We start from the raw sequence: 134341 nt of genomic DNA on the forward strand, positions 1-134341 counted from the left end.
GAGCGTTGACACCTCTAGCTTACATGTCAAGCTAACAGAGTCATGCTGTGTTGTTTAAATGTTTGGTCTACTGATGTCAGGCCTGATGAGGTAAGGGACTCATTAGTGATGGATTCATTAGCTTTGGATCGAAGTGGGGCACCTTGCCATTGTGGGCTGCTTCATTATTCATAAGGAGGTGCTTAAAGGACTTAAACCTGGATTTACGGCTTTGTCTGGAGCCTTGTTTGTTCTAATGAATGCTAACGAGATAGAGAAGCAAAGTTCATCACAGTCAAATGTATGCCCCGAAAGAAAATAGCATTATTCAAGTACTTTTCTGAGGTTTTCTTCATTTTTAGAACCCACTTTTTCTTTGGAGTTTGCCTGCTGGTCCAGCTGACAAAAACTGCATTGTTGTGTTCACAATTTCACTTCACTATATAACTAATCCATATTGATGATAAATGTCCCTCAGGAAGACATGCCATGCTTAATTGAAGGCAAACATTTGAAAAGGTTACCTCACATTTTAGAACTTGATGCCTGATGGTCAATTAAACTTTAAGGGATCTTGAGAGTATGCCTGTGACCGGGAGGTTCTTATCTCACTTTCAGATCCTGGCAGGCCGAGACCATCATAAATATTGCATTGGTTGAGACGGCTAGAGCAATCTAAACCAATGCATTGAGTCAGTAACCAAGGTTGTATCTGTATAAAGGAAAAAAAAAATGTTTTAAGGTAAGATTCAAGTGAAGCTGGAATCGTTTTCACTACTGCTTAAAGGCCCATTGCAATACAGCTAAAACCAATAGACAGGTGAACTATTATTTTTTATTAATTACAACCATCATTTAACGCTAAAAAATGTAGCGGTTTTTATTATCTTGAAAAAAATAAATAAAAAGAATAATAATAGTTTTGTAAAATACTGTACTACAGCTTACCAAAGTATTTATATATCAGCTACGATAGAGAGGATTTAGCACAAGGTATGTCATTCCCTCATTTCTAGTAAGAGGTATCTAATAATAATAATAATAATAATAATAATAATAATAATAAGGATTAGTTTAGTAGTGTGGGATCTTGGAACGTGTTGTCCTCATTGGACAGGACAGTAGAGTGACAGGAAATATTGGGAGGAGAGAGTTGAGGAAGACAAGCAGCAAATGTGGAGGGTTAGACTGGAACCTGGGACGATCTGCATGTTGGGCGCACGATCAAACTGAGATAAACCGCTGTTCCCCTCCTTTTGATCTTACATGTATTGTCAAGTATTTCCCTGGAAGACGGGTAGCCAAATTCAAAGCACTTAAAAAAAAAAAAAAAAAATGGATTGTCCTGATTGAACGTTGGTGAAAGCGTTAAGGAAAATTCACAAAAATAGTATTTAACATTGTTCTAGTCGTTTTTCAGCCTTTCAACGCTGAACTGTTTCATATCAGAGCTACTTTTAGTTTACTTTCAATTAAAAAAAAAAAAAGGATTCCTACAGTACATGGACGATTGTAAGTCAGTATTTAAAAGGAATAGTGATGGTGCAAGGAAAATACCATCAGCGTGAAAAGGTTGAGCTGTTAAATGTTGATGTTGATTGTTATTACGACAGATTACTTGGACCTCGTACAACAAGCAGTTAGACACATAATGAGGCAGATAAGCTGAACACAATCTGGATCTCAATAGCCCACATGAGACTCTCAGATCAATAGCTCAGTCTTCTCAAACTCAAACTCAAATCTTAATCGTCTGTGTGGATTTCTCCACTTTGCCTCTGTCAGGTTTTTGGCAATATAACACACGGTTAATGGGCTTTTTTATTGAGGGCATGTTGACATGTCACAGGAGGAGGAGAGGCCCAGGTGTTACTAATAACCTTAACGATCAATTGAAGGGCTACCTGAAGCCCTGCCAATCAGATCAGCAGGAACCTGGCCTTGTAACCAATGGTATTAACAGCAGCTGTTTAACAGATTTTACAGTGTTGATATAAAAGTAACACCAAAGCTTAAATAATGTGAAAGAGTTTTTCTTTGATTTTGAATGTTATCATGTTTTATGCTCAAAGATAAGGCTGTTTTGATGGGCGCTGATGGCCTAGCAGGTGGGTCGCCCCTAATGTTCTATACATGACCGCCGTCCTCTTGGCGGGTGGCCCAGGTTCCGGTCCAGCTCCATTCCTGTGTGTCATTCCCCACTCTCTTGTTTTCCACATCCTTCCACTGTCCTGTCAAAATAAGGTTATATAAAGGCCAAAAGATTGTTAAATTAAAAAAAAAAAAATTAAAAAAAAGATAAGGCTTTTTTTTCTTCTCTTTTCATCATTGCAAAGAAATCCCATGAAAAAACTGAAAACCCTTCGCTGAGGTCACCCTGGTCCATTATCAGGGCCTCTCTTGTCACGAGTTGAGCGGCTGAGATAACACTTGAGAAATCCTGGCTTCTTCATGAGGATTTGCAGACCCTAAACATAATCATTAGACTGGTGGAGCATGTTGGAGCCGCTGGGGATTAAATCTGCTTGAAGGGCTGATTTCAAGTCAAGAAATATCAGAGATTAAGACCTTAAGACTTTGTCGCTGTAACATAACCTTGACTCCTCCTTGACAGCATCACCTTTATTACAACACGCTGCCACCTGGATTGCATATGGAGGACATTTTTCACACCCCACACACTGAATATTTTGAACGTGTCCCCTTTGTGCACCCTTTGTCTAAGTGAAATGTATAATCAAGCCTGAACACTCTTTGCTATTCCAAGGTGAGGCCTCTGCATGTGGTAATGAGCAGCTGCAGGGAACCTCTTTCTTTTGGGAGCTTTAACCTTGCTGTGCCGCTGAGGCAGCAGAGAAAAACAACAGGAAGCCTTCCCACCATGGCAGAATGGGGAGACGACGTTGGGGTTTTAAGGACAGACGACGAGTTGAGGGGTAACAAGAGGATATGGAAAGGGGTTGAAGAGGAGAAGGCTGCAGCGTCATAACTAAAAATATGTGTTGAGAAGAGCAGTCGTGGTTAGGGAGGCTCTGTGCTTGGGCAGGAAATAGTGGTAAAGTTTGACGTCACAGGTTACGTATTTTCTCTGAGGTCTGAAGAGCATCCTTCACTTCATTTCCTCAGCCTTGGACCAGGAACGCATCATATCCTCTTACCCTAAAACGTTGTAAATTCATCTAAAGTAATTCCCTCTTCTCGTTCGCTGCCCTGAAGGCAGACAGATACACACACACACACACACACAATTTGCACATATGTCTGTGCTGTCTGGGAGCTGGACCACTGCAGATCACCATGGATTACTTTGGGATTTTCCAAGCGGCATCTGAAATCTCTGGCTTTCAACCTTTTGGGAGATTTGACTTTTCGGAGCCATAATTAACGATTAGATTCCAATCATACTTTGCCAGCCGTGACGCGGTCAACGTTTTATCCGGGGTTTCAACTTCCTCATGCCACCACAGACGTGTATACGCAACTTTACAGACGGACCTCCATTTGCCATGCTGCATATTCGCACGATGTTTTGAAGTGGAGCCGGAGCCGTTCCCAGTGGACAAAGGGAATCAATTAACATGTCACCAGTCAATCACACAGAGACAGGCAACAGTTATAGACTCACTCCAACAGGCAATGTAGAGTCAACGAGCAAAGCTTATGATAGACTGTGGGTGTTTTCAAATCTTGTCATGATTTAGTCTTATTTAGTTTGTTTTTTGTCTATTTCAAAGTTTAGGTTTCCTTGTTATTTATCCTAGTGTGGCTCGTTTCCCTTGTGTGTTTTTGTCTTAATGTTTCATAGTTTAGTTTTTAGTGTTTCCTGTTGTATTTGGTAATTTCTTATCCCAGTGTTCTATGTCTTAGTGTGTATTATTGTTTATGTTGAGTTCTCTGTGACTCCAGTGTTTCTGGATTTATTTTGTATTGTCCTCAGTGTTTCTTGTCTTGTGTTTTCTCCCTGCCTCTGTGTGTTCCCCTCCAGCCTTGATTGCCCTGATTGTCCTCACCTGTGTCTTGTTGGCCTCACCTGTGTTTGATTACCCCTGTCTATTAAGTGTCAGTGTTCCTTCCCTCTTGGTGTCAGATAAATGTTGTATGTTGTTAGTTGTAAGATTTTCTAGTGGCTAGTCGGTTTACCTTGTTCTCCTGTGACTCCTTGTGGCTCCTTGTTTTCCCCTTTTGGATTTTTGTTTAAAATAAATATTTTAGTTTAATTCTGCACGTTGGTCCAGTTCCCTGTTTTCTCAACCGTGACAAATCTTCTCTTTTCGTTTCAGAGACTTAAGTCTTTGCGTGAGCTGGCTGATCTTTCTTGCCCATTTTACATTTCTGTCGTTGTCTGTTGATCATTAGCGTGGGTCGATACCTGTAGGTCTGTCCATGTAGGGATCTTAGCCACCCCTCTCTTGGGCTCCCCTGGGGGGGGGGGGGGGGGTGTTCCTTTTGAGTGTTCTGTAGCTTCTTGACGGACTCTTCATTCAGAGGATGCAGAAAGGGTTGCTCGCCCTTTATGTACCATGTGCTGTCTCTCTGTGCTACCCACGGTCTCTCCAGCTGTCACCACTCTGTTGGTCGACGTCGTCCACTTTGTTCCCGGATGTCCCAGGCGTGGCCGGATTTGTGTAGTTGTGCAACATACATCCAACGGTGCACTCAGACTCATCATTAGTGATGTATTCCGGGGTCAAAGGGGGTTTCGAGTCTCGACACCTTCACCTGGGCGACCCAGCCAAGGCTGATCAGACCCCGGCTTGTGTCGAAGAAGCATTCCTCCAGTGTTCACACATGTAGCTCCCTCTGGAAATACAGTATTTGAGTCCCTTTTAACTGTGTCTGGAGGTTTGCCAGTTCGGTTACCATAAAATAAGCATGTGGCCCCACCAAATGCAAGGGATAAAGACTGCAGGTGACTTGTATACCAAGACAGACAGCCACAGTTACCGAGACCAACGAACACTTATTCATCAGATATTGACAGTCATAATGCAAACAGACAGAAATGTAGTGCAAAAACCTGAGATACCTGATGCTTGTTTTCAGATTATTTTGTTCAAAGTAAAGAAAAGACTTGAACTGCACAGATATGTGGTTGCTCATAAAATAGTCAATACAGTAATGCAGTTTTCCCATTTCTGCTTCTGTAATTGCAGGACAAAAATAGTTTTGGAGAGGTGAAAAACACTCCAATTTCATCCTGATTCTTCGGATGGAAACACAAAAGTGAAATGGTAAGAGCCCAAGCAATTACTGGTGCATTAGCAGGAGCACTCTGAAGACAGATCTCTTGAAACAGAATAATCTGTGTGGGTCAGTGCAGGTTATGTTTAACAACTGTTTTGGAACTCGTTGAAGGAGGGAACATTGCTATCTTGTAAAGATTTTAAAGAGTTTTTAGCGTTTTTAAATGGTGATTCCCTCAAGTTCTCTTCTGACAGTACAGTACGGTCAGAGCATTAAAGTAGCAACTGACAAACTCAGTCTAAAATCAGCTTTGTTTAGAGCAGCAGGAAACCACGTCAGGGGATTAAGCCAACAACTTGTGTTTAAAAAAATTTAAGGTTTAGTATGGACTTCCCACATCTTAACATTATATGTAAGTATTAAAATATGGATCAGATTAAAAGATCTCCTTTAAAAAAAGGTACAAAACAAAATCCAAATCCAAATCCGTTATCACAACAGAATGGGTCCAGGCCTGTAGGGGGCACTATTTTGAGCTGGATTTTGGTTAATTATATTTCTTGAGAATTTTTTTTTCAAGAGATTGGGGCAGCCTGGAAGCAGAGTTTTTCATGCCTGCAAGAGAAGACTAGTCATGTCCAGGACAAAATCAGAACCTGAGACTAACTTGGGTAGCTTCAATGATACTAAAAAGTGTAGTGAGGTTTTTTCCCCACCAGGTTTGGCTTCTGTCACTGTGGAGCTTTTAAACATGTTTTTGAATTTGATTTTTTTTTCAGGATTTGCAGGCCATTTCTCTGGAAAACAAACATCTTTGACTGTTGCAGGGAATTTGCTCTTGTTGTCCACCAAAGAAAGCAAACTTAGTCCTACAATCCAATCCAATTCAATTTGAATAGCACATGTCATACATACATAAACTCAGTGTACTTCACAGAGAGAACCATCATTAATCCAACACGAGCAGACGCCTAGGCAGCAGTGGAATGGAAAACTTCCTTTTAACAGGTAGAAACTTGAGCAGAACCAGACTCAGACTTGGAGAACAGCCATCTGCCTCGACTGGATGAGCCACGGACAAGGCTGACATTGCTAAGCAAGCAGACAGAGGAATAACATGAGGTGACTTGAAATACATTTTTGTTTGTTTTTAAAGTGAGTCTCAGATAAGACAAGACAGCCGAGAGTAAAACATTTCCAATATCTAAGTTAGAATGGAAGTCACCTGATTGAATTTCTCTATTGGGTTAACTCTATTATCCAAGGCCCTGCAAATAGACAGCGCAGAAGCCCATGAATGCGCAAACACACACACACACACACACACACACACACACACACACACACACACACACACACACACACACACACATGCATATTTATAAGTACTTTGCTCAGCAAAGGCTGGGTGGCCCACACCTCCATGACTGTCCTGAAAGACGCCACCCATCAAGGGATCAACAGACGCCAGTAAATCCATTACTAAAAATACTTGCCAATCCTTTGGGATTACTACGTGTAGCAAGTGGACACTGTGTGTGCCACAAAGCTGGAATTAGGCGCTGAAAGGCTGTCAATGGCGCATCAGCACCTGATCCACTATGTGTTTGTTCCCAGGGCAAAGGTGGCTGAGTGTGCCACTTGAAATGACCTGCACCACATGTTACACTGAACTTTGTAAACTCTCATGAAAAAGGTGGAAGAGAAGATTATCTTTATTGGTGAAAATAAAGGCTTAAAGGCTTTAAATATTCTGTGCCACTACTAGAAATATAGTAGTATTACACTTTGTAAAAGAAGCATGAATGAACAGTAAGATCCTATAACAATAACTGTGTAAATGAATTTTTATTTTGGATATAATAGGCAGTGATAGTGTACAGTTTTTGTGTATTTGTTTGTTGGAGTATTACATTGCTTTAACAAATACTATAAAGGAGAAAACATCAGCTAGAGGTTCTTCTTTCCTGTTTAGGTCTTGTGTACACAGTCCGTTAAAGGTCCCATATTATGCTTTTTCTGGTTTTATATGCTCTTTAGTGTGTTTTCCAAGGGTCCTGTGCATGTTTAGGCACACCTATGTGCAAAAATTCAAAGTCCTGTTAGCTGTAGCATTAGCTGCATGTAACGCTCGGTTCTAGCCCCCCTCGATAAAAATGTGTCAGTCCGACGTCATTGTCAGTGTGAGATCACTGATCTAAGCCCATTGGCTCGTTGTGGCAAGCCCTGCAGCTCATGTTGCACGCCCGTTAACTTCTGTAGCACGCCCACGTTATGCCGTAGCCTGCGGTAGCACAGTAGTGCTAAGGTGCTAATGTTTTTGCTCCCCTCAGACGGAGCCAGTGGCTGCATTCCCAATATGGTAAAAGAGGCGGGACATTTCCGAGAAGCGTGCTGAGCAACTGACCAATAACGACAGAGCCGACAGGCCGACAAATCAGATCAGACTTGGCACACGTGGGGACTCTGAACGTGGGCACTTCAGAGCCTTAGAGAGAGAGTCAGAAGCGAGCCGGTGCATGGAGCGGCAGTTCATGAAAACAGACACTTTTTTCGAACTTTAGCTATTGTGAACATACTTTAGTACATAGATTAAATATATGAACCCCAAAAAGGGCATAATATGGGCTCTTTAATACACCTAATTGACCTGAAGAGATTTATTTGTAGTAGCCAGCAATAGTTTGTACTCCACACAAATCAAGTTCAGGTGTTGGGTCACACTGGAGTCTGGGAAAGCTGGGTTGAATCCAGGTTGGGCAGCCGGCCCATTGTGGTACAGTGTTAGGAGCTAACTTTGGCTGTGACTCAAGTCTACTCCATGGGACAGTTTGAGTGCACAGTTTGTTACAGATGTTTCTGTAGTTCACCGTTTGAGGACGAAGAAGTCAAGATGAAAACACTAAAAAGTGGTACTGTACAGGATATTTACCAATGCACATTAACGAACCTGTGACTTTAAGTGCTGTAGACTTCAGAAACAGAAAGTAAAGTCATTAGCGAACCGTAACCTCCTATGTTGTAAAATGAAGCTAATGTGGAATTGCATCAAACTGCAGTTTCTCTTCCTGTTTGATTTTAATCAACCTAAAGGTCTTTGGAAACTGAATCTGTCTTTATTTGATGTGTTTTTCAGATCCTTAATCAGATAAAAACAAGGTACACGGAGGAACCTTTCACCCTGAGTCTGATGCATTTATTTTTCTGTTAAATATGAACAATATGCAGTACGAGAGTTCGAGATAAAATGGGGTCATCAAGCAGTGAAGATGATTTTGTGGTTCTTTCAATGCTTGAAAAAAAGAAAACACTGGGTCCATCCTCCTGATACAAGACAAGGGCAAGGAGAGTTTCACCTCTTGATGAAGGAGCTGAGGATTAGCCTGATCGCTTCCAGGTATATTTCAGGATGTCAGTGGTCCAGTTTGATGCCTGGAACCACACATTAAAAATAAAACCACCAATTACCAAAAGAATGGATCCTGAACGGTGGCTGGTAGTATTTTGAGGTAGGGACACAAACTCTGAATAGTCAAAAAAACCCTCTTAAAGATTTGGTCAATTGCGATAAAATGCAGAAAATAAAACCTGTTCCCAAAAAGATAACGACGGACGAAAGTTTTGGAGTCAGTGTGCAAACATGATTAACATAACATGATATCATATTTTGTTTTAAACTTGCAGCAATTTCGGACGAAAACAACTGACTTCATGTGCAAAGACTTTAGGAGTTATTCATACAAGTGTATAATTAGAGGAGTGACTGAGTTTACTGACAGGCAGGCGCACTGCGCACCACCTCTTTGCCTGTGACTCGATTGATCAATGTATGTTGAATTAGCATTTTCAATATGGCGACCGTCAATGAGGGGCTTCAAAATACCTCTTCAGAAACCAATTGTTGACGTCACTGAGACTACGTCCATGTTTTATACAATATATGGTTCGTTAGTGATTTTTTGTTATTGGGAGTAACTTCTATCGTTCCTTTTTTAATTGCAACCTTGGAACAATTGTGTAAAGAAGTTGATTGTGCTTTATGTAATGGGCTACAAACTTGAAACATGCAAAGAAATATGATTTGGCGTGGATATGGGGTGTACAACGTTGTTATGTACCCCTGCTTTCAATCTATGATAGTCTGAATGAGTATTTTGCTCTATTCATGTCACATTAGAGTCAATGTGAGTTGAAGTAACCATTGTCTAACCTGTACTGTCGGTAAAAATTTCCCAATTCCAGTAAAAAAAAATTCTGTAGGCAGTAAGATGACCCACTATAATTTGTTGACAAAAAAGGGAAACAAACTGTCAGTTGAGGTAATCAAATCAAAATCTTACAGATCATCATTGTATGGTATGTTGCATTAGAGTTTAAATTTAGTTTAAAGTCCTAACCAGTATTTCATTTCAAATCAGGGATTGTTTGATACATCTGGTCGAGAGCTGTATGTGTTCGTCAGGCAACAGTCGTCCTTTTAATTATCCTCTATTGTAACTTTGTCCACTGACAGCACAATGTTTCAAACGGCCTCGTTAGCTTTGAGGCACACAAACTCTCTCTCTTACATAATGGTGATGAGCAGTAGTTGCAGTAGTTGACCATAAATTCATGTATATGAGCACAGTTAAGTACAGCTGCAGCCTTGTTGCTGTTTAATCTGATGAAGGTTAACTAAGAGCTCAGCTGTGTGGATCTAATTATGATATCTCTGCCAACTGTCACATTAACCCCTCTGACAGATAACTGTTTTATGTATTGAACTGATGCACCATGCCCCGCCCCACTCATGTTACATTTGAGGCAGAGGGATGGGATGTTATGTAAATTTTCATTCTTATTCTTGTTATTTTAATTAGATATATTGCAAATAATACAAATATTTTGTTATTGTATGTTGGTGGAGTTTTCATCTATGACAAACGGTTAACAGACTGCATCAACACGCTTTACACTACAAAACAGTATGCACACAATCACACATACAGTCATCCCCTTATGCATGTAAATAGACGGTATAATACATGGAAATGCTGACTCGACGTAACTTTCAAACATTCTAGAAATAGGCAAAGAGTGATAGCTGAGGAAGACCTTAAAGGTATAATATACAACTTTCAGTGTAATGTCTAATAGATGTCGCATTTTAGGACCAGTCTCTCAAAACCAAAACAAAGCTGCCCTGCTATGATTCCCCTCCTCCCCCTCCCCTCCCTCAATGTTCAGACCAAGAGGTGTGTAAGACTGATCTCCATTCTGATATGCTGCCAAAAGTTGATTTGGTTTCTTATTTCTTTGAAATATTTTAGACTAAAACACGTCTGATGGTTCTCTTTGAATTGTACTCTTGTGGCGAAACCCCAGACTGTAAACAATAGTGGACGATGCCTGATTGACATCACCCATTGGTTTCAGATATTAACTAATAAGACCAAAATCTTTTTTTTTTTTTTTTTAACCGGGCTGTCAACATGTACATTCCTGCTGTCAAAATTGGCATTTTAACATAGTGTGTGTATGGGACATGATTTTAATGATTGCATGTCAATTTACTAACATCCAACATATTGTAACCTGTGGGACATAAATCAAAGAAAACAGAAATCCTTGATGTATCCATCATTGAAGGTCAAGCAGGATCAACGTAACATGGTAAACTGATGTTAAAGACGGGCACATTCGAACAGGCAGAAGAAAAACTTGACCAAAAGAAGGTGATACCATGATGAACAAGGAGAACTTGGAGCAACATCAGTGATAATGAACAAACTGCTTATGATTTCAGAGGAGGGACCTTGGTGGAGAAACGGTCATTTTTGATTTTTTAGGAAGGATGATTTGATTTAATAGTTTCCAGAATGTGTTTTGAAGTTATGCACACAAACAGCCAGCAGTGATTTCCTTTAGAGACTGTTCTTTTTGAGTTTTATTTCAGTCATGAACTTCAAATTGAACTTTTTGAAACTGTTTAACCTGCTTTTACCCGACTTAATAATGTGTGTCCTTTTGCCACCTCTGGATAATCTGAAGTGATTTTTTGTTGTTGTTTTTTTTTTCCCTCAGCCAAGGAGAAAATGTTTTTGTTGCTGTTGCTTTGTCAGCTTGTATGCAAAATGACAGAACAACTTTAACTCCTAAACTGCTCTACATATGGTGGAAGGAAGCGTCATCGTGAGCAAAGGACAATATATTACATTTTGGTGTTGATCTGTGTGTGACTCAAACGAAAACTTGTCATGTCTTTGCCACAGATGAAACTAAGAACATTTTTATCAATTAAATTTGAATTATTTTGGATCATTTTATCGTAATCATCTTGTCTGAGCTTGATGAAGCTCTCATTTGTTTCTATCAGATTAAGTCAACCTTGGCCTCAGCTGGTCTCTGTCCAGAGCCGCTGCCTCGTCCCTGAGGTCCATGATACTCTGATAGTCACAGCTGGACTCTGACCAAAGCTCACAATCCTATTACAACACTACCATCTTCCCAGCCCCAATCATGCTTTAATTAAAGTTGTCAGTCATGGGACCAGAGACCAAAGAGCACCAGTGAATTAGTAGTCAGTGAGGGAGGTGGAAGAGTTTTTAATTTGTGGCAGTTATTGAGCTCACTCTGGGATGTTTCAGTGATACTCCAGGTTATTTACAACCTTTACATACATTATTCCACTACAGTAACTGTAAACCATTTTTTTATTTTTCTTTGTAAGAATCCCTGAAAACTTTCCGTACATTGAATGACTTGCAGAAAATGAAAAGCAGCCATGGGGGGCATAGTAACACAATGCTGCAAAAGTGATGCTATTTGTGGCACAAGCAATGACTGCCAGTGCAGAGCTATGTAATGTTTCATGTCCAGATGAGGTATTGACTGTAAGCAGAGATGACTGGATGTAATCTCAGAGACACCATGCAATTTCTGCAGAGCCAATGAGACCATCCGAGGAATCAGCAACACATTTTATCCTGCTGGAAACTGGACATGTGACCAACTATGGCAGGATTAAGTTCTAGTATGATCCGTTTGAACTGGATATACAACAAACAAAGTTTTTAACAGTTACATGTTTAGATTGTTTAAGTTTAGAAATCTCAGGACTGAGATTTACGTGGATTTTTCTGTAATTCCCACAAAACAAATGTGCAATGATACACGCTTTGACATTTTTACCTGGAGCACTCGCTCCTCGTGCAGATTCAAATGCACAACCACACGATAAATCAGTCAATTTCACAAAAGAGAAGAAAATTACAGAAAAATACATTTTAACTACAAAACTCATAAAATTAACTTTTATGTTTTTTAATTAGAGGAGTCGCTTGTTTTCTAATGCTCGAAATCAGTCTTGGTCTCAAGACCAGTCTCAAACCACTTCTTGAAGGTCTCAGTTTTTACTCGGTCTTGTCCCGGTCTCAGACTGTATGGACTCTGGATTTTAAATAAAGATCAGTCAAGACCACTCCATTATAAGAAAAACATCCCGTTCTAAAAGAAACCATACCTTCACTTCATTTTTAATTTTTGGTTACGATGGACACAAAATGATGATTTTTCAGGGATATTTAGGGTCTTGGTCTTGTCTCGGTCTCGCCCTGCCTTGGTCTTGGTCTTGAAGTACTCTGGTCTCGGGTATGTCTTGGTCTCGGGTATGTCTTGGTCTCGGTTAGCATGCTCTTGACTACAACACTAGGAGTTACATTAAGATACTGGATGAAACATGGAGTCAAGTGTGCAAAAATGTATTGTGTAAAAAACTTGTAAAAAACTATTTTGACTCTTAACCTCGAGTACTCACTAAACATTCACTTGCCTTTTATCAGTTAAGATCCTTATGTTCAGAATCAAGATGACTTTTTGGGTCAGAAATGGCAATTTTCTATAATTATGGTAATTATCACCAAAGAATTATGAAATATATGCAAAAAACCTAATTTTGCAGTTTTCACCTAGATCACTTATTCTTCTAACTGATCACTCTTTTTTATTTTTATTCAAGGCTTTCATATGCAGATTTAAATGCATGATGACGTTTGAAGTCATTGATGATCTTTCTGCAAACCTAGAATTAGTTTCCCTCACATGAATCCTCCTGATGAATGTTCACCGCCTCGAATATATGTTCTTGTTGTATTTATTCTCTAACATGTGAAGGGGCCAACTGGGATTTGCACTTTGTTCAATATCAGTATTACTTTAAGCCAGAAATCTTATGCAATGTTTTTTTTTTCTCCATCAGTACCCCTCCCTGCCCCACAAACTGTGGGACTACAGTTACACAAGCGCTGTTGAGGGGAAACAGTTGGCATGCCAACTAATCCAACTCCAGCCGAGAGAAAAAAATACACAGAAATCAAGGGATGTCTGTTTCAATTAGGATAACATTTGGATCATTACGTAATAATCCACCACTAAACATGCAAAATATCTGAGCTAATGTTCTCTTTAGTGGTGGACACAGCCAGCTGTGGTTTTGTGTGGCCATGAAATTACGAGCATGACGGTTCAGGGTGGATTTTTAACACCACATTGTGTACTGCTCTCTGGTCCAACCAACAAATCCAGGAAGTATTAAGATGATACTGTGTGAGCGAACCATCCAGAACCCCCAACTTAAAAAAAAAAAATCCAGACTTTAATTAAAAAAAAAAAAAAAAAAATTATGCATTCAACATTTTACTCAAATGTTTTTTTTAAAAAGTTTATTATTTGATAATTATTACTGATATTCTGCTTCTTAGTTAGTCTGCTACTATTTGAAGGCTTAAACCATAATTGTGCATGACATTTTGTACACTGATCATTGTTTTTTTTTTTTTTATATTTATACTTAATATAACCAGTAAAAAGTGTTAGATAAATAGAGCTGAATAAAGAGTATTTCCTTTTTAAAACATAGTGGAGTACACGCAGAAAAAAAAATAGAAACTAAGTTTAGTATGTAGTGTTGAACCTTTCTTTGCATGTGTTACCACTAAACATACCACAGCACTATGGCGTATTACTGTAATTAAATCAGATCAGACAGAGCTTATAAGTGACAATCTCTCACAGTTGATTAAACCAAGAAATCACACATTTGTCCTCTATGGTAACTAAAGAGGATCAAGCTAAAGGTATACAAGATTATCCAGATGGGAGCTTACATAGAAGCTACATGGAAATTGATTTGATGTCTCATATACTTATAGCATTATGTATACTCAGTGACAATGTTTTCTTTTTTTGCTGCAGTAAGTTCAAAGGACGGCGGAAACAGGAGTCACGCACAGTCCATGAAAACTACCATGGAGGCAGTCAGTGGAGGGGACAGTGAGGTGCTAGACCTTTTAAGTATTTAGGGCGACAGTTCTGTCCAAGCATTAGTTGAAGGTATCTTAACCGACCTTTGTCCTAAAGCATATTGAAAGAAATGGCCAGATGTGGCCTCAGATGAACATGGGCAAAGCTTGATGTTATCCTTTTACCAAATCTGCATCATTGTTTTTTTTAAAAATAACTTTTTTTGGGGGCTTATTCCTCTGAATTGAGCCAGAGTGAAGCTGCTGGAAACCTTTAATTCTACAGTTGAACTGAGACTCAACAGATGAATGGGTTTGCAGTGTGTTTAATGGGAATACTAATAGTGTGATAACAATACCATTGCAATTTATTGTTCAACCCTAAAAGAAATGATCTGTTTTTCAGGATGATATTATTATGTTTGGGACATTTTTACTTTTCAGTAATCAACTTAAATATTTAGGCTGGTTGCACCATGTAGCTATAAACAGCTTTATCAAAGCCAATTATTGTTCAGTTGTAACAACCCAGCCAAGCTAATGTGTCGCCCCTTAAAAGTAAATATGTCGCGACAACAGAGCTTGAAGATGACTGTTAAAAATGTTTGAAGGTATGTAGGAGCAGCTTGTCTTCCCTGAATATACCCATGAAGCATTCTGCTGACATGCACTTAGATTTCAAATGCACCATGTAGGCTATGATTTGATTTGGAGCACATATAGAAGTTGCAATGCATTATGGGGTCGAGGTGGCTCACGCAAACAAGTGCTTCCAGCTTGCAACTACAGCAGAAGAGTGCACTCAAACTGTAAACGTTGGATCATATCCGCAACACCTTACAAGGTGTGATTTCCACAAGATGTTCTACTAGTTTTCTCATATGACCAGACATTACAATCTGTTTCACCGTGTTGTCTTCTATTATCACTGCTCAGTGGGAAACAGACCTGCAGCCAGAAGCGTGCCACAGGCAGCACACGCGCACACACACACACACGAAAACACACTCATGCTGCAATTGATTTTTAAAAATGCTCTTTATTAACTCTATTTATCACTGAATTGAATTCGCTGCGCTCCTGGTGATATTGGCTTCCTCCTGTCATGTGTGAAAGTGATGACAGAGGAGGAGGAGTAGGACGGGAAGGGGGGGGGGGGGGGCTATCATGATCCACATTATGTAAATAAGGTGCAGGGGCATGTGCCAGTTAAACCGCAGTGCCGTGCGGAGCGCGAGGAAGAACAGGAGGCTTTGGACGGCAGGAGACGGGGCCGTCGGTAGATGGCGGTAACCCAAGAAACCTGATCCAGCGGCTTCTCGGGCGCCCTGTCTCAGTTTGCAGCACTCACACTGAAGGCAGAGGAGCTGAACACTTTTGAAGGACATTAACAAAAACACACACACACACACACACAGGAGAGAGAGGGAGAGAAGGAGAGAGAGAGAGAGAGAGAGATCTCACGGCGAGCCCGAAGCGCGGAACGCTTTTTTTTTTGCCGCAAAGACGAAGAAGAGAAAAACGGGAAAAGTCCAAACACCATGGAAGAGAAATCGAATTCGTTCTCCAGCAGCAAGGAGGAGAAGGCGGACGGGAATAATGTTTTTCAGAGACAAGACTCGATACAGAAAAATAACACGGGCAGCCAGAAGGACCATGGCAACTCCGTGGGCTTCAAGGGGGAGCGGGAAGAGGCCATGGTCGGCTTTGACGATCTGGAGGCGGCGGCCAGGCAACACGGGTTTATGCAGAGGCAATTTGGGGCCATGATGCAGCCCGGAGTCAATAAGTTCTCCTTGCGTATGTTCGGCAGTCAGAAAGCGGTGGAGAAAGAGCAGGAGAGGGTACAAACGGCCGGATACTGGATCATTCATCCATATAGCGATTTTAGGTAAGGGCTGGAAAAGACACCTATACTCCTCATCCCCCCCCCCCTCCCTCCTCCCGTCACCCTAGGGTCTGCAAGATATACACGTTCACACATAACGCTCTGTCATCGGCACACACACACACACACACACACAGCCCAGAAGCTCTAATCTACCTCTGTGTTCAGACTATAAGGATCCTCAACGCGCTCCGTCTGAGTGTGTGTCTCATTGCGGTATTTCTATTCTAATATAAGGGAAGCGTTAAGGCTGTAAAGGTGTGTGGAGGAGATGTCCTTGGAAAAGCATGCTGAATGTCATCATTTTAAAACCCACACACTCGCAGGGGAAGGCGCACGTTTTTCTGTCTGGAGCCACAACAACACACGTACACACAGAGCCAGGTCCTCATTGCGACATGTCCCTGTGTACCTGGACACAACGTGACAGTGCCAATGCACCATCACGGGTGTAAACACTTCATTGTATGCGGTCGGTAGACAGCGACGGGCCTGCACACCGAAAAATATGCACAGAATGCGGAGAAAAAAAAAATCGTGCAGGAAGACGATTTAAGGGGGAAAAATGTGCGTGTCTTGCATTAATTAGCCAAAATCAGCATTAGAATACATTGTTAGAAATGCACAAAACATTTAGCTGCACTAATGCATGAGGGTTGGACAGGAAACGTGATGGAATGTGTTTGAGAGGAGCTGCAGGAGCATCCTGCAACCCCTTCCTCTGTTGGCTTTATCTAAATGTCACATACAGTAACATTCACTAAAAACAGTGTAAATACTGTACATTCAACTACATTTACATACTTTAACATCACAAGACTTAATGTGTTATAAATGAACAAGAATCAGCATTAAACCATGCTTCATATTCTATTATAACACTGTACAACACTCTTTAGGCAAAGCTGCTACAAGTAAATAAGAATACATTCACAGTTAAAAGTTTAACAGTGAATCTCAATAAGTGTCAATTGTTTCCACCTAATGAATTCCAGACCATAGTGCATTGAACTATTGTTCTAAAGATTGGCAATGTAATGGCAAACTGTTTTAAAAACAGCCCGATGGAAACTGCAACCATGTGTGTAGCAGATGAGGCCGGTCAGTTTGACTCTAGACAAACTGCTTCTCATTTGTTTCACATTTCCAGCACGATGACTCCAAACAGCAAAACAAATGAGATCAGGTAGAGCACCAAGCTGGTTCTCCACAAGCTGCATGTTTACAGTTCACCACTCAAACCAATTAAGCATCTCATCTGGCCCAGTCTGTGCACCAGTGTCCCCCGACACAGCTTGATGGTGACAATCATCTCTGTTTTCCACTGAAGCTTCATGTAACGTGTCGGGACATGTGGTACTGGCCTCTGCCTTTAACACGGAGCTGTCCATGGTGCTGAACTCACAGCAGGCCTCAGTATGTGCAGGGCTCAGTTTCAGAGACTGTACGCTGAATTTTAAAGTTACTGGTCCTCTTCCTCTGACCTGTGTAACTGTGGAGCACTGCCTCGCTGTTATTGATACACCAATATTTAAATAAAAACCATTAGATGTTAGGATAACACTCCATAGTTCTGAACTGCACTCCTATAATTAATCCTCACTGGGATGTCCTGTACCCACCCAAACAAAGACGCAGGCATATGCACACGCCCATCTGCACACACAGATGTACAATGACAGTGGGCATGGATTAAAAGCCCAAAACAACAGTCAATGGGCTTAACAGTCTCTGAAAACAATTATGTAAGGAGATTGCCCCCTCCAAAAAATGACTAAAGGGCAGGAGCTGAGCAGTTCTGTCATATTGGGTTGAGTTAAGTTTAGTTTATTTGTTTCACACAGACATCGAAAAAATGACGGTGCTATGAAAGCATGTTTGTGGATGTTGTAGAAACCTGTAGATAGCGTGTATGAAAAAACCCCAAAGACATATGAAAAGTCATACCAACATACAAAACCACAAGTGCAACCTTAGTACAAGAATCTTATGTATTAAGAAGTCCAAATTTCGACTTGCCAATGGAATGACTAACCATATCTTAAAGTGGTCATTATTGTTTCCAATTTTATTTCTTTTTGGCAGAAGGGGCTTTCTGAGTCTCGTTTTTGGAATGACAAAAAGGAATTGAATAAAAAAGCATTTTCATTTCACAAGATAACTCAACGGTATTTGATTGAAAACCAACAAAACATTTATTTCCAGTAAACCTTTTGGCTTCGGTGTGTGTGCTGTATTTTTAAACTATGGTGGTACAATTTTGGGTCGGGAAGCACAGGAATAAAAAGTTCCTCATGGGAAATGATGGATTAAGTCCATGTATGACTTAAAGCACAATCAGATTATTGAAACGAGGAGACAAATATAGTCGTAAGTGGGCATCTTTTGATGTCATCCAAGCACAAGGAGATTGGCCAATTTATTTCTGCTGTATTGGAAACTGTTTTTGCGATTGCAGCCCTGCTCAGGTTCCTTCCACATGACATTTTCCAAAGGGCGGTTTTCAGAGGCAGTCCTTGTCCTCGAGCCACTTTAGAGACACAGTCCCTCTATACCAGAGAAATTGCCTCCTGGCTTGAAAGTGCTACGGTGCTGTGAGGTTACATCCCTTAGCTTCAAGCTGCCTCTCCTGCTGGTTCATAAATGATGGAGGTGAAGGGTACACTTTGTCTGGCAGCTCCCCTTGTACTGAGGCTTAGAAGGTAATCTGTTCCTCTACTTTAGGGATCAACTTAACCATCTAATTATTTTTGTCGATGTGTTTTGCTGCAGAACTTCACCACTAGGAACCCTTATTGTCACATCACATATTAAACATTTAGTGTGGCAGATCCATGCATACTCCAAAACAGGAAACAAAACACACAGCGTGGTGCTTTAATTAAAATTCTTACGTAAGCACAGTCCCTGAATGACACCACCATTCACGTGGGCTTTATATCGCTTTGTGCGAGTGTTTGAAACTTAATATCCGACATATTCTTTGGACACAGTGGCTGCTTAAAGTTTAATGGCAGGTTAGTAATATTCATTATTCATAGATTTTCAGAGAGGCCTCATGCATGGCCTCATCCACCTCTGCTTATACTAAGGAGAGGCCTTTGTGGTACTCTGAAAGACTCTCAGTGATGTCTTCTTTCAGAGTGGACACATGGCTGTGCTCTGAGCCATTACAAAGTAACATCTTATTATACTCATACCGTAGCTGGTAATATGTCCTCACAATCACTTTTCTCGTCTTTTTAAATTGCCCTGCCACTTAAAGGGTATTGTGCAGAACGTTAGGAACATTACATTTATTTTAACCTCTAGAGGTCATATAGAAATGTGTGTTTTTATTCTTATGAATTACATTCCTAAATGTTAGATTTGGGATGTTGGACGCCCTAAATTTAATCGTACTTAAATGTGCAGATATAAGGATTTTTAGAAGTTTAATTCTGCGTTAAGATAAGCCTTATAATAGATAGAGGACGTTAAGTCTTCCATAAATCCACATTTTCTCACTGTGAACATCCATTAAGTAGATAAAAGTTTGGAGCACTTGTTACTTCCCACATTGGACAGGGGCAGACTGAGTTAGATTGTGTGGGGTTCTCTTGGCTGCTTGACAGGAGAGCTCTGGACTTGATTATTTTGAAACTTATGAGCTGAAAGGAACAGGAGCGAAATTGTTCCGATAAGGATTCTTCAACCTGAGCCTGATCTGGTTCTCTGATCCGTTGCAAGGGTTATGCGCTAAAGTACGACCATTAGAGCTTCAGGGATTGTCTTCTAACCCTAACCCTAAGGATGCAGGTGACTGCAGCAGCTTGATTATCTATGTTCAGCTACTGGTTTAACAGGAGCTTGGTTCATTCTAAGAGGTGGACCTTTAAAGCAGGAGTTGAATATAAATGAAAATAAATGATGTCACATGTGTGGTTGGAGCAAACTGCGTTGGCCCACCTCGTGGCCTGCTGTTCATAAAGAAAGGGGTAAAATGCATTAAAACCAGAACCATCTGAAAAGCTCTTCATTCCTCAGAGACTAACTTTGAACTTGGTAAACATAGTCTGTCTCATGCAGCGTGGCTTGCAGTCTACCATTTTCTAGCTTCTAAATCTAGTAGTGAAACAATGTTTTATTCATTAGATGAGTGGGTGTCTTAGAGGTCATGAACAGTATAAATACCACCTACTCAAGCCATCAGTGGAATAGAAATGTCATGGAAATGTGGGCACGTTGTGGGCTCTGAATTTCAAACCAAAGCTTTTGTTTGGATTCATATAAATATATAATAACATTTTGTATGACTATATAAGTTTTGATAAAAGAAGTTGTTTCAGCAAACTTTTGCAATGCATAACTTCACAACAGATCATAAACTTTATTTTTTAGGGCTTTATCCTTATAATTTCCCATTTTATTTCCCCTGTTGTCATAATACTACTCTGTTTTAACTATAGTGAAGTAAAGCTTAAATTCACTTCCTAGCGACTTATTTCCCTGTTGATTAAATGCACATTTAAATTCAGAATATTCCACTAGTCTGAAGTTAAGAAAACGTTCAGATAACATTAAGGACAGTCTAGTTAACACAGCTAAAAACAGGAACACAGTGTCAGCAGGTAGACAATGTCAAATCGATGTGCCGAATGTGGCAAACGTTAACAGTGCTAACACCACCAGCAAGTGGTTTTATTCAACCTTCACCGGACACAGCCTACATCCAGTACAACTTTATCTCCATTTTCCAGATCTTAATACTGCCACACCCCTCCGCACTACAGATGCCATCCGTCCACTGTGCTCGTTTACATCAGGCAGCATAGTGGGAAGCTACAGCCCCAGCTAGTGGCTGCGTTACAGCTTACACACAACATTTGACCCGCATTGGCGGCCTAAATCAATGAAATGAATAATTAGTTGAACCAACTAGTAATTGTGCTGCTGACTAGAGAGGGTAATGATGTTTCATCGATCGTCAACTCAACACACTTTAATCACCATTATCTTTCCTTTCCTTCAAATATGGAATATTTCTATTCAGTCTTGTTTTATTATGAAGCAAATTAAAGAATTAATTATTGCAGATGTCTTTACGGCAGCCTCTTTATAAGCATTTAGATATAAATAACATTTGTTTCTGACGTGTCAGAGAAACAGGCATCAGTGGACTGAAAGCCTGACAATAGTTCAGGCTAGTTCTAAGTGATCTACTACCATCCAAACTTAAGAGGAATAGCTAGCACACATAAATCAAAGCTCTTCTGCACTTTGATGTGCCACTCAGGGTGTTAAGTCAATCTCCATTTAAAGAGGCCACTCAGTAGGCCCCAGTTCAATGCCTGCTGGTGTAAAAATACCTATAGTGGATATTCTGAACCACCTAGATGGCTGCTGTGTGATTGAAGCGAAGACAATTATCGGACACATGATCTGTGGATATTTATAAAGCCAAGGCCCCATCTTAACTCATTCAAACAGATCCATTACTGCACGGACGGTCTGCCAGCCAGACAGGCAGCCTGCCAACCAGCCAGCAAGTCCATTTTCATCCTGCACATCAGCGGTGCGCAGGCAGCAAGGCAGAGCAGAAACAGGCAGCGGTGATGGCGTCAGTGGAGAGTTTTTAGCATGAGATAGGATTCCTGAAAGCATCTATTTTCATTCATGGCTGCTCTGCCTTTATCGAGGCGCGGGACACGTGGTGAATAGAGCAGAGCGGGGTGCTGATGAATCACTGCTGACTCTGTTCATCACAGGACAGAGGGCAGAGACATTAACACAGTCAGAGAGGGTCTCGTTCTAAGAAGGCCCTTAATACTTACAGTAAGTGCTAGCCTAGCAGCGCTTTCCTCCGTGTCCTTGAATCATAACTTTGTGCTCTATCTGACAAAAAAATAGACTTGATAAGAACACTATCCGACATAGCCGTCATAGCTGAATCTATTACTCATCATATTACTATTGTAGGATAGCATGTGAGAACTCCGAGTCCTCTGCGTATCCACACACCTCAGTCGTGAACATTTTTTCCTTTCTTACGTTTTTATTTGCTCAGACACATTTACAATCACAATCACACAGCAGCCATTTCCTCTGACGTCAAAACGAACCCTCATGCAGTTATAATGTAAATAGTCTTGTCCTCTTTGTTGTTCAGCAAAGAAATGTAGGGGGAAAAAAAAACCCAAAGTTGACCATTTCACTGCTGCTAGGCTGAGAAGCAACTGAAAAGACAGTGATCAGTGAAAATCTGCAGGCTTATTTTGGCCATAACTCAAGGTTAAACAAATATTTAAAAAGCTGTTTGGTCATTTTGACCACGCTCACGGTAGAATTCTTCTGCGACGCCTAAACGCAGAAAAACCAATAATACACCGGAATCAAAATGAGTACACAAAGAGGTGTTAACAGCGAAGTTATGTCTAGTGTTTAAAGAGACCAAAGGAAAACTGTAGTTTACTCTGACTGCTGCTTCAAGTACATTCTGGTACTCTTTCTATTTTCTACATGTTTTCTTCTCTTGCATTACTGATTTATTTCTCGCTCTGCAGGTTCTACTGGGACTTGATAATGCTCATCATGATGATGGGGAATCTAATCATCATTCCTGTGGGAATAACCTTCTTCTCAGAGCAGACGACCACCACCTGGCTGGTCTTCAATGTGGCCTCGGACACCATCTTCCTGGTGGACCTGGTCATGAACTTCAGGACGGGGATCGTCAACGAGGAGAGCTCTGAGATCATCCTCGACCCCAAGGTCATCAAGATGAATTACCTGAAGAGCTGGTTCGTCGTGGACTTCCTCTCGTCCATTCCAGTGGATTATATCTTTTTAATAGTAGAGAAAGGCTTTGACTCAGAGGTATATAAAACAGCCCGCGCCCTGCGAATCGTCCGCTTCACCAAGATCCTCAGTCTTCTTCGCCTGTTGAGACTGTCCCGACTCATCAGATACATTCATCAGTGGGAGGAGGTGCGTATGTTTGTCTTTGTGAATATCATGAGCAGAAAAACTACAGAGAGTATAGATTTGAAAGCAAATCAGGAAAGAGATGCTGGGGAAGGTTTTTATGGTTTTTTTTTTGTATTCCTCTGTTTGGGTGCTTTCCCCAGCAGCATGGTAACAACCTTGAAAGGTTACTGCACAGGATATGACTGTGCACGTATAAAACTAATAGGTGCTGTCAATCACCTCTAGTCAGGGGGCTTATCTATGGATAACAACTGCTAATGCCAGTCTCGGCTCATTGATGGGTGAAATTAATTCATTCCTCCATTTTTTTTTTAGCCTGAAATGCTCTACTTCTTACTATACGTATGATGGTTTGTATGGATTCAGGCATACATTTCTGTAGTCTACCTTTTATGTGAAGAGGTATCCAATAAGGCATATAAGAGGCTACATTATCTTCTGTCTCAGTGATCTGCTGGTGAAAGCAGTTGTAGTTGCCTCTTGTGCATTTGGTGCAAACATCCACAAGGTCAAACCCCACCGGACATAACTGAGAGTGATATGTTATTACTCTCCATTGAGTCATTGCACTCCCTGACTCAGACTATTTAACAAAGCTCGACTCTCCTCCTTCTCCTGGTAACAATTTCATTACGCACTGATTGATAGAAAGATTGTGCTTCTCTGCATCGTGACCGAATCACTCCTGCAGATGGATACTTTTTGCACGTCATGACCAAAGCAGAATTACATCCTGTTTTATTTGTAATGTAACAGAGATAAAAATATAAATGGCTGACTACAGAGCCCTTATTTTTTAATGAGCTACCCGCTCTCTGACACACCTCGTCCTGAGCGTCCTTGCCCCACAGCGCCCTTTTTGTCCCTCGCCGTCTGACTGTGGCTGTCGTTATAAGCGCTGTCATCCAGGCTGTTTGTTACACTGGATCAAGCAAATTGTGTTGTTGTTGTTGTTGTTAGGGTCCAATTTAAGATTACATTCTTGAGAGGACACATACTGCACTGTTTGAAGATATCTCTTTAATAATGGAGATTCAAAATGTTGCTCAGTTTTCAGAAAAAAATAAAAAAAGTAGGACTACAAGTACAATCATAAAAGACGGAGAAAATATACAAGCTAGGGATGGGAATTTACAGGAATCCAAATGCTCCAGTTCTCACATTATGAACTAGCACTCGGGTACTCTTGGTTTTTCTATTTTTTTTACCACAAAGACGCAGACCCTCTGGCAGACACAGACGCTATGTTTTCTGGGGTGTGTCGCTCGTCAGTGCTGTGTTTCTGTACGACATCAGCCTTTAAATCCCAGTTCTGAATTAAATGAGAAGTGATGTTAAGATATGACTCCATGGAGAGAGCTGTCCCAGAGACTGTAGTAACGGACACTGATGTTTAGCACAATTCTGCTGCTGCTTCCTTATACATCTTTTCCACTCTCACAACAGCTGTTAGCCGTGATGGTACAGTAACTTGTACTCCGGCTCGACAAACGACATCAAATCGCAGAAGTCTTCTTCTTCCACAACACTCAATGGGACCATATCTCCAATCACTGTTATTTCGTTATTAGCTTGTCTGTACATACGGCTCATGTTCTCCGCTATGGTATCATCACAACGACGTGTGCTAACATGGTTAGCAAATGATATGGCGGTTGTCTGTCTCCACTGGATTCTCCTTGTGCTTTAAGCTCATGTGGTTAATGTGACTGAACATCCAACTGCAAGTTTAACGCCACTTATATTGCACCGTACTTTATCTTCGTCTTTTTCTTTTATGTGCTCTCGTCTTTCGAGTGTTCCTATAGAGTAACTGTAGCTGCTGAAAAGCGGTTGTAATGTGGCTCGCTGCACCGCGCTTCACCTGCTGCGTATATGTCAAATAAAGCTGAAGAAGTGACACCTCTGTGTACCGTTTACCATGTTCTCACTTCTAGTATTTTCAGCTAGGCAAACCCACAGAGACGGTTACACACCTAACGCTAACTGAGTTGAACGCAAATGCATGCACGGCTGTGCGAGTAATGAAACGCTACCCGGGTAATAACATCAAAAACAACTCGAGTACTTTTACCCATTCCTTATACAAGCTGTGTAGAGCTTCAGAAAAGGGGCCCAAACACAGAGGAGATAAAATTCAAATTTGTTTTCTTATAAACTGTATAAAATGTTGCAAACTGTTGTACTTACAGAAACAAGTTTGATTGTAAAAATATACATTTTGCAAATTAAATGATTTATAAGCGTTTACAAGCAAATTAAAAGCTGTACTGCTGAACATTTTGTGCCCTAAACTTATCACACCATAAATATTGAAATCGTGCAGCTTGTCCAATTCCCCCTGTTACGGATCAGTGAACATTATAAAGCGAGAAGGGATCATCTTTGTGCTCAAGTACCTGTGAGGCAGCAGACTTTTACAGTGTTTATGCTGGCTTATGTTTTATTGTGAGTGTGTGTTTTAAAGTGTGCTGTACTGTATTACCCTGGGTGCATTAATGTGGCATTTAGAAAACAAAAGTATTATTCATGCTTCAGCAAAGCCGGATTCAAGCTTTGCTTAAGTATTTGAAATACGAGGAGAATATTTCAGTAGAAAGAGATCAAAAATAATCCCTGATTGCCAGATGTACTATAGAAGTGATATAACTGTCAAATTCTGTAAAGGATTTCAGGTTAATCAATATTTTTATAGAAATAAATCAGAGGTGTTAATATGAATCAGAAACAAATGAGATTTAACTTTATGTTAAAGCACAGACATGTCTACACTGCAAATCATTTTATGTTAAAATCCTGTAAAAGAGAGGATAAGGAGGTGTCTTTTAGAAAAAACATTTTTTAACTGAGCCATGTTGGTTATTTTTCAAACCTGACTTTTCAGAATTTAAAACACAAATTTGTATTCGAGGCTGGATTCACAGACACATGCGACCCCTGTTCTGAAAGAGAGCTTATCTTAGACATGCACAACATGTGGGATGTTGATTATGAAATCCAGTATTCCGGTATATACTGCTGCTGTTTAGTTTGCACAGTGGGAGGATGAGATGGTATGGCCCAGGTTAGAAACACAAATAGACGGTGCCTCAAGGTTAATGTGATTCTGCAGGGAGCATGCAGGGCGGCAGGCAGTGCAGTATGTGGGGATGTGTCAGAAATGCTCGGATATAAGAGCGGAGCTTTACAGCCCTGCACTCTCAGCTCGTCTCCCTCACGCTCCGTCATTCCTCTTTGTCTCCGTCCTGCTTATCAAACTCTGCCTGTTTCTTCCTCTCTGGCTCTGCTCCTCGCGTGCCTGTTCTCACTCTCACAGCATGTCATACTGCTCTGCCTTAGCCCTCTTTAGCCCCTCTCTGGGATGCTGTTGTTTCTGACTCCAGTATGCTCAGAAACGCAGTATAGAAACTGGAAACAGTTATTTTGGTGTGGCCTCATAAACTGAATAATAATACAACAGTGAGTCAGACACATCTACAGGAGACTCGAGAAGAAAGAAAAGGCATTGGGTGGAAAAATTCCAAGCTGTCGTACCATGTTAGGTGTAGGATGCTGGATTAGCGCAGTAATGGAGGGACAAATTCAGTCTCCTGCCATCATAATGGGTTTCTAGCAGCGCAGCATCATTACATCAGCTTTGGGATGGACTCTGTTAGTTAATCAGACTGTGAGTTTGGACTATAAATCATCCTCCAGCCTGTGTATCCGTCACTCCTTCATCTGTCGTGCCCCTCCACCATCTTTCACTTCGTCACCATCTCTTCCCTCCATCTGCAGTTATTATATATATCAGCGCAGCCTGGACAGTCAGAACTGAGCTAAGTCAGATTTGTTGGTTCATCAACACTGTCTACTCGAGTTATTCCTCCATATTTCTCATAGATCTAAATGTCAGACACGTCAAAGGTCTCTCAGGGCTGACACCCCAACAAGCTTAATTCTTATCCCACTGGAGAAGATTGTTTCTGTTTAGTCTGATCAGATCTGGATATGCACTGTTAAAAAAAATGTTCCCAAGAGTAAGCTTTATCTGTGTCAACATCAGTGTTGTTTCAATACTTATACAAGTGTCAGAAAAGCCTCCCAGACTGCCTACAGTGGAGCGAGTATGGCTGCTAATGCAAGGAAATGATACCATATTTTATGATTAAAAAAAAATATCAACTAGATTCTTCTTCTCCAAAACAATAAACTAACCAGCAATAATATAATTTATGGCTGCCATCAGCAACTACTGTGTTAAAGAAGCTAAGAGAAACAGTGCGCTGCTAGCAGGAGTGCCAGCTAAACCGAGCTAGCAAAATTTCAGCTATCAGTGTTACATAGTCAGAAATTTCAAGACTGTATAATTTATTGTTTTTGAGTCAATAAATTTAAACCAATATATAGCTCCAAATAAAGAGGCTTATTTAATACCATGTTTTTTTTTTTTGTTTTTTTATCAGACTAGTCAGAGGGAAACTGGGTATCGTCCAATTCTTAAGTCTAGGTAGCCGATCAGGAAAGGAAAAAAAGGTACCCGAATATTTCGCCTGAGGTAAAGTCCTCTTATTTTGTCTCTAATTTTTCTCAGTCAACGACCAGCTTTCATTTTTAAAGTGCTTGTGCCAAAGAGAGGAATCTTGGACCTCTGGAAAGTGACTTCTGCGTGTTCTAAATAAAAGAGCTGAGTGTACACAGCATTAGTGGCCACAGAGGGACTGCTACATTTAATTTAAGCAACTCACTTGAATGTCACTCATTAGAGAAGGAGAAGTAGATGACTCCATCTGGCTGTGCCAATTAGTCAGAGAAATAATGACGTCGGTGTAAAAGTCTGAATGAGAGTACTATCTCTAAAAGATGGATCCTACAGGGTCTGAATTCAGCGTATTTTTGAATTCTACAGGCGACTAGTCCTATCTGCATGCCTGATTCTCTGTTTGTTCAATCATGCTTCATTTGTTTGCTCACACATAATTATTGCATTGCACATTGCTGAGGGAAATTGCAGCGTTCAGTGTGAAGGTCATGCAGAGTAGTAAATACGCTTAATGCTCAAACACCACAATTTAGACCGGCACCAACCAAACAGAGGCGGGTTCACCGTTTGCACGTCTGGAAGGAACTTGATTTCTCTCGTTTCCTTGTGGCCATTTAAACACCAAACTTTAAGTAATTCTAAACGACATCGACATGTTTTCACTGTACAATATCTGTGGCTCCATATCGTGTAACCTGCACCCTTTCGTGAGAGCACAGAAAGTGTTTGAGGCATTTTGAATGAGCTTTAGAAAGGGCAGTAAGAAGTGCAGACTAAGTTACATCTGGTGCCTAGGGTTATGCTTTTTCAAGGGCATGTTGTTTTGCTTCTTTGACATGGTTTAAAACATCTTGGCACAACAGTGAACTTCGTTTGAACTAATCTTTACTTTCATATTAACCTCCATACAGACCTCCTCAGATCTAATGGGAGTTTTAGCATCTTTCGTCTCATTGTTTTGGTTTTAAAACCTTCCAGCTTTCATTTATCCCTTTTCCAGCGACAGCAGTATCGCTGTTGTCAGTGAATACAATTTGAGAAATACCATTATGTGCTATCTACTCTAGCAAAAAAAGCAGTGTTAGGTTGCATGTGAATGTGGTGAAGTCTTTACAGAAGAATCTGAAACACACACTATTTCTCTCAGGAGCTCGGGGAAACCAAGCATGAGCAAAAAGTAGTTCTTTAGATGGACAAAAAGAGGATTTGAAATGAATGATAATGTTGCTCTCTGTCTGATTAATGAATATGTAGCATCTGTCTGCAAACATTTTACAACTTGAAAAGCAGCCATAGTGTAGGACATTTCCTTCAGGAACTGGTGGCGACCAAAAAGGAGCAAAAAGGAGAGTAGATTTAGGACATGATTTAATCAGCTGGCGAGAAAAAAGTATAAAATTTGAATGTTTCTTCTTTTTTTGCTAAATGCATCCATGTTCACAACTATATATGTTTTAAAAAAAAACCCTAGTCATGGGTTCCTAACACTCACCTACATCAGCCTGCAGGGAAACATATTTAATGGCTATTTAATAATTCAATAAAATAATGAGCACAGTAACAGGGGCATTTTTCGCCCTTTTATCTGTAATGTCAGGACTTTTCAGATCTTTCAAGGACATTACTGCCCCCTGCCCCTATTCCTTTCTGAGCCTGCTTCCCTCATGTTTTGGTCTTTTTATTTCATGTCCTTTCAGATACAGAGCTAATTATCCCAGTGACCTCACAGTCCCAACTTCTGCTGTAACGTTGACACAGTGCTGAAATCTTCATGTAACCAGCAGAAGCTCTCAGATACTAGTGCTAAATTTGGTTCAATGTTTTCAATAATAAATGCAAAAGCAGACAAGGAGTCAAGGTTTTCAACTGCGGTAGAGAATCCCCTTAGCGCCCAGTGCCACATCTGGCTCATCACAGCCACCAGACCTCCCACCAGATCCCAGCCCAAGGACGAGGGCTCAGGTTGGGCTTGTGGCAGCGTACCAGCCCCCATGGGTGCATGTACCCTTTCTGAATCCCCGGGCAGAATTTCTCCTTTGCTGTACGGTTTAAAATGTATCCGTTACAAACCTTTTTAACTAAGAGCATCTTTATAGCATCACATTTAATTTCTGATATAAGGTATCACTAAACCTATTTAATGTCTTACTCTACATAAAGGCACATCTTCTAACTTCATACTGTGTAGTATTATGTCTATGTTCACTGACGGGTGCATTTATGATCACTGATGATTAGGATTCAAATAGTCAAACCTGACTATATTAAAAATAGGAAGTGGAAGCTTTGGGCTCAAGATTTTGAGATGCCTTGTCTACATAAAGAACACATCATGGGCTACCATGTAAATATTGGATATTGTAATAAATATAAGCAAGTATAATGTCGGAACTATAATAAATTCCAAAATGTTGTAACAAGCATGCACTGTTCAAACAAAGGACATTTTAACAACATCACACCCTTTCTGTGAGTAATTATCAAATACACTCTTCAGTACAATGAATAAATATGTAATAAGTCTTTTGACACATTGCCTGTCCATCTCAGGCCTTGTTTTCATCTTTAATTAAACAGATACTGTAGTGTGTCACTGAACATGGTGTCTGGTCATGTTGCAGAGTCAACTGTACTTTGATACCGTTTGATACATTGGATACTCACACTTGGAGAGTTACACAACACTTCCCTCATCCTGTTGTCAGCATAAACAAACTACACTAACAGGAAATGAGGCAATGTTACCAGTTGCACCATCTTATGTGATACCCGCTACTGTAGATACATCACAGTACTATTTATATTTATTTTCTGTGTCAGAAGCACTGCACAGCCTCATCTATAAAACATACAGTAGGGTTCCTGTGTGATGCACTTTGCACTCGGTGATGAAACTGTATTGTCAACTCGTGCCATTGTGTCATCAGCAGAAATTAGTTGTGGTATAAATATGCCCTGAAGAGTCGTTTTCATGAGCGCCTGCCAATCAGAGGCTCAGTATACATTTGAATATCATAATGGGGCCTTCCCTTAATCAGTGATTCATTTCATGAACGCTCACATGCAATCAGAAGTATAGTCATAGGAATATGAACTGAATGTGCGTGAGGCACTTAGCAGCTGTATGTAGGAAGTGGCAGCTATGCTAACCCCTTATGTGCAGTTTCACTTTGTCAGCGGCAGAATCATGAGGCTGTCATGTGCAAAAGTACAACCTGTTACTGTGACCACTAATGCAACGGATTGAGTCACGTCTACATGAGCAGATGTGTGTACGCTTTCACCTCGTACAACAGTTAGTTTAAAAGGATAACCGTTTAGATTTGTCTTTATTTTTTTGGGGGGCTTTTATGCCTTTAATGGAGAGACAGGACAGTGGATAGAGTCGGAAATCAGGGAGAGAGAGAGTGGGGAATGACATGCAGGAAAGAAGCCACAGGTGGGATGTGAACCCGGGCCGCCTGCTTGAGACGACAGCCTCCATACACGGGGCGTGCGCACTAACCACCGCGCCACCAGCGCCCCTAGGTTTGTCTTTTTAACTCCCTCTGTTTTGCTGTTTTGTTTACGGGACACAGGAGACCGCAGAGCATGCTGCAGATGATCTGTTTAATTATAGAGTCTGCAGGGAGACCTCGGCCGTGGCAAAGGTGCACGGTTGATTCCCCGGCTAGGTCGGTAAATTGATCTGAAAGGAGGAAAATGTGAGCCAACTGACCTGGGTATCCAGTTCAGTGCGTGGGAGCAAGAGAGGAGACTTCACAGACACTGGCTAAATTTGGTTCCCATTGAAATAGCCCACACTGTTGCGTGACAGTGAGACCGCAGACCTGTTTTTAACTCTTCCATCTTTATACATAGAATGTCAACACACTGACTGTGGAGGTGTGAATGTTCGCATGCACCTTTACACCTTGTCAGGTTCTTGTGTGTGATAAAAAAAAAAAAAAAACAGAGCTGTAGTGATTTATTACTCTGTTGCATACCCCGCCTGTATCCAATACAAATCTTTTACAAAATCAGATGCGATAATGTAAAGAAATGTATCTGCATGTGTGTTATTCCCATTCATATTTTCCAGAACCCAAGTACATTTCTTTAATCTGCTTATGAAGACGAAAAGAAAATACTTATATTTGAGGAACTGGAAACATAAAATGATTGGCCATTGTGCTTGATAATTTACTTATGGAAAAAAAACCCACTGTAATAGATGTTCAAAAACATTTTCTCAACTTTGCTAACTGTTTGCTAGTAGGATACCTTTATGATACAACTAAAGTACTATTCTTTGACAGTTTTAGGTTATACTACCGACCCTCATTAGATGTAATAACTGTTTTTTATGACCTGGTTCAGTACACTAAAAGCGAATCATGAAAAAATATTCGAAAACCTTCAAACCAAGCTTAGCTAACCTAATGTTAGCTGCAGCTCAGATAGCGTCCCCCTGACATCCTGTGTGTGCCTGATAACTTATTTTTTTAACATAAAAACTATTTTCTTTTTTGTTTTCACCCGATTATCTAACATTTCATTTGAAAAAAAGCTTAAAAATGTTTAATTTTACCATCATCAGTTGATAAAAATTTTTCTAGCTCTAGCTTTTGTTAAACTCTTTGCTAGCTGTGAAGTCTTCTTCCCTCTTGCCCTTGAACAGTAGCTGCTAGTCACACTACACAAACTGTAGGTGGGCTAATAGAGATTTGTCACATGAGCATTAATTGGCGTAAATTTAGGCAGAATCAGAGGCATTTGTATCAGAACAACTGCACTGTATTTTAAAGATCCATTTATTAATTTGTTGATTGTATTTTGTTTCAGCACTAATTGAAAACAAATATTCCCATGGTGGTTAGGTCAATGAACTGACCGAGGGCACAGGCGACGTAAGGTGAGAAAAGGAGATCACGATGAAGTCACTGTGTTCTATAATTTGCCACCTCAGCAACAGACAGGTTGTGGCTAAAGGAGATTAGTCGGCCTGGGTTTATACAGTCTGAATAGACTATGCCAAGTCAACAGAGCCTTGAGGCCACCGCCCCTGTCTCATGCAGGGACACAGGTGCAGAGGAGTGCACACACACACACACGAACACAGACACACCCACACACACAGAAGGTGTGCTGAATCATGTGTGCGACGAGCAAGAGAGAGAAACACTGATGGAAAGAGAAGAAACAAAAGGAAGAGGGCCGTGTGTGTGTGTGTTACACTTTATCGTTGTGCACGTCACACTGCAGCAACAGTAATTCCCGTACTAAGTTACCCTGATTGATTTTCTATTGTAGTGACCCTATTTCTCTCTGTAATTGCAGCTTGTAACCAAAGTGAGTACAAAGGTTTTTAAAATGTGACCCGGTCGTTTTTTTTTGTTTTTTTTTGTTTTTTTTTGTGCGTGTTTGCAGTAATCACGCAATCGACCTCCTCTCTCTTAAAGCTGCACCTACAGTACATGCAATTCATCACAGTGACAACGTGAGCCTATAGAGAAAGTTAACATGCATTCATCACAGAGAACAGCAAATGGCATTTATGGGAGGATAATTAAAGGAGCCTCGCCTCATTGTCGTCTTCTCTCCAATGGCATTTAATCGGCGGAAACGCGCACGGGAGAGGCAGAGAATGTGACGGTGCTGCGGGAGTCCGCGTCAGAGCTGCGTTTGAGCTGAAGCTGGGCTGATGACTATTTGCAACCGTTTCCTGTTACGTGCTTTGGTTTGATGTGATGTGATGTGATGTGTGGGGCTCGGGATTGTCAGGAGAATGTGTCATGTTGAGGTGTTTGTGTGTGTGCATCCGGATATTTCATACAGAGTAGCCTGAAGGCGGAACACAGACGTTTGCTTGCACAACAGATCTGTTTAAATGCTTGTTGAATACACAAAGATACATGTCATTTTCTGCAAACCAGAAACTTTGTAAAGATCAGCCAGCCATCCAATACCAAATACCTTTTGACTGCAGCAAATTGTGGGGAGAAAAAAGACGAAACAATGCGTGTGTAAAGTTCAGTTTTTAAATATTGGCCCCCTGATATTGCCGAAGTTTTGTGTATCTCAAGTATGTCAGGTAATTCGATCTAGTACAATAACCCATTGGTTCCCCAACTGGAGTCTGCGCCCCCCCCATGATGGGGTTCACCAAAGACCTCACCAAAGGGGGCTGATCTATTCTACATGCAAATGAGGGGGTCTCTGAGGGATAAAGGTTGGTAACCACTGCCATAACCAATAAGCCCCTAAAATCAACAGGTCAGGCAGATTATTGAATGAAAACAGCAACAGGAATCTTGCTAGATTGTAATGTCAGCCAAAGCCATGCTAAATGTCAACAATCAGTGTTTTTCTACCAATCTGTATGTATGTTTTTCTTGATGGTATCAGCAGGGTACTCCAGGACGGCCTATACTCGAGGCTAATTATCTTAATCCGCGTCAGGAAGGAAAAGAATGGTAGTGGAACATCTCTAGTTTGGAGGAGTCAAAACAAAAACTTACTTTGTAGCACAACTCAAAATAATGAATATTTTGCGTTGAACGTTAACGGTCTCTGAGAATAAATCACAACATTGCTGGGTAAACTAAAAGGAATTCTGTGAGGAGAAGCAGTTAGCAACTTCCACTTTCGAGCAGGTGTTTCATAGCCTAGATTCTGAATCTGCTGCTGCACATGAAGGCGAGGTGAGGCTGCACAGCTGGTTGGATTTAAATTTATAGTCCCACCAGGAAGACCTGAGGACGTTGGACCTTGCTTTGCTGACAAAGGTCTGCTTTGACTTAGAGGTATGTTGAGGACACTGAAGGAGGATGTGCCTGTGCCTGGAGACGAACACGTCATTTAGAAGAAAAAAAACCCATTCATCAGCTGTTGATGAATGGATATGATTCTTTCTACAGATTTCATGTTTTTTGTTTTTTGTAAGGCAGCAACCTAAAAGCGCAGTTTGTGATCTGATGTCCAGCCGATGTATGACGAGTGAAGTTAACTTTTGTTTTAAATGCATCATAGGAGGAGATATAAATCATGGAATAATGCACAAAGGTCAATCACTTAACGTTTGCGCCCTGCCTCTACTTCTGATGCCATTTAATTTAATCAGAATGTCTATACTAGCTAGGCATCATAATGCATTGCAAAAATATTTCTGTTTATTTACACATAACTATGATTTATTTAGTAAAAAATCTTGTAAAGGTTTTTGCAGGTGCAGATGGATTGTGGACCGTTCATCTGAGCCTGATGGACAAATTCCAACACTAAACTGCAGCTTGTTAGCTCAGTGTGAGCAGACAGTTGGCATATTAGCTGACTTACACCAAACTTAATTCCCATTTATTAAGAGGTGTGGTGGATATTTGATCTGTGGGTTCACAAAGCATTTTAGACCACCAACAACAGTCCCAGAGCTGAGGATCGGTAACATAATGTGAGGAAACTAAGCCGCAGCTCTATATGATATCAGTAGACAGAAGTGAAGTGTGGATGCTAAACATCCATAATTGGACAGATTTCACTTGTCACTAAAGCCGGGGAGAAGAAGCACATTCGCTGTCCAGTGCAGCAGCACTTGGCTTCGGAGTAGTGAATTCACTGTTCCCTCGTCTTCTCTCTTGCATTTTTCATCAGTGTTCGGCTGTAGAGTGGTGTTTGTGAATGTTTCATCCCGTTCGGTTGAGCAAACCTTAAAAAACTGCAGCTCCCCCTTTTCATGAAAAATGCTAACAGATTAGCATTTTCATGTTAAGCAATGGCCATATTTTGCATCTTTAGTATTTAAGTTTGGCTTTCTGACAGGATAGCATGTGATAGTGTTTGTTCTGTATTCAAAGAAGATCATTTTCGCTATGGATTGGATGTGAGTGATGATAAACATGGATGTTTTTTTTTAAATTTTTATTCAGAAGACGCTCAAAGGCTATTGTAGTCTTTGTTTGGGAACCCCACCCTTCAAACAGTACCGCAGAGCATGACCGAGCAGGCTGTGGGGAGGCGAAGCAGACATTTGTTGTCTTGTTTGAGGGAGTTGCCGCCTGCGGGGGGCTAAAGAGCTCTGTCACGTGTCTTTATGTGTGACAATCTGCCTGTCACACATTTGACATGTTGTGAAGAGAGGGACTGTTAAACTAAGAGGCAACAGCAGTGTCAGAACTCACTAACATCAATGTTAAGTACACTCCAATAATGACCAGTTGTTTTTTTCAATTATTTGCATTAAAAATACAATAACATACAAAATGGAGTCATTCAGATGTTTATCTTCATATTTGTAAGGTGTTAACTTGATTTGAGATTTACATTATTTTTTATTAAACTATTCTGAATCTCACATTGATTCTTATCGTCCTAAATTTAGTCTAATTGATTTTCTCCAAAACCTCTCTCTCCTCTGTCCATTTCCCTCTTTCCCTGTCACTCAAGCTCACACACACGCACATCAGTGAACTCACACACACACACACACACACACACACACACACACTCACACACACACACACACACACACACACACACACACACACACACAACAGCCTAATGGACTCCTCCAGTCCAATTTTGCCCAGCAAACAAAAAATGAAGGACAATGCTTTTTCCCTCACATGCTGCCTGTGTTCTTGTCCTCTCTGTTTTAAGACGCCGCTCTTTGACGATGAACGTAATGTGCTTTGAGTCATGTTCTCGCTCGGCTCACTGGGGGAAGCTCGCTCTCGGCCCACGGGGTGGAAAATCCCAGCATCCTCTAATGCCTGAAAGAGGGGAGTTATTCCCTCTTCTGCTCCTGTAGATTTAACCCATTTTTTCCCTCGCCAAGTCGCAGGGCGCTCCTTCTGTTGCTAGTTGGTCTCGTTAACTGCAGTAGAAAGTGTTAATTGGTCGACCATATGGTTTCGAGTACGGGGTTAATTGTCACACCCTCGGTGTAAAAGCAGGAAGAAAATAGAGCTTTAAATACGATGATGAGAGAGCTCTGCTTTATGTCTGTGTTTTATTAAATGAGGAAATAAATATTTTATCCCATACTGGTAAAAACCTGTTAACAACGAGGAGGCCATCAAATGAATACCTTCATGGTAATGCCTGCATAGCAACTCCACTAAACACAATTTTATTAACGTCACAAATTTAAAAATGTGAATTGCAGCGGCTGCAGGAAATGATCAATTAATTATTGAACGTATCACACACTCAAGAACAGAGCCGGTGTTGTCAATACTTAATAAAAAATTAATAAGGAGAGGGGAAGATAAGCATTGAGCACTGAATTAAGATTGCAAATAATAAAACAAATTGATTATACTTCCACAAACAACCAACTCTTCCCTTATGGACATTATTTTAAGGGACAGAAAAACAGATCTTGTATGAAGTTTTGGAATTTTCTTATATCTTATCTTACAAATAAGATGGTTGTTTTTCTGTATCCTCCAGACTTGACATTTAGGCTCTTAAGGCTCTAACCAAAAATAAGAGCTTTCAAAGATTGAACAAATTGTCCTTATTGCTACCAAGCATGTCGTCCATCTTTTTTCATTTTGAGATTTAGCTGCTCTGATGGATTTAAGATGGCTTTCTCTGTGAATCAGCCTTCATAACGAGCAAGCCTTTGTGATGCTGGAATGTGAAATACGTTTTTTTTTTTTTTTTTTTAAAAAGGGCATGAGAAACACAAAAACATGCTTCCATGAAACTCGGAGATCAAACAAATGTATAGTGTCCCATGTCATGTGAATGGGGCTAAGGAAGCTATGAATATGGTTCTTAAAAATCTGTTTTCAACGTGCAGGTCTGCTGCAGTTAAGGGGACTCTCACTTTGGATGCCAGCATTTAATGACATCACCTCTGTTCATGTTAATGATGGAGAGAACCAAAATGTACTGAAGATTTAAGATACATACAGATCTTCAAACGCATTTTATTCACCAAAAGCTGCCATGAGCGAAAGAGGAAGAAAGCACTTTGTTTGCAATTAATGGTATTTCAAAATCTAAACGGAATCTATATTGTATGTTTTTTGTGTATTGTAAAATCTGTATTTAAAATTCCAGTAGAACCCTAGATGTTTTAAAACAAACAAGCTGCTGACAGATCACATTCATGGAGTCGCATAAGTCAGCCTTTAGTAACCAGGCTTTATAGGTCACTTTGTATCACACTGTCACTGCGAGCTGATGTATGACATTTCAAATGTTGTATACTCCTCCACTGGGAGTACCTCCATTTCTCTCTGGCTCTGGCTCTATGTCTGTCTCTGCCTTTTCCATTTCTTACTGTCCCCGTCAGTCTGTCTTTCCGCTCGGGCCCTTTCCTTTTATTTGATGTTAGATAACAACAGACATGTCCGCGCAGTGGCGACACAGAGACGGAGAGGTAGTGACACCGAGAAGCAAAGACGGAGAAGAAGAGGACGGTTTCTCAGGACAGGAGGCACAAACTTTTTTTGTCATTTGCAAAGAAAAGTGTTTTTAAGTCCTAAATATGCCGTGGAAGACAAATAGAAGCAGGTTTTTTTATGCAACACAACTCACTGAATCAGAGAAGCGATACATGCAATGTTTTGTTTTGGAGCCTGCAGGGGTTCAACAAAACTAACATCTGCTGCTACTTCCAACATCTGCTGCGTATGTTTTTTTTTTAGCTTTATTCTGATATTCAGTTCAAATATGATTTTTTTTTTCTTCATATTAACCCCATCCATAGTAAGAAAGCAGACAGCGAAAGCAGCTTTGATCTTGTTTCCATGCCCGTGGGATATCCCCAAGTCTCCTTCAGCATGGTGTGCAGCGTACAGTGAGCAGACAGATGACAGATACAGTCCTAGGAGGGGGCTGAGGTGATAAGTGTGGAGATTAGGCTAATCTCAGCTATTTTTGCTCCCTGGGCTGTTGTCAGGCGGAGGAATGCGGATGGGGGTTGGAGGTCGCGGTGAAGTAAGCCCACTACCAGGGATCACCAATGCATGGGTGATCCCTGGTCGTTAGCTTGGGAAAAGCTCTCCATACGCCACTGATTCTCCTTAAGGCTCATAATGATGCCTTGTGGTATTTAGAGGGGTAGCAGCACCACTCATCGCACACATCCGGTAATGATGCCTTGTGCAAAATAATTAATTAGTGACTAGCGAAGCATTTAGGGTTCTTCTCTTTTCACTTCCCAAGAGTTAATGTAGTAGAGGATGGATTTACTGAAGCACCCTCCATCCATCTGCTGCGTCGACAGCTGTGCTCATCTTCTAGTCGGGCCTCGCTGTTAATATGAAACCAAACTATTTTATGTTGTTTGTGTTGGTGCATCACTATAGGGATGAACTATTTTTACACCATGGCGACAGAGTATTATGGATGCCGTTTGTTACTACAACACTGATAAGATAATGTTGCTTATCAAGTGTAGTTTGTCATGATGCCACCGCTAACAGAGCTTTGGTTTCTTGCTCTATTCTTCATTATGACTGCCTATAGGTTCATTATGGTCACACAGCACTTCACTCAATCTACCAGGTTTTATTTATACAATGCCAAATCACTATTAAAGCTACCACAAAGAGCAGGTCTGAATACTCTTCATCATAGTATTTACAGAGACCTAACATGAATGAGCCAGAACCTGGCAACAAGCTCAACAAGACTCATTGTTGGACAACCGTCCTCCTCGACTGGAGGGGTTGAGAAATGGATGGATGGATTTAAACAAAAAGAAAGACAGGGATTTGTACAAAGAGCAACAAAAAAAACAACAGACACTACAGACTGAGAGTCGCATTGGGCCTCATTTACCGATGTCTCCAAACAAACGTGTTTTCTTGAATTTGTTCTTCAGAAGACTCAAATTTACGTTTTTTTTAATCCCATGAATTTTTCTCGCCCCGTGTCCTTGTAAGATGAATTCTTGTGAGGTGCACAGCACAATTTCTGAGACACTTTAACAAATTGATTTATAAAAAATGATACATGGAAACTTGTTGTTTTTGTAAGTTTGTTTCTTTCCATAATAAAACTGTTTAAATCACCTCTTTAAAATCATACTTTAATGTAATCAAAGATATCAAAATAACGGGTTATTTTGCTCAAGTATGTCATCAATCAAATGTCCATAAGTGAGTTTAGATTTTGTTTTAACTAGAAACCAATCCCAAAAAACAAAAACAATCTTCTAGAGATTTGCTTAAGTAAGCTTAAAGAGTGGGTGATGAATGAGGCCCAAAGATTTTTCTGTTTATACTTCTTTTTCTTTTTACCAAATTATTGATAAGTAGAAACATGTCTACAGTTTGAACCATCATGACGACCCCCCCTCCCCCCCCCTCCCCCCCCTCCCCCCCCTCCCCCATACATTGTTGCGTCCTTGCTGTAAAGTGCGGAAGGGTCCTTCATGTTGATGTTTACACGAGCACAGCGGGTCACCCTGTGAAATCCGGTCAAATCCCTCCTGCTCTCACATGTGCACTAATCTTCCCCGACTGCCTTCTTAGCATAACCCCGACTCAGGCTACAACTCTCGCCCTTCCTCTCTTTCAGTCTTCCCTGACCCTTGCAGAAACGGCATCTTGCTTCTTCTGCTTCCCTGCCTTCCCTGCAGTATATATTCACCTTGTTGTTCATCGTACATTAAATTCAAAAATGCCTGCACAAGTCCCTTGACTTGAACTCCAAAGTTTAAAATTCCTTTATTTGCATTGACAGTTTAGATGAGAAGATTGAGTCCACTCTGTGTATGTGTGAATAGTTCAGCCAGAGTTGAGAAACAATTAGCTTAGCTTAGTTTAGCATAAATACTGGAGTCAGGGGAAAACAGCTTTGGTCTGTTTTGACCTTGGGCCTGTTCATTAAACAAACATGTCAAATCCAGAAACTGTGGCTTTACATTGGGCTTTGTGATGCAACTATTTTTTTTTACTCTCGCCAACTTCAAACTTGGGAAAAAGCCAGGTAAGCTCTTTAGTCCGGTAACTGTGTTTTTATTTAGCCAAAGTTAGCTAATTGCTTCCTGGCACGGCCCCAAGCCTTAAGACACAGACACAAAAGCCCTGCATGTCAATCCTTTCTTCAATCTGTTGGCAGGAAGACAAATAACTGAATTACTCTGCAAAAAGCCAACAGTTACCACCAAAAAAAATATTTTTAATATTATTCTCAGTATTTAATTAAGACCAAAAGGAAAACTGAGCTAAAAAGGAACTGGACTTACAGAATATGCACCGGGAGGTAGAAACCTCACTCGTGTTTTTTTCTGGAATCAGCTGGATTTGTAAATGACGACCATGTTGATATATTGATAATACGTTAATGACGTGTTCACAACTTCATTCTGATGTGGCCAGAAAATCTGTAATTCAACCAAGATGTTATATGTAATATTAACTCATATAGAGAATTAGGGCTGATATTATATTACCATTATTGTATCACTTGTGCCAAATATCGATGTCTGAATAAAAAGAAAATACAGCGCTCTAAACGGAGTTCTCTGTCAATTTCAGTCAGTGCGTCACTGGTGCTTTAGACATGGACGAGGGTGATGTGAAGAGGAGTTAATCAAAGACCGCGGGATAATGTTGGTGAGCAGTGAAGTGCAGAGATGAGGCATGATAAAAGAGGAAACTGACGTCAATAAAAGCTGTGAATGAGATCACTAATCCTGCTTTAAACCTACGTAGAGGTCAGTACATGTTCTTCAGTTTTATCAGAAATCATTATTAATCAAGATATGATTGTGTTGCAGTTTATCAAATATCAGAAAACTGATGAATTGTGATACTATCGTGGGCCACGTACTGTGTAGCAAGCCTGGGGGGGGGGGGGGGGGGGGCGCTTGCAGGATAACTCAAGAATTGAGTTAATTACAAATTAATAGGGAAGAGGCTTTACTATATTTAAAAGATTTAAAAATTGTTTGGGTGAAATAACATGATGCATGGTTGTATGTTTAGTGTAAGAAGACAGGAGCAGAACACATTGTCTAACTTTACAAATTTTACTTTTATGTCCAGTGTGCAGTTGTTAAAATACATTACTTTTGGGTTTTTTGGTAGTTTTACATCTGCACCTTCGACAGACAAATAAAGCTTCCTGAAATAAAACCTTTTTTTTATATACCATTAAACACTTTACGGAAATCATCTGTTGGCTTTACCGTGGCGGCCAGCTGTCTTTGTCTCTTTCCTTATTCCCTCCATCAGCCCTCTGTCACAGCCCGGCAGACTGAGGACACTGATTTAATTCCTGGAATGATGTTGTCAAACTGTCGCCCTGAAACAGACTTGCATAACCAGACAATTGGAGGGGAAAATGGGTCATGTGGGAAAACAGTTGTTGAGTCTATTGGCGTGCTTTCTGAACAATATGTCCGCGCATATTGCAACAGTCTGATTGCACTGAGGCATTATCACGTATTCCACTTGTGTCTGGTGTTGTCATTCATGTGTTGACATGTTTTCTTAGAGCGGAGCTGGTTTAATTTTGTTACTGTGCTCAGGTTTCAGGTACAAATCAATAGAACATAAAACCTCCTGCTCAGCCATAAATACATTTAGTTCTTCCTCTGATGCCAAAGCCTTTTTCGGTAGAGAGGAGACTTTAATTGGGATTTCTATACGAATGTGCATAAATTAACCGCATACATTAATCCCTGCAGACTCTCAGAATAATGCAGAAAATGTGACGGTAAACAGGGCTTATCCTAATGGTTTAGAATCTAAAAGAAGCAAAGGATTCTTGTCCAACTTTTGAACTCAATATTTTCGCTCTTACATAAAAAAAAAAAACACAACATTTTCCCAAGTCCATGCAGAAAAACATCCTGAATCCCATCCCCGTAGCCGTGCAAGCTTCTGCCCCAGAGAATGCTGCCCCTGCCAATGCCGCTCTGAATGGTTGAGCGCAGATTAAGGCAGAACTGTAGTGTTGAGGTTATCACGCTCACACGACCAAAATAGACGCAGAGCGGGTGAGACAGCGGGCAAGGCAGCTCCGCTCGCAGTACAGTGTGATGTGCTTAGTGCAGGAACGAGGAGAAGAAGAAGAAGAAGAAGAAGAATACTGCTGACGGACAGAGAAATGATGGAAAACAGAGCGGATGAAGTCCCGCAGGAAAGAGCTACATGTGCAGAAAGAGTGTTTATTTAAGCTCGTGATTGACACATCTACAAGGGAGGGCTTTTCCAGTTAAATTAACGCACTGATTGATGGTTAGAATGGGCTAATCTTGTAAAGAACCGTATCCTCCCCAACACCACGCCTAGCATCTATTTTCATCTGACACACTCATGTTCAGATCTGATGTTTGAGAAGAAATTAATTATCTCAAATATGTTTCTGCTGCCTTTGTCAAGTATCTACATCAATACTGTACCTATTCATCTATCTATTAGTTGATATATTCAATCTATATCTAAGAAACTCCCTAAAATAGTTTTAAAGAAATTCAAAATTGTGACCTCAGCGTTGGAAAATAATCATCCCCGGTCTTTTTATTTATTGCTTTGTAAGAAGGAAAGCCAGGCTTTCAAAGAAAGCCAAGTGTGGGTAACACTTCAATGTGTTATTCCCAAAGAGTTTTAATGTGTTGCTTAGAGCTACAACTCTACTCCTTGTGGCTTATCAGTGTTGGCGACAGCAGTGGTGCTGATTTTTCATTGTCTTTGCAAGAAATACTTTGAATGAAAGGGACTGGCTGGTTGTTTATGTTGAGTGAAATCAGGTTTGAAAAACTTTAAATGGTAATTAAATATATAAATAAATGGCACAGTGTACAGCAGGTATGTGTAAGGGATGTAAAGCATTTTGTAATTTTAAAGCATTTTTTTCCCCATAATTTGTTCTCCGTCTGATAGAAAGTAACGCAATACTGAAGAGCTGATCTTAAAGCTATAGGAGGATTTTTTAAGCTTGTTATGAAGAAGACTAAAATCAACACATATGTCTCTTTATGATCTACAAAAACAAAAACAAAAAACCCATCAGCCACAAGATTGATTAATTCTACGAGGTAGTTTTTCATGCCTGAAGCCACGGCCTGGGGGTAGGTGTCATACAAAGTGTAAAGCTGCATTCTGCTGAAACAGCATTTTTTCATGTTTTCCACAGCAAAGATTTCTGGTGTGATATATTTGTCTGTCAAAAGAAAGCAGGGGAAGACCTTCGTTCAAAGACACTACCGACACGTATTCGGCCCAAAATCAGCAAAGAGATAAGATGCAGCGCTCCACAGGTGTCGTCTGAATTGACGCGAACCAGATGTTCCTCACAGGAGCTTTAAGTAAATCATCAAGGTGTTGAGGATGTGAGGATGTTGTCCCTTCTTTATAATTCTATTCCACTTCATTTCAGGGGGAAGCATTGTACTGTTTACCCCAGAATTAATTGTGTATTTGCAGCATGCAGGGCAGGAGTGTTTGCGGGGAAGAAATAATGACCTCCTCTTTAAAGTGCGTCGCTGCTACATTAATAGATCACTACTTGTTTTCTGCCTCTGTAAAGGCCCCATTGATCACCACCTGCCTTTTAATTAAGTCTCTGGCTACAAATTACTGTTGGGCCTCATTACCTAAATGTACTGCCGCTCGGAGCTGAACATCCACAGCTTTTTATGCAGGGAAACATGTATGCGGTTGTTGTTTTGTTATACACTGACTTCTCATGGCTTGGCAACAACCCAGTTCCATATATAAGATAAGATTCCTCCTCTTCCTGTGTCGTCTTCTCTATCCTAGTCTGTACTGTAGACAGATTTGTAGACTGATGAGCTTTCAGAGTGTACAGCATGCTGCCTGAAGCACTGAAATAATGCCAACTCTATTAATGTTTATTTATTGCTGACCTCTACATATATGAACATGATTGCGCATAGGGCATTGCAGTCATGTGAAATGTAATTACTTCCAGCAAGATGCTTTTCTTTGGGGGATACTGCAAGTCTATTTCCAGCGTTACACTGCATCCACTGTACGTATAGCACTCACATTCAGCTTTATCTGCTGTGACATTAATTGTCTTTAGGAGGGGTTTTTTTTTTTTTTTCTTCACATGGCCATAAACAGAAGAGTAAATAAAACATGCAACTCACTCAATCCCAGCGAATTCTCTGCCGGTGATTATATGATTTTCAATTCCAAGTTGAACTGCAATTTTGTGATTAAGAAAGAAAAAAAAAAAAAGCAAGCGAGATCCAAAAAGGAGATTTACAAGCTGATTTTAAGCAGGAGAATTCCAGATTTTCCTGAAAGCAGTTGTGTCATCCTTCAATGTAATAGCCAGTGGTGGATTTAATCCCCTCAAATTAGTCCCTTGCTAATCCTCACTAACCTCAAACAGAGGTCACTCAAGTCCAATTGCAAGATGCATAAGGAACGCTTCGTAATTGTGTGTTGGAGGCTCCGCCGAGCATGCTCTTTCTTCTTCAACATAACGTCAGTGTACACAGTAAACATCAACCTGACACATTGTGCTGGTCTTGACCCCTTTAAATTAAAACACTGACAATTATTACAAATCAATACCCACCCACCACCAAAATGACCTTTGTAGGTAATCGTTTGGCTTCCTTAAGAATGAATGCAAGAGTTCTAAATACAAAATAATATACATAGGATTTTTTGAAGATTAGGTAATTGCAGTAATTGTTATAGAACTATACCTGCATATGTAAACAACACGTAAAAATGGACTCGTTGTTCTGCACTGTTGAATGGTTCCAAATCTGAATGAGCACCGTGCTGGCTCCACACATCGACCGTGTGACCTTGTGCCGCTATCACTTCACATCTTGGCTGTGTTTCTCTCCTGTATTAGAGGATTATGCTGAACTTTAGCCTCGTCTGGGGTCAAAATTTAAGCTTGATGCACTTAATTTTGAGCCTATATTTTGCCAATGCCAGCTGTGAGTAATGGTGGTGTGTTTGGCTTTCAGTCCGTGCTACCTATTTCTCTGAAACACTGCAGCTGATGAGAGCTTATAGCACCAGAGGGAGGGAGCGCTACCAAATGGATTCATGGTGTTCCTGTTGCCAGGGTAGAGAAAAATGGTTTGATATCATTTGATTTTTACTGTTATCCTTCTTAAGTGACAACTCAAGTCTGTAACAGGGTTAACAGGATCTCTTTTATGTTTAAGTCACAGGTACACTCTGCATATTTACAGAACAGATTCACTGCAACAAGGAAGCAGAGTGTCTCAAAATTAATCAACACGTCGACGAGGGAACAGTACATCAAAACAAACAGACCCCAGAACTGTAGAAAACAGGGTCTACGTGATCGAGGTGTTAGTGTAAGCTTATAACGATGTGCTTTTTCACACTGAGAAGGGCGACCACACTCCAGGCTCATAGGGTTGAATATCATAAGCCAAGAATCCCCCTGAGAAAAGCGACTTGATTTTATATTTCACTTTTTATTGTTTCGGTAAGATTCATTTCTTGTTCTATGTTTCTAATAATTGTTGATTAAACTTTTTAATTGACAAAAACCAGCAGTTAGAAGATTTCACCTTTGGTTCTGGGAGATTACCTCATGCAATTGATGCATTAACTATTCAGCATAAAAATATTGAACAAATTTAATCATTAAAATAACTTTTGTTGTTGTCAATTTTTTGTTATTATTATTGCCCAGGATATTTTCCAGGGCCAGAGACCTTTTTTTTTATTCAAGCTAGTCATGTTCTGGTTGCTAATTTGTACACACACACATTGTCAAAACATTGTCAGTGCTGTTGAGCTTTCCTCTTCACAACTGGCTTCTCTCACTTTGTGTGTTTGACAAAACAGTGGCATGCTTTTATTCCTCGATAAAGCCTGAGGGATGGTACAATGTGTGCATGTTTGCTAGTTGTGGAATAGAGGACGGTTTAGCATCTTTAGTTTTGAGATACATAACCTTAGCATGAGATTCTTAAAGGATCATAGGCCACCTGAAAGCCTTCAGTTCCTTCACTAAGTCACACTCTCACCCTTAGACTGTATAAAACGTGGACGTAGTCTAGGTGCCGTCACCTATTGGTTTCTGCAGAGGTGTTATGAAGCCCAATGATGGCAGTCGCAAAATTGGAAATACAATCTCCACCCAACTTTAAAACCTTCTAAAACAGCCAAAGAGATTGTGCTTCTGTGGGCGTAAATGTAACAAGTTCACTAAGTCACGCCCAGATTTATCACATCACAGTAAAAGGAGATCCTGTATGACCACTGATCTACACCTGGAGCTTCTATAATTAAGAGATCTATTTTTAGACAGCTACCGCTCGACTACCTGCTGCCACCAGCAGACTCGTGCCTTCTGAAGTACAAATCTAAACAAATCCCACACTGTGTTAATGAGCTCATGCATCTTTTCACGGTGCCCTAAGTGTGACCCAAAGGTTGTGGAGGCTTCTCGGCGAAGGGAACGATCCCTGGGAATTTAAGACCCTCTCCGTATGTTTGCAGAGTCTCTTGTTGAGTTTTTTTGATTATGAATCTGTTAAAAGAGGAAAGGCCTGACAAGCAGTCGACCCTCTTCTATTTCTGCCTGCTGTGAATCATTTGTAATTGTCAAAGAGGGCCCAAAGTGCTATTTTCTATTTTCCATCATGTTGCAGTCCTCCAGTAATGTCTACTTCTTTTAGATACATTTACATCTTTCTGTCTTTTTTTTGTCTCCCCTCTCCCTCTCTGTTATCAACAATTATGTCATCAAACTATGATGAATGTAAAGACACACAGTCGCTCGACATAGGGACAGGGAGTTCTTCTATATTAAGAATAAAGATGTAGGCAGCAGAAGAGATACTGGGAGAATTGAGACAGCCATCCAGTAAGCTAGTGGCTAATTTTAGCCTGTCAGGGCAGTGCACTGTTTCTCCCTGTGGATGAGTTGAACCATAGAGGGATCTGAGCATCAGCTCAGCCTCTTGTTCTCTCATCTGTTCGCTGTGTGGACACTGTCCTTTGTGCAGAAAGGTTACAGGACAGTCACAATGGACCGGGGTGGAGAGATGTGGATTCAAAGAGCTTTATCAAACACCTGGGGTTTAGCAGATTTTGCCTACATGTGGGGGAAAAAAGGGATCAGAATTAAGGCAGAATACATGTCAGCACAAAATGAGGTCCATGCTCAAGCCCTCTTTGGTTTCTGGAGTGATTGCACTCTCTGAGAAGAGGAAGTAAGAAGCCTTTGTAATTTGGATAGAAGTGGTCACTATTATTCCAAATTCTGTGGAGAATGCCAGATAATGCAGAAATAGAACAAAGGATGAAAAATAAGAGAGAGATAACACCACAAAAAAGATTGGATTTGATGTTAAATATAGAGTAAAAGAGAAAATCAGAAAATAGATATGTTCAATATAGCAAAGTACTGCTGATTTAATCTATTAAACAATCTCCTATTTGAGTAAAAAAATAACATAAAGCAGTACAATATTGCATAACTAAAGACCTATCTCTAAGCTTTTATTTATTGAAAGAAGTGATTGAGAAATTGCTCTGGTTCAACTCAATAACATTTTAGATGGAAATAAGCTTCGGGAAAGATTTCACTCTGTCCTCAGATAACATCACAGCACTGGGACTGCACTGATAGCCATGTTGAAGGATTGTTGTCTAAATTATGATTTAGGTAAAACATCCTTTTTATATTGCTTTTTTCTCTGTGCTGCCTTTGATAGGGTAAAAACAACGTTCTTCTTCTTGGTACAGGATTATGTTTTGGATGATCCAGCGCAGACCTCAGTTAGTTCAGGTCATAGTGTCAGGGGTATGTTGTTTCCACTGGTGAAGATGAAAATCTGGACTCCGTCTATGTTCCATTCTTAGGCCACTATTAATGAAACTATACAGTCAAATCCATACACTATAAAAACAAGGGCATAGTCTCAGAGAGTTTTGAAGCCTAACCATTGTGGTTACAATGTTTGAAAGGCTTTCCACCTCAACTTTGATCAATCTAGAAACAGGCAAAGAGATGGAGCGGAGGCGGGCCTTAAGATTTTTGGAAAACAGATACAACGCTCCCAACTGTCTGTCAACTAACACAGAACCAAATAGATTGACGCTGCTTTAAGCTAGTATTCTGAAAACAGATGGAACCAGCCTCGTCACATTTAAATCGAAGTTTAAATATCTGGTTTCTCCTTTAACATTTCTTGATACTCCTCCCTACTGCACAGCTTTGTTCCACTTGGGGCAGCTTACAACATACTGTTATACTTTTACTGTATGTCACATATTTTACTTTAAATTTATCCAAATTTTAGTAGTGTTATGTTTTTTTTAAGTCTTAATGGTTTTGTTGTTATCACTCATTCTTTAAATGTGGTCAGAGAGTTGTTATTTCGCTGCCTTTGTAAAGCACTTTGAATTGCCCCTGTGTTTGAATATAAACTAACAATGAAGCCGTCTTGCCTTTTCTTAAATATTTCAATAGATAATTGATCGTGCAGTGTACTTACTGTGTGACATCATCCCTCACCTCCTTTTAATGTGTTTATCACTTCAAGGAATGCTTTTTTTTAAAAAAAATTTGCATAATTTACATTTTGGAAAGTCTGTTAAATCTTTTATAACAAGTGAAGAAAAAACACAAAAAATGTAAGATTCTTATTAAGTGATTTGGGTTTGATTTGTTAACCTAACGGCAGTGTGTGTGGTGCACCAAACCCTGAGGCCCAATCAAATTCCTATTACACTCAATCAACTGAAATAGGTAGTTAACAGACAATGAAAAGCCATCAACTCAAAAATAGATAATAATGAGCTGAAATCTCCTCGACAAATTGGCAGATGAGGCAGGTTTATGTTGCAAAACTCACCAATCAGCAATTACCGATCTTTTTTTTCCTCATTTGACTTTTTTTAAGGAGAAATTTAGAGGGTGAGGGTAATTACGGAATAGCTAACCTGGAAAGAAGAAATGGGACTCACGCTAATGGGAAATTCCGAATTAGCGTAAAAGCCAACCAGGCGTGTGTCAATTCTCTTCGCTCAGATCCCGTGTAAATGAAACTGTTTCACACTGTGGATGTGCTTACTCACCCAGCTGATGACTTTCTATTCTGAAATTTCCTGCTCTGATTACATAGCCACACCTGCAGTAAGACTCGCCTCAGCTCATGGTGTTTTATACACACATACTGCCTGATTACCCCCGAGGTCCGCATATCTTCATCATTCAGTATTTCAATAAGCTCTATATATGAGGATTTTCTCTCCGCTGGTCAGTTTGTTTTGGAGAGCGGTCATGTTGAATTATGCAGCTCAACATCTGTGAGATGCACACATGCACACAAACACACACTTAGAACTCTCTGCCACACACACAAACACAAACATGCACACCGTGCCCTCCACTTCAAAGGTGACTTTGTACTTTTGTGAACATTTTGAGTGTCTTTTTATCGAAAGGAATCTTTTTCTATAATATACTAAATCATGTGAGGTTTCAGAGATACTAACAGACCTAAGTGTGACCACTTTGTCAGAGTTGTCTTTCGTTTCTTGAAGTTGCATGAATTTGCATTTTCAAACAACAAACTAAATACGAAGGCGGTCTAACCGGGTCTCTCTGTCTCTCTTCTGCAGATCTTCCATATGACTTATGACCTGGCCAGTGCAGTGGTAAGAATATTTAATTTGATAGGGATGATGCTGCTCCTGTGTCACTGGGATGGCTGTCTCCAGTATCTGGTGCCGCTCCTCCAAGACTTCCCCCCTGACTGCTGGGTGTCGCTAAATGGTATGGTTGTAAGTATTACCCTCTCTTCTCTTTTGTTTGTTATTTTGCCATTTATTCAAACTGTATGGACTTTTTTTTTGGTCAGAGCAATTTAACACAGGGTGTCTTACAATCGCAAATCAAAATGTGGAAAACGTCTTGATTTGTGGTTGAGGAGGAATTATTTAGAACTTGTGAAAAGTAGCAATACTCCAGGGAGAAACGTGTTTTAAAAAAAGTTTTTAAATTCAGTTCTGATATTCAGTTAGAAGACGTATTTTAAGAATATGATTAAAAAACAGAAACAAGATGTAATCAAATCTGAGAACATTTGGTGTGTATTATTAACATTTGGTGTTGGATCTCTGCAGTTTGAAGGGCTAACGCATCATGCTGTCAGAGAAGCAGAGGCTTTTCCTGCTGCATCATTGTACACACAAACACATGCTCACTGGATGATGAACGGCTTTTAGTTTTAAAAACCCTTTGGTGTCTCACAATTATATAACCGTCGACCCAACTGTCAATAGAAAAGAGCGTGAAGAGGTGATGGAAGAGGAGTGTAACGATATGCAAAGCGTCGCCCTTTTAACCCTATCCTTTTTCTGTCACCGCTCTGCTGCTTGCAGGCATCGTGCTGAATTCTTTCGACCGCTGTTCAACCAACCCTGAACCACTTGTTCTACCGCTGTCCGGTGTGAACACCACTTCATCTGTCAGCGCTGCCAGAAGCATTCAGAAAACATACAACGCCGCATTTGGCTTTGATTAGAACACACATTTTGTAAACTACTCTCGGTGGGGAAAAGAGTCTGATTTTTTTCATGTCAAAAGCTTACAGTTCTCTAAGACGAAAGTAGAAGCTACTGTAGGAGACCAACCTTACAATGATCTGGGCCGCAGAGCCATCGGTCTGGTAAATAAATGAAATAACGAACGCTCACGTTGAGTGACATCACGTTCAGGTGCCGAGTGTTGAGCCCTGTTGGCTCAGCTTCTCGGTAGATGCTTTTCTTAGGGGGGTGGAAGGGTCCAAAAAAAAAAATGGTTGGGAACCACAGATCTCACTGATATCAGCCTATCGTAGATATATCTGTATCATTGAGGTCTCCCTATAAGGACATATAGGAAATTACTTATTTTCCGAGTACAATGTAGAAAAAGCTTGAGGTGATGTAAAAAAAAGATGTCTTGCAGCAGATGGACCACAGAATCAAATCCGAGCAGGCATTTTTGTGCACAAGAACTTGCTGAAAAAGTTGCCTTCGCCTGAGTACCTTTGCATTGTCCTATCAGTGCTCTGTAAGGATTTATTTTTTTAATCGATGTTCATCCAGCTCAAAACATTTACAAATCAGTGACACCTGTGGCAATATCAGTTGCTAAAAAAAAACTGCTCCTAGTGTTAAAATCAATAAGAAGGTGTCGGGTGTCGGACCTTAATCAACATTTGTTGCAATTTTCTTTGTTTTCCTCTGACTTCTTTTCCCAAAGAATTTGCGCTAATGTGTTAAATGAACCTTTTTTTCATACATATAGTTTAAACTCAAGTCTGGCATTCCCATTCCCGTTACACTTGAGAGGATTTCAATACAGTAAATCGTTTCGGTTTTGGCATTTATTGGCCTGTCTCCTCTCTGTCTTTTTATCCCACTTATTTTCTGTATATTTCCAACTCCCCCCGCCCTCTCTCTCTCTCTCTCTGACTGGGGGGTCAAACAAACTACGGTTTCTTCTCTCGGAGCGACATGACAGTGTAGAAGTGTGTACGGCCCTCCTGGGTAATGCTGATTGTAAATGCTTGCCCAAGGAGCTCTTCTGCTCTCTCTCTCTCTCTCTCTCTTTCTCCGAGACTTAGATTTCCGCTCTCCACATGCACACTGACGCCTTCCAGGCATCAAGCTGGAGGTGCAAATGTCAGCTTTCCTCAACTTCACAAACTCTGTATCCCAGTCTCATATTTACTTTGAGGCAATGAGTTGCCCAAGTGAGCCCGATACCAACTAGCATGTGTTATTCATCCAAACAGACATAATCCATCTCTGTTTGCACCAAAATGAATGTGCAGTGAGATTATTTCCCACTTAACTGTCACTATTCATCCGTGCTAATGGGTATGTACAAAACAGGGCAAACACATCCCTAATTTACTGCAGCAAGCACACAGTTATTAAACTTCCCTCTGTTGGCACTGCTCTGGAGCTTAATTACTATCACGTGTTGCTCTCCTTCTCAGTTTAAATCAGATATAGTCCCTCTCTTGTATGCAAATCAATACCAAATGGGAGTCATGTGAACGGCTAACTTACTGCCCCCCCCCTGCGCGGCGTCATTCCCGCTGCGGAAATCTATAGCCATAGCGCCACATCGCAAATGGACCTCTGAAGCAGAGAGCTAATGCTCTGTCGAAGAGGCGAGTTCAAATGACGACTCGTTAATCTCAATCCTCTCTCCTTAGTCGGACAAAACTGTGGAATCATTTTGTGTTCAGCGTGTAGAGACAACACAACAAAGATGTCTCCCAGCTCCGAGCAGATAGAAGGATTGTGGTGACACGTTGCGACTGCAGCTGCAGACTCTCACACCTAAATATAGAACCTCACAGAGTTCGTCTGTGCGGGAATCTGAAGGCACAACAACACTTTCACATCTCAGCAGTTTCTGTTGCTTATATTCCTGGATTGAGATTTCCATATTTTCCAGCATTCCAGTTCAATTTTACCTGACGTCTTAAGGGTTTGAAGATTCTGACTTTGACAAGCAAGGAGACGGATGGAAGAAGAAGTCTGTTAATCAATACGTTGATATAAAAGCAATCTACATCTGTTGATGATTTATTTTAAACGTGTTTATTAGTCATCGGAATATCACAATAAAAACATTCTCTGCTTCCACCTTATCAAATTAAAGTGACTGAATGAATGCATCTTTATTTTCGTGCCAGGCCTCATATGGCCCATCTCTTATTGGATTATTTAGACACATTTAAAGAAAACATTTCCTGATGCCATCACACTGACAACAAAATGCAGCTAATACAAAAATGATAAAACGATAAAGTATACAATTCAACACCAAAAACACTGGTGTAACACGATAAAGACCTGATACAAAAAGAGAGAGCAGGAGGGGCGAGAGAGAGACAGAGAGAGAGAGAGAGAGACTGTATGTTTTCAAATATGTACATTAGTTCATTGAAACCCAGGGCAACGTTATGCTGTGGAAGATCCACTGCTATTATGCATACGTTGTGTGTTTCCTTCTGTTCAAGGCTTTATAAAAAAAAGTTTATGAACAGAAAATAGAAGTTTTTAGGTTTTTCGGACTGTTTGTTGGAACCTGGTATTTAACGAGTGCTGATTCAGGACTTCTCAGGGACTCACTGCACCTACAACACAATGCAGTGTCACAATAACTAAAGTAAAATGAATCCTAAAGTAGAAACAAGTTGTGTGTGCGGATCTGTGAGTGAACAATGATGTTCACAACTAGTTCTCAAATCGCACAAAATAACCAAACACCTTCATTTATTATCACTGCAAATTTGCTTTTCAGAAACTTCTCGTGCCACTGCGAATGAGTCACGGGAATTTAAAAGCAAATGTAACCCAATCCACTGGAAAACTAACTTAAATGAGACATGTATAGTCAGAGGATACATTTAGAAATGTGATCTTTATGTAAAGTTCCTGTGAGGATGATTTTGGTGCCACCTGTGGACATACTGTAGCGGGACCTCCTATCTCTTTACATGTGTTTTCTCATCCTGCTTTCTTTATTGATTTCTGTCAGTTTGACTGATTGAGGGATTCTTGCCATTTAGAAAAATGATCCTCAGACTCAGCCATAAATGAGGCATATTAGAGGCAACATCTTTACGCCTGTGTTTGTTTCACTAGTAAGTGAGCTCATGAGTATCTAACGTAGTGTTACTGCCTTTGATGTGCTAGAATGAGCAATTTGTGAAACCTCTTCCCTGTGGATCTGCTCAGAACCAGAGGCCTGTGTGCTAAACGTGGCCGGCCAAATGCAAAGTGAAAAGCCCTGCCTGCATGAGAGATTCCTCTTCTCACACCGTCACAACACATTAGTGCTCATGAGCTCAAAGTCTTGATGAGACTTTTTCCCTGCGTTACTGCAGGTAAAAACACATAATGTGAGGAGAGAGGGGCTGCCCAGGTGAAGGTTGTGAGTGTCTCTCGGCTGCTTCAGATTCACGTTGCGTCACATTTTATTTTCTGTCGCGTGTTGGCTCTGTACTTTGTGTCTCCAGCTGTGAGAAGAAGAAGAGCGGGCCCGACTAGGACTGCAGATACTGCTGAGTGCTGCAGTACATGCAGGGTGCACCACTGTTATCTTCCTGACTAATGGCCTGAGAGTAGCTTCTTACTCTTCAGAGGCTGCTTTTACTTAATCACCAGAGCAGATAGTGCTGCTGTCGCTTTGTCGGCCCGGGCCAGAGGGTGACCTGCTGCTGCTTTGGTCTGCATGTACAGAAGATTGAACAATGTGTGTGTCAGAGTATGTTGTTTGTATCAGTGTGCTAAATGCTTCTCTTCAGGCTTCAAACTATGAAACGTACAGACAGTTGAAGGTTATTGGGGTAAGAGCAACCTGTCTGCAAAAATTAAAAAGTTAAATCACCAAACATGAGGTCCATCCATTATCTAGACCGCTTTTCCTGTTCGGGGTCTCATGAGGGGGTGGAGCCCATTTCCAGCTGTCAATGGGGCGAGAGGCAAAACTTGAGCTATTACATAAAAATGTTAAAATGTGAAAATCTATCTAAACAAAAAATTTAATGAAATAATATTTATACTCAAATATTTACATTTAACTTCAATCTAGTTTGCAGCATTTTTTTGCAGTTCGTTTTCAGACCCAGATTATTTTTTTTAGTGTGAATACTTTTATTCGACATTTGAGAAACAATCTTAATAAAATAAGATAAAGATAAAGAAAATAATTTTAGTTTCAGTTTCAAATATTAGTTTTCTTTCGGTTTTCTTTTCCAAATGGACAAATCTTTTGGACCAAATCTAGCTTTATAGCTGGATTGGTTATCGGGTAACAACTAAAGACTCATTTCATTATGAATGTATCTTAATGAAGAAAAAAGCCCTCTTCTTTTTATACTTCTTGTTGGGCCTAACAAACAGTCCAGACCTTTAAGATATTCAGATATCATTCAGCAGTACGTGTGACGAGCATTACAAAGTGTTCTATATATACTTCAGGATTCATGTTTCAATGAGACACTGTAGGTAGTCAGACCCGTCTAACCATCTCCCTACAGCTTCGTTCACCCTTCCCTGGCCTCTTTTATCCCTTGACCACCCACATCTCTCCATTCCCCCCCCCCCCCCCCCAAACCTCTGGATGAGTCACAGGCGCGCCCCATCCAGAGGTCATGAATTAATCAATCTCTCTCTCTCCTCTCTCTCGGGGCCCGTCGGTCAACAAAGACAGAGTGGTTTCATAAAAGTGAAATACAAAACTTCTTTTTTTTTTTCCCCCAGATCTGACAAGCTGTGATTTGTTGGTTTACTACTGTTGACTTAAGCTGTAACAATTAATAGATGAATAGATAGTTTTGGAAAATCCCTTTAGTCAAGGAAAATTCTTAATAAAAATATGCTGGTTGCAGATGTTCTTATATTAAGAACTAGTGCTTTTTTGAATGAACAGTATGTTGTTTTTTAACATAAGCTTTGACAAGAGAAACAATTAAACGACATCACTTAAGAATTTGTGAAATTTTGATGGGCATTTCCCACAACTTTTGATCTTAAATTTTAGTTAATTTTGTATTTAAATATCTTATTTGTGCTTAATGAGGTTCTTAGAGTTCTGTTTTGAACCCTAACAGCACTTTGAATTGCTCCATGTACGAGTGGTGATGTCAAACTAAACATATCTTGCCTTTATGAAATGAATTGATGAAACAATGACTCGGGGTGTCGAGTCTATGCTGATAACATGAGAGTTTGATCACGCTTTTCATGGAGTGGCGCCTCTGTGTGTTCAGAAATGTGGTGTTACGAGGAGCGCCGATAGCCTAGCGGTTATGTCGCGCGCACCATGCTCTGAGGCTGTAGTCCTCACAGCAGCGGCTGTGGGTTAGAATCCGACCTTGCCTGTGCTGCATGTCATCGACCTCTCTCTCCTCCCAACATTTTGTTTCTCTCTTCAGCTGTTCTATACAATGAAGGTAAAAAGTAAAAAAAAAATTAATTAAAAAAAAAAGAATATGAAAAGTGGTTTTATTTCCACCTAAAGTGTCAGAAAGTCAAGAATGGACACTCAGAACGGCATCGAGAGTGAAACATAAAACAGGTTCACTCCTTTCTTAGTTTAACCTCTCTGATTGAGGGAGAGCTCGTCAGGGAAAGTGGCCGCTGCATGCCTGATTGCACATGATTGGATAGAAAAAGAAAAAGTAGACTCACTTCTCAGACTGCAGACAACTATTTATAACACTTTTTTTAAAGTAAAAGGAGAGGGATAAAACAAAGGTGTCAAACTTCATTAACATGTTTATGTTTAAAATACATGTGTTATGTGCTTATATGTTCAGTTTGGGTCCCTATTTTCAAGCTTAAGATACCTTTAACTTACCCATGTCTGTCTTGTGATAGTTTCTAACTTTTTTGGGCGTGAATTGTTCAACTAGAATGAAGTAGCCTGAACAAAAAAATTGGAATAAAGAAGATCGAGATCGGTACATAAATAGATCACAAATTAGAAAATAACTTGTTAAAACAGATGACAGTCCAGCATACACTACTGCCTAACCTAACCTATAAACAAGTACAGCCCAAACAATTAGTTGATTCATTTATCAGTGGATCAGAAATGTAAATTCTTCACAAGCTCAGGCTACTCAAGTGATGCAATTTGTTGCTTGTTTTTGATTGATCAAGTAGTAAACTGAATATGTAATAGTCTTTGAAATTGAAATGCAATTAAGTGTACATTTTATGGGAATTTTTCCTCAATGAAAAAATAAATAAAAAATGACCAAATCAGAAAATAATTGGCAGAATAATTCACAAGTAATTTGTTATGATGAAAGTAATCGTCAGTTGTATCCCTACTGCTAACCAAACCTTAAAGGGAAAACCTACAAAAAACAGGAGAGACCTCTGCTAAACTAAAAAAAAAAAAAAGAAGGAAAAAAACAATTCATACATTAAAAGTAACTAGGAGAAAACTGATATTCCAACGTACTAAACTATTCTTTATGCAAGCTTGAATCTGAAGAGACAAAGAGAAGCGCCTCCTTCACACTGAGACTCACCGCTGTGAGTCATTTCTGTTGCCAACTAACAGTTTTGCTGGCGTTCTTGCCCGCAGACCCCTGTGCTTCCTCGCTGATGTGTTCAAAGACTGTGGGCCCTTCTGTGCCCTCCCAGGGAGAACAGCTTGTAGTTTGATTATGTAATTGAAAAATGAATATTGTGCATCACATTTTTCCCAATGCATTGGACAGCTTGCTGTGTTTCAGAGATATTTGAGTGAGTAATTTAATGTCACTTTAAAGTACAGATATTTTTGTTGTATGTTGGGAAAAAAAATTGCAATGAAAAAGCTGATACTAAATCAGACACTCGCAGCAATCCAAAAAGAAACCAGTGAAATTCTGGTGGGATTGATCAAACAGCGACCGGATCAGTGTTGGTCTTTGGAAGTACAGATGAGAAACCTTTTTGCTCTGTCTGCCTGTGAGATCTCCTTGTCTGCTCCTGTCCTTTCAGCTGTGGGTTAGATCCCTTTGCTCTCATACTTCTTTGTTGATCTTGCAACAACCGACACCTCTGGGTCCCACTCAGTTCTGGGATGATGGTGAATCATCGATTGCCTCTCTGGTCACATAACCAGTAACATCTTGAGTCATTTCGAGGCGGGATGTTGTGACTAATGAAATGAAATGCGGGCAAGTTGTTGAAGCACAGTCTAGGACTAATTATAGAACTTTAAGTTGTTGTTGTGAATCGTCTGACAATTGTGTGAGGTTAGATTGGTGTTAACGCCAGCTGCATAATGAAGCCTGTGAACTCACTTTACTGCTCGGCTTGTAAACAAAGACCGAGCTGCTGGAACATGAATATGCAGTAACTGATGTCACTTGTTTTGCTGCAGCCAGAGCTTAATTATATTTGAAGCTGTGGAGGAATTGAATACATCTGCTGTGTTAGCCACATTTATTAAAATCAAGGGGATTGTGGTAAAAAAAAAAAGAAAGAAAAAGAAGTAGAAACTGCATTCTGTGGTGAGAATGTGTTAATACTGCAATGAGTCACTCTTCCCTAGAGGACATAAAGGCTACACAGCAAGAAACCGCAGCAAAATAACTCTTGTCAATCTCTGAGATTTCTGCAGGTTGTCACACATAACACAACCTCTGCATACTGAGGAAAATACATGTTTGTGTCTGTCATGATTTCTGCTATAGGTGAACTGAACAGGGGAGTGTAGTGCTGACTGCAATAACAATGCACCAGACCAGCTGTGAGTCACTTAATGGCAGGAAAAATACACACTGGAATCAAAGCAGTACTTCTGCGGATGTTATTGCTGCAATCTTCATGCATTATGTCTCAGAATGACTGTGGACTTTAACACTGTCTCTGAATGTTATGGAAATGTTATTGAACCTGCATCTGTGAGATGGTTAACCAACTACTGGCTGTAATCCTTTTTTATTTTTTCTCTTTCCATGTTTGTAGGTCTTAAAGGACACATCTGCAATGTGCCACATAACCTGTTGCAATATTCAAAGTATGCAACTTATTGAATAGGAAAGCTGCTTTGCTGTTATTTTGTAAACCTGCAGCTGGATAATCATCTTGTAAATTAGCATTCTGAAATACCTGCTTAAAATCTTAACAAAGCCACTCATGGCTACTTAAGGGGGCGCTTCACGTTTTAATCCTAAAAGCTGGATGGATGAGTAAAAATTAAATAGATGGCTTCCTCCATAAAAAAGTTACTTCTCTGTGTGAGTGTCTGACTCGACCTGTTATAAAACTGGACTCAAAGAATACTTCATGTGTTACATTATGATTTCTACTGATGTGATGGTATCTAGTTATATCAATAAGGACTTCTCCTATTAGTGGTGATCCCCAGCTCAGTTAGAATCAAGAAAGCGTGACAGTGATAGAAACTTTACATTTTTAGTGAACCAATGAGTGGCCCAATGGGTAAACAGAATAATAAAAATGATTTCATATCAAAATTGCAAATTGAAATAGATCATGGAATTATGAAATTTTAGTTTTGACTTTGCGGCAACGTAATTGTTCATATACATTATTACTTATGTTTAGATGAACCAGCTGCAGTGAACATCTCTTAGCAGTGCAAACATATTCAGAATTAACATTAGGTGACGACAATGCAGCGCTTATCAACAAGCAAATTATGAATGTTTAAAATATATATTTACAGATTGAAAGGCTCGGTTAATTATATCCATCCTTCAATCATCTATACCGCTTTGCTGTTCGGGGTCGTGGGGAGTTGGAGCCAATCCCAGCTATATATATACCCACATATATACATATATATATATATATACTGTATATAGATATACATATATATATATACCTGCTACCTACCAGTTCTGACATGTGCCCCAGTGAAGCAGCTGCATCCTATCTTCTTTCTATAAAAACATTGTGTGGTGCAATGACATGCGACACCAATTCCAAAGCCATATACCACCAATACAACAATAGGATTATATGATGGTCTCTCCTGGCGCAGTTATTCCCTGTTGGATGTTTATCTGTGCATCAAATGTGAACACAAACAAAATGGCCAAAAATTGCAGCGAGTCGCCTCAGCTTTTCTGTGTTTTCCCATGCATACAAATGTCAACACAAGCGTTCTGCAGTGTTGCTCAATAACCATCTCAAGCACGCACGCTAAATGTACGCATGTGAAAGGACACCTAAGGCCCATGACCCCACAAATGGTATTTGTTCCAGTTTCATGCTTGGGTGGGTTTGTTATCTCTGTGTGTGTTAAAAGATTATTCAGTGTGTGTGTAGTGTTCAACTGTAGAACACCACATTACTGCTCATAAAGTTTCTACAAACAGGACTGGACGACATGGCAAAATATAAGATTGTGATATTTATTTCTATTTGAACAATATTGATTGTTTGGCAATATGTAATTTAAAAAAGATGCAAGTTTGAGGAGCATCAGTTTAATGAAGAAACCAGTTATTTTGTTAAACTTTTAGATATACTCTTTTAACATGTGCTAAAATAACCTTTTGGCCAGTTTGAAGGCTCTATTCTTTTTTGGTGATTCCGACATTTCTATCATAGTCACATCATAAAAAAAAAGGCTTGTCCTGCACTTGGAGACAGGATCTTGTTTGTTCTTTTGGAGAAACACAAACACACTAAACTCTGTTTATTAATGCTGACGTGTAATTATCACAGTTTTCTAATCAGTATGGAGATGAGCCGGTGAGTCATCCAGGGCATGTGATTAGCTGTAAATTTACACAGTTACTAAATCCTAGATGATGAACAGTGTGGAGTCGAGCAGAATGTAGACCATCGTGACAAAAGGAGGCATGAAGAGATGTTCTATATTACAATGCAGCATGTTACAGGAACTGTGTCAACCAGTTAGGAACAAGACAGATTACCTTTATTCTCTGGAGGTGTTTATACTTCTTTCATTAGCTATTCTGTTTTGGGAGATAGGTGTTGTGTATGAAGCATTTCTCAGCATTTCCTGCCATCAGGAGGTTAAAGTGTTTGAGGAGTCAGCAACTCGGCTGTGATTTTCAGCCTGTACCAAAGAGGTGTCACTTCAGCCTCCAGTTAGGAACTCACTCAGTTTCACAGATGTAGCCTTGATGGGCCTGTTAGTCTGCTCACTGGTGATTTTGCATGTCTCCAGGCAAAAAGTACAAGATTGACATCTACTGTGTCAATAAAGAGTCTAATCCCTGCTGTGACTCTGAGACGTGACTTTTCCTGAGGCTGAAGGCATCAAAAAGCAGGAGAAGAAAAATAAATCACGACGAAAAGGTTGATTATAGAACTGAGTTACAATACTTGTGGGCTCGGGTGCACAAAAAGAGAGGGGTCCTTTTTTAGGGGGATGCATAGTGATTTCAGATTGCATGGCAAAAAGAACAAATTTCCTTGAGAAGTCTAAAAGATTTGCTTTAAGTTGTATGTATGCTTGTCATCAAATAGTTAGTACAATATGTGGTCATGTTTGAATTGTAAAAAGGACAAATTTGTGTAAAGATTAAACTCAAATTGCCAAATTCCTTACCTACCAGTCACTTGGCCAATCACTGTGAAAAAATGTAATGAATATCACTCTGTTCCTGTAAAGTTACAAAAAATGGTTGGACATAGCCCCCAAAATATAATATCATAAAAAATGTGGTGGGAGAACATTTAATCTGCTTTTTTGATTGTCAACGAGACCTTGCTTTAGACGGTCTGACCCCCGAATCCCTGACTTTCATGCTGTAAGAAAAATAAAACTTGTGTAATTCCCTTGCCATTTATGTAGGTCCAATAGTGTCACTTCCAATCGGCTAATAGATATAATCAAATTATAACTTTGTTGCCACTTGATTACCAAAGATGGTCGTTGGATCTTTTGGGAATCCATACCAAAAAAACCTATTTGGCATAGGAACCACCCATTCCTCCAAATACTCCAGTCCTAGAGTGTATATAATCTCAGGAAGTATATTATCCATTAGACTTATATAACTATGCTATTGATATACATGAAGAGTCATAGAGGCTGATCCTAAGTGGCAGCATTAAACTCCAGCCTGGCAGCATATCTTCTTGTTTCCCAGTCGGCAGCGACTTTTTCAAACAACTTGGTCTGACGAGACAACAATGAAACGGCTTCTCATAAACCCAGCTGGACACATTATTAGATAAGAGCAGCCTCGTGAACTCAACTCGCAGTCATTGTGTAGTTAAAGGAACATGATACGTCACTTTGTGGGTAGAACACATGTTGAGAACGATAAAAGGGAACGACTCTCAGCCAGCACAAATCACGTCTTCGGATTGTAACAGAGAGCTGTTCAAGTGTCCTTGGTGACGGACTTACTTTATCTGCAACAGAAAGCCTGTTGTAGGTTAAAGCAGATATATTACGAGACTGTCAGCTCTGTCTTCCCTTCCTCTCAGCCCTGTTTGTCATCTCCTCTGCCTCCAACACACCGAGTCCTGTTACGACACTTGTGAAAACCAAACCTCTGAGAGATGGCAGAACAATCCAGGGCATCCCGCCCCTCCTTTCTCAGCGCCGCATGCTGTGAAGGAGGGTTTTAAGCAGGGCCTCAGACGTCTGTAAATAATGCAACTTTGAGCACTTCAAATCTGAGCCGTTTTCCAACCATGGGGTGCGGTGGGGTGGGGGTGGGGGAGGGGTCAGAGGGGATTTTGAGTGTTGCATATTGACTCCAAAAAAAAAGACAGGTAGAAAGTTCAGCAGCCTAGTGCAGGCTTTAAGCATAGACTGTAAATATTAATGGACGAATGGAGTGGCATGTGCAACCTGGAAAGCAGCAGTCATTTGAGCTCCCTAACCTTACTCAGTAAAGTAGTGTGATGTCTGTGGAAAATGGCCGATGTTTCAATTCTGTGAATGAGGATTATACTGTCCAAGTGATTGGTAGAGGTTCTTTGATCCATTAAAGGGAAACCTGTCTAAGTAAGGAAATGAGCATGAGCGTAATTCAAGAGGAAGATGGCATGTGAATATAGTAAATGAAGAGTACGCTGTCCAAATGTTTGGTAGAGTTTCAGGTAATCAATCAAAGGGAACCTGTCGAATAACCTTCCTTATCAGATTTGCCCTGCAGTAACTCCCCCCTACCCCTTTCTGTCTCTCCACTCCCCTTTCTCTCCATCCTTGCAGAATGTTTCCTGGGGAAAGCAGTACTCCTACGCCCTCTTCAAAGCCATGAGCCACATGCTGTGCATCGGGTACGGTGCCCGGGCGCCTGTCAGCATGTCCGACCTGTGGATAACCATGCTGAGTATGATTGTAGGGGCCACATGCTACGCCATGTTTGTTGGCCATGCTACAGCGCTAATCCAATCACTGGACTCTTCACGAAGGCAATACCAGGAGAAGGTAAGAACCAAACGGCAGACATTATTGTACGAAATACCTGAGGATTTGCATGATACTGGATGGAATTTCAATCAAGTAAAACGTTTTGAAAAAAAAGGAACACAATGGTATGAATTACAGATCATTAATGTGTTAAGGTAAGTAAAACCCACTGGGAAGGTCTTAAAGTATTATTCTAAGGGGTTTTGCTCTTTACAGCTGCCTACATTTCCTGCTCATGGAGCTTGACTTAAATAAATTAGGTGATCTCGCTGTGGCCCTGTGGACCAGGGCGTTGAGCTTTACAAATCACAATATGCGGGGCGAGGAACACGAATGAGGATTTTCTATTCCCAAGCAGATCATACAAAGCCATAGGGGTGAAAAGGTCTTTAACATAACCGGCCACCTCATTGTCTGAATGTTGCCAGTAAACACGTTATTCTTTACCTTCAATTCCACCGTATTACATCACTTTTATTTTTGTTGCATGGAGGGTGATTATCCAGCGCTTCAGCCGAGCCACCATCTGTGATCTGCACTTGGGGGGGGGGGGGCTGGCTGATTCCCAGAACACAAGGCCATGACTGATGCGGCGTGCTCGCACGCAAGTGCCTGATTTCGACCCCAAAACTTTTCCTGTGTTTACATTGCAGATTTCCATGTGCACATAGCATTGTAGTGCAGGGGATTGCAGTTCTCTATGGTATGTTTTGATCTACTTAAGGAAATACTGTAGTTATGATTAAAACGAAGCGCTGATCCCTAACCTATGTGATTACAGAGATGATGTAAGCTGCAACAGACGGATCCATCCAACATACATATAGGAATTTTCTAATGCAAATGGGAAGTGACTTTATTCAAGGTCATTGCAGGATGATGAGTCATATAAAACAGAAGTTGGTTTGTGTTGGTTGGTCGCTGTCAAAAGAGCGAAAGCAGCTTCATACAAATAATGAATTAATTTATCCAATTTGAAAGCAAAATCTTAAAAAAAAAAATAAAAAAAAAAATGTGATGGCATAATCATGGAAAACTGTGATGTGTTTTTTTATGCCATGAAATAAATAGACCAAATGAATTGTTCACATTGGAGTGTATGGTACCATTATTTTTTTCATTGGTTGAAAGACCATTAAACACAACTGTTTGCAGTCTATCAACTTAAGGTTTCAGCTCTATATCTAACTAAATGATGCCAAAAATATGTTTTACTAGTTACAGCCCTGTAATATGTACAGTATATGAGTGTGTCATTTCAGATACACCAACACACACACTGAGGCAGGCGATTGACACACAACGCACACTTCAGTTATCCTTCAGAAGGTTGTAGCCATAATTCTTATCAGGGAAGTGGCAGAGTCACCTTGGCCATGACTATAAGAGGCCATGCTAAAATACCAGTTCATTAATTTACACATGCACATAAAAGCATTTAAGCATTATCAATCCATTCTAAAACGATGGCCTGACCTTGCCAGCAGCTTCCATGGTCAAAGCAATTCAGAGAAACAACCCTTCTGTGTGCTTTTAGTACAGTGTTGCAGTGTTGTTATCAGTAGTAGTGAATGTTGCCTCATTCTCAAAAGTTAAGTATTAAACCTGCATTCTCTCTTATGGACAGTAGGGGGGCGATTGCCAAGTTTGCAAAACAAACCTAATTCTAAGTTAATTTATGAGGTTGATAAACAGTCGACTAAGGTCTTATTTGATAAAGCACAATGTCATTTTTTAAATAATGGTTACACAGAGTTAAATCAACAAGAGAGAAGGATATGCTTTGGGATTGTGATTGACATGTCTCTACCACAAAATCCTGTATGAAAAATAAGGGGGGTTCCATGTAAAGGTTGGGAACCACGAAAGTAGGGTACGGCATGGTACATCAGATGGTGCACGCCGTACGCGGCGATACGGTACGCGGCGATGCTGTGGGGTCTCGCCGTTACTATTTCATGCAGTCTGTGGTTGCACCATAAAGCTCAGCATCAGGAATACAATCTGTGATTTCTTTTAAAAGATACAAAATTTTAGTAAAAGAGCCGACCCACACTTCTTATCAAAAAGGGGAGGGAAATACGAATGAAGAGAAGAACCTGAACTAATCATGCTAAACAAGTAAAAGTACATGGGAGCGTACGATTTCACTCTCTGGTAGGTGGAGAGAAGGAAAAAGATTTTGATTGACTCAAAGCATCAGGGCAGAAGATGTGGATGTGGTGGGACGGAGCATGCTCAGTGAAGACCATTTTTTGTCTGACAAAAAAAAAAAACAACACTTCACAAAATGTTCCTAGAATCAGTGGCATGGTTATTTAATTCCCACCAGGGGGGAAATTTCTCCATGAATTGAATTTACTATAACCCAAAATAATTGTATGATTGATAGGATTCACAGATGTCACAGCACATTCCACTTAAAAAAAAAGAAAAACAAGACAGCAGGTTGCCTAAAGCAAACAAGTCAGCCGATGAAAGTTTGCATTAGTGACATGTGTCGTGCTCAGTACGTATGTACATCTGCTTCCCAGCAAATCTGCTTAATCTACATCCCACTCTGGCCCCTCAGCATCCCTGCAGACATTGAAGTGACAGCTTTGAGGCTGTGAATGCCATGTTCGTGGTAACAGAGCCTCAGTGTGGAGCCGGATACGGCGAGGGCTGATTTGCTGCGTGGCTGTGCATATCATCGGAGCAGGCTGACGAGCAGCAGGGATGAGTTCAGGGTGCTCAGTCATTACATCTATCACTGCCACAGCTGCGGGGGGCGGGGGGTTGGATACACGGATACAGAGATGGATGCCGGTGAAAGGTTAGAGGTTAGCTTGGGACAGAAGATGTTTATGACAAGGACAGAAGATGAGGAATGGAGAGGAAGAATGATGAAAGCAATCATTCTTGTCTTCTTCAGTTGGCTCTACTTCAACAGCAAAAGCCATGTCCTTAGGTGACTGGTTATTACATCTTTTTTTTTTTGATTACATCTGTCTTTGAATCTTATGAGAGTAAAAAAAATATGCAAACACTATGAAAATAATTAATAAAAGATGGAAGGAAACAGGAGGGGGGAGTGATGATGTAAAGCATGCATAATCTCTAGACTGCTGTGATGCCCTGGTGCTGAATCACTGTAAAGCAGCATACAGCTGTGAGTCAACCAGCAGATGTAGAACTGTGCCTGATCTTATATACTGACTAAATATAGACCACTTTAATGCCTAAATACGGTCAAAGAAATAGTAAAAATAAATGTGAAAGGACTTGACAAATCGCAAACTAGTCTGTAATGGTGCACCTGGAATGTGCAGCAATCAGTGTTAAAATATTTTTTTAGATAGATAGACTCTGAAATCTGCATGCACCCATGTCAAATCAAAATACTTTGAAATATGTACTAGAAATATAGAAATATGTACAAGCAAGCAGTCATGCAATAACAGAATAGTTTGACATTTTGGAAAATTTGTTCACCATGTGTCAAAAAATGAAGATAGAGCAAGGAGCTTTTTATCTTAGCTTAGCCTAATGACGATTCTTTGGTACGAAATAAATAAAAGAGTAATTGGACACGTGGACAAAGGGGAATCAAACGAACAACTCCTTGATAAACCAACTTGTTTTAAAATCAGCTTTGGGAAGCCCAAGCTAGCTGCTTCCTGCTTTTTCTAGCCTTTATGCAAGTATCTGAGCTTACTGTGTGCTACCACTAGTTTCAAGACTCAAACATAAAATCTGTGTAAATCTTTTCAGCCAAATTTTGATGATGGTTCATCCCGTGGTGAATGTAGGCCTGACTATCTCAGACAGACAGAATGAGAGAAACAAATAGAAGGACAATGGTTAGAAATGGAGTCAGCATTGATCCATCATGATAAACCAATACAATTTTCGATTTGTGTGGGTGGGGGGATTATGTCATATTATGACCTAAAGCTGGAGGACTTACTGTGCCGATTGACCAGCCTGTCAAAATGGCCTTGTCGCAACTTTTTCACCGACGCAATCCCAGAATCAGAAGAGGAATCAATGAGAGGCATTCACCATATCAATATGGCAACCATTCGCTCTGATGTCACAATTAGCCTCGGGAGCTCAAGTGACGTCATGGTGTTGTTGCATGGTTTTGCAAGGTTGCAATTCATAGACATTTTGGGAATGTGACAAATCTCTGCTTCCTTTTTGATTAGTAATCAAAAAAAAAAGAAAGTAAAAATTCAAAATGACATTTGGCCATGTTTCCTTTGAAAACACATCTGATAACTCATTCAGCTTACATTAAGAAGTCAGCCACTTCCTTTCTTACATCACAGGTGAATACGTGATGATATGACAGGCAAGCCTGAGAAAAAGGAAAATGTCTGCACACTGCTCTGCTCCCAATGGGCAATATTATTTAAACATGGCAACGTTTTAGATCGACAAGATCTTCCTCAGGCATGACAGGAAAGGAGTAAATGTTACTCACTGCTAAGTCCCAAAAGTTTAGATTTGAATCAATCCAAATACTAGATGACATTTTATAAATACTTACTTTTTATTTTCTGACACATCAAGAAGAAACCAATGACAACTGGTCAAATTCCTACTCTCATAGATTTTGCAAACCAGGAATATGACTGTCACCTCTGCAGATGGTGCCAGAGAAAAACTGTTACCATGGTGACTGGTGAAAATATGGTGAATTGAGACTCCATTGTTTGTGGGCCATATTGCACCAAACTGGCCATAGAGCCTGAACCTGGACTTGGCTACAAACCTCTCTCTGCTTTTGGCTCTCACCTACAGCTCCACTGTGATTGCCAGAGGCAGTGTGAGAGACAGTGTTTATTTTCAAGTGTCAGGGACCTCAGACTGTCTGGGAAGATTGTTTTCACAGCTCTGTCTGTGGAAAAAAAAAAAACCCATGTGAGGAAACTAATCAAAGTAGAGGAGCTGTAAGTATTTTCTTTCTCCTCTTCTCTGTCCTTAGGGCCGACACTTGCCTTGAGGTTAATGTAGACAGATTTTTTACTCCGCCTAAGATTCAATTAATTACCAGATACAGGATGGTTCTCCCATCTTTATTAGTGGCAGTATTGCACAACCGGAAAGGTCCAGCATCAAGCCATGCATGCACAATACAAAAAAAAAAAAAAAAAAAAGTACAGTCACCGGCCATCTGGCTTTCTGATAGTGTGGCCAACAATCCTTCATCCTTTTCTGAATTTGTATTTCCCTCTCTATTCCTCCTTTCCCCTTCATCCCCTCTTCCATACTAAACTGAAAGGACGCACGGGTGTATGTATTTGTTTCATATTCAATCAAGCTTCTATGAAACATATATTTCAATTGAAAGGGTATACAGTATCTTGTGCTTTTTGGGGAATTGTCTGTTGAGTAAATAAAGTAAACATGATACTATAGTTCTGCTTCAAAGCAGTGTATACATATTTGAAAAACATAATAACATCTTGGTATTTCTTGAACTGTTACATTAGGTTTGTATCAGTAAGTATTACTGGAATCATCAATTGAATTTTGGCATTTTCACCAAAAATGTTCAACACTGCTGCATCATAACAACATCTTCATTTGGTAAACGACAGTGATCGTAACATATTACTTATAAATTAAATACATTTTATGACCTTATCTTGTCATATTAACACAATATGTGAGGACATTTATAGTCATTTAATTCTATGATCTTGCTAAATATTTTTTTAAGAATGTGTATTAAAGTTTCTAATAAATAATCTGTAATGACAACACATTCACATTCTTTAAGCAAGGCCTGTATGATTGTTTTATTCAGTGAGTGAGGAAGAGAGAAAGTGAAACTCTGGCATCATCTCCGATCACCCTAAAAACATTACTGTACCCGTGTGCTGGAATAAGAGGTATCGCAATAAAATATTCAGGTGAAACCATGCAAATAATTATCACTTCATCAAGCTCTAAAATCTCTCCAGGATATCAGGTAAACGTGCTAGTTCACATCAGATCATAGCTCACTTTCCTATTAGGATGAAGCTTCCTGCATGGGCGAGATAATCAGAACTGCTACCTTGGTCTGACATAGCCGCGGGCTTGTACTCATTCGTTCACCACCTGCCTCGCTTGTTCTGTCTCTGCCTCCACACACAGAACCGGGACGTGGCACTGTGACTATGTGAGAGCACCGATTGTCCTCAATACAGAAACATGAGGACAGATTATGTGAAGGCTGCATTTTCCAGGAGCTTTGCTGTAGATTCATGTGTACTAACCCTTTATGTACGCTTGTTGTACGCTTACTTGAACTGAAATCTTTCTGTTTCTGTGTTTCCAGTACAAACAAGTGGAGCAATACATGTCCTTCCACAAGCTTCCAGCAGACATGAGGCAGAAAATCCACGACTACTATGAACATCGCTACCAAGGCAAGATCTTCGACGAGGACAACATCCTGAGTGAACTCAACGACCCGCTAAAGGAGGTGAGACAGCTTCTCTATAAAACTGAATTCCAGCACTGGTTCTTTCACTTGGTGACATTTATAAATCTCTTTGAGGTTTTTTTTCCATTTGAAGGCTGAGGTTGTATTTTTAGAACAGATGATAAAAAAAAAAAAACACCTAAAATCTGAAAACAAAAACAGTAATGTAGGGGGGTTTAAATTCGAGGATATGAATGAGATTAGATAGAGAGAAAAAAACATGTCAGCTCCTCTTATGAGGTCAGGGAGAAAAACAATGAATACTGAGTGTCCTTTACATCTAGACTGAACCCTGACTGATATAAAAATAGAAAAAGGAAAAAAAATACTGCACAAAAAAATGACCAGCTTGTGATGAACAACTGGAACTGAAACGATGTCTTTTGTCTTTACATTATTTAGAATTCTGATGCTTTACAAAAACCACTCAACTCAACTGGGAAACCCAAAGTGCTTCACATTGAACAGTCAGCAAATGAGAACTAAAACCACAACAAAATATAGTTGAGCAAGACCATAAATAATAAAGGTAAAAACTCATGTGTTAGAAAAGGATCAGTCGAAAAATAGACTAGTTATTAAAATCAACACAACGGAAAAAGGAAACTACAGTAAAAAATAAATTATACATTAAAACTTAGGGTTAAAATGTTATATCTGGGGCACCGGATAGCAAAGTGGTTATGTCCTGCACCCCATGTTCAGAGTCTATAGTCCTCATCGCAGCGGCTGTGGGTTCAAATCCTACCACAGCCCTTTGCTGCATGTCATACCCCACTCTCTTCTCCCAACGTTTCCTGTCTCTCTTCAGCTTAGACTTAACATGGCCTGAAAAACATCTTTAAAAAAACAACAAGTTATTTTATTCCTCCTTAAATACAGACAGAGTTTGCCTTTTTGATGTAGATGTAGTGGTTTCCTCAGTTTACGGGAATTAAAAGTAAAAAGGGCATGCCCCGGGAAATTTATCAGAAACATTATCAACGTTTTAAAAAAAGCCAATGCAGGACAGGACCTTAGTGATCTGGCTGGAACATTAAATAACAGCAGATGTGCTGAGGAACAAGGTTGTTTAAAACTCAATAAACACATAAAATAACTTTAAGATTAATTGTGGTTATGTGATCCATTTTCTTTTTAATAGGACTTACTGTACATCATTTACTAAAAGAGGACTAAGAGGTAATTTGTATGTTTTTTGTGGAGTCAGTAACAATTTTGAGTTCTTGGCTGACCTCCTCTATCAGCAGATTACACGGGTAATTATGCATAGGTACATGGGAGACAGGAGGAGTAAAATTCAGAATGAGTTTGGGATTCGTGACCATCCCTCATGTAGCCCCATTAAGTCACCTTGCAGAGTGGAACAGTGAGGCGAGGGGGGGAGTCGCTGCAAGATCCCAGACACTCTCAGGGAGGTGCAGGGATTTAAAGGTACGGCTTCCTACACTGAAAAAATCCTGCAGGCTTAGTTGCCGGTGCAGAGCAAGCGAAGTTAAAAAATAAATCTGCATAGAGACAGTGTCACATACAGAGGGCTGTATGCCCGCGGGACTGACTGGTAAAAACAAAGTGAGTCTCGACAGAGCAAAAAAAACAGGACACGGAAACTAGCTTAGGTTGCTGCTTTACTGAATAACTGTTCTCAAGAAATGTCAGGTATGTGTAACTTCAGCAGTCTGTTCCTCCAAGAGACGGCTGATTCAGAACCTATTGTGACTCCTTTTCCACGTACTATACCCCTGTTAAGTGTTGTTTCTATCAAATCCCAGAGACTTGAAATGACCTTAATGCTTAAATAATGCTACAAATTCAAAAATGCAGTTCCCCGTTCTGTTCTAAATGAGGTCCCTGTGGATCTGATACTTTTCCTGCATGTTTACCAGCTACACTGCTGTGTCTCATTGTTGGCTCAGGGTTTTTGCACAGGAAGATATGAAAAATCTGAACACAGTTTGTACTGCCAACAGAGCATCTTTTGGCTGGTTTTATAGTCTTATTGATTGGGGAACTGCTATACTGTGATAGTTACCAGATGAGATGCATTGGAGTGTTTTTTTCTAGTCATACATCATAGAATTATGTCCTCGAGTATTGATCCAGTAATATATCCATCATCTTTCTGTTGGCAGCTTGTGTTATCATCCAATTTGGTAATAACCCAAGAATAAAGTAATACAGTTATGGAGGAAATACAAGAAAGCTTGAACTTTTTAGAAGGAAGTTTACTGAACAATGTACCAACATTACAGTTAAAATACAAATTCACATTTATTGGTCACATACACGATTCTAAATAGTACAACGAGTAGAGTAAAGCTTTAGGTACCTGTCCAGTCAAGGTTTTGAACACATTATTTACATAAAATACATTTAAAATAGAAAAACAAGAGTAGAAAAATAAAAAGTGAGAAAGATTAAACTATAAATGTAACAAATAAAGAGTGCAAAAACAAGTTTATATGACAGTTTGAGACATATGGGAAAGACTACCGACGTGTTGTGCAAAATACAGCACAGAAGTCGGCAATTGGTGCATTTCAATTGTGCCAGTGCAACCTGAAGGGGGGGGGGGGGGGGGGGGGGGGGGGGAATGTGGGTTGAAAATGTGTTTTATGCAGCATCAGATATGTAAAGGTGTTAGAAAATGTTTGACTACAGCCAAGAAGACACTGCCTGACCTCCAGACGTTGTCATTAGCCGATTTTAACTTCAATCGTTTTCTATTTTTCACCTACAAACCTGCATCCTTCTTTCTTGTTCTTAGAGCATCATTTTTAGAGAGACAAAGACAAATGCCAACCCTCATGAATATGCCAATGCCACCTCTCTGGATGACCTTGCGTTTGCCATTTGAATCATTTTAGACTAAAAGCAACTGTCACACTTTACAACCAGGAATAAATTAAAGCTGACTTAATTAGATACCTCATGATTTGTCAGCCTGGCACAGCTAATGGCACCCTCTCTGTTATGTGAGGTTCAGCCTCTTTGACCTCTTGTAAAGAGTCCATAAGTTTTGTTTGGAGAGCTACAAAAAGCAGAGGGCTTTTGCTTTTTTTTTTTTTGCATCCCCGCAGGCTGTGTGCTAGTCCCTCACCATTTAGCTCCAAGAATCAATAATTCTCTTCAAGCCAGCCAATTCCTGTTTGACAGACTGGGACAGTATCAGAGGCTTATTGCCGCTGAGTGTTGAAAGTGTTTTTCTGCACCATTTTTGGGGTACTGACTTAACGGTCAATGTGGGATCAGAATCAGCTCCTCTCAGCAGCACTCAGCCTGGTTTTGGGCTGAAGAAGGGCTGTGAAATCAGTCCAAGTACACTTCAGATGATTTTTGGCAAGTCGTCTATGAGTCTGTGAACCAGGTGTGCCTGATTCAGGCGGCTGTTGGCTCAGGCAATTATGAGTATAACAACTGTGCTTCAGTGGATGGAACAGCTCAGGGGTTTGGTGTAGGGGTTGGGAAGGTTAAAGGTAATGAAGCTTACAGCAAAGTCCTCAGTTAATCATCGTTCTGTGCAGCCATGGACAATGGTAGAATTCATTTCAAATTGGATCTGCTGAGACATGAGATGTAGTTTTACCTTTCAGGTGATTTTTCTTTATTTTAGTTTGTCACTGGGTCTACAAATTCTTTCAAATAAGCCTCTGTTGGTTTGTTTTGGCCATGGAAGTCAATATACAGTGAATTCAAACTTGCTGTGGCAGGTAATCCATCAACTTTAACTGTTTTGATTTAGTACTGCCATTGTGGATAAAACACTTTCAAACTATGCTTGGAGTTGCTTTAAAGGGCACTTTTATCAACAAAGACTTATTGTAATGGATTTCATTTTTCACCATAAAGGAGATTTTTACAGCTCCTGAATTCTACGGCTCCTGACAGAGAAAAATAATTAATTATGAGAGAAATTCTGATTTTCAGGGATTTGATTTGAGTAGAGAAATAAAACAAGAAACTGACTGCAAGTCGGATCTCCTCTGACAGTCTGGGGACTCTGACAGCAAAAGCCCTGGCTTTGGTTTTCAGCCTGGACCTTGAAACAGCAAGTGAAGCACTACCAGACGATCCCAGAATGCACCCTGGCTCATAGGGTCTGAAATGCTCGTAGGGAGGAGCCAGCCCATGTTGGGCCTCAAATGTAATAAGATCATTTTAAAATCAATCCTAAAATCAGCAGGCGGCCAGTGTAGGAATGCTGAGAGGGGGATGATGTGGGCACATTTGTTGGTTCTGGTTTAAAGCAAGCTGCAGCATTTTGAACTGTCTGAAGTCGGTGGATTAACTTTTGACTGGTTTCAAGCGAGTTGCAGTAGTCGAGGCAAGAGGGAAATAAAAGCGTGGGTGAGTTTCTCCAGATCTTTGGCTGACTTCTGAGCTATTCAAAACAGGACTGTAAAACCTTCTTCACCTAATGCTTAAACCAAAGAACCTAAACAAAGATCACACCAAGGTTTTTAGCTAAGGCTTAACATGATGTGTTAGCTCTCCAAGGTGATCAATGATTTGATTTCCTTTTGATGGGTGACTGATGACAATAACCTCAGATTTTGTGTCATTACGTTGTTGAAAGTTGACATTCATGGTCAACAGGTGTAATGAGGAGATAAAGTTGTGGCAATATAAAATGAAAATGGACATTGTGTTAGCACATTTTACCTAGAAGAAATACATAGCATTCTCGAAAATGTATAGCTAGAAACCAATGGGCGAGCATGTGACATAACTGCCAAGCTGTTTGGCTGCCCCCCTTTCTTTCCTCTTTTTCGTCTTTATTCCCTGCCATATGACAAATCTTTAAATAGGCATAGCCAAAGATTGTTTCCCCACGAGGCCTCCTGGCTGGGCATGAAAACTGCTTACTCTCTAATTCATTAGTTCTGGTGCATGATTGAGGTCAAAGCCCCGTGGCATTAGCTGACACCGGCATCTGAGACCAGTGTGCTAACATTTCTAGCTAGGAAGCGTCCCCGAGATTGGTTATCTTTCTGTTAATGTCCTGTTGTCACTGGAGGAGAGTTATCCGTCACAGGGGGGTCAACAACACACCACAGCGAGATGCCAAATGCCCCGGCGCTCCATCTGCACAGCAACAGAGATGTATGGGTAAACAGACAACACGCTCCTAATCTCCTGCTGGGTCTGAGGGGACAGGATGAGAGCCGAGACATGGCCTGCAGCCGGCACCACAGGGCAAACTCATCAGGATGTGGCACCCGTGCCAAAAAGTTTCTTCTCAGGGGCGATGGGAAGTGCTTTAGAAGTATTAGGGATAAAGAAGCAATATGCATCCAATTCATTTATACCCAGAGATAAAAGCAGCAGACATTAAGGATTTGTGGTGTTTTATGTCTGACTACAGAAAAAAAACAATTTTTTTCTAGTCTGAAATGCATATTGCTGAATTATTTGTGCCATCTTTTTGACCAAATCTTCCCTTTTTCTTCTGCAGGAAATTGTCAACTTTAATTGCCGTAAGCTCGTGGCCACCATGCCTCTGTTCGCCAACGCAGACCCCAACTTCGTGACGGGGATGCTGAGCAAGTTGAAGTTCGAGGTCTTTCAACCAAACGACTACATTATCAGAGAAGGCACGGTCGGGAAGAAGATGTACTTCATTCAACACGGTGTTGCAAGTGTCATCACAAAGTTCAACAAGGAGATGAAACTGACGGATGGATCCTACTTTGGAGGTATGAACAAAAGCGTGAAGATCGGAGAAACAGATTTATCTCTAAGGTTGTATTTGCTTTGTATATAGAAGATAATGGCAAAACCTCTTGTATAAAGCCATTTTTCAAAAACGTTGTTTACTAAGGGCTTTCCTTAAAGCTGCAATGAAGGAAAATGAATGATGGCTAAATTTAAAAGACTGAAAGTTAAGGAAACTAAAGGAAGATTTACATCATAGTCAGTTTGTAAATGTGTTTTTAGAGGGGATTTAATTTCCTTGTGTTCAATGTTAGCATGTATTTGCAAATGTGAATTATACATGTTGGTGCCGTCATGCATTTACACCACCCTAACAGACACACATGCTTCCCTGCAGTATGCTCACATGATTATGTATCGAGACGTGATTTTAGCCCCAGGTCGTGTGTTTGATGCTCTTTGAAGTTAACTTATTGTGGATGAAGATTCTCATTAACCAGTGTTGGACGTTAGTCAGTTTCCGCAGTTATATAACCTCTCATCTGGCTGTTGGAATAGGCCAAGGCGTGGATCAGGCATCCCTTAGGACACACAGAGGTTCCTCCCCCACCCTCACACTCTGATACACATGCATGAACTCTTCTCTTCCCCCCCCCCCCCCCATACGTTCCTGCTGCTGCCTATACTTTACGTTGACAAAGAGCAGCATGTCATTCTTTCCCTGCAAAAATCAGAAGCTGTTTCCTCACTCTGTTCTCTGCTCTTTCATTTTCTGCCTTCCCCCCCTCTCTGTTTTTTTTCTCTCAGCACAAGTCCCATTACCTCTCCAAAACATTACAGACAGCATTAATGATTTAAAAGTCAAATGTAATTTCAGTGAAAGTTGTTTACCCAGACATGACATAGTCTGTCTGCAGATTTTGTCAATGTGAAAGCAAAGCAAAGTTTCCTATTCTAGAGGTTCTTGCATATTTTATCTCACGAGTTCATCCCCACTATGGAAGCAGGCTGAGTCTAAGAATACCTTCGCTTTGGTGTCTCTGCTGCATGCAGTGCTCGTCTCACAGGCGAGCTGAGTAAGGCAGGGAATGAAAAAGAAAGTGTTTGATTTTCTTCTTCTTGTTCAAAACACAGAACTGCTGTCAAAGTTAAGGGTTTAAAAAATGGGATTGCCGGAAGAAGAGGGCATTTGAAATTCTGCATGGAGTGGACATGTCATATAGTGAGATATGTGCCAACAATTAATCCCGTGGGACTGCAGCTCGAGAGACGTTATGCCACAGAGCCATTGTGGCGCAGAACAAGTCGACCGTGTTGAGGAAACTAAAGCAGAAATGTCAGGATAAAACCTTGGGCAAATAAGGCTCTGACAAATGCATCATAATGGCAGTGGATGTGGTTGCGTTTATCAGGGAGTTTGAATGCTTTTGTTTCCAGTTAGAGGACAGTTAAATTAATGGTAGCTGACACTTCTGAGTTTTGGACTCAGTGTCTGAGTGTTCACAGAAAAAGACTTAGCATTAAAGAGGAGTAAAACATAACATTTTGTACATTTCCCCTGGTTTGATTAACAATTTATAGCATACTTTAATTCGCAGTATTGCAGCCAACTACTCTCTTTTTTTGTTTTAAGTCACATAGCTGTTATTGTTATTTAACAAGACTAATTGTTTTCAGTGAATGTGATGGAGTTGGCTTGCAATTTTAGGGGATTAAAAACAAGAAATGACTCAGTATTGCGTGTGCCTAGAACTCCTCTGTTTTTGTTGTCATGGTAGTTGACTAGGTATGGATATCGTTTGATTTAGTAGTGTCATATCTCAGTTTTATAATCCTGGTATTGTGACAACTCAAGTCTCTGTTGGGGCATTTAAATAGCCAGATTTTTTATTCAGTAGTTTTGGGAGACCAAAAAAGTGAGTTTACAGAATGAAGGTTGGTCTTGTGTTATTCAGATGGATAAAAAATAATCAGTAAATGATGTGTCTGCTTAAATGGATATTAAATAAGTACAAATATTGGCAAATCAACTAAAAAGGAAAATATGTCAATGTTAGGTTGTTTTAGTGCTGCTTCCAAGTTCCAAAATTTATAACAGCTTTGAGGACTTGATTAGGACTTTGACGTGAAATCCTGTAATAAAATGATTAATATGTGGTTTATTTTCTTGCGATATAACTGTCAGAACAGGGTGAGAAATGCTTACACAACTTGTTTTATCTGTTCTAAACAACAGTGTCCAAAGTCCTGTACCTGAACCAACAGCAGTGTAAACAAAGTGCTCCCCTGAAAGCTGACCCCTGGAGGGAGAAATTCATAAATCTAGGAAATGTGTTCAGGCAGTTAGACAGATTTCACTTTTACGGCATTTCTAGATGTTTTTTTTTTTTTTTTAGCTTTGAAGAAAACATTTTGAGGCTTATGTTGTAACTAAAACATTATTTATTCCTTTTGAAGTTTGCTGTCTGGTGTGGGATCTCTTCATGCGCAGAGATTCCAAATTATAGCTCTGTCCATTTTGATTCAGCAGAATACAATAGGAGTCTAAAAGTCCAATTAGTAAGGCAAGAAGCTGAAGGAGCATCTCAAATCTGATCAACAAAAGAGAAACCAACAAACACATTACGCATTAGATGTTCTAATTTAATCAAACATTTAATCTTTTAATTAAAAGATGTGTTCTATCTGTCCAAATAATAAGGGTGGACTTCTCATTTTACCGTGTTCTGTTGGTGACCGGCCACCTGCTGTTGTCTTCGGCCCACCTGGTATTTCCCCCCCCCGTTTGTTGGCATTAGCCATGAGCCCTGGGTTGGGAGCAGCTGTTTGTGCCATGCACCTCACTCTTCTCCCCTTTTCTCCGATGATTCACACTCGCCTTACAACCAGGCCAATACGTGGCCAGAATAAGAAATCAGAGAGACAGAAACAAGGAGGGAGAGCAGGTAACAAAACCCGAGCCAGGCCACACAAAACTATTAGCATAGTAATGAGTAGGACATCTATGAGGACAGTGGGTCAAAAAGCACCTCCATCCACGGTCAACACTACGCCTGCATGCTAAAAAGATATCATAGTAATCACTCCTGGGCCACTGTAGATGGGATTACATATCGCTCTGCAGTGAAGTCACTTTGAGAATAAGAGACTAATAGAGTGTAATGTTAGGACAATGACAGCCAGTGGATGAAAATCCCTATTGGGCTTGAAAGTCTGAGTCATGTGGGACTTCCTCTCCTCAGTCGCAGCCGTGAGGGGAGAAGGGCAACAAAGGCGGGGTTGGTTGCCATGAGAGTATGTGACACATGAAGTGATGGCAAATTATCAGCAATGCTCCCAGGGTCAGCGGTGACGCTCTGTGGCGAGGCAACTGACACGTGTCAAACGGTATTATGGGGTGTGTTAACAGAGCCTTGCCTGACACACACACACACACACACACACACACACACACACACTTACACCCACTCTTAGGAGTACAGATGTGCACATGTTTATTTTAGATGACAGAGCAAAGAGGTTTAAAATGATGTGCTGCAAGTCTGCATTTGACACCTGCCGGTCACAGCAGAGGGTAAAGTCGGCGCTTAAATTGTGCCTGAAGCATTTCGGCTGCAAAAATCAGTGGAGCAATATAGGAAGTGAAAAGAGAGAGTCCCATCTTGATTATAAGAGTCTGATTTTTTTTTAACCATCACCTTGTATATAGACGTTTAGCCCGACATACTGTCCGTACTGCATGTAATGTTCAAAACGCAGAGCCCCAAAATACAGACTCTCCTGCTCTTTGTCATCTCTCTGTCAGCTCATTGTCAGCGTGAGCCTTTCATGTTCCCAAACAATCACTCACCACTGGAGTTCAGTGTAGCCTGTCAGAGTGAATTAGCACAGTTTGAAAGTGCTTTTCCAACAGAGGAAAGCAAAACCAGAGAAAAAAAAAAGTTTTATATCCGACTGTTGCTTGAGCCATTAATCTGCTTCTGGTAATATTCAGATTCTCTGTAATCAGCAAAGACGCCTGTGATTTGATTCCTGATATTGGTAATGTCTGGGTTGCATTCACGAGTGGGAAGCTGGCAAGACTTTTTATTCTTTTTGTTATATCAGTTAAACCCACTGGTAGGTCAGGGTTGCCTTGGCAAATCTTATAAAAACACGTTCTTTAAAAAAGTTTTTTTTTTTTTTCACATTCAGCAAACAGATTTTTAAATATCTAACATTTTGGATAAATATGTTTATTTTCCGACTTGTTGACAATTGTTTAGAGGTCTGTTGCCACTTTGAAGGCTAAATTTACAACTGAAAAGAAGATGGTTAGCTAAGCTTGGCTTAAAGACTGGTACGCAGCTCTAATCAATGTAGACAAACATCTGCTAACAGCATTTGTGAATCCAGTAATTGTTTTTAAGGGAACATATGCAGGACTGTACTGCAAGGTAACCATTAGAACCAGACACTTCTGAAGTTGGTAGAGACCAAAAACAAAGCAAAAAAAGAGACTTAGAATTGGCCTATCACTGAGTAGCTGAAAACAAACATACCTCTAAAGGAATCATATTGCATCTGCTTCATTGGATTTGTAAATAAGTTCCTGTGTTATTCTAATAAATTGTAATGATTGTGAGTTGGAGCAGATCTGCAACTAGCTACAACTAACTTAGCTTAACAAGCTTTTGTTTCATCGTATTCGAGAATACAGTAAATGCCGACCTAAACTAATGTTTCCTATTGTTTGTCTAGTCTGAACAAGGGTGACTAAAGTGCTCGACTGACAGGAGTCTGAACAAACTGCTCCCCTGAAACCTTACCTCAGGAGGCCTTATTTGTGTATCCAGGAAATGACTTTAGTCAGCTAGACAGCAAGTGCTCCTCAGGGACTTTTGTATGATCTCTTTCAGCTTTGCATGAAACCTTTTGAAGGTTATTCTGTTATTGTAATAAAGTTATTACAATACGGAGAAGGCAGGGCAATGGCAAATAGTCTTAAATTTATGTAAAAAATGATTTAAAAAACAGATGTAACATATTTTAATTAGCTACCTTTTAAAATCTGCAGGTAGTCAGATGTTACCCTTAGACAGAGGAGAGCTCTTTTCCAGCTGTTTCTCGTCTCTATGCTACACTAAGCAAAAATGGACTTCCGTCAAATACGGAGCTTCAACAAGGCAGTTTAGCTTAGCATAAAGATACAAAGCCGGAGATAACATCGAGGCTGATACAATCCAAAGAAGCCATTTAATTACCTTAAAGTACGTCTAATGTTTACTTACTCACATACTGTGTACCAAAGTGTAAAGACATTTATACCTTTAGCAATGGCCAGGCTAGGTGTTTTTTTTTTTCCTGTTACAAATCTTTATGCTAAGCTAATAGCTGCTGTCTCTACCTTATTACTTAATGTTCAGGTATTCAAGTCTTCTAAAAAAAAATACTTCACAAGGAAGAAAAAAATACATATTTTAAAAACTATTATTCATTTGAAAAGTTGATTTTACATTTGGAACTTTATAGAAATGCTCATATATGATTTCTTACTGTACATGGTACTTGGTGAAAGATACTTTGTTACATTAATGGATTGTACTTTTTCCATCTGTATTAGAGATTTGTCTACGGTATGAAATATAATGAAAGCATGTGGTGCTTCATCATGAAGAACTTCATTTGAACTAGTTGTTAGGTACCTGTGCGCAGCATTATTCCAGGCAAGTTTGTGGACTCACCATCAGGTTTCTTATTTGACCCTTTTTTCTCCCACTTTTAGAATTTGCGGTTAACAGCTTTTCTTTCTCTTCTTGTGTACCTGATAAAAAAGGATACCCCTTATGGAGAGGAAAAGGGAGCATTTCCATTATTACAGCACTGACACCTTGTTCACACCCACAGCTTGAGGGTGTTGCTCTCACACCTTGCACACTCTGTGCACCATTTTCATGACAGCTCGTGGCATGACCGAGAAAGATCGCACCACGACAAGTTAACATTTTCATTTTCAAACAATTCAATAAAGGTGGAAGTTGTAGATGTACAGTAGATTGGGTGGAAGTACACAATGGGTATGGAGTTTGGGAGATGTGGAACAAGAATGGAAAGAAACAAAGGGCCCAAGATGGGATAAATAAAGAGAAGGGAAGAGGCAGGATGTGATATGAATGAGTGTATAGGTACAGTGGATTGTGTACTTTCTGTCTTGTGTAACTGATTCATGAAGCCGGAATCAGGCGTTGTTACGATGAGGTGCTACATTTAACCCAATCCAATTCAGTTCAAACTACTTTATTAATTCCTCTAAGGGCAATTGGTTTGGTTCAGCCTGACTGATATATCAGATGGCAGATATTATCAGGCCGATAAAGTCCTCGATACAACGATACAATCTCAGATATTTCAGTGAGCACTGTAGGAATACATCAGCAACGTCCCGTACCAAAATTTCACAAATCAACTCATACAATTTAGACAGTGTTCAGGAGTGTGCTTGCAATTGCAAAAGTTAAAAATGAGAAATTACTTATTATGTTGCCATGGTATTTAAAAAGGTATTAATAACATTTGATTTTGACTATCACATCTAAGTTTTAAATTCTGGTGATCTTTCCAGCTGAAAGTTCACCATATCAGGAAATGTATCTGTGAATTTCTCTACATCTAGTAACCGTCGTATATATTATCTACTTTTCCTCTTATCATAAATTATTTTTGTAATCATTTAAATGCCGATCAGATAATGTTCGTACTTGAAGGAGTATAAGCAATGAGCTCTACTCAAAGACAAACTTCTGACGTATTGAACTTCCTCTTGAGTAAGTGAGCAGAATTTGGCTTTGCATGTTGGGTTTTAGAGTGGGGTCCTTTCAGATATTTTAACACCCTGTTGAGTTATTACAACATTGGAATTTGAGAGGGAAGATGACACCCGACGTGACACTAACAACCTGAGATGAGGTTGTACGTTCATGATCATTTGTTGTAGAGTTATTAGACGACCACTGTGCCACGTCTTCTATGTTTTGCTCACATCTCTTCACAGTATATCACAGTGACTGTGCAGAATACAGGAATGCAATGTAACCATTCCCATGGTTGGTTGTACATTACATTAGAGAACTGATGCATTGATGCAGCAATGCCTGACAGGCTTTTCTTCTAAAGCTGACTACTGTATGATATTAGGGGTCCATTAGGCCTCAGCTGGATAATGAATTATCTTAGTGTAATTCAAATCACAGCAGCTCTGATGGGCTGCTCATTTTATTTACATTCCCATTAGCTTCTGCTCCTGTACCTTTTGATCTCAGGGTTCATCTATATGGTAATCTGTATTGTGATTACCAGGATAATTTCCTGATCGTCCCTGTGCACTCTCCTCTTCTGTTACGTTTTTTTTTTTCACCTGTCAAAATGATTTTTCCTTTGTCCCTCTCTTTTTCCTGCCATACAGAGATCTGTCTGCTCACCAAGGGCAGACGGACAGCGAGCGTGCGTGCAGACACCTACTGCAGACTCTTCTCCCTCTCTGTCGACCATTTCAATGAGGTGCTAGAAGAGTACCCCATGATGCGACGTGCTTTCGAAACAGTCGCTATTGATCGATTGGACCGCATTGGTAAGACCTGCCTACATCTAATTCTTGTCCTGTCCTTCTTGGTTGAATCTCTTGCTTGTCATCGTGCCTTGTTGTCTTGTCTTTATCAGTATTTGTTTGCCTTCTTTCATCATAAAAGCATTGTGTCTGCCATCTTGTGCTGCATGACCTGTATGCTATTTTGTTTTTTGTTTTTTTTTACTTCCGTCTCTTTGTCCTAAATAACAAAAAAAAAAAAAAGAAAATCTGTTGTAACCAGCTTTAATCCTTCTAAAGAACCAAAGTAGTGTTTTGTGGTTGGATTAACTGGAAGGCAGTGCATGTCGCTGTCCGGGAGGGAGTCAGTTCGCCCCCTTGTTGGTTTGGTGTTGACCCCCCTGCTGGATGTCAGCGAGTGGATGGAAGCTAACCTCACATGCATGTGTGTCCGGCCCTCTTTCCACTCATCTGCACTCCTGGGTATGAGCAGCACCCCGCCCCGTATCAGAGATCTCCAAATCAACCAGGCCCTGTCAAAAGAAAACAAAGAGAAGGGCCAGGTCACATCAGGGAGTTGTTTCAGGCAACAACAGTCCCTCATACATCAGGTCTGGCCCAGTTTGCCAAAAAGCAGCTCCCATTAAGCTGTAAACCCTCCCCATCAACAATGCTTTCTTATATCCAATGTCTGAAAGAGCAACATTTCTGAATGTTGGCCATGACAGGTTATAGCTGAGATCAAACAGGACATCTCAGTTCTTACACATAGGGTTGTTACCATTTAAAAAAAGGGGCACATGTATGTAACACAAACAGGGCAATAATTGGTTAAATTGACCCGTATGTTGCATATTCTCCCAACCCTTCTGTAATAGTCTGCTCAAGTACACTAATTGGAACTGACAAATTCATAAATAAAACATGAAGAGGATACTAAGTTGATGTGAAAGTGTTGTCTAAAAGGATCAGTTTTGAGTGACAGGCGTAGATTGTAAGTCTTTGTCTTAGCCTATGTTTTGCTGCATTAGTTCTTTGTTTTGAATTAATGTTCTCCCTTAATAACCTTTTATGTTTGAATAATTGAGAACATGTCATATAGAGAGACATTTAGGCACACTATGTTACACCTACATTCCTTAGACATTTTAGTGTGTAAATGTATAATGATTTTTTATTATTACCATGTGTTTATCATCAGATACTACGTTAATGAACATATTCTAAGATCCTGTATCACAGTCTGTCTCATCCCTGTTTATTACTGGCTAAGAAGTGTGTTATAGTTCAATATTCTTTCCCTTGTTGCACACCTGATGTCTGCCTTCAATGAGGTCTTGTAGCAGAAAGTAATGATACGTGGTAACTCTATTGTTGGTGTGCCATACATATTTTGGTTAAAAGTTACCAAGTTTGTGACAACCATTGAAAAACTCTCATAGTTGTTAAACTTATGGATAGATCGCTCAGAATAAGGTGGCTAAATAGACAATAAGCGATCAAAAAGAAAATCTTCAACAGTGTGTTGCTGTATGATATGCCAGAGAAATGCTATGATTAATCACTGCAGAATTAAACTTATGGACAGATCACTCAGTGAAATGTTATTCTAAGTTATTCTAATGTTATTCTCAGTCACTGTAAAGGCTGTAAACACGAGGCATTGACCAAATTTACAACGCTGCTACAGTTAACGCCTCTATTGCCATCTCTAGTACGTAAAGTAAAGTAACCAGAAAGTCATCAATGTCTTTATGAGCTGTTGTCTTACAGCAGCCAATGGGCATTCAAATATACGTTTTTCTTTAAAAAAAAAATGGCCCAATGTCCCTCCAGATTTATTATTTTTGGTCTAATGTTTCTAATAATTAGGAGGCAGTGAAATCATACTGATTTATTAGAATAACAACCTGAAACACCACAGTTCAACATTATAACAGCGGTTGAGTTTCCCACCCTAAGGGTGATATCAGTGGAAAGGGCCACTATGTGAATATTATACAAGACCTGTTAAGATACATCAAAACATTTTTGTAAAATGTTCAAGTGAATTAATCAGCAGGCATTGTGCTATAATATATCAGCATGAATATTCATAACATCTGCTAAATATTTTTTTAATTGCAGGTGGATGCTCAACACATAAATGAATGTCACAATAGTAATTGATTGCTTTAAGAAGTGGATTAGTTAAATAACCACTTTACATATGAGTTATGGTTATTGTTGCCTTTTATGGCATAAAACAGTCAAACTGTCTCAGTGCATAGCTTCTGGCTTTACCACTAAAGCTGCCTCCTAGTCATCAAGCCTTAAAACCTGCTAATAAAACGCTACAGATGATAATGTTTGGGGATTTGTTTCCCTAATTTATCTGCCAGAAAACTTTATGGCCTGAAAACAAAATTAAAGTCGACTTTGCATAAAGACAGTGTGCCAAGGTTTTCTCACATCAGTGGTTTAGCTTGCCGTCTGTATCTACTTTCTCTAACTGTTGTTGTTATTGTTTTTCTTTGTCATGGCTTTGTATTTGTGTATTATTTTGCCCCACACAGGCACGTATACATTTTATATATATATATATCTATATATATTATATTTTACAACAATTGCACTATTTCAGTGTTAGCAACAAGTACCAAACAACAAATTCAGAGCCAAACCATTAAGAGCTAAATCAGAAACTTTTAACAGATGTGTGTCACTGTTGAGACAACCTTTTCTCCTCAGTATTGCATTCATATGTAACTAGGTTTTTTCGAAGGGAACCCTAATGACTGCAGGTTGATCGGACTATATTTAAATATCTGACAAAACAAAGCACATATCCCACCAAAATTTAAAAAAACCCATGTCAGCAGTTGTTAATAATCTGCTATATGTTCACTAGGGCTGGGAATCTTTGGGTGTTTTACGATTAAATTCAATTTCGATTTTGACTCTTGGGGTCACGATTCGATTGAGAATCTATTTTCGATTCAAAACAAAAACGAACGAAAGTCTATTTTTGAATGAGTACATACTTCAGGGTCGACTCCAGTCATCTGTGAGATTTCTTGCTGCTCCATTTGGCATTCTACTGAGTCAAAGAGCTAGCGTTAGCGCTGAGCAGGGAGTGACTGATTAGCCCAAAATAATAAAAAAAGACATTTTGGAAGTAATGAATCTATTTAAAATCACAGAAGAGAAGAATCTCGATTTTTACACAAACCAAGTTTTTCCCACCTCTAATGTTCACTATCAGGTTTTTATTCCAACAATATGTGCTCATGAATGGTTAATGTAAGGCTGCTGGGCAGAGTTGAAGGAAAGACTGTGGTCATTAGGGGTAGGAATCGCATTAACTGACCCACAGTTACGATAATATTACAATGCAGTAAATGGCGATAATTATTACATTAAGACAGACAAGATGATCAAAATGTCTGATTAATTGAAAAATCCAAAATGCCCCTGAAAAGTGCAGGATCAATGTATTTGTTCACTGCAATTTGGTTTGAGTTTCACCTGTTAGCACGTTTCATCCTTTAACTTCTTTTCACCTCTGTCTGGCGTTATCTAGCCGTCAACTTCTTCTTTGACCAATTCACTTTGGCTACTTATGTACTGGATCCAAACCTCCACTTGCATGTCACTTTGTATCAATGCTTTTCTATATAAATGTCTAACTTCTTCTCACATTTAAACGAATAATGAAGTAGTTACATATGAATGTAATTAACAGGAGACAAGGTTGTGTGTTTTGGCATAAACTCAAAAAATGAATCTTCATTTTGCCCTGAAGTGAAGCGTATGGACCTTTGCCATACCGTATATGCCCCCAACAGTCCAAATCTACATTTGCCCTTTTACTTAGCTACCAGCTGAGTTAGGTTTTCATGATAGCTAAATAATAAAACAGCCCAAATCTGACCGACACTTCAGAGAGTGACATAGATTCGATCCATCCTTTCAGACTTACCATGAAGGGGGTTTTGTCTCATACGAGGGAAGATACTTTGTCATGATCCGTGCTGGTTGTATCGTTTCTATATATGAACTGCATTTGGTTACATGCTTGTCTTGCTCAAAAAAAGGAAAGAAAAATACAAGTAACCATGCTTTGAAACCAATAACCTGTTGCACATTTGACATTATCTTTTATCTATCTAAAAATTATTTGACCAGGAGTCCGTCTTGAGACGAGCACATCTCGTTTTCAAGAGTGTCCTGGCCGACGAGTAGGCATCAGGTAAACACTTTATTCCAATTCCAATATTCGAACAGGGACAAATTGACCTATAGAGGTTTGCTAAATGGATCCGGTCTCAGATTCATCCTCCCAAGAGTTTGACCTCTTGCTGAAGGTTACATTAACTGTTTAATTCCTGCATCAGTGACACATAACTCAAGTCACCCACACCAGTCCTGCAGATATTTTGACTGACACATTCAAAATGTCAACAACTAAGACAATCAAAGAAACAAAGATTTCCCATTCAGTGTCACATGCCATGTTTATTTTGTAACACAATAATCAACTGGATTATGAACACATGCTCAGCTTTTTTTGTGACATTATTATTATGGAATCTTTGAATACTTGTTCAAAGTGTGTTCACAAATGAACCCATGTCTGCAGATTAGTAAAGACTTTACTAATGCAATGCCACACACAGTTTCTGTTACATGCCGAAATCCCATTTCATTTTTTATTCATGTTTTCACCAGTAGAAAAAAGTGTTTTGTTTCTGATTGTCTGACTTTAAATAGGAACTCTGTCTTTGTTTAAATAGTCAAGGAGAAACTTCAAACTTCACTGAAGATAATATTAAATAACAGCCAATCTCACAGTTTGTCTGAAGCAGCTACAGTAATATTATGTTTGAATGCATGTGGAGGGAAAACTTTAATTTAATCCATAAGGAAGTCTTTTCTCTGACCCAATAAGTCAAGTTATCCACTGAAGAACTGCGCTGAAGAAAACTTCCCTGCAGTGACTCGTAAAAGAAAAGAAACCTTTAAGATAAAAGTTGAACTTTTTTATCAAATAGCAATGAATAGTTTCTCTGTTAAGCCTTGATTGCATCCCAAAATGTTTGTATTATGTAGCGTTCATTAATTCTGATGTTTGTTTACATTATAACGTGTGTGTTTTGCTTGTTTTTTTTGTGTTTGTTCAGTTCGTAATGTGGCTTTTACGCAGTTTAAAAAAAAAGTTTTAGGGCTCAGATATGGGTACAACTGAATGTTTTGAATACTGGACTCCATCAAAAGTTTGTTTAACAGAACTAAATGTTTTAATGTCAAATTGTAAATTTAACCCATATCCGATCCATTTCTCTTAAATGAATACGTTTAATTTTGTATCAAAAAAATATTTTATTTATGATTGGTGGTTACATTTTGTTGATGTTTTTGTTCTTGTTGTTTATCATTTTGTTTTAAAGTGGTATTTCTTTATAATCTTTATGATTTTCTAAAGTTAGAATTTCCTCCAAAGTGTGTAGGTCAGTCAAAATGCACTTTGCAGAAACAGAATATTTTTGTACAGAAATAATCAGTTTAATCTTAAAGTGTCTGTGTCCTTCCTTATTTGTGACTTCTGGCTGCAGACATCTACTCTGTAAATTGTATTTTACAGAGAAGATTGAAGTAAAATACAATTTAACCATCAGAGCAGGCCAATGTATCTATGAGGTAAAAAAGGTGTAATCTAAAGCTCAGATGACATTTTACTGTAGGTGTGTATATATATTTCACAGGGGGAAATTTACTGTTGTGTAGAAGAAGTACGACTTAAATGTTTTCTGCCTGGTTGGCACTTTCTTTAGCTGCCTCTAATAAGCTTTCTTTGTGAGGCTGAAAATGGAATGCATAAAGTTGACATAAGCATTATTTGAAGTTTTAAGAAGATATACAGTAAATCTATTTAGTAACACAACAGACTCGAAGACACTCACACTATTGTTTCTGTGTTGCTAAAGCTATGGTTAAGCATAGACACTGCAGCTCTCTAGGAGATAAAGTTGGGTGTTTTTATCAAGAAACTTTAAGTTTATTAAACCTTTGCCGCCCAATTTAACTTACAGCTTATAAATACAGCAGCTTGTTCAGGACCACTTTCAATTATGACCATCTAGCTACCCCACTACTGTTTGGAACATACAATCAATGCTGGCTTATTCTGGAAATTGACTTTTTGAATGAAGTTATATAATGTACTTAAGTAATTTGTGTTTATTTTACTGTTTAACAATGTGTTATATAATTAGGTTTAGTTATTTGCATGCGAAAATGATGCAAAGTGGGTACCATCGTCATATTTTGGAGCATATGGCCTCTAATCAAGAGGCCATTTTTGATGATGAGGTATGACAACATGTCGACTTTGACATAACCTTCGCTGATAAACGAAACAAAAACTGTAAAAGAAAAATGTAGAGAAGCAACGTGAACAGCAACAGTGAGAAAGAAGGCACACTGTTTTGCTTTCAGTCCGATTAGACGTTTGTTTGCACACAATGCAGTGGCACGCAGTGGTAATTGTCCTTTTGAGATGCTGAAAGTGATGCCTGTTGCCATGGATTCCCCAACAGTATCCCAGTCTCTAACTCCCAGCCGACATTCAGCTCCTCACAGGTTCTTTCTGGAAAGATAATAAACATGTCTTTTGCCAATCTACAGAGTTTAACCCCGTCACCTTTAAAAATGCAATGAACGCAGCCTTGTAAGTTTACAGTAGTCTGTGTAATGGGTGCTTGTTTAGTTTTTTAACTCCCTGACCCTGTAGCTATTGTCCAAGTCAAAATGAACCACGTCAGAATGGAGAACTTGATTCTGAGAAAGTGCTACCAAACACAACATCAATCCATGTTCAGCTGTTACAGCTGTGAGAGTCCTGTCTCACAGCTCGGCGCCCGGCTCACTGGCAGCCTTGAGAGGAGAGAAATCCGTCCAACAAATGCTGCTCGACTGTAAACTCTGTGCAGAAATCTCCTGCCCTCAAGGACGGGGCTTAATGATTGATTGACTGAGGCTAAAGCCTTCAGCACACTAAAAGTCAACTCTGTCTTCTTTACTGACAAGCAACGCCTCACAGCCTGTCGATACACAAGGTCAACAGTAATTACGGGAAACACATCCTCTAAATACATTTGGACTCAGTCGTTCAGATTAAACATGTTTAACAGATCTTTAATATTATTGCAGTCAAACAAGGAAGTTCTGTCTACTTAAGACCAGCATCAAGACGTCTTTCATGCTTTTAGAACCACTTAGCGTTTTACCACAGTTTGCTCCCAAACTCCCAAAGCCACATAAGTGTTTGGCCATCTGTCAGGCTTTTATTTTCACAGCCCATGACTTGTGGCAAGCTAAGAAAGATTATCAGACCTGCGGGCTCCAAATTCCCTTTGCAGTGCAAAAATACACCACTTTTAAAACCAATTTGTTTACTGTATTTAAGAAAAATTACATCTGTTAGTATTTACGTTAGCTGCCTTTTTTCCCATAGAAAATTGCACTGAATTGAATTCAGTGCACTTGTCCATGATAAGGTTTAATGCATTCTGTGGTAAGATGAGTAAAATGTAGTTTTCCATACAGGTTTATAAAATAATTATAAACATTACCCTATACAGGTGTGTTTAGAATAGATCTTTATGCTTGTTTTTATTATAAATAAAATAATAAAAGGGTCATTCTTTAAGTCCTTGTGATGTTTCTAGAGTTGTTGTGATTCAAATACAGTAGAATGGGTCTTAAAATTTACACTAGAGATTAGAAAAGTCCAGTAGCGTGATGTGTGGGTGTCAGTATTCTTCTGTGTTTCATTGTCCACATAAGCACCTTCACAGTCTACGCTCTCATGTCACACCTTCAGTAATCTGTCTCCTTATGTGTCCTTCACTCCTCTCAAATTGTATACTTCCCATAGTCATTACCACTCAATGTCCTTCACACTCTGTATTCAATATGACAATATGACTTAGTGGATGTTAAAAGATGCAGCTTGTACGGGTTGAAAGAAATGGAGGGAATTCATACAATTAAGTGGGAACATGAAGATCTCCTATTGAAGATACATAAAATGCAAATAAAGCAGATGTTTTCCTATAAAACATACAAGCTGCATCATCATCTCTACAGTTGTGATTCCTGCTACTTTCCTGTGGTGTAGAGAAACCAAAGTTTGCCACTTCTTTATGTGCTCACCTCTCCTGACTGAACCCCAACAGGGAAGAAGAACTCCTTGCTGCTGCAGAAGTTCCAGAAGGATCTGAACGCTGGCGTGTTCAACACGCAGGAGAACGAGATATTGAAGCAGATTATTCGTCAGGACAGGGAGATGGTGATGATGGTGGACCGCAAGCAGTCGGTCACCGGGATGAACTCAACTCCAATGTCAGGAAATTCCATCATTAACTCACCAGCCCAGCCGCCCTTCCCAACCGCCTTCGGCACTAACCAGCTCCAGCAGTCCTCAGTGCCCATGACCTTCAGCGCTTCAGCTATCGCTAACGCTTCTGCTGCCCGTATGCTGCCGGCCGCTGCCGCTGCTGCTGCTGCAGTGCAAGGGGTCTACCCTGCACCCAGTCTTTCCCATGGCAACCTCAATTCTTCCTCCATCAACCCACAGACCCCGCTCCAGCAGCAGGGAGCCATCATGTCGCCCTGCTCCTTCACTGCGGCAATGTGTAGTCCACCAGTGCAGACCCCTTTGGCAAACCGAAGCTTCCAGTATAGCTCACGCACGGCCTCCCAGCTGTCGCTCATCCAGCAGCCCATTGCCCAGCCGTCTCTATCCACACAGCCGCAGCTTCCCCAGCAACCTGCGTTGTCATCTACAGCCACGGGGTCAGCAACACAGCAACCACAGCAGGCGTCGCCTCAGCAGCAGCAGCAACAGCAGGTCCCATCACCTCAGCGTGGTGACCTCCACAAGAGCACACAGGCTCTCCAGTCAGGCAGCTTGAGCAGAGATGTCAGACACTTATCAGCCTCCCAACCATCACTGCCACATGACACATCTCTGGGGCCCCGAGCACACCCTGCCTCAGGAGACTCTCTGGTCTCCATTGTGCCCCCCACGGCGGTAGCGATCCCAGGTATGAGTCTGCAGAGTGGCATCCGCACCACAGTCCCCCAGCGGGTCAATCTGTTCCGCCAGATGTCGTCGGGAGCACTGCCCCCGGTGCGCTCGGCCGCTGCTGCAGCGGCGGCGGCGGCGGCAGCAGCAGTATCATCAACATCATCCTCAACCCAGCACAGGGAATCCCCTGGATCTAGGAGAGATTCTGTCCTGAGCAGTACGGAGACTGAGCAAGACAAGATGCGTTTTGCATCTAATTTATGATCCCATTTTTTTCCCTGGTTCATTTTTTAAACCTATATATCTTTCAATTCATTTTTAAAAATGGAGATACAAACAAAAGAGATAAAAATGAGGAACTTCTGCGTTTTTGTTTCTCTCCAATCTTCTTCTAAAATAACCTCATAGAAATCCTGTACATACAAGCCCTTGTATTATATTTTAGACACATTGTCTCCCTCAACTTAAGAATGTATATTATACAGATACATCTCTCTTTTCTTTGCGCTATATATAAATATATATACACACATTTATTTATATATGTGTGGATATATATGCTGCTGTATGTATGGGAGTGTGCATGTGAGAGTGTCTGGGTGCGTGCATGTGACTGTGTGTAAAATCAAACTAGAATATTTGGCAATGGCAATTTAAAAGCTGTAGTATAAAACACGAGTCTTCCTTTCAGAGAAATATAAAGAATTATATACAATGTATGAGGATTTTTATTTTATTTTTGCTTTTTTTTAAAAAACTGGAATGCATTGTGGATTCTGACAATGACTTTTCCTTTTTTTTACCAATAAGGAAGAGAAAAATTATCTTGTCTATTAAGCAGCTTTAGGCACCACTGTGGAATAATAAATGCAAGCGACACAAAACGATTAAATAATCTCCAAAAGCACACGCACATAAAATGAATCTCCTGAATCCTCATTTCAGAACTCAACACAGATACTGTAACTAAGTGTTATTTTGCTCTTGGCAACGAAAATACAGTCTGCTGAGCCACTCTGCCCCCACAGCGGCTCACATACAAACCATGACAGTGTTATGGGTCCAAAGGGAATAGATAATAGAAATGCTGCTTACTTTTTGTTTGTTTTTTTGAACAGAGTGTCATGTGGAGACCGATATGGATGGATGCTATTGTTTTCTATTTCTGATTTCAGATGGCTGAGATGTTATGTAATGTTGCTTAAATTTCTGTGTATATTTATAATATTTATAAACTAAAGATTATCACCATTATGCAATAGACTGTGACATAAAGATTACCTATATGTGTGCTGTAAATAGTTTTGTAGATCTAGTATTTACAGATACTGTGTGGTGCATTCTATCATAACAATGTCTTACTTCTATCAGGAACCTGGATATCATCTATACGCGACAAAGGTTAAGCAACAAAATACATATGTTTCATAAGAGATGGACAAACCTTAATGCAATAGCTAGCTGTACTTGATGCTGAGAAATGCCTGATTGGAAGACTTTAAAAGGATCTCTCTCTCTCTCTCTATACTTCTCCTTGTCCTGGTATAGTTTTTAATTTCACATCAAGTTAACATACAATATTTACCTACAATACAAACCTTTTTTTTTTTCCAAATCATCCTACAGAAATGTGTCTTTCTCCTCATTTCCAAAAATCAAAACAAATTGTTGTCGTAGTTGTCATGCATCGTTCAAGGACAGAAATTAACCTTTTTTTTTTTTCAACCATTACACCTTTTACTTTAGATCTACAATTTAAATTTTGGGTGTGCTTCATGAATACATTGTACTGTACGCTGTCCTATCACAATCACTGTAGCTAAAGATCCTGGCACAACATTTTTCCAACACAAATGTTAGAGGTTAAAGACGTCGGGTATACGGACATTTACACCCTGAGGTGTCAGAAAAAGAAATGCTGGTTTGCATTAAGGTTTCTGTCTCATGTAAATCCATTATGTGGGCTTAGGTACTCTAAACTGACCTAGACTCGAGTTGGGAAAAGGGGGGGAAAAGGTCAAGCCTGAATATTATGACTCTATCACAAGAGGAAGCTATCTCACAATAACTAATGATGATGACTCAGCTGGAATAAGCCATCCATTGTGGCTTGAAGGAAAAATCCAAGCACATACAGTAGAATGTCTATGGCCTCCCTGCGGATTAAAAACGTCTGTCAGTAATGCAGAATTGTTCCTATAGAGTCATAGTTGTCATGGCACCAAGTATACTGTCAGTTCAAAGTGTCTAAGCCCTTTGAGCTACAGTTTTAAAAAGATAAGTCTTTGCTACAGATTGTGTCGATAGTGTACCAATGCAGTCAACCCACCAATGTCATGAAAGCATGCACTGTCACAAATACTTAAAAAGATACTATCTCAAAAATGTTGACGTTAAATGTAATGTTAGATTCTGTTTTGTTCATTGTCTGTCTGCCTAGACGTTACCTGTGTGTGAACAGAAGCATTGACTCTTCACATGGACATTTCTTAAGTATTTGTGCCTAAACTATAGCCATGTTCCATCCTTTGTTATGAGTGTGAGCTTGGTGCGTACAGGGGACACTTCTGCACACAACTGCGCGTTCATTCTTACTATACTCTATGTGTTCTATGTCTCAGTGTTTTAGACAGGAAAGGAGTAAGCAATGATGATGGCCAAATGTCTCACTTTATCCAATTGGTATATTTACTTACAATGTGAACTCCTAGAGGCAGGTTTTTTTTCTAACACAGCCAGTCAAGCTATATAGAATATTTAATGAGTTGGTGTACAGTTAAAAAAACAAAAGTGCAATCTTTAGACTTGCAGTCATATCACGCTCAATGAGACATTGTACAAATTCGGAGCACCTTTATACCTTTCTTTGTAGCTATAGCGACTGATGTTTGGGTTGAATATTGATGTGTGGAAGGAAACTGGCCAAAGCAACATTCTAAGTCATTGTCTTTGTTTTAAATTGCACTTTCTGATTTACTAATAAAAAGGGTGTGGATTCTTGCACCTAGCTTAGATGTTGAATGAGTATGTAAGGCAGAGATTGACCATATTCCCAAAGGAGCAGTTTTCCTCTGGTGTCGTGCTCAGGGTGGGAAGCTCAAATGTTGAAATAATGCCATAAATTCTGTTGTATTCCAGGTTATAATACAAGTTTCCAGGTCATCTAAAGTTAGGGCAAATGGAAATGTGTATTTCAACACTTCTTGGTGGATGAGCAACTGAAAAGACCATTTAAAAATAATAATAATAATGATTTGTAACCTAGCTACAGTCCGGCAATAATGAACATCAGCATTCAATCACTATCTTAAATAGCTTGGTGGTGGTACACAATTTAAATAGAAATGACATTTATTCAAGCTCACATAATGTTAGCTAGGAATAGGCCTAATGTCACATTAGCGAGGAAGTTGATGAATGGTAATGTAAGCTGTTTTCTTGCTGTATCTCATGGGTTAGTAATATTTTATTTTAATAAAGGCCTCACAGCCAAAAAAAGGATAGCAGGACACAATTATGTGTAAAAGTTTGACTGAAGTAGTGTTGTCACAATACCAGAATTATTACGTCTACAAAATAAGCTGACAGGAAAAATCAATCAATACTGATAAGAAAAATAGAAGTCCTAGGTCATCCAATATTGGGCTAATATCTCTTATTCAATTACCATAAATTGCACACAAACTCCATCACACCATCTAAATTGCGTAAGTATGTTGCCAGGACGCTGATAGCCTAACGGTTAGCTTACACCCTATGTACAGAGGCTACAGCCCTTCAAGCACGCGGACCAGGTTCAATTTTGACGCCATATTCATCTTTGGCACTTCTTGTGTTTAATCCCTTGGTAGCTAACATTTGTTATTTGCGAGTAAGTACATGAATGCTAACATTATCTGTTGTTGCAGAGTAGCAAACAGGTTAACACATGTGCTGTTTTACTTGAAATATGACCTAATGTCTTAATTAAACCTGGTATACAGTAGAGCAGCATTATACAAGTATTGTAGCTTCCCACGCTGAGTGTGATGAAGGAGAAAATGGATATATTGTGGGTATGGTGAACATCCCTGAGAGTTTGTGCTGCCCTGATCCTGTATGAGGTTCTTAATGAGGGTGGGAGGTGTTCTATTTACAACGGAGAGCGCTTAATTGTGAATATGCCATAGTGTATAGGAACTAGTACACAGTCGAGATGGATAGCAGCACTGTTAGTTTGTGCTGTTCTTGATACATGCCTTTGGAGGGAGAGCTTCCCAACTATGTGCTTTTTTCACTTTACCAATCACAAATAACATACCGGAATGGGCATTAATGGTGATGTAAAACACAAACTTACAAGCTTACATATTAGCAGTATAGCGACTCAACAAACCAGCACATATATTTGTATATTTCTTTTTTGTTTGTTTGTTTTGTTGGTTTGAGAATAAAAAATAAAAAAAGAAAAGAGATGCAAAAAGAACTGAGGATAATGCCCAGAGAGGACAAACCAGATGTTCATTTGGTTTGCGTGATCACAGGTTTCATATGTTTACTGATGATATGCGTAGTGGAGAGAGGGGCAGAAGCCACAAGGAGCTGCTCAGTCCTCTTTAACCCCACTCACATGGTCATTGTTCAGCTCATTTATGTAATCCAAGGCTTAGACAAAACGAACTTTCAGTTGGTTACTTGGTACAGACGAAAGAAAGATACATGTAAACTTTCTTACAACAATATGCAGACAAACAGTGTTTGTCAAAAAATCTTTTTGATTTTTTTTTTGTTTATTTTGTTTGTAAATAATAAACCTTTAAAATATAGAAAATAAACGACATATTGTCATCTTAAAGTGAGTTTGTGTGTTTCTATCATGAAAGTGTGCAGAGCTGACCTTTGGAGGTATCGGAGAAATGATTTTGGAGATGAACCTGTGATGAACGAGAGCTGAGTGTGTTCAGGAATATTGTGTGTCAGCTGCTACAGTCTGGGTGAAACATCCCTCCATGTGGTATCAAGGAATTTCATTCACTAAGTCGAAGTCATAAAAAAAGTATCTCTTGTACTGTTAGTACAGTTAGTAAATGCAGGCTAGTCTGTTGCGCCTATAAAAGCTAAAATGTGTTTCAATAGAGCAACAGTATCCTGATGTATTTATATTTTTATGTGATAAAAGATGCTGCTTTTATATTGTTTGTATGCACCACCTAGCACCTACTTTCAATAAAAGTATGACTCTGGAACTACATTATGTGATAGACAATTAACTAATTGGCAACTTTTTGCGATGATAGAATGAAGGTTTTGTGGGGGTTTTTTTAGGAAAAAAACAAGAAAGATAACCAGCTTCTAAAAGATTTCTGTTACTGAACGTTGTTTTGTCAAATGAAGTAAACCATAATTGTTCACATTGGGGTTTAATGATGACAAAACAAGACGGTTTAACTTGTCCACTTGCAGTCTTTGATATTTCAACACACGATTTCCTATTTTCTAATATTTACCAGGCAAAAAATATTTATAAACTTTACAAATAGAGAAAATCCTCTTCAGCTCAATCAATAATGCGTGCAGCCCCAATGATACATTGATCAGCAAATTTGAACATTTCCAATGAATCTGACAGGCATCAACCCCAAGTTCTTAACACCGCTGTGTTGCTGATTTTTTTCCCCTCCAGTACAAAGTAGAAGTTGAGCACAGCTCATATTGCAGAGGTGGTTTGCGATTACCTTTTGAAAGCCAGACTCGCAGGGGTTACACGGAGGTGACACATGCTTCAGCTGATCCGCGGTTCTCCCATTCTCAGAGACGCTGCCCTGAATTAGGCTTTAATGCCTCATTAAATGTGAGTAATTGTATCAAGGGGGAATTAATTTTTAAGCAAGTGGTTGTGTGTTGTGACTGAAGATATTGAGTTTGTTGTTAATGGAGCTTTGTTACCCTAGATACAAAGACCACAGCCTTTACATTCATTTTACACATAGAATATATTGATATTCATTCAGACTTCATGGAAAAAAACTGTAAAAATAACATTGAAAATATTGAAAGTCTTAAATAGTATATAGTACTGGTACCAGTAAATTCATTTCAACTAGAGCTCCACTGATTAATTAAATATTATCTGAAGATTTTTAGCATATCAATTATCGTATCGGCTAATTGTAACACAGTTATAATGCCAAAATTACACAATATTTTTACCAGTCAAATAGCATTTCATTTGAGTATTGTTGAATTCTTTGTGGCTGTCACCAGCAGAGTGTTTTATATGGATAACAACAAGCGTTATCACCCTCCAGAGTGTCAGGCGGTGATGCACGTTCATGCCCAGTTACTTTCCAGTTTTGTCTACTGTATATCTTTTCCACAAGTGTTTGAGAACTGCATTTGCGGTATCAGCGCAGTAAATGTGTATATCTATACCTATCTATCTCTACAGATCGAACTTATGTGAAAGAAACTTACCGCCTGATATATTGGTATCAGATTGTTTTTCTCTCCCCAATATCGATATTGTCCCCAAAAATGCAAATCGGTCAGGCCCTAATTTCAACCACATTTCGTGTCTCATTCAACAATTTCAGTATCAAGAACATAACGTGTCTTTTAATTTATGTATTTCGAAAGATATTATTGGATGTGGTTCAAAACTATGGCTCATTGAAGCTTGAGTTAAGATACATTTTTAAGATTAAAAACAACTTTTCATTATTAACTGTGCAATATTTGACACACTGATCATTAGTCCCTTTACTGATTAACCAGGTGTGCTCTATGTACCTTATTTAAACAGGTTGAGACATAAAGACTTTGCTCTTACATATGTCCTTACAATCATACTCTACAGTGTGACAGTAATGTATTTGCTGTAGGTTAGTGCCAGGCCTTTCTAAATCTGTCACTGTTCTGGGAGTTACAGTGCTCTACAGGAACAAAGCCCATCCATTCATCTTCCATTCAGCTGGTAAAACTGTTCAACTTCTGTTTAATTACAGAGATAGCGAGACTTAATAGGATGAATGAACAGCCTGATTAGCAGACTTAAACATGGGAAATTGAACCACAGCCAACATTATTAGCTGCCATAAAAAATAAACCTGATCCAAAATCAAAGCATCCATTAAAAAAACATAGGACTGGTATCTGTTTTAATGCTTTTAATATCCTTTTATTTTTGCAACCACATTTATCTTAATTCTGCAGACTTAAGGCAATCTTGTAGACTTTTTTTTTTTTTTTTTTTTTTTTTTACTTTTGTGCATCTACTTAGAAAGCATCTACCTAGAAACCTTTCCAAATATTAATGTGTGCCAGTGCTAGTCTTGAGGACAATGTACTGAAAATACTGGCGGTATAAAGCACAACAGCTGGAGTGCAAAACCTCTGAAAAGGGTATGTGAGGTGACCTAAAACCATTTAGGAGCTCATGCACATGTGTAATGGGCATGCATGAAATAGAGTCACGACCAGGACTGAAACCCGCAACCATTGCGATGAGGACTAGAACCTCTGTAAAAGAGGCACCTTCCCTTCCAGCTGAGCTTAATCAACACCCTGACTGCTCACTTTTTCTAAATTCCCTCTAACCTGAATATACTGACAATGACGCACATATTTCCAGAATCACCGTGACTTGAGGCGATATTTACAATGTCGATTTCAAACTATAAACAAATTTAGACAGTGGGCTTCTCATGACTTCCAATGCCAGCTTACCCCTTTTCTTCAGTATCAGTTAGCGATTCACATGTTAATGCCGACAGCCCTACCATAAATACTTTAAGACCTTTCTATTTTAGGGATTGTTTAAAAATGCTACATAAACTATTAAAACAAATAAATAAATAAATAGTCTTTCTTACAGGTTCTTACAGAGGCTCTGACCTCTCTGGCAGTCTTAGCCCTGTAAACCTTATTTTCAGGCATTAATGAAAGAAGGCTAAAATAAGGTTAAAGGCTTAGGGTGGAACCGCCCTGATTTTTTTTTTTTGTTTCACATTATCCGTAGAAAATAGGTAGTATTAATTATACAGATATTCAATGATGTGATTTGACAGCTAAAATGTATTCAGTGAGGTAAAGTAGAGGTCCCTTTCAAAATATCCATCTGTGTAGTAATTGTGTGATGTTGTCATTTCAGAATTACACTGAAGGAACATGCAGTTTAACCTTGGTATGACCATGATATACTTGTGACCTACAAATACATTTGCTTGCCCTCTAGAAAGATGTTATCCTACAAATTCAATTATTTAAAATTGTATATGAACAGACTTTATCCTGCAGCACTGAGGTCAACAATCATGCAAGTTAAGTTGTACCAAGGACAATATATTACAGTATATGGTAAAGACAATAGAGGAGTGTTGTAAGGTTTAAACCTGTGACCAACAGCCAGTGATGGAATTAAAGATTGTGGAGAGTTTCCAGATGAGAGATAAAGGATTTGATAGTTCATTATTTCCCTATCCACATATATCAAATGAAACTAATTAGTTATCCTACAACATTTCTACCATTTACCAATGGTTTAATTAGCTTCTGCCGCACACCAAGTACTTTAATGGGTTTGATTGCATCTTAGTGTTTTAAAACCACTGCTGTGCTCTATGACACCAGATCCGTGGGAGTCTGAAAATTAATCATGCTGCAGAAAGTAACAGCAGCATCACAGATAAAGGATAACAACCTTACAAAAGTAGAACTATTATAACATTGCTTCAACTGATGTTGCTGTGAATTTAGTATGTATTACTATGCTGACATTACAGTTCCCATCTTTTTCCCCAAAGTATTTTTTAGATGCTCTGACAGCTTTATTTTTTTAAAATGTGATTAAAGCTTTTGCTGAAAGCATACTAGATGAGCAATGAGATTAATATTCATAGCTAATACTGCTTATATAAGTAGTGGGACATGGCCTCTGGGTCTGAAAAGTGAAGCCAAAGCAGAGGCGCCTTTAACTTGCATGCTTTCTTATGACCAACAGGGGGCGACTCTAAATGTTGCAGAAAGTTTGGCAAATTTTGGAAAAAATTCCCTACTTCTTACCCAAATTATTACTTACATGAACATTGATTATAGTTTACAGATACAATTGTTTAACTTCAACTTTATTCTCCCCAAGGGGAAATTTGTTTTGCAGCCAGGTGAAAGAAGAAGAAGAAACATATAGAAAACACAGGCACATAAACATGTTAGTAACATATATTGTCCTCAGTAAAGAATAATCTTCATTTTTGAGTTTTGTTCCACCAATTTGTGGATAAGCTTTGTTTTACTATTACAATTCTGCAATTCATTTAGCAGACACTTTTGTCCAAAGCATCGGGAGTGAGTAAAGAACAAGCAAGGATCTAGAGGGGAGGAAACAACGTAAGTAAGTGCAAACGAACAGCTTTAAGTCTGATTGGACACAGGTGCTGACAGGCAGTGCACAGTTTCATATTATATTATCATCATCAACAACATTGACATTTGCCATGAGAAATCTAATCGGCATCAACACCATCCTAAATATCATCATTGTCCTCATCAATATCATCAATATCATGGTCAGTCCCCTCACTATCATTAAGTCCGAGGTGTTCATTAAAGAGCAGGGTCTTTAGCTTTTTCTGAAGGGAGTATAGTCGTTCCAGTCTGGTCATTTCTGGCTCTAAGAAACCAAAATAGCAACAGACAAATTGCTAAACTTGAGGTTTCAGAACACAAGTTCTAAAACCAATGGGTGATGCTATATGTACTTTTCTAATTCCAGCTATGAAAATGTACCTGCAATGAAAGTAAACAAAAAAATGTGCATCTCTAAAAGATGGAAACTTAGAAAGTTATGTGAAATGGAATATTTTTTTTCTCGTTTTGTGAAGAGTTTCCCACCATTTAGTTGAAGGTGACAATAAAATATTGCGTTATGCTCTTCTTTTATCCTTGTCTGAAACAGTCGTCATTCAAATAATGACTTCATGTGCATCAACACTTCAGTCAGTTAAGAGAAAGGCAGCCCCTTTATTATATGTCCTCTTTGTCCCTGTGATCAATTCATCATGCCAGTCCAATCAATGTCAGCTTAACTCCCTTCCCTCGGTCACATTTCATTTCAGACAATTATCCTCAAGACATTTGTGACATTTGGAACTGAGCGACTGTACTAAGGTGCTCATGTAAGGTCACACCTAACAGGGGACACAACCACAGTAATCCAAAAGGAGATTTGGGAAGTTTAAGACAAATTTATGCAGCTTTGATTTCAACAGCAGTCCAGAAATTGATTGTGAACCCGTTTAAGTGGGGTCATCTCATTTTCTGTTTGTCCCACGGTCAGCCGGCTCTTTCCCATCCAATATTTCCCCACTGTCATAAGTCCGATTCATTTTGCTCAGTCAATGTGTGTATTTGTGTTTACTTAGTATCTGTACAAGCACTGATGAGATGCACAATGTCCCAGCCTACTGGGTGAGAGCTTTGTGGGACTGAAAACAGACGACTGATTAGAATTCAAGAGCTGTCCTTTGCTGTTTGGCCTCTTCCTCTGCTGCTTTGTCTGTCTGTCTGTGTCTGCTCACCCTATTTGTCTACAGATCACAAACACACACGCACACACACACACGCCCAGCACGCACACCCCAGCCGGTCTATTTGTGGTCAGGTTCATGACCCTTTTAACCCTTTGAACCATCGCATTAGGATTGAAGCTTTTAAATTACTACGGATTTAGAGTCATATTTCATACAAATGCTCCAGTGAGCAAAAGAAAAAAATTACTTTCTAAATTCCACAAATATATTGCAGGAGTTTGCATGCAGTGCTTCGTCTTTTAAATCAGGAGTTACCCAATATTGGATGCTTCTATTTTTGTTGCCGTGGCATTGAAAACAGGTAACCAATGCTGTTTGATTCTAACTAGTATCACATCTTACAGCATGCAGAGTGAGCCTCAGCAACAAAATCAGCCTGATTTGATTGTTTCCTATTGGAGTGTCCTAACAGCCAACGAGGGACACAGCATGAAGCAGTGCAACCCAAGAACATTTTTTTTACCCATCATTTTTGAAAAGTCATCCGTTTGGGTTTTTTGAGGGATAAGCGTTATTCACTATCTTACACCATATCACTATATTTCCAAACGCCCCCTGCAGTAACAAATGGGTGACCTCACTCAGGCTTTGTCCATTAATATTTACAGACTATGGTTACAACACAAAAGTCGATCAAGATTAAATATGTGAGGTGTCAGTCTGCTCTTAGGGGTGGCTGTTTTTTTTTTTTATCATAAGGGACTGTCACACTGAAATAAAAAATAACATTTGGGAGGATTGCTCTTTACATGAGTTTGCTTTTGGGACCCTTGATCTAATGTTGATGAAAGCAACATAAAACAGTTCCCTGTGTTCAAAGGGTGATTCCGTTACATTAAATTCAAAAATGTTTCTTGAATTCAGAGTGATGAGTGCCACTTGTTTTCACCAGTTTCATCAGTATTCCTGAAATTATTTTTTCCTTAAATGTATTATTCATACTTGAAGACAAATCTGCTCCAACTACAGCCTTTTCTAGAAGTAAGAACCACGGACTACTGTGTGAGCTTACAAAAACCCCAAAATCCATATGAATATTCACCAGTTTGGCAGAACAGGTGCTAAAATTAGAATCTTTGCTCCTCCATATCCATAAATACATCATCGCTCCCGTCTTAAGTGAAGGTATCAGCATATCAAGCAACAATCTATGCAACTGAAAAACTTCCAGTTTCTGTAAATTCAATCACGCCAGAGCTACTTGTGACCCATCAAACTAACTTTTCTCACCTCTTCAGCAGAACTTTGACGTTTAAGTTTTAATGGATTCATCCTGATCGGAATTGTTGTTTGTTACAGGCGGCCAATAGAAACAGAACTATTTATTGAACAACTAGCAGTGTGGGATGTTAAGAAAACCTTACTGTTGAGTAAGGTTTTGTGACAGGACTTGATTATGTTGAATGTGATGCTACACATGTCAACAGGATATTGAATGATGTTGCCTCACTTCAGGAACAGAACCCAGAGGCTCCAGTTTCACTTTGGCTCTGTATGTCAGATCACCTTGTTCTGTGCGTCTTACAGCAGCTGGCAGTCTCTAATATAAATAGCACTCAGGTATTGGCACTTTGGATCCAGTCCAGAAAATATGATTAGCCTTGTTTTTATAAATAGATGCTTACAGAGGTCTATGAAGGTACACAGGTGTTGGCCCCACTGGGCATGCAGCCTATACTCTGACGGCACGTACTTCAGCTCTTTACATGATTATGAACTCAAGCACTGATTGGTTTGGCACAGCCTCAGTGTCAGTTGAATTTTAAAACTGTATTATTTTATAACTTAAGCAGGCCAAGGACACAAAGGCTTTTTTTTTTACTACACTGCTCAACAAAAACAACAGGAACATGTATCATCTCAGTGTAACACCAAAGTCACTTAAACTTTCAGGGATTTAAATCTGTACGTTAAGAAAGCACAAGTAAGTGTGAATTGCTTTGGTGCAAATGGAAGTGACAGCAAGTGCAATGGAAAAGCAAAAAGCAAGACGACTCCCAAAAAAAGGGAATGATTTTGAATGTGGTCGCCAATGACAATTGCTCTTTCCTTATATTTTCTGACTGATTCTGCTTTTGTGTCCTTGTCACTACTGGTAGCATGAGGCCATACCTGCAGCCCAATCAGGGACTCAGGTGAATTTCCACATTAATACAACTGTATTGATTTTATCTAGTTTAAGATTAAATATTGCTGCACTAATACACTTCTATGATCAGACACAGCAAATAAATCATGATAAACATTTTTACTTTAACATCCTGAGGTTTGTGCTCCGCTGAGAAGGCAACAATTCAAATACCAGACAAACCATGAGACCAACCAAAACGATATGTTTTCCTATTATTTGATTAATTTACACTTTTTTCTGTCATTAATTATTTTTTGGCAACTCATAGCAGACCTACATTCTTGTCTGTTGTTATTTGATGGCAGCACAGTCTTATCTCAATGAACTTCACAGTATTTGAATAGGATAGAAAAGCACATAATTAGTATTTTCTGAAAAAAAAGGCTATATTTGCCGTACAATAGAAGGGAAACTTCCTTAATCTAAGTAATCAATGCAAACTTTTGTTAAGAAAGGACTCAGTAACCAGAAATAAAAAAAAAGAAAGAAAGAAAGTACTTAGTTGATTATTGATTACGTCGTTGACTTATATTCAGTTGATTGAACTATTGATCCTTTCAGTAAGCTCAAATGAACTCTTGTATGAAGCAGCATGCGTGCAGCAGCAGCTCTTCTCTGCTCCCACAGGGATCAAGCTGAAGACAATTGACATTTCCTCCGTCTATAGCTGGCTTTCTTTTTCTTTTTTCTTTTTTCTTTTTTCGTTTCCTGCGCGTGGTACCCAGATGTGCTGTGAGTCACTTTGACCTTTCACCAGCACCTTGCCTTCACATAGCATTTAACCTCAGATATGACTGCAGGACGTCTGTGCTGACCTCATGGAAGAGGTTAGAAGCATCTTGTTATCTCACAAACACTCTCTTCTTCCTCGTTCTCACGCGCACACACACACACACACACACACACACACACACACACACACAGTCCTATAGTCTGTTTGTCCCTAGTGTCCACACACATTCACTGCATATGATCAAGCCTAGTAGGACAGACTACTGCACATGCACGAAGAGCACGACAACGAGCTAGATTGCAAAGCCCGCCTACATAGCTTAAGTTAAAAATGAGGAAACAAAAAGCACCAGAAGACAAAACACAAGTTACCCAGGGAAAATTGTTTTAAAGTCTTTTCAGTCAATACCCTTTTAACTATAGGGTTGTGTTAACAGATGACTGACAATACATAACAAACTACAACAATCATGCACATTCAAAACAATGTTTCGCTAAAAAGGAAACCAAATCTATAAAAATCCATATTCTTTTTTTTTCAACTAGAAGAAGTTGACAATAGGACTGCATATTTAAATGATGGGTAAAAAAAGATGTATCAATCGTGATTTGTTAACATGTAAAATGTACTTATTTTATTGATCCAGACTGATAAATCCCTCTACTGTTGCCTGTGCATTCAAAAGAAGACTTTTTTTAAAAGGTTCATTTTCGGTTTTTTTGTGCTTTTAGAGAGACAGGACAGTGGATAGAGTCAGAAATCAGGTTGAGAGAAAGTGGGGAATGACACGCAGAAAAGGAGCCACAGGTCGGACTCGAAACCAGGCAACCAACCACGGAGCCACCTTAAGGTAGCCTTAAAATGTGGTCATTACTACGGCTTGTTCAGTCCTATTTGATGCGAGTTTGAAATTTGACTGACTCTTCCTTGGCCTGCAGTGCTTCACCCTTAAGTGTCAAACACACTACAGTAGTATTTCCATAATCCTGCTCACAGACAGGGACACAGACTAAAAGAAACGCGTCACAAAACTAGCTACAGGTCGTAGGTAACCAGATTAAAATCATGTCAACATCTGCACAAAGTCAAGCATCAGTATGCATCCATGAGGGGGCTAAAAAGATTAAGAAGGCACAGAGAACCACAGGTTTGCCTCAATCCAACTGCACCTCCCGATGCAGAGATGAAAGCTGTATAAAGTGCTGACTAACTGCAGAGAGCGAGATATTAGATCAGATTCGGTAGAGGGGGGGTGTGTTATCGGATTTATTGAAAAATGTTGAGCTTTTTCAATAATCATTTATCTTCATATGCATGCACAAATGCGATTCAGCCTTTGTCGCCTCTCTGGTTCCTGACAAGGATCAATATGTCACTGTGGGTAATAAACACCATGAATTCATAAATTCTATTCAAAGATTCTTGTCTTGTGTCGTATTTGATATCACATCAAACACACAACACACTCCCCTGTGGATGAATTAAAACCCTCGGAGACCCTCAATATCTTGAGTCTATCATCTGAATCCCTCCCTCTTATTGACTGGCAGCTTTGATCCCACACACATGCAGCAGGGGTCCTCTTAGTGGGTCTCCGTCACCAGATTATCTTGTCATTGCATCAAGGACAACATACAATATCCCTTTACCAGAGCCACTCTTCTGCTCTCCAACGTTAATCTGTCTGCACGCGACAAGATTCATATTTTCCCAGAAAGTCCAGCACACAGCGTGAACGAGTCATAGTCGCGGGATAGTGGTAAAGTGAAGCCGCACTTCCTCCTGCTCATCCACCCAAAAGGTCAAGACCTCCACAGGCATTGTTAATGTTAACAAATATACACTCAGTGAGCCTGAATCAGTCTAACACTGAACTGATACAGGATTATATATTAAATAAACACAATCATTGTTAAGTCTACCAAGCATAAATGAAAAAATATTAGTTCTTGCTTCTTCTTTTTTTTAAAGAAAATGCAGTGGTCTTTATGCCTTTCATGCAAGAGAAATTATTATCCGTGGTGTGGTCATACAAGAAAAACAGTTAGATACTGTATATGCCACATGCATAACCTTTGACAACCTTTTTGATGTTTAAATAATACAAATTTACTTTGTCAAGGTAATGAGGGGAGGAATATATGATTAACATAACTGTTTTTTGCATCAATACAAAAAAAGGATTGTATATATTCATGGTTGTACTGCTGTCAATGTTTCATTTTATTTTTGGTGGTTGTGTTTGTTTTTTCACTTACACTTGTATAATTCTGGTTAAAACAAATCTAATGTATTTTAGACTGCCAGCTAATAAATAATTATTATGACCCTGCCGCCCAGGCTCTGACCATATACCTTTAGGAGTTTTAAGCAGCTCGCCTCCCTCTTCAGAGGAGTGAGGCACACCACTGGGACATTTGCTTTAGTACTTTTATCTCTTCTGAATCAGTGTTAGGCGACTTATAAATACATGACTATCAATACATGAAAATGAGATAAAGGCTGGTCATAATCAAGCTTAAAGTCATGCTTTAAACATAAGAACAGCAGTTCATAAATGTAGTGGTAATAAAAAAATGTTTCTACAAGTAATGTGCAAAGAGAAAACATGGCCACAAGAAGGCTACCCAAAACTTTGAAGTAAGCTAATGCTACATTAAACTCTACTAAGGCACACAAAACTTCACTTGTACAACTGACCACAAAACCAATTAAAACCATGGATTAATGAAACGTAAACGGAAGTCAAGCATGAAGACTCTTACAAAAAGATCTTCCTCCTCGGATTCGGATCTGGCGCCCAGCCGGAAGACAAAAAGGTCTGAAAAAACTCCCTCAACTTCAAATTTAAGGTAAGTTTTAAAGATATGTGTCCGACGCTCCTCTGGCTCAAATACTTGACTTAAACATTACAAGACTTTTACGTCGGTGAAAATGAATGCTTTTTTTCTTTTTTTCAAACATCCTGAAGTCACATTTTAAAGCTATTGACAGGTGAGTTTGCTACCTCAGGTTTTGTGACAGGACTTGATTATGCTACCTAAGGATCTCCCCCTGTTTCATCATATGGGCAGGCTAGGAACACAAAACAATCAACCATTAAATGTGTTTAAACTAATGATTTAGTGTAGACCTGTAAGCTGTTGATGGTGGAGGATGGTAAAATATTGGTTTTTATTTTATTTTTTAAATGAGGCCCCATGTTTGAAGTTCCTACACAATGTTACTATCTCCTTACTTTATACTTCTACTCCACCTCATTTTAGAGAGACATTTTGTAAATGTGATAAATGACTGATCTGACAGAAATACTTCATGATTAACATTGCTTAAAAAAACATGTTTTTTCAAAGCTTGCAACTCAATGTTAAGTTTTAAGAAGGGAAAGTTAAATGCATAGTTAAAATGTATTTTCCATTACTGCCCGTAACAGTTCGAAGTAGCCAACAGTCTGACATTTTTAAAGCTGGAAATACAATATGATTATTTTGTATCATCTTGATAACAGAGGTGGTGGAAGGATGATTTTTAGCGCGGATAAAAGTGGTGCTCAATTTGAAGACACTGTTTGCTGCTGTGTAGTCAATAATCTATTGCAATGCATCATATGACTTCATATATTTTATAAACTGATATATACATTACAAACATCGTTAAGTATCAAACAGGTAGATCAGTAAAAAACAACGAGAGTGTATCACTTTAAATTTCAGTTGTGCTTATAGCATAAATGTAAATAAAGTGCAATTCCAGAAACGTTAGCCTAATTACTGAAATAACTGATTAATGGAGCATACTTTTCATTAATGGTGACACATGCTCACAACCTCAATAACTAATAAAGCTTTCCCTGCCTGGAAAAGAACAGGATTTATCTGCAGCACATCTGATCTGATGTTTACCATCTATTACCAAGCATGCGACCATGCGTGACTATTGAATTCTAATGTAATGAAAGGAAACGACATGTGGTTACATAAGAACATCACAGTTCACGACATTATTTTATATCATCTGTTTATAAAGGAAAGGAACAGCCAGTTCTTAAGGTCAGTCGTGGATGAATCTCCTCTTTTTTTTTCAGAGAACTGCTTACAACAATGAATATTTACAGTGTAATATGGCGGGATTATATTAAATCTGAGGGAATGACGTCCGCATTGTTTTTGAGCATTGAATAAATTGAATCCTGTCTGACAATCTCTCATGTGAGGGCATCTGTTAACAGCATAAAACACTGTACATAGATCAAATGTTTTTGAAAAATTAAACAGCAATGGGTTTTTTTTTTAAAACCGGAAGTTACTCACGATAATTCTGGGAATTTATTTTGGGTATAAAGGAGTTATTTCCATGCAGATGCCATTGTCATTATGTTGACAGATATAAAAATGGGAATTCAAAACATGAACATTTTAGTGTCTGTGTTTGTGCATTCTGTGTCCTCACATGCGTCTGCATGACTGAAATCACGATCATTCAGACTCAGTTAGTCATCACTAAAGTAAACTATAATCTGGTCAGTTGGAGGGCAAAAGGATGTAAGAGGTTTCCCTGCGCTCTCCCTATCCTAGACTCTGTGGACATGTGACACCAAAGCCTCCTGCGTAACAGTAAATAATCCTGCCTTCATTAAACCCAGCCAGATTAAACAAATCCCTTATGAATTGACTTTTTGTTGTTGTTTCTATAACCACATTAATGATGATGATAGTTTGATTCTCCCACTCTTTTTGTCTTCTGTGTTTTATCATGGCAGGGAGGTGAGCCGACTGTTTAGCCTGTTTTGGACAGCACATGCGGAGCAGAGTCAGGCAGACGCCCCATGCACCATAAAGCAAAGCTGCAGACAAGGTAACTAGCTAACGTAGCACACGGCACATTGAGATCAACAAAACATGTTTGAGTAATTTGATGGATTGGGACGTGAATGACCTCTGCAGCCTGTTTCGTCTAAGCTGTGGAAGCCCTAACCGTCTGTTAGACGACGCATAAGCCTTTATTTGATTTATTTTTACCCCATAAAAATATGAAAGGGATCGGATGTAATTATATCATGACTCTGCTACTGCTGCCTGCTCACCTGGTACTGCTTTTACTAGAAACTCTACTAGTATTTCTTTGTTATAATGACTTTATTGGATTTTTTTGGGCATATGTGTGATGTTGCACTGACTGTTATCTGTAAGAAAATGCACTTTTTTAGACTTATGAATGCACTGATATTTTAAACTCTAACTAGCAAGTTTTAGGTCAATGATACTGAAATGATTGGAAGGAGAAGGAAATACATCTCCTGAAAGATTTGTGAAAAAATGTGTCCTCATTAGATTGACTGCAATGTTCTATCCATCTTTGGGAAAATGGCTTTTTGTTCATCTTAGTTTCCTTTGAGAAGCAAATCCTCTGAAAGTACCCGTTTAACAACAAGCATACATTTCCTTAAATGAAACTCAGTTTCAATCAGAAGTCATTTCAGCCCGAATCCCTCTGCTATCTCCCTAACGATAACAGAATAACTCAATAACTCTTAGTCCTTTTTATTGTAGCATGTCAAACAGATGAACACATCTTAAACTCTCCACTTCCCTTTCTAAGGTCAACAGATTAATTTTGTTTTTCTCTGAAATTGAAAGTCATATTGTGCAGTTTACTCGGATCCTTGCATGACAGATGTTTCATGCAATCTCAATATAATCTGGCATTAAGGTCTGACCAATGGAGACTTTGTAAATTCTTTCTCTCTCTCTCTCTTTCTCTTTTTTTAATGTGTGCCGTCACAGTCGTCTTAAGAAGTAGATATTTGTGTTTTTTTCGACATGCAAGCCCTAGATTCTGAGATTTGCGTCAGATGGCCCATTAAGCACACTGAACTACTTTTAAAGACAATAAACATTACTTATGTCTATTTTAAGGTTTTGCAACAGTTGGATTAAATGCTCTATATAATTATTTTTTATTTTTTAACATTGTGTACTAAGTGGGTCCTATGTTTAACATTTTGAAAGGCACAGTAAGAATAGGGATATAAGTCCACTTTAACAAAGAGATGCTAAAGTCTTATAGTCTCACTACTTAGAACATCTTGTGTATTCATGAGATGCTTCCCGAAATTAAATGGACTACAATCTTGACAGTAAAAGAAATGACAGAGAAAACTGTGGCGTCAAAAAGAATCTTGTCACGTTTGTGAAAATCCTGAATATTAAATAGAAAACGAGTGGACTCTCACTGGGGAGGGTAAATCCTTTTACGGGTGAAATAAATCATTTGAAAATTTCAATATGTCCACCAAAAAAAAAAAGGGGGAAAAAGCCATCTGTGTGACCTCAAAAATCCCCTCCCTCATGTCGCAGAACGTTCCCGTGATGCTCTGACAGAAGCTATGTGATAATCAGATTGTTTCCTCTGTGTGTCATCAGGAGGAAGTATTACATCACAGAGGATATGGACATGTACAGATGTGGTGTAAAAAAGTAAGCATCGTCAAGCTGACGATCAGCCTGAGGTAATAACGCAGGCACACTGAGTGGCCATGTGGCTGTTACGAGAGCAGTCAAGCCCTAACAGCAAGGTTACACAATTTGAACCCAGAGGTGCGTTAAATAATGCATAAAGCGTCACAAATGGTCACTATTTCTTAGCTAAAGGGGTTCTGACAGCCGGTTGTCACCGTGTTATTTAGACGGCTTCACTCAACTTTTCCATAGGTGGATGGAATAAGTGCTTTTTAGCTGGACGTGAAGTCCTAAATCAAAATGTTAAATGTGGTAAATATCAATTTAAGCAATGTTAGCATGTAAGCATTCTGACAATAGTTGGACTGAACTACTCGCTAGGCTGTAGGTCGAGCCACAGCAGCAACAATGGAGGCTGAAAGTGAAGGCAAGCTGTGCCAAACGTTGCTGTTTCTCAAATGGCCAACTTGAGGCTGGCTTCGAGAATAACCCCCTTTGTTCAGCGTTACCTCGGCTATTACAGCCAAAGTTACTTTTCATCTGGGCCATGTTAGTGTAAGGGGCCTTTTGGGAATTTTAAATTAAAGTAATGAGCAAACGGCACCCAAGAAGTCTGTTTTTCCGGCTATATCTGGTATGTAAGCTTGTTCAGTTTTTCACACATATTGATTACCAGCGTCCAGCCGTTCATGGGAGTAAGAACTGAAGTGGCGCTTTGCACAGGGAAGATGGTTTGTCATATGACCTGTCCTTATCGTTAACCAGATGTGTTTTTAATAAGATGCTCTCTCTCTCTAACCTGAGATGAGTGCAAGGTAGAAGCAAGCAAGCAGCAAACGGCTTATACGTTTTACAAACCCCCTTAGCTTTTTCAGTCATACATATGAACATCTTGGGTCAGCTATACCACCATAAATAGACTCTTGTTCTGTGTGAAACACTGTTTTATCTACTCAATTAGCCAGCAAATGCATTAGCCGCAGGGGAGACAGTGTATCTTTAACAAAATGTGTCAACTGCTTGCACCATTACAGCTTCACCTTCATGTCCAAATGTTGTCATTTCTGGCTCCCAAAGTCCCAAACTCAAAGTTTTGGAACGGAATTCGGCAACAACCACTCCTCAGCACTTCTTAGAGGCTACATGCACTTTTTACATGCCATCTCTGGATAAACAAAAGAAAATGAATGCATTAAATGTACACATTTTTAAACCTTTATTTTAGTTTTAAAGTTTTAAATTGGAGCTAGGTACAACGTATATTTAAAAATATATATATAAATCAACCTTTCCCTATGACTGGCAGCTTACTTGGTAGAAATTATTTGAGTGAAAAAGGCAGCTTAATCCTCAGAAATAGTTCCTATAGTTTCTATAGAATCAGAAGTGGAGACCCTGAGCCCTTGGTTCTGTGTGACGCCCTCTATTTCACACCCAGCCCATTCATATGCATCCAAGCGTGCCCTGACGATTTACGAATCTGACACGTGGCAGCCATTAATCAGGTCTCTGCTCATGGCTGGGGACGGCGATAAGAGCAGTGGTTGGGGATGAATGCGGGTTGGAGATGAAAAAAAGCATTGTATTTTCCCCCCTTTACAGTACATTTGTCATATTGATTCCATCGATTTACATAACAAAGAGCCAGGTGAGCTATCTGTGCCTCTCTTGTGTGAGTGTGTCCTGTGTGTGCGTGTTGGTGTGTATGTATTCTGGGCTCTGATGTTGCTGTGGAAAGTTTCTCTTTGTCATCCTGACATTGGAGGAAAAGCTATTTCTGGATCAGTGTTTGCTTGTGACTCTGATGTAGCATCCCAGAGGTTTATTGATGAGAGGGAAACTGTTGGGTTACTTGACATACACCACTGGCCAAACCTCAGATGACCTGAACACAATGCCCTTAGAGAGAAAAATCAATGATTATTAATAGGCAAGTCAAAACCATCCTTTTTAATAAGCCTTTACAGATCAATCGTATTCTCCCAAAATGCCAGCAGGTTGCACTAAATTAGTGGCTTGGTCAACTCCCCCCCCCCCCCCAGTATTCAGAGTTTGATAGGCAGTCTTCCCCATAAAATGATCCCAGTCATACGAAAAACTTCTGTCTCGTTTTGCTTCAAAGTTCTTCTACAGAGGACCGACCTTGGTTTGAACCCTGAACATGTCAGTGTCAGACCACACCACTTCAATCAATGACAATCACTTTCTTCCTCCATTTCTTGATTTTCTCTCTCAGAAAGTGGTTCCTACACCAGGTGTAAAACTCCCAGCTCAGTTCAGATCCAACACGAGGAAATTATTTTTGGCTGTAAGACGTTAAGAGAATATATGACAGGACGAATATAAAAAGCTTTAGGTTTGGGCATATGTCAGAAATGGCTTCTCTTTTTTTTTTTTTTTGCAACTGTAATCTTTAAACAGAGGGGAGGAGGTTTTAATTCCTCAAAGGGAGGATAGTCTGGAATTACTTTGATGCTATTCAGCTGACGGTGCAATAAACTGACTTAAAGGCTGCTTCTTACCAATGATTGAACTTCACAATGTTTCCTCGTTGATTGATGTTATGCAAATGTACGTTGTAATTCTAATAAACCACAGAGAATGTCAAGACGTAATTCATGTGATGGATCCATAAAACGTTTTAATTCATTGCTAACATTTTCTATATAAAGCATCACCTTCAGAAAAAAAGGTCTAGTCTCACATCTCTCACATCTCTTGTCAGTATCGCTTCTACTCAATAGATTATCTACTGTTGCAAATTAGCAATATATCATGTCACTTTTGGGAGACAGGCATGCAGTGAAATGACTTATTTCCATGAAGCAGACTCCCCAAAACTCATCTGTGAATTAAGCTACTGAAGCTCCATTACAAACCTTTATTCTTGGAGACTAGAGAATAGTGGTGTGGGAAAATTAAGTAAATTTATTTATATTTTTTTATAATTTCATCGATACTAAATCCATTCAAAAACGTCAAAAAAAATAAAAAAATTCTAAATGTACTTTCTTTCATCCTAATTCGTTTTTCACACACCAGTTGGAGCAGGGCAATCCTGCTGCTGGCATTCTCATCCATGCACCATTCCCACCTTCCTCAGTACACACATGCAGCAGGTTGTGTGTTCATCCTGGCTTGTCGGTCCTGCTGCTAAGATTAGCTAGATGTCAGCATCGGTAATGTATGGCTGTGTCACACACACTCCTGTTCTGCCTGTACTGTCTTTGGAGCAGTAAGACATTCAGCCCGTCCCGTCTTGTTGAAGGCAAGTGTTGTGGTGCACTTTGGATTCTACAATCTCCTGGGAAAGAATAAGCATAACCCGACATTAAATATCTAAGGTCAGCAAAATGAAAGTGAACATATGCTGATGGACGCAGACGGCATCACTTTACTGATCTGCCAGTCAATTCTGAACGATCATAAAATAATAAGATCCCATCGTCTGTTTCATTTTAGAAGACCTTCATCCATACTGCGTCGTCAACAATGAAGGCTTTAGATTCACGATTGCCTCCTTCTCTGGCAAGTTTTTGATAAACAGTTAACTTGCTTACGCCCCGCAATTTTATCCACAATAAAGTATTTTGCAAGTCAATCAAATAAATGTTGTCTTTGTGTCAGGTTTTTCTCAGTGTACTTACCGTACATGATTGCAATCAGCTGCTCAAATATAAAAGCTGCAATTTTGTTGGTGCTTATTACAAAATTGAAGCTTCTTAGTCTAGTAGATGCTGAAGGAAGAAGCATTTTGTGACAATTGTGAATGTATTATGAATCAAGAATCTGTTTGAATCAGAAATCAATTTTAAATTGAATCGTGACCTCAAGAATCAAAATCGAATCTAATCATGAGTTATTTAAAGATTCACCCCCCTTGAGATAATATTCTAGTTATGACAGGACACAGCCTATGACCCTCAGAGGTTCTCAAGTGAGGGAGTCCAAATCCGACAGACTAAATTGAATCCAAATGTAAAAGATAGCACTATTTGAGACAAAATGAATGGACCTTAATCCAATAAAGAGTGGAGAAGAACAAACTTGCATTAGCTCTTGCATGAGCTTTTGTGTCATTTAGGCGCTTAAGTGTTGAGCTGCATGGGAAAATATCTATCTGTGCTATTAACTAACATTTTTCAAATTCATCTGTCGAAAATTATATTATTCCAAAGCTTTATGACCAACAAAAAACAGGGACTTAAAGCCCCCAATACACACACAGATTTATATTCAGCATTTGGATGAGGATGGGGATTCTTCGTCATCCATCCTCTTGACACTTGAGGTCTTTTAAGTCCTCATAGTCCTGTGATACACAGTCCAGCACGACATCTGTGTTTCATTTTCTGCAACACACACAGCAGATTTCCAGAGCCTGTTCTAGCTCACGAGAGGCTTGCTCGGCAGAGTATCCTCTCTCATCTCATCTCACAGAACAAAATGATTGCCGTTTGTTCTTGTCATCTTAACAGACAGAGGCAAAAAAAACAAAAAGCACAGGGAAGCAGTATGATGAAGGAATATTTGTTTCTTTTGTGTGTGTCCTCAGGCAGAGCATGAGAGCACCGACAGTGTTTTGGTCAGGTGATGGTGTATGGCTCTGTGTTAGTGATGCCTTTTATCCATATTATTACAGCAATACGTCAATGATCTTATAGTAAGTAGCTTTCAATGCAGACTAATGGACTCATAATAAGCATGTAAGTACAAACATGCATTCTTTATCATAGGAATCCTTAAGGGTACTTGACTTATTAATAGACTTCATTGCTCCTAGATGAAGTCACTTATTATGAGTTCGTTATAACTAGAAATATATTTTAGAGATATGTTAAGATATTTTAGAGAGTGCAAGTAAAAATTGGAATTGAATTTTCATCTGTTCATGTTCCTAATTTTGATCTGTTTGCATTTCTGCTTGGAAAAAGATAAATGTATTTTTGTGTTTCTGAATGTAAATTAGCAGAGGGATAATGGGGTTTTTTTTTGCAGTGATTTTTAATTTTTAGTACCTGTTTTGATGTTGTGTGTGAAGCACGTTGGATTGCCTTGTTGCTGAACTGAGCTATATAAATAAACTCGGCTTGACTTAAATACATGTAAATGAATCCTGGTATGAGGATCTATTTCGAGGAAATCAACAGTAAGTGTTTGGGAAGCATCGCTTCACAGGTGCAGTGGGATTGAATACAAAGCAGCAGCAAAGATTTTACAACGCTATTTGACAGCATAAATGTACTTTCAAGTTGGTAATGATACTGCAACATTTCAGGGAAAACGTAGACAGGTCAGAGCACAGCAGCATTTACACTGTCAGGCTTAACTTGCTCAGTATATCAACTTGTAAGGAGAACCATTTCCACCATATTGAAGACAAAACCACACTAACAGAGCCTCCCCTATATGCTGAATGCTGTGGACCATAAACCCCTGTAGTTCATACATCTGTCATCCACATACCATGAGGATGGTGTGTGCCCTTAGTCCATCGACGCCATAAGTCAGCTTATGAAGCCAAATGGAATTTTGATAAACAGTTTAAAAGAGCTGACCTGATGAAAGCCAGTCATGCATTCATCTCTTAACAGTTGATTTACTGCTTCTCTGTACTATTGCCTCGAACAAAATCAAGTAGCAAGTTGTGGAAAACGGTGCAGAAAATTTATAGAAAATTAAAAGAATATGTAGCTGAAAAAAAACACAAGGGTTTTCATTGGATTTCTCAGTTACTACTACCTTCACTTGTATTTTAGCAAATAATGTTAAGGAAATTGCCCTCCCTTGTCTTTCATTTTCTTTGCTCAAACCTTTCAAGTTTGTCACCATCTTCTGTCGTTGTGTCAGCTCTCAGGTTATTCATTAATTAGAGATGTGAAGGTACCACGTCAGATTAATAGAACTAACATTCCTTCAATTTACCTATGTTTGTTTATTAACTTTGTTATCCATGAATATGCGTGGCCTCATGAAGAATAGGTGGTTTGTTAAATTATTACAGTTGGTATGGCCCAATGGGAGCACAACCCTAACCAAAAAATATCTACAGTATAGTAAGGACTATATGTTCCATTGGAAGAGACATCCCTTAATGACTTTAATAAATCCATGTTGAATCAAGGATAAATGACTGGGAGGCCTTGCTGGGGATATCAGCACTGATTAGCCATTGCAAAAAAAAAATCTTAGTTGACTTTTCGAAGTGGACGAAAATGTGTTTCATGTTACCACTGAAAACTCTCATGATATATGGATGACAAGAACAATGGTATCCTCCCCAAATAAAACAAAAATGATGTAAAAATAAAAGTGCTCTACTCATCACCAAGGGTACAAACAAGATAATGTTCCAAAACTTCCTCTTATGCAGGGGAATCTGCAGGTCTCTCCTTTTAGTCCCCCTTTGTATAGTATTAACATAAAAGTGCTTAAAACAGCATGATAGATGCATCTAGAGGACCACAGCAACATAAACTGTCTTTGTATGCAGATGACCCACTGCTATATATTTCTGAGCCATATATTTCAATTTTCAGCATCATCTCCAAATTTGATCTATCTCAAGATAGATAATTAACATTCTCTATTAATCGGGCCTTGCACATATGACTGAAATCATTTTGAGGCTGTTTGATTGTAATATGAATGTTATTATCCGGAATTTTTAAAAATAGTCAATTTTTATGTTATGCGTTTCATTGATGTAGCACGCCACGTCTGAAGCTGTCCCTCCCATCTACATTAATTCACTGTGGCCGTGGCGTAATTTTAGTCAAACCTTCTTTACGTGCATCAAAATAAAGCTAAGAAACTGTGGTTTTAGTGGGATGTGCTATTATTCTCCATTTGAAAAAGCCCCCAGTAGAAGAGCATTTAATTTATACCGTCTCTGTAGCCATCTCTCACTGTCTCGTGTTAGGGAAGGATTCATTAATAGTTCTGCAGTGAAAGCCTTGTGTCTGGCAGGCAGAGTTATTTAAAAACCCCTAAACTATACATTAGAATTAAGCTTAGAACCTTTAGTTTTTCACTATATGCTTTAATTTCCTCCACTTAAAAAAACCCAGTCATAGTTTGGTTAAAACTTTGTCTTTATGACTCAGGGAAACTAGACTAGTAGTAATTGGATTGAACTCAAGTTCTATGAGTACGTGCATAGCCACTGAGGAGGAGAGAGATGAGAACAGGAGGAGCTACTGTAGGCCGGCACTGGCAGATGAAAGCCTCAAGCCATCATATGTTTCATTGCATTTTGACTTAGCGTCCAGACAGTTAATAAAACTTTAGTTAAAAAAAAAAAATACTGAACAAGAAAGATAGAAACAGATTAAATTACAGTATGCAGAGGTAGAAATATGTTTCATAATTATTTATATGCCAATAGTAAATCAATTTGATGCTTTGAAGGCACAATGAGTGCATTGCTAGAATAAACATGATTTCCTTTAATCTAATGGTTATTTGTGATTTATGTCCGTGTTTATCTTTTATGATTGCCTAATTGTTGCAAGAAAGCTGAAAAAACCCACCTCAGGTATAAGCCACATCCTCTCATCCTTCACTTGGTCTTGTTTCATTTTCTGCTAGGCTTTTTGTCCATGTGTCGCCTTACCTCCTCCTCTCCCCCTGACAGATTTCTGTCTGTCTCCTCTGACTTTCAGCTGCTTCTTCTTCCTCCTGTCCTTCCCTCTCGTGTTCCCCTGTGACTGTAATGTGCTCTTCTGTCTCCCTTGTAACCCTTCATCAGCTCACCATCTCCATTGCTCTCAGGTCCTCTTTCCTTTTCTCCTCTGGAGTCAGTTTCATCAGGCTTTTCTCGAGCTTCCTTGGGAAAATTAGCAAACTTTCTTATATTGGGAACATCTTTGTTTGTATTGATGCTCTTGTATTACTGTAATCCTGATGTTCTCTCTATATTCCTAAAGGTCCCCTCCCCCCCAGATGTCTTCATGTAATTGATCCCCCCAGACAGGGTGTTTTCAGATCTGTTCCACAAAAAAAGGTGCCCCAATCATATAACGTTCATGCAAGTAAACAGTCATTAGTCATAAATGTACAAGGCATTAAATATTCTCAGCATGCAGTATATACTTTGAAGGGACTTTGACTTGTTAAATGACCCCTTTGCTAAAGGGAAAGAAACCCCTTTTCTGCTCCAAAACTCTGTTAGGTCCATTTCCTGGCCCATCTCACATTTTTCTCAGCATATCACCTAAATTATTACTGTCCTATACGGAGCACAGCAAATTATGCCTCTGAAAGAAGCATTAATAAATGATAAACCAGCAGCTGTGAGCGTCAGTGTTATGCAATCATGCCCTGCCAGCAGAGTGTGTGTGAAATTGTTTCTGTGTGTCTGTAAGAGAACGAGAGAAATGACCATGAGGCTGAGGTGAGAGAGACAGAGCAGAAAGTCCAAGACTCCAGCGCCGTGGCTGTGTGAGTCTTATCCATATTGATGCTGTATTTACCACCGCCGCCTCCCCACATTGACCTGAAAGTTGCTCTTTAATGCATTATTGAAGAGGCTTGAGGGCTTCAAGTGTTCAGGACAATATAAGGAGTGTGAAGAAGAAGAGTTTAATAGTCTATGCCTTAACAGCAAACACATTTGCTATTGCTAAAATATATTTATAGGCATGTTTACTGGTACTTTCAAAGGTGCTCATTCTGTAAAGAGGCAGAACTCAGAGAGTGAAAACACTTACTGATTAACAGCATGTACTGCACAGAGCTGCACAATACAAGTATCCATGAAGAGCCGTGTGTGAAGTGTGAAAATGATTTCAAAATGATGTTTATGCACATCAAGTCAGCGGCCAGTTACTTAAGCATGTGTCATGCTGTGTGCCTCTCTGCTATCGGTCCGCTCATGAGCATGATGCATCACCACACATCACAGTTAGAAGGTAGCGATTACTTTTGTTGCCTGCACAGTACAAACAGCACATTTGCACATTGGCAGTTGGAGTGCAAAATGACATGGCAGTGTTGTCCAATTGTGGTGGGAGAAGGATAGACTGTGAATGTATGCACTGTGGCAGGGTTCAACACTGGCAGTCTACTGTAGATCCAGGTCATTCTAATGACTAACTAATAAAAAACTTTGGTCATTGTTCTCAAAATTGGAGTTGAGGTGTGCCCGAACTCTCATTTATTACCTTTAGAATAGGTCAAAGACATAAGTGTGTGTTTATGTGTGTTGTACCTTTTGTGTTCAATGCAGTATGTGAACCAATCCCGACAAATGCAAAGGAACACATGCCTTGAAGATTGAGTTATACACATAGAAGAATCAACATTACGATACAAAAGGGGGCCTGTGTTTCAGTCAATTCCGCGGGGGAATGACGACGCAAGATTAGAAGCACGAGTTCGAAGAAAGTTGGCCTTATGGGGTTATTCCATTACTTATCTATTGTGACACAGAGTGTAAAGCTGCATCGGGGCCACTTGTCATAACAAGGTCAGGTTGCTGTGAAGTATTTCTCCAATATCCATGCATTATCGCTTCATGTAGATGCCAGAGGTAAGTTCCAGCTTAGGTGTCCTCAAGGATGGAAATGTTTTTGTCCCACAGGAGTGAGAGTGCTGTGGCTGCAGCTGGCTGATGGGGGAAACTTAACGGGAAGTCACAGCAAAGGTGTGTGTAGTGTGTTTGTGTATGTTGGGACTGTGTAAGTAGAGCACATACATAATCTTCATCTCAACTTTTAAAGAGCCCATATTATGCCCTTTTTGGGGTTTGTATATTTAATCTGTGTACCTACTTTTGTACGTTCACAATAGCTAAAGTCCGAAAAAAGTGTCTGTTTTCATGTACTGCTCCTCCTTGCTCCCTCTCCGCTCTGAGTCCGTCAGCTACACTCTGCTGAGCCCCCACTGTTAGACCCCACGTGGGCCAAGTCTGCTCTGATTGGTCTGCCGATCCGCTCTGTCGTTATTGGTCAGTTGCTCAGCACGCTTCTCGGAAATGTCCCGCCTCTTTTACCATATTGGGAATGCAGCCACTGGCTCCGTCCGAGGGGAGCATAAACATTAGCACCTTAGCACTACTGTGCTACCGCAGGCTACGGCATATCGTGGGCGTGCTACAGAAGTTAACGGCGTGCTACAGAAGTTAACATGAGCTGCTGGGCTTCCCACAACGAGCCAATGGGCTTAGATCAGTGATCTCACACTGACAATGACGTCGGACTGACACATTTTTATCGAGGGGGGTTAGAACCGAGCGTTACATGCGGCTAATGCTACAGCTAACAGGAGGACATAGGAGAAGCTGCGTTTCCGCGGACTTATATTTCCATATTTCTGCCTAAACATGCACAGGACACTTGGAAAACACACTAAAGAGCATTTAAAACCAGAAAAAGCATAATATGGGACCTTTAAATCTGGACTATCTGTCGCACAAAATATCAAGTGTTTGTACTTGAGGATTTTTAACACCTGAATCCACGCAGCATGTGTACAGATTGTGATCTTCTCAGGACTGTGACACAGCTGGACTAAAACCCACAGCGTGAGATCCATAATCATTTCTGAGCAGTGGCCATCACCTACGCAGCCAGATTGACTTGTTTGCTTTTCTCCCAAATGTTGCCACCAACATACTGACATTCAAAATGTATGACCAATTAGTGACATTTATGAAGGGTAAATCAATCGATGGAAGAAATATTTGAGAGCTATTGCTGGCTGTGTGATTGACACCTTGGCACGCTCACAGGAAATACAATTAGCTGATATCGTCAGGCATTGACGTCTCAGACAGGTCGGTCGAACAGTGCAGTAGTTTGCTGTATAGGTCTGAAGAGAGGTTTTTTGTTTGACCAAATGAGAGGGATTTAAAAAAAAGATTGAACAAGAAGGTACACAACTCGATGAGGAATAATCTGATTCAGTAGCTGTTGAGTGAAAACCTGTCATAGTGTGTTGGCAGTAATTATATTATCAGGGGTTTGTAAGTGTTATTGATGAAAGCTGCCAGTCGCTCCACCGTTACAGCTAAGATTTTAAGCTCTCTATGAAGCAGCCCAGTGATGCTTTCATGCTTTTATTAACATCTCTCCCCAGAAATATTTCATGAAAACAGGGAAAAAGGCGCCCATAAGGAAATGTTTAATGTTTACAAAATGTTGCAAAGTACCTCAGCTATGAAGCAGGGAAGCAAAGCAACAGAAGACTAAAATTTAGTTTCTGTGAATACATGAAATTACTAGCAACATTGGGGAAAGAAAGTTAATTGTGCTCATTCAAATTCATATCCCCACCTTTTCCAAACATACTGTATTTTATTGATTGAAGGCCCTGTCTCCATAGGTGCAGAGACTGGGGTGTGGTATGGACAGCAGGCCAGTGTCGGAGGACCAGACGTTTGTGGGACGTGGTGTGTGGGTGTAGGAGGTCAGAGAGGTACTCAGGGGCTTGGGCATGGAGGGATTTATAAGCGAGCAAGAGTATTTTGTATTTGATTCTGGTTTTAATTGGGAGCCAGTAGAGGTGGATGAGGGTTGGGGTGATGTGCTGCGAGGGCTTGGCAGCAGAGTTTTGAAAGTATTGGAGCCTGTCTATGGCTTTGCTGGTTACCCCCAGACAGGACTCCATTACAGTAGTCCTGACAGGAGGTCATAAAGGCAATGATGAGGGTTTCATGCCCTCATGAAATAACCAGTCAAAGACATACTGAACTTACAGCGGTTTGGTCAAACCATATACTCTAGAAGCATACAGAATATATAAAAAATACCATGGACCAAACGTGTTGCACACAATTAGGATGACACAACAGTGTTTTCCTGCTGGAGGTGTCTGGTTCAGTAAAAGTGAGACGGATAAAGACAGACAAGGTAACCCTTCCAGAGGCGATATCCTCACCTTTGTGTTTACAGCTTGCCGAAAGTGATCACAGTATGAGTGAAAGCTGAGCTTCAATCTACACCGAACTGTACACACAGGTCGACCTTGGACCCCCCCCCCCCCCCCCCCCCCCCCCTCACACGCTTCTGGACAAATCGAAACAAAATGTAAGATCGGTTCTCACTAAAGCTGCCTGAACTGAACTCACTGCTGCAAACTCTGAAAGTGAAGAGAAACAAATGGGAAAGCTAATAACCCTTAAGCTCAACAATATGGCTCTGTGTAGTGGTGCATGTTGCCTCAACTGGGCAATAAATTAACTGATACCCAGGGCCAATTCTGCCTAATGCTTCAGAACAAATTTAAATGATGATGAGCAATTTACCTGACCTGTGGTAGGTGAGAAAAGCAGCTAGAGATAGAAGAGTGGAAGAGAAAAGGGAAGACAGAACCTTTTGTCTGGAAATACTTTAACATGAAAAGCATTTTATTTTTTCATGTAGATAATATTTTGGCAAATTCTTTATGCATTTCCTTTTAGATTAAATGTCACATAATCGAAAGCGTCCGTCTGGGAGAGAAAGAACCCTATCTTATTCCCGTTTTTGCCGCATGGCTTGCCACAGTCCAACCATCTGCTCCCTTGCTGTATTTCAGTGCATCTCACAAAAATACGCAGCACATTCTCTGTGTCTTTTTAAATTAAACCAACCAGAAGACACAGGAGCTGTCAACAGTCCTGTGATTTTTTTTGATTTTTTTTTTTTTTTGTAGAAGGTCAAGCAAATGTCCACTACACTTTTAACTTTTCTTTCTCCCTTAGCTATCAGCTGTGAGTGGATCTTTTCCTCTCATTTCTCTTCAAACACACACTTTGTCGTAGAGGGCAATGAGATAATACAATGATTCCTTTATTTATACCTTTTCTATTGACAATAGTCAAACAGCTATTAAATGCTGCTGTTATGCTTTACTGCTATTCCAGGTTTGTAAGTTATATACATTAAGAGTGTCTGCTGAATCATTATTATTTCATTGTTGCAACATGCACTCAACACGGTCACCTGCATGCAGTTGACTTGCTAGCTCAGCTAACAGTCTGAAATAATAGAATATAATAGAATAGAATAGAATTACTTTATTGATCCCAAACTGGGAAATTGTGGCTTTACAGCAGCAGGTTATCCAAACACACAATATGAGTAAAAAACACAATGTTAGCTAATCTAAACATAATATAATATTAAATACAAAGTAAATATGGAAGATCAATGTGATAATGTGATTAAGCTAGTAGTTACAGTATCAACACTTCATAACCAGTCAACATGATCTTGGGCAATATTACCCAAATAAACATGATCTCTGCAGTACACTTTGGAAATAGAAAAACGTTTTGATTGTTTTGCAATGTTATCGTTAGAGTCAGATTATTTATAACATAACGCTGATGAATGCTGGTTGTAGGGGGCCCCTGTGAATTTTTGCCTAGGGCCCTAACAAACTGTAGAACTGCCATCCAGCAAGGAGGTTATGGTTTAATGGTGTTACATGATAAAGCATTAAAGCCTAAGGTGGCAAAGAGTTTACAAGAAAGTACTAATGTCACACTAATGTCACATTGGGATTTACCTCATAGCTTACATTACGTGAGCTAGAAGCTAACGTTACATTGCTAAAATAAGCTGTTTTCCAACTGTAGCTTATAGATGATAAAATATTTTTTTAACATTTTTACCAAAATGTGCATTACTATCATCAACCGCTCAATAAGAAATTCCAAGATGGTCAGTTACACTACATTTACACTGAAAGTTGTAATGCTGGAACATAGCAGTACATTATAATTTGAGCTTCCTATGCTGGGTGTAATGCCAGAGATAGTCACCATGTGAGTATCTGGATCAGAAGAGATAGGAGTCATCCAAGGAGGGATGCAGTGGACGGTGTGCATATGTGTGTGTTTTAGTGGTGGGCGGAGACAATGAAGCCAGAGATCCAGAGGAGGAGGAGGAGGAGGAGGAGGAGGAGGACCATAATGACAGGGATGGGCAGTGAATTGTGGCCATCCCAAGGACACTGCACTGAGGTTATATTTATTGATCGCAGCACTGGTGTGGGGACGTGTGCAGTAACATGCTCTGTACTGAAGGGAAATCCCAATCTTACAGATAATTGTCATGTTTTTTTGTGTAGTAATCAACATGGAGCAAGTGCTTTAAATCGGCTTAACCAGATTTAGATTATTTAGACCGGGAATCTCTAAAATTTAACTTGTAGGATTTTAACAAAGATGAATACACAAAACTGTATTCTCTTATTTACAAAACCCTTTTCCGACTTGATGATTATGTCCAGATGCTTGTGTGGCTAAAGACAAAGAACATTATCATAGCCATCCCCGTGTAAGCATTTTTTTATTATACCAGATCACTTCTGTAAGTCTGGGCATGTTTGCAGCAGCTCCAAAACAAGACTTCCTCAAACGTCACATCTCTTTACACCTTATGTGACTCACCAGTGAACCTTTCAACAGCTGGTGCAAGTGCAGAATGAGAGCGAGGGAGAGAGTCAGAGTGACGTGCGCTGGAGCATCGTTCGCACTAAGATGACAGGAAGTAAACTCTATATTAAACTGCTGCCTTAGCAGGGAAGGAGGAAGAGCCAAACTGATGATGGCTGTGCTCCTCTTGTTGTGTTTTGCTTTCCTCATGGGGTTGCAGTTGATCATTAACACAACATGTTTATAGGACAACCTTGAAAAAGAAACAAGCAATGGCAAAGGCAGCTAAGTTTTCTTTTTAGGTTTTCTTTTCATGGTATGGCTTGACACATATCATACGGTTTGAGTTTGGTTGTAAATTGATGTTCACAATTTCTCATGTCAGTAAAATATAACATACTCATATCTTCATCGAAAAATGAAAAAAACATTTACCAGTTTGATCTTCCTTTCCATAATCACTCAGACTACTGAACCCTTAGCGTTATTAGCACTGGCTAACTTAAACTTCCATGAAAAGGCTATCATATCAACCTAGTGTTTTTGATTCCCTTAAAAAGGGAATGCTAAACAAATACAGAACTGCTTTTATTCCTTTGGTGGACCAGATACTTGCATATAATTGGCAGTTAATGTTAATGCTTTACATATGGAAAAAAAACAAAAACACCATTGTTTAGGAAAATCTATTTCAGGGGAATCAGAGAGACACATACACTGTATAAAACATGGACGTATAGTCTCAATCCACTGGTCCTCCCCCATTGGTTTCTGAAGAGTCGCAATGAAGCCTAATGATGGTGGTCCCCATGTTGGAAATGCAATCTCAACCTGACATTTAATCAATCTAGTAATGTTGGAAATGCAATCTCAACCTAACTTTCGATCAATCTAGTACCAGACAAGGAGGTCGGATCGGGGTGGGTTAAGCTGCCTGGCAAACAGGAAGTCCGTCAGGCAGTCAACTCAGCCATGCCCTTAATTATATACATTTATGAATAATCCTTAGCCTACATATCATCATCAAAACTGATAAGCTAAACACTGTTTTACCCCATGTACAGTGTAACAAATGAAAAAAAGCTACTGATACCAAACTCGTTTAAAAACAAAAGACTGTATACATGTTTATTTCTGCTGTAAAAATGTAATATTAATATGGGACTTAATGGGGATTTGTTGACAATCGCAAAATGGAAACTCAATGAACTGCAGTGTTTTGCACTTCCACATTGGCTATATGTTTCCTCACTGTGGGTTACCTGTTGAGAAGACACAAACAAGTAAAAGTAGTATGCACTGCATGTTAAGTCACATTTATTATTGTCATTACGTCTATTGACATATAGCTTCAAATTCAATCAGCACATTACCAGTTCTCTGATTTCTAGGCTTGGTTCCTTCTTTTTTTTAAAAACATTTTTATGCAGATGTTACATATAAAGATATACGTTTAAGATTGCAATTTTGTACAAACAGTGGCTGTTGATGATGTTTTTCCCCTTTTCTTATTTCGTTATTGCATTGGGGAAAGATCTTTTCATGGTCCGAATGGAGAGGAGGAACATGTACACCAATCAGTAACAGCTGTTTCAAGACTCACTTAGAAAAATGTGAATCTATCCTTTGAGACCATTTTCAGACTATTTCTCCTTCACTTGGTCTCCCCTTCGTTCTGTCTAATGCAGCAGAAGCAGCATAAAATGTTGTGAAAAAAGGGATACGTATCCTACTTGTTTTCCCTTCGATTTTCCAGCCAAAGTAACACACCCCCGTGTATCGTTTAGTTTAGCCTTTTTTACAGTGAAAGGTCATTTGATGGTATTTCTCTTATTTATTCAGCCATTGATTTACCCTTCTGGCGAGTTATGAATCACTTTTTTATATCGTCTCTGTAGCATTGCTCTACTTTTGTTCTGGCTATTGTAAAAGGGCAGAAATTAATAATGGTCTTTTGCTTTGCCAGAAAATGTGAATATTAGAACAAAACATGCAACAACCAAGAATTTTGTAAATCATATTGGAAATAAAAGACACTCTAATTTTTAGAATTAGGAAATTTGATTGATTTATTATCTGATTGCATAAATGATGGTATAATCTAGGTCCCTAGTTGTTTCATTAAATATTTATCTAAAAACACAGAGATCTAAATTATTCATTAAAAAAAAAAAGTGAAATAAAAATAAAAAAAGCAGTTTTCACATAAGCACTCCTGACATTTTCTGGAGGAGGGGGGGGGGGGGGGGGGGAGTCGGATCCTCATGAGACGGGACATGACGTAAAAAGGACGCTGCTATCGTGATGCTATTAAAAAGAGATCCAAGATAGTAGGTGAAGCAGAATCCCACGCTATATTAACATTGACACTGAAAGCCCATTGGCGATGATAAAAACCGGTTGCATGACGTAAAAGTCATCATTCCCTCCCGTTCACACGCAATGATTTTTTTTCTGAATATTAGCTGCCTTCTGCGTTAACACATCCGCTCAACCCGACCTCACGCAGACATTTTGATAGGAGGCCGGGAGGAAATGTCTGGGTAAAGTCAGGGTGTGAAATTTGGCCATTTTCACACATGCAGCTCAATCTGAAAAATGCAGGATATTGTCAGAATTGTGTGTATGTTTAAATACAGTAATAGGGAGCTACTGTATATAAAGAGTTACATAGAGTGCTGGCCTAAAGTTTTGTACGATGAATGGTCATGGAAAATGAGTGGCTCTAATGAAAAAACCTGACATTATTGACTGAAGTACTCAGCAGTGGGAGGCAGAGTGACCTTGAGACAAAGAAAGCCCTGTAAAGCGAAAGTCACAGGTTTGATTCTCGTGACATCACAAGTGTCAGCGTTGATGCGATTAACATTTCAAAAATGTCACCGATGAACTCATCTTCGGTTCTGTTTAATGTGTGTATTGTTCCTGATATAAACACAGCTTGCAGGAGCACATCAAAGTGTCGGTGATGCAGCCTGTTAATATTTCTGGTGAGCTCAAACTTGCGGCGGCTCTCCCCCAGTCTGTCTGGGCATGTGCAGAGCGGCACTGCAGTGCTGCACTGTGAGGCGAGAGGAGGACTGAGGGAGAGGAGTTCTGACAGAAGGGTGCTCATTCCCTGTGATTCTCTCGTTCCCATCCCATTTGCGAGAGTATTTAGAGGTTAAAAGACAACGTTTGAATGCATCCCAGGATTATTAGGCATCTCATAACCATAGAAGGTGTATGTCAATATAAGCAACCAGAAGTTTTTGTTCAGCGCATTTTCACCAGTGTGCTAGAACTGCTTTCTTTTCAGATTCTATCTTCCCGAACACTCACCATAACCCTTCAACACATCCAGTCTTTAAATTAGCAGTGGAGTCCTGCTCCACCTCTCCCCAGTTCATCTCAGGCCACTCCAGCCTCTCGCAGAGATCTCAAGGACAGCTCCTTAATCAAGAGAAACAGCCGAGAGCCGTCCCAGACAGGCAGTTTTCGTCTTCATTCGCTTTCGTGTTTTTTTCCCCCCTTTACCGACTGTGTCCCCTCTCCTTGCGTCACTGTTCTTTCATCTGATTTGATTTTGGTACAACTTGGTCTCTAGGCAGAGCAGATTCTTTCCCTCTCTCAGGGCAGTAAAGATGGGTTAGGGTTCCAGTTGATGCGGTACTGTTAAGGAAACTATCAAATGATTCCCTTGTGCTTAAACCAATCCTTCCAGGTTAGGAAATGTCCCCTCAGACTCATAAAAGTGAAATGAATGATGGGAAACAAAGGGGGAAACATATACAGAGATTGTGGTCTGTTCTCAACTTGTCGAAGTTTAAAATGTGGTTACCAGATGGAAACAACACAGGGGGAGAGAGAGAGAGAGAGAGAGAGAGAGAGAGAGAGAGAGAGAGAGACATGATTAAAGCAAGTAACTGTCCTGGTAAACAAGCTCTGACTACTTAAACCTTTAAGCCAAGCCAACATAATTAAACTCTCTTTCATTTGTTTATAAGAGGCAATAAAGTGCAGAGTAAAGAGTAGGGATAGTTCCTTTGTTGCTCTGTGTTGTTTCCTGGAGAATGATGACACAGCAAAAGACCCTCAGATAATTATTTTGTATCTGTAAGGCAGAAGATGATGCCAGATATTACAGTGAGGTTATAAGCCTTGTAGCTTTGATATACTGCACCAGGCTCCATCATTAATCGGCTACTTGTGCTGCTGCAGGCGTGATCCCTCTCTGCCTCTCCTCTCAGGGCTGCTGAGGCATCAAAACAGGTGGAACATAAATGGCACAGCATGTGCACCTCAGAGTCGTGACGCACCCTGGTATTTCTAAAAGCTGTCATCCATTTTGTGGGCAATGATGGCGATGGTGGCAAAAGAGGGGTGGGGGTAGGATCTGTTGGTTGAAAGGGCCATCAAGTGGTGGGATGATGAATTGCACCTTGAGGACGGCTCTGTTGTGATGGAGCAAGTAGCAACGCTGCTTTCCCTTGAACTGAAATGTTCATGCTTGAGTTAGTGCTTTGAAGCAAGATAAAGGTGCTTTTTTTTCTGCTACATTATATTATAACAGGCATGATTTTGAGCTTCATAGAAAAACATCTATTTAAAAGGGAATATTGTACTACACTTAAGGCTGTCAAAATGTTCCATACTTCCAGACTTTTTGACACCACATGTTTTAAAACGATACAGTCTCTATTTTAAATGACCGATGGCATTAAAAAAAAAATACAGATCTGCTAAAAGAGAGAGCAGCGATGACCATTCAAATTCCCAGGTTGGCAAATATTGGTGTTTCTCAAAATCTTTTGGCGTCTCATTTGGATGCAAAACTTAGATTTATGTCTCTCAAAAACTGACGAAGCAAAGAATGTGAAACAGGCCAAAATGCACAAAAACATTGGCAACCCTGGGTGCTGAAATATTGCCAATGTATTTTTTGCACATTTTGACAGTGTGCAGGCTTTGGCTTGCAATTTAAAAAAATTAAACACAAGAAATCTTTTTTTTTATTTGCCAATGTTGGGTTGACGAGGACTTCTGTTTTTGTTGCTGTGCTATTAAAACAGATAACTATATCAGTTCATTTTTCAAATGTTTTTCATATTTTTTAGGCTATTTTTTGCTCTTTATCTGACAGGATTGGTGTAGACATTGTCCATTTTGGGAGCGAGAATGGGGGATGATTAGCACCAAAAAGCATTAGGATCAACCAGTGCAACTAGGACTATAGCCTTTGTATATGGTATGCCTGCTGAACTAAGAACGGAGTTATACCAGCACCCCTGATGTAGTTTAAATGTGGTCTGGTAATGTGTTTCATAACCCTAATTACATTACACCTGAGTAGAAATCCTGCTGATGTTACATACCAGAAAAAGTTCAGCCATGCCTGGCTGGCCGCACACATCAAAAAGGTTCCGTAAAATGGCCGTAAGTGACACCACGGTCCTCTTGTTTCACTAGCATATCCTTTACAGGCTCCTCTGTGCGTGGCTCTGCTATCCAGCCAGGTGTAATGCCATACTGCATTCCTGAGAAACTGAAGAACATCTCGAGTGCTGCAGGTGCCAGTAGACAGCGTTTGTGCTCAGGTCAAACCAGCTGCTAAAGGTCGAGGTCAACCAGAACAAAAGTGACCAGGTCTAAGTGTAGAGTTTCTCATCAATTGTCTTACTGCAGATCATTTGTGCCAAAGAATGAACTTCATGGCGAGGGGAGTTTGGGTTAACAGAGCATGAAAGTTACGACCGAGCTCCTGCTGATATGCATGGATTAGCTGACATGCTTCATGTGAAAGTGCTGACTGGGATTCACTGATGGCAAGTAATGACTGAAAACCACTGACCAAGTACACACTGAATTCTGGGATACTTGAACTAGATGAGTACATGTATACATCTACTGCAAGTGGTTTTTTGAGGGTAATATTTAACTCCATTGTCTTTGTCTGAAACATGTTTGAACTTATTACAAATACAGATTGTTAAAACCTGATATGATGCATTGTTGTACAGTTCATGGAATACCTAACTTCATGTAACATAGTTATTTCCTCATCGACCGGCTAAACCTCTCAATGTCACTAACATACTGTATCAATGCCTCCATAATCCAATAATGTAATAGATGGTTATATAACACTGACACTGTCTGTTATGTCTGCACTATGACTGTTTTTTATTCTATTATTTATTTGGATTTCACCTTCAATAGTTGACATAAGATAAGATAAGTAGGTAGTACAAAATACATTGAAATAGAGTAGATCAAATAAATACAAATCAAATAAGAGGTATATGAAACTCAAATATAAATGAGTAAAGTGAACTATTATAGGACAATAAGACATTTAGTTCGGTCAATGGTGAGTTAAAGTGACAGGTGAGGATTTAAAAGGATTTTGTTGATTATTGGCAGCAAGTTAAACAGACGAATGACATACCGTTTGATAGCGCACGACATAACTGCTAGGCTATCTGCACACTTTTTAAACCTGTGTTTTTAAAGGTGCCATAAACATTAAGTTGAAATAATATTAATTATTATTATTAGCAGTAGTAGTAGTCCCCTCACCGCTGTTTACATAACTTACTGCTATCTATCATACCAAGTCACTTTAATCATCACTTGTTACTTTATCTTGCCATTCACTGCACATAATGTCTAATTGCCCTGTTAACTTAACCATTTATATTGTACCTCCTATTTTCAAGTAAAGAAGATTACCTGTTGTTACCTATGGTTGTTACATATTTAAGAGCAGTGTGGTATCACATTAATATTATGTAGAATGACGTTTGAGCTGGAACATTAAATGTAGACGTTAAATAATGGACAATTAAAAAGTGTAGAAAATATCATAAACAGTTTATACCAATGGTAAGTTATTAATGATGTTATAGCATAAGGGGGTTGATGTTCACACTGAAAACAGACTGTAGGTTGGCGGTCCCACTGGACCTTTGTCAAGTGTGTTTGTGGGAAGTAATAATATTTGTAAAAATTAATATGTTTTAAAAAGTACAATACTATTTGGCAAGGAGGAAGAAAATCTCAAAAAACATAAGCTTGTAGCAAAAGCTGTTATTATATTGCATATCGATATTTTTTGTCCTGCAGTCCTTTGGTGTTTATTTTTCTAGATGTTCAATTAATTCACAAACTCTGCTGTCCTCTTCATCATGCAGCTCTGCATCATTTTTTTACGACTTATTTTACAGTTTAAATCCTTGGTAATTTGACTACTAAATAAAGACACTACTATGTTTGCTTACACAGACACAACAGGAAAACTGCCCTCTGGAGAATTTAACGCACTGGTCTGAGTAAATTTCATGACCTGCTTCACTATCACGTTTGACTAATTAGCCACCTTTGTCATAAACCTGCATTCTTTATTCCATGTGTGAAATTAGTAAATCATCCTAAGAGATGCATGCAAATATGTTTCAGTTTTAAGATTTAGGTTGCATGACAAAATGCCATCATAATAAGATTCATTCAGTAAATCTTTTTTTTAAATCTAAAACTAGGCATTCCAGAAATTTCATATTGCAATGATATACAGTTTCTAGAAGATGTAAGAACGGTATGTATATAGGATACTATGCTTCTCTGAATGACATTATGTAGTCTTTCATAAAACATTTCAATATTCAACATAATCATGATATTTCATTACTTTTGCAAAAGTGCCTAAAGGGAAAACAGAAACTGCT

The 134341-nt window shown here is 39.6% G+C and overlaps 1 protein-coding gene across 1 annotated transcript; it reads left to right on the forward strand.

The window, feature by feature from the left end:
• Positions 1-15600: 15600 nt before the first annotated feature.
• Positions 15601-97220, forward strand: LOC132992186 (potassium/sodium hyperpolarization-activated cyclic nucleotide-gated channel 1). Its single transcript, XM_061061364.1, has 8 exons — positions 15601-16332; positions 22872-23295; positions 50371-50532; positions 63437-63655; positions 69951-70097; positions 75553-75793; positions 83194-83358; positions 91533-97220. The coding sequence occupies exons 1-8, from the start codon at positions 15983-15985 to the stop codon at positions 92648-92650; spliced, it is 2826 nt and encodes a 941-aa protein (XP_060917347.1). The 5' UTR covers positions 15601-15982; the 3' UTR covers positions 92651-97220.
• The last annotated feature ends 37121 nt before the right edge of the window (positions 97221-134341 follow it).

Source organism: Labrus mixtus, chromosome 17 (assembly GCF_963584025.1).
Source record: "Labrus mixtus chromosome 17, fLabMix1.1, whole genome shotgun sequence".
In the NCBI taxonomy this organism is placed as follows: Eukaryota; Metazoa; Chordata; class Actinopteri; order Labriformes; family Labridae; genus Labrus; species Labrus mixtus.

What these genes read in the sequence shown, in the direction of transcription:
- LOC132992186 (XM_061061364.1), top strand. Translation starts at nt 15,983, where the DNA reads ATGGAAGAGAAATCGAATTCGTTCTCCAGCAGCAAGGAGGAGAAGGCG. An exon ending in CATCCATATAGCGATTTTAG is followed by an intron (nt 16,333 to 22,871) that starts GTAAGGGCTGGA and finishes CTCGCTCTGCAG; the next exon opens with GTTCTACTGGGACTTGATAA. An exon ending in TGATCGATTGGACCGCATTG is followed by an intron (nt 83,359 to 91,532) that starts GTAAGACCTGCC and finishes GAACCCCAACAG; the next exon opens with GGAAGAAGAACTCCTTGCTG.